The sequence below is a fragment of the Cololabis saira genome, chromosome 2 (assembly GCF_033807715.1).
Source record: "Cololabis saira isolate AMF1-May2022 chromosome 2, fColSai1.1, whole genome shotgun sequence".
NCBI classification, from domain to species: domain Eukaryota; kingdom Metazoa; phylum Chordata; class Actinopteri; order Beloniformes; family Belonidae; genus Cololabis; species Cololabis saira.
In genome coordinates, this window is record NC_084588.1 from 5,019,270 (window position 1) to 5,142,250 (window position 122,981).

General features: G+C 43.9%; 6 protein-coding genes across 9 annotated transcripts; 5 read left to right on the forward strand and 1 right to left on the reverse strand.

Moving 5' to 3' along the window:
* Window positions 1-4,799: 4,799 nt before the first annotated feature.
* zdhhc1 (zinc finger DHHC-type containing 1) lies at window positions 4,800-47,499 on the forward strand. Of its 3 annotated transcripts, none has more exons than XM_061736530.1 (11): window positions 4,800-5,198; window positions 14,114-14,340; window positions 15,351-15,526; window positions 17,627-17,728; window positions 17,959-18,083; window positions 21,674-21,829; window positions 24,477-24,592; window positions 26,742-26,827; window positions 30,664-30,775; window positions 33,885-33,969; window positions 45,043-47,499. In XM_061736530.1, the coding sequence occupies exons 2-11, from the start codon at window positions 14,122-14,124 to the stop codon at window positions 45,567-45,569; spliced, it is 1,704 nt and encodes a 567-aa protein (XP_061592514.1). In that variant the 5' UTR covers window positions 4,800-5,198; window positions 14,114-14,121; the 3' UTR covers window positions 45,570-47,499. The 3 variants fall into 3 exon arrangements, with proteins under 3 accessions (XP_061592514.1, XP_061592524.1, XP_061592534.1); XM_061736540.1 differs by having other exon boundaries at window positions 4,800-5,190; XM_061736550.1 differs by lacking the exon at window positions 21,674-21,829.
* Window positions 47,500-57,333: 9,834 nt separating this feature from the next.
* Window positions 57,334-69,132, forward strand: tppp3 (tubulin polymerization-promoting protein family member 3). 2 transcript variants are annotated; one of them, XM_061736583.1, is made up of 4 exons: window positions 57,334-57,424; window positions 64,563-64,763; window positions 65,407-65,560; window positions 67,228-69,131. In XM_061736583.1, the coding sequence occupies exons 2-4, from the start codon at window positions 64,576-64,578 to the stop codon at window positions 67,420-67,422; spliced, it is 537 nt and encodes a 178-aa protein (XP_061592567.1). In that variant the 5' UTR covers window positions 57,334-57,424; window positions 64,563-64,575; the 3' UTR covers window positions 67,423-69,131. The 2 variants fall into 2 exon arrangements, with proteins under 2 accessions (XP_061592567.1, XP_061592559.1); XM_061736575.1 differs by lacking the exon at window positions 57,334-57,424 and adding an exon at window positions 57,493-57,596 and having other exon boundaries at window positions 67,228-69,132.
* Window positions 69,133-77,814: 8,682 nt separating this feature from the next.
* Window positions 77,815-81,539, forward strand: LOC133457378 (chymotrypsin B). The gene is made up of 7 exons (XM_061736598.1): window positions 77,815-77,866; window positions 79,499-79,602; window positions 79,810-79,889; window positions 80,603-80,684; window positions 80,763-80,943; window positions 81,059-81,192; window positions 81,266-81,539. The coding sequence occupies exons 1-7, from the start codon at window positions 77,815-77,817 to the stop codon at window positions 81,425-81,427; spliced, it is 795 nt and encodes a 264-aa protein (XP_061592582.1). The 3' UTR covers window positions 81,428-81,539.
* An 8,468-nt stretch (window positions 81,540-90,007) lies between these two features.
* Window positions 90,008-92,574, forward strand: LOC133457386 (chymotrypsin B-like). Its single transcript, XM_061736609.1, has 7 exons — window positions 90,008-90,118; window positions 90,480-90,583; window positions 90,843-90,922; window positions 91,636-91,717; window positions 91,796-91,976; window positions 92,092-92,225; window positions 92,302-92,574. The coding sequence occupies exons 1-7, from the start codon at window positions 90,055-90,057 to the stop codon at window positions 92,461-92,463; spliced, it is 807 nt and encodes a 268-aa protein (XP_061592593.1). The 5' UTR covers window positions 90,008-90,054; the 3' UTR covers window positions 92,464-92,574.
* An 8,278-nt stretch (window positions 92,575-100,852) lies between these two features.
* On the forward strand, window positions 100,853-105,528 carry LOC133457393 (chymotrypsin A-like). The gene is made up of 7 exons (XM_061736621.1): window positions 100,853-100,909; window positions 102,294-102,397; window positions 102,481-102,560; window positions 103,732-103,810; window positions 103,897-104,077; window positions 105,101-105,234; window positions 105,318-105,528. The coding sequence occupies exons 1-7, from the start codon at window positions 100,858-100,860 to the stop codon at window positions 105,477-105,479; spliced, it is 792 nt and encodes a 263-aa protein (XP_061592605.1). The 5' UTR covers window positions 100,853-100,857; the 3' UTR covers window positions 105,480-105,528.
* A 3,534-nt stretch (window positions 105,529-109,062) lies between these two features.
* On the reverse strand, window positions 109,063-110,943 carry agrp (agouti related neuropeptide). Its single transcript, XM_061736637.1, has 3 exons — window positions 110,808-110,943; window positions 109,351-109,448; window positions 109,063-109,254 (listed from the first exon to the last, which is right to left on the reverse strand). The coding sequence occupies exons 1-3, from the start codon at window positions 110,932-110,934 to the stop codon at window positions 109,063-109,065; spliced, it is 417 nt and encodes a 138-aa protein (XP_061592621.1). The 5' UTR covers window positions 110,935-110,943.
* Window positions 110,944-122,981: the final 12,038 nt, after the last annotated feature.

Genomic DNA, 122,981 nt, shown 5'->3' on the forward strand with positions numbered 1-122,981 from the left:
GAGCCTACGGCGTAGGTTGCGTAACCTCCGCCGTAGGATCTGCGTTGGTGTAACGCGGAACCATAAATCCCTTTATTCTGGCGTGATCTTCCGCAACTTTATCTGAAAGTGTGTAAATTACCCAGATAACAGCTGGATTACTTTGTGGTTTCTGAAGACTATTATATCAGAAACATCCAAAACAAATCTGACGAGTCACAGGATTATTTCTCTCTATTTCTCTGAGACCAGTCTGCCTGTTTGCCTTCGGTCGGCGAGTCAAATCGACGCAGAGCCTCTTTTTTTCATTACCCCTCGCTCGCCAAGTCAGCATCTGAAATCCCTCGATTTGAAGGGGCTATTCTCAGCCCCTAGCCCTCGTTATGCCCCCTCCCCCTAGGTGAAAAGAGGAATTGGGACACCACTACCTTCACGGGAACGCGCAAAAGTTAGGGTTAGGGAAGAAAAGGAGGGCGAGGGGGAGTATTGGGACGCACCCTTAATGTTTCCTGTGTTTTATTTTGTTCATTATTGATACATTTAGTGTTGATGTGTGTGTGACAGACGTGTGTATGGGGCGTTAATGAAAATACGGGACAAATCGCGTCTTAATTTTTTTTTTTTTTTTTTTTTAAGTGGTGGGGACAAATCTGCTCGTCAGACAAAGTGGTGGGGACGCGTCCCCACCGTCCCCGGCGTAAATGACGCGCCTGATCGCAGTAGTCTAGTCTTGATTCAGTTTCAGGGACCTGAAATGGTTGCTGTTTGTGTCTCTGCCTTTTTTTGTGTCTGTTTGTTTGTTTGTTTTCTCTCTTACAGATTTCAAAGGCTTGTGTGCCCATTGTACGTTTCCCTCCGTTTCCTTCATTTCAGACTAGCAGCGATGTCTAACATAGGAGCACTGACTGACTGTCTGATTTTCAGATTTTTGTCAGTAAAGAAAGAGTCAAACTCATGGCAGGAACGGTTGGATAGAAGTTCAAGGTCCACTGACTCAGTTGGGGGGGTTAGCCTCTCAACTGTAGTGAGCAAGGTGCATTATGGTTGTTTTTGGCAATGATATCAGAGAAATACGACTGTCTTGCATTCCTCAGCTCCGTATTATATCTGCTCAGTTCCTCTTCATAGACGTCATAATGAACCTGTAATTTATTTTTTCCACCTACATTCAGCTCTTACACCTTTTTTTTCCACTCTGACGTGTGCCGCATTTATCCATTTCTTTATAGCAGTGATCACCTTCACCTTGGTGGGAGAAATGGTATCAATAATACTAATAATTTTACCACTAAATGTATCCACAAGCTCATTCACAAGACCTAATCCAGCCCTGGCAGAACCTTGATGAAGACCTAGTGGTGTCAGGGTTGCATCTGAGCTCAGTTGATGTAACAATGACACTGCGCTGCCACCTTAAGGCCAGTCTGACAATTACAAGACTGTTGTCTACAACACTTGTGCGGGCTGCTCTTGAGAGTGAACTTCAACCATCTTGACTTTGGAAATTTGGAAAACAAGAGCATCAAAACACTAAACGAGAGCATCAAAACACGCAAAACACGTTAAGCTCATTAACAAGACCTAATCCAGCCCTGGCAGAACCTTGATGAAGACCTAGTGGTGTCAGGGTTGTGTCTGAGCTCAGTTGATGTAACAATGACACTGCGCTGCCACCTTTAGGCCAGTCTGACAATTACTGTTTTCTGTAACGCTCGTGCGGGCTGCTCTTGGAAGTGAACTTCAACCAGTACTGGAGTTGGGGGGGATGAGGGGGGATGAGGGGGGACGGCACCCCCCCGAAATAAAAATGGTCCAAATCATCCCCCCTGTAAAACTGCCATCCCCCCTTTCCATCCCTTATGTCATTTCATCAATGAATGTGGTTTTACTGCTATTTCAACATTTAGAGTCATCACCAGAAAAATAACACCAGAAAAATAACTTATTTGACAATTTTCACCTGTTTCAAGTAAATTTTCACTTGAAATAAGTAGGAAAATCTGCCAGTGGGACAAGATTTATCTTCTCATTACAAGCAAAAAAATCTTGTTCCACTGGCAGATTTTTCTTCTTATTTTAAGTGAAAATCTACTTGAAACAGGTGAAAATTGTTGTTTTTTCCAGTGATGAGTCTTGTTTTAAGTGTAATAAGATTTTTTTTACTAAAATGAGACATTTTAACTAGAAATAAGACAAATATTCTTGTTAAGATTGTGAGTTTTTGCAGTGATCCATTTTACTTATCCTGTGAAGGACAGAGTCATATTGAAGTTCAGAAAAGTGTTTTTTATTGTTGTGTTTTGATGTATTTGATGTAAGCCCAGTGGATATTTAAAGCTTACAGAAGGCTGCATTTAACTGCTGCTATGTCATTCCTGCAGTATTTCTGCAGGTGTTTTGGTCACTGCTATTATTTGTAATATATTATATTATTTGTAATCAGCACAAATTATCTGTCCCCATATGATAAAATCCACCACCCCCCCTGATTTTATTTTACAACTCGAGTACTGACTTCAGCCATCCTGACTTTGGAAATTTGGAAAACGAGAGCATCAAAACACGCAGGAGGGATGTTCAGTCCTGAGGGCTGAGAGTTTCTCACTTGTTTTTGGCTTATTGTTTTAAGCGGATTTGACTTTTTCTAAACTGGAAGTCCAGTTATTGCCACTCATATAATTCGAGTCAAAACTAAGTTTTTCCCTCCATCCTTCCGTGTATCAACTTGACCTGACTCAGAATTGGGTCATGGGAGCAGCAGCAGACGTCCACACCTCCCCAGCCGTTGTCAGGGGGGCGTAGATGAACCTCTTCAACTGGTTCTTCTCAATCAATCATTCTTTTTTTTGTCTATCTTGGCCATTTCGTCGATCCACTCTACCGATATGTCTCCTTTCGTTTTCCAGTGTTGCAATACTATCCTGCAGCCAGTAATAAGAGAAGTGTTGCAGCGTTTGATCTGGTGGATTTTTAGCCCGCTTTCCTTCCGTATCACACCCAGCAGATAAAGCAACGGTTGTTGCACTAGTGCAGAAGACATCACAGTATTTACAAAGGAAACAATATTGGACCACAGTAAATCTATCATGGGGCATGAATATAGCATATGTAAGAGAGTACCACTCAAAGCACCACATCTCCAACATAAGTCAGTCTCTAAGTCCTAACCTCTAAGTCCTATTAATACATTTATAATTAATCAGGCGTGTCTGTATTTCCCATGATACTTTAAACTATGATCCAACAATTTGTGCCCATATGTCACCGGATACCTCTCCCCCTATATCCATATCCCAACATCTGTTCAGGCCTTCAAATCTGGGTGGCTGAGACCCCTTCAGAAGTTTGTAAAAATGTGTTTTCTTTTTATAGCGTCCCTGGGGCCTCATGTTCGAAACGTGCGTGGATTTCAATGTGAATCCGTGTGTGGAATTTTTGCGTACGCAAAAAAAATTCAGATGTTCAAAACTGTGCGTACCCCCAAATCCACGCAGGTTCCTTCGTAACATCCCAATTAGCGTGGATTTGAGCGCACATACGGGAGCACAACACTCCCCCCTGTCTCCTCCCTCAAATACATACATTTGAATATGATAATGAAGATAATTACCCATTAAAAAACGCTCATCCTAACAAGGAAATTGCAAAAACATCCGACCGTGAGCGTAGAAAGTGGCGTACACAACTAGAGTACTGTATATATATATATATATATATATATATATATATATATATATATATATATATACCACAGGTGATTTTGAACCTTTCTGTGTGAATTCACAGTAAGTATAAAGCCAAGCGCGCCAGCGTCCTCTCACCACGACCGTTAGTTCCATATCAACTGGACATTAAGTTCATATCTTAATCCAAAGCAGATATTTAACTGTTTTGTTTGGATTTAGAAAAACGAATCATACGTGACAGCTGACCAGGGCCCAGAGTGGTGTTTATAGAGAAAGACCTTACATACCCAATCCAGGCCTTCATTACTCAAACTAGAGAAAATGTGCGGCGCACAAAAAAACGTATATATATATATATATATGTATATATATATATATATATATATATATATATATATATATATATATATATATATATATATATACATATATATATATATATATATATATATATATATATATATATATATATATATATATATATATATATATATATACTGTATGGCCTTTATATTGTTTGTTGATGTTTGACCACCGTGTCTGCTTGTGTTAAATACATGTCGTCGCACATTGTAGTCTGTTGTCGTGTAGGTTGAACACGTGTGTCTGAATTGTGCTACTCGGCTGTATTGAATTGATTTTTCATCTACAGGTTGATACCTATATCTTAAAGTCTGCATTAGGCTTTTTTTTTGGGCAATTGTGTTTTAACGGGGATGTTTAGACCACAATGGCCCATCTAGAATGCTTCGCCCCCCGTGGGCTGGGACCCCTGCTCCGCCCCTGAATTCATGTCATGGATTGTGTATTTTGAAGGATCAGATACTCAACATCCCATATTATCCATTTTACATTGTGCAAGAAATGATGCAAACTTTGAAAATCAACTGTGCGCATGCGCAGAACCACAAAGTAGCATTTCTCGGCAGGTAGCAAGGATTGCCAGAACACCGGGTCAAATATAGTATTACAAAGTAATCTGTCCCCTTCAAACCTGACAGATCTCCTCTATTATTAGTTATTATTGAGATGTATCTGCTGCCCTCGGACACGCCCCCCTCAAACCCCTGTCAGCGCTCTGATTGGTTCATTGCAGGCCCAGGGGCGGAGTCAGTTACCATGGAAACGGCGTACACTGCTGGGGGACGATGGGGCTCGGACGGGGCTAAGGGCTAACGGGTTAACTGCGGAGCATTTAAGGAATTTTCAACGCTTAAAGTCATTCCACGCGTTGGGAATCAAGCAGCCGGGGTCGGTGCGGGCTCTCTCTGTCCGCCCCTCCACGGTCGCCGCCGCCGGGGCCTCCTGTCATCCGCGGCTCGGTGCTAACCTACGAGCTAACCGGGATGGACGCCAGGTAGCGGTCGGATCGGGACGGCGTGGCCGGGGTCGAGGTTCTCTGCAGCGGACAGCGGGGCTACTCCACGGCGCGGCTCTGGCCTGCACTCCGGGGGTCCGGGGGAGGATGAGGAGCCGAGGGCTGGACCGGACCACGACCACCGCACTGACCTGACCAGGTGACCAGGTGACCAGGTGAGCTGCTCTAGGACCAGGTGCTTTACACAGCTGAGCAGAAACCCTGCTCAGACTAAAGTTTGTTCATAGGAAGGGAAAAATCAGTACCCCTAGTAGCACCCTTTCATGTAATAATTTCCTGAAGATGTAATAAAATTTGCACTTAACTTAACTGCAAATGTAATAAAACCCAATAATGTAATAAAATATCCTGACTGATATTGTAATAACATTTTTACTGATAATGTAATACCTTAACATTATTGGGAATTTATTACATTTTCAGGTGGGTCTTTTTTTTTTCTTCCAAAACTGATAATGTAATATTTGACAAATAATGTAATATATATGTTCATTTTCAGTCCAGAGTTCTACATTTTGTGTTTTAAGAATCTAAGAATGTTATATAGCCTATACTGGATTTGAAACACCAGAATGACTATTGGGTTAAATTTTGAGTACCATTTAATACATTCCCAATAATGTAATTAGGTATTACATTATCGGTAAAAATGTTATTACAATATCCGTCAGGGTATTTTATTACATTATTGGTGAAGTTATAACATTTTCAGGCGTTATTACATTTTCAGGTAATTATTACAGGTGCTGCTAATCATCAGCCTTTGATTAACTGATCATTAACAGGTGTGCATACCTCCTTGTAGCACCCTATAATGTAATAACACCTGAAAATGTAATAAAATTTGCACTTAACTCAATCGAAAATGTAATAACTTCCCCAATAATGTAATAAAATATCCTGACTGACGGATATTGTAGTAACATTTTTACCAATAACCTTATTATGTTATTGGTAATTACATGGTACTCAAAGTTTGCAATTTAACCCAATAGTCATTCTGGTGTTTCAAATCCAGTGTATAACATTCTTAGGCCACGTTTAGACATAGTTGGGTATTTACAAAAACAGATACCCGGTATTTCCCTCTCTAGTTTTGAAAAACACCATCATTCACACGAACCTGCATAAATAGATGTTAAGGTGCTATGAGCAGCCAAACCTTCAGGGGGCAGTGTAACGAGAAGATAAAGTCATGCTAGCCAATCAGAATCCTGGAAAAAAACATCAACAAATGACACGAGTAACTTCCAGTTACTTCTAAGATGGAACGAGAGTTTTTTGTTTGGAATGACGTGGAATGATGTGGAAGCGGGGCCTTAGATTCTTAAAACACAAAATGTAGAACTTATCAGTTTTGGGTAAAAAAAGACCCACCTGAAAATGTAATAAATTCTATCTATTAATATGGTAACGGTTTGAGAAAAGCAATTGTTACTGCATATCAATCTTGAAAGGATTATAAAACCATTTCTAAACAGCATTTCATCAGAAACACCTCATAGACACTGTCAAACATGGTGGTGGGAGGCTGGGAAAGAAGCAAAACACCTTCATAAAAACCCCAAAATGGTACAAATGTAAGCAGACTGCTTTTATGTCGATGTAGAAATGGGTGCAACCAATGATTACTGTGCTTGTTGACTATCTGTCAAATATTTAGTGACTATTCATATTTATCTTTGTGAGGCTGTGTGAAATTGACATCATGGGTAAATATCACTGTCTCTATCTTAGCTGATTTTTAAACCAGTATTGAAAAGTGGTTTAATCAGCAGCTGAAAGTTAGCTGGATTTCAGTTACTGCTCCCAAAAAGCCAAATCAACCACTAGTGGTAGCTGTTTCTGCATGTTAGCACAACACAAGCAGGCAGTTATGTTGCATATGGAAAATTACAGATTTATAGGCCATTACTTATTCATCAGGATTGGTTAAAGGTGACCTATTAGGCATTTAATGTCCATTTTAAACAGGCTTAAAAACAAGCTTTTGATTGTTTTTTCTAAATAAATTAGAAATTCAGCCTCTGGGCCATGTCTTTATTTTTACCGTTTCTAACCTCATTCTCTATGAGGGATTCTGAGTGGGCGGGGGCTATGATAATGAGTCACTGTGCTGATTGGCTGCCTGAATGACACGTAGCGGGGGAGGACACAAAGCCTCACTCTGGGCAGAAGAGCAGCCGGCTGCGTACACTATTAAGGCTGAATTCGTTTGATTTAACACGGAACCATAATTCTTTAAACCGTGTCCCATGCGATGCGAGCGAGCGTCAGCGACAAAATCAATTCCATTGCTTTATTTTCTATTGGACTGTCCTAACTGGATGCTGCGCCGTTTTGAGCTGAACATTTGTCGGACGCCCTGCTTCTATTTTCTTCCTGTCGCTCGCGTTGAAAGCCGGTTGAAAGCGCTGTAGGAAACAGTCATGGATGAGGAACGGCTGATCCAGTTAGTTGAAATGAGAAGTTATCTCTATGATTCCTCCTCATTTCACTACAAAATCTCAATAAAGTGGCAGCTGCTGGAGGGAGATGGACAGAGAGCGTCCGATGTCACGCAGTGCTACGATAGTCGGACGCTCACATGCAGTTACATGGTTTTATAGTTGTGGGCGTGGTTTGCATTTTGGTTACGTAACGAAAATGCGCCGAATCTGAACGGCTCGTAGAAGTCACATGACACCCGACGGCTCAACCGGCCGGCTGTACAGACACTGCAGAATTTGGTTGCTTTCCTCCTTCTCTGAGTTGGCAGCCTGAGGGGAGACCACTTTATATATGTTAAAGCAAGAAAAAAAGTGTTTTTTCATAATAGGTCCCCTTTAAGTCCAAGAAATTTGGGCAAAAGGTGGCTCAGGCAGAGAAACCAGTGCTTAGCCAACACATACAGCTGGGGTGGGGTGCTGTTGACCTCCACTAGGGATGTTGGCAGACGGTGGTAAGAATACTTCAAGGTTCTTCTCAATCTCACCAACACGTCTTTTACAGCAGTGGCCCACTGTGGACTCACAGTGGGCCCACTCATAACCGGGGCTGAGGTGGTTCGAAAGCTCCACAGTGGCATCACTTGAGGATTGGGGGAAGTCTCCCCCAAGTTCCTCAGATTTGGATAACCATGGGGCTGTCATGGTTGGTAGGCCTCTGCACCGCTGTGTGGACCTTGGGCCAGTCCGATGTATTCTTAAAAATAAAAAAAATGACTGCTGGTGGCACCCAGGCCTTTTCCTGGTCCAGCTTGGTGAGAACCGGGTCTCCAGGTCGTAGTGGCAATTTCATAAAGTTTATTTATATAGCACAATTCAACACAAGGTAATTCAAAGTGCTTTACATCAACATTAAAAGCGGCAAGACACAATTAAACAGTAAATAAAGAAATAAAATGAAATAAAATTATGAGAAAAGAAGGTTTATTAGCATTATTACTGTTTCTATCGATAATCTCTGAAAAATGCGATTGCCTTGCATTCTTCTGTTTCTGGTTATAATTGCAAAGACTCTCTTTATAAATGTTGTAATATATCTGAAGTTTGTTTTTGCGCTGCTACACAGTGTCTCACACGTACAAGTTTTCCTCCACATGAAGTGCGGACTCTCACTGGCAGTTTAAGAGCAATCTCTGCGCCAGATTCAGCCCCTATAAAGTTGAAAATCAATAAAGCTCATTCTGAAAGCTGCTGCCAACACATTGCAATATATGCAGAATTTAACACATAGACTGCCATTTGGAGGGAAATTATATTCTTTTATCCACACAGCACACAATCCTTTTTTTTTTTTTTTTTTAATCACTCATACAAAGACAAAGAATCACCCAAAGGTTCGTTTAAAGACACAACCGTTGGTCTAAAGCCCACAAGTCCCGGACTAGGTTTCTAGCAGCTACCTGAAAGCTGCTCTTCCACCAGTCACAGGTGGGCGACTGAAACCCCCGTCAGTCCTGCCAGTATGGATTTCCAAGGATTAGCCCGTGCTAATCAAACAACTTCTGAAATACCCCAGCCATCTGCTGGGTTGAAGCAGGAAGGAAGCTCAAACAAGTTCTAAAATAATGCATGTACAACATTTTAAGCACAAAATACACAACGACCGAAGATATTCAACACAAAAACTGCACAAAAATGCTTAGCTCTTTACACAGTAAGTGTAACAACCCCATAAGCACTAAAACCTCAGTTTGAAGTCTCAAAAACCCAGTTTAAACAGCTCCACAGTCTCTTCACTCGACTCTTTAAACCAAGGGTCACCAAACTTTTTCAAAACCAAGGGCAACTTCCTGGGTGCTGATTAAGGCAAAGGGCTACCAGTTTGATACACACTTTTGAAATAGCCAATTTGCTTAATTAAGCTTTCATTATGCTATCATTATGATTAATGATATTTAGCTACTGTATGTGAAGACACTGATCATGTTAATGGTTTCTCAAGAAAATATCAACAATCATAATCAATAATAATCATGATGGAGCTGGAGCAGCAGAGCACTGGAGCACAGGGAATGGATGGAGTTGAGTTCCCCTTTGTGCTTGACAGCAACCAGATTGGTGAGTCTACTTCTGCTGGAAAGCACCACTCATTGGAAATGTGTGCGGAGACTGTACCTGGAAGTACTGTAAGTAGTGCAAAGGCTTTGAATGAAACTGTCTCACATGGACCTAAGGGAAAAAGCAAGGTGCTCACAGCTAATGTGGGGCCTGCTAACATGCTACAAACAAATTCTGTGAAGAGCTCTAAGACTGTGAATCGTGCTGAGCAAAAGCAAAAAGAACATTTATTCTTTCAAACTGTTAATCACGCTCGAGTGCTATGGGATGCCAAGACAAAGCCAAAGGGTATCTTAGGTGGACAATTAAACATTCGCAGCCTACTTTCCAAAACAGACCAGATTTCTACACTTCTCTTGGACTCAAATTTGGACTATCTCTGCCTAACAGAAACATGGCTTCACAATAACATACCAACTAATATGATAGATGTTCCTGGATATCAGTGCTTCAGAAAAGACAGACAAGTCGGGAAGGGTGGAGGTGTACTTATATTTATTAAGGATACATTTAAAGGCCATATAGTGGATTTGAATACCTCTCTTGAATGTTTAGCGTTGAATGTGATTTTATCTCCTAAAATGAATTTTAATGTTGTGGTTTTGTATAATCCACCTTCCCATCAGGTTTCCTTTTATGATGAATTGTGTACTGTAGTGAAACAACTTGACTCTTACAGTGAAACATTGTGGTATGGTGACTTCAATATTAACTGGTCTGACAAAAAAAGTAAACAAAAATTAAAATCAATCATGACCAAATTTAACTATCAACAAATGATCAAAGGTCCCACTAGGATAACTAGACAGACTAAGACACTTATTGACTTGGCATTTACCAATAAATCAGAACGAATAACAAGAACATATAATCTGTTAACGGGTCTTTCAGACCATAATATGACTTTAACAGTGAGAAAACTGACAAAAAAGCGACTACAATACTTTGGGAGTTCTGAAACTGATAAAAACACAAAGTTCATTATTCCCAAATCTAAAATTGCACAGTTTGAACAAGAATTCAAGACTGTAAATTGGTATGATTACATGACATTGAATGACGTAGATGAATGCTGTAATTATATGACTACAGCGATTACAAAATTAGTTAAGAAATTCACAAAACAAGTGAAATGTAGACAAAAAGAAAATACTCTACCATGGATAAACAATGAAATTAGAAAACTGATGAAGAAGCGTGATTCTGCTCTGAAAACATCATTATGCTCAAAACTAAATACTGACCATTTAATTTACAAAAGTCTAAGAAATAAAGTGGTAACAGAACTACGTAAAGCAAAAGCCACATATTATACTCAACTTATAGACAATGCCAAAGGCAACAACACTTCCCTTTGGAGGCACTTAAACAACTTAACTAACAAATCTAATAATCATAAAGGGATTAAGGAACTAACAATAGATGGTGAGACTATCACCAACAATGCTACCATAGCAAATGAACTTAATTCTTATTTTGTTAAATCAGTAGAAGAATTAACTGCAAAATTTGGGACTTTAAATGATCTAAATTATCCAACAGGAATGACATCCACAGATCCCTTTTATATCAAAGAGGTCAATGTAAAAACAGTTACTGAAGTATTTGGAAAACTGTCCAACTCCAGAACCAATGACATTTATAATATGAGTACTTCTTTTCTTAAAAGATACAGCACTGCATTAATGATACCACTGACTCATCTTATTAATCTCTCCATCAGAACATGTAAATTCCCTTTTGCCTGGAAAAAAGCCATCATTATACCAGTATTTAAAACAGGAAGTAAGGACAGTATGTGTAATTATCGCCCAATTTCTATTTTACCTGTACTGTCTAAGGTACTGGAGAAAATTGTGGCAGGACAACTGATCGAATATCTAGAGGCCAATCAACTCCTCCACCCTCAGCAGTTTGGCTTTAGACCAGGACACTCAACTGAAACGGCCAATTGTTGTTTTATTGAAAATTTAAAACAATCTCTTGATAGAGGCAATATGGTGGGGGCTGTATTTCTGGACCTCAAGAAGGCCTTTGACACGGTCAACCATAGTGTGCTTTTAGCCAAAATGTCATCTTTTAATTTCTCTACCAAGTCAGTACAGTGGTTCTCATCATATCTCCAGAGCAGATCACAATGTGTCAAAATTGACCAAATAAATTCTTCCTTTTTAAATAATAATATGGGTATACCGCAAGGTTCCATACTCGGGCCTTTGCTTTTTAGTTTATTTATTAATGACTTGCCCTTACACTGTCCAGCGGTCACTTGCCAACTTTATGCAGATGATGCAGTCATATATGCAGCCGCCAAGACACCAGAAAAGGCTGCGGATGCTCTGTCTGCATGTATGATTGACGTCCAACTGTGGCTCGTGCAAAATCATCTAATACTGAATCTTCAAAAGACAGTTTCTATGTGTTTCTCACTGAGGAAAACTAATATGCAGGAAAGATTTAAAATCCACTTAAACAATGAAGAAATTAAATCAGTAACAGAACTGAAGTATCTTGGATTAATACTAGATCCTCAACTTAAATTTGATAAACACATAATGAAGATTTCAAATACAATAAAAAGCAACCTCAATTGTTTCAAATTAATTAGGCACTACATTCCAAACCAGGCAGCCCTGCTGTATATGCACGCTATGATCTTTTCTCACATTTCATATTGTGTTACAGTCTGGGCTCAAGCAGTTCCTTCTGCAATAAAGAAAATTGGTACTTTATACAATCAAGCCTTAAAGATTATGGATAAAAAGCAAATTCGCTGGCATCATTGTAACATTTTAAAGAAATATAATCTGTTGAGCTTTGACAGTTTTATTATTTTATGCTTTCTTAAACTATTTTTCAAATGTATTAAAAATTTGGCCCCAGAGCCACTCTCAGTTTTTATTCAGAGACAAAACAGCAGCAGAGTCACCAGGAGCTCTACAAACTGTAACTGTCAAATACCTTACCGCAGAACAACATTCGGACAATCAGCTTTCTCAGTAAAGAGCGGTCATCTCTGGAATGGACTCCCAAATGAAATGAAATTGGTATCAGATAGCAGAATCTTTGCATCCATGGTTAAGAACTGGCTGAAAACACAACAAGATTGTACCCACTTTTGAAATGTTACTGTGTGTGTTGTGATGCGTGTTGAGAGGGAATGAATGAGTGAGGGAGTATGTGTATGATGTGTGGAGATTGTGGGATTATGTGACTGTTTTTGTGATTGTTTTTAAATAGATGTAATTTTATATTTTGTATCATAGGTCCTAGATATTTTTGTATTGTATTTTATTGTTAGAAAAGCCCAACTAGGGACAGGAGTTGCAAATTAGCAATAGCTAGAAACTCTATGTGCAGAACATCAGTTGCTGTCATTGTACTATGTTTAAACTGCATTGTCCCTATCAACTAAACCAATAAATAAATAAAAATAATTAAATTCAATTTTATTTATATAGCGTGTATTACAACAGAAGTTGTCTCTAGGCGCTATCGAGAGACCGAGAGCATGGCGGCCGAGCAAATATTACATAAAAAACGGCAGGTAAAAACTCCCGTTTTGGGAGAAAAACCTTAAGCCAAACAGCGGCAAGAAAAACTCCCCTTTAGGAGGGAAAGAAACGACGAGTGGAACCTGGATCATAAGGGGGGAACCTCCTGCCGGAGGCCAGCTGGGCAAAGCAGGAAAAGAGAAAATCCCATGTTCAACACAGAACTATGGCCCAACAGTCAGGCCCTGTTTACACGTAGCAAAAACGGTGGTGTTTTCATGCGTTTTGGCCGTTCGTTTACACGAAAACGAAGCTCAAAGTCACCAAAAACGACCATTTCTGAAAAATCCGGCCAAAGTGGAAATTTGCAAAAACTCTGTTTTCACGTTTGCTTGTAAACAGAGAGAACACAGACATTTAGGTTTCAGAACGTCACATTATGCAACAGAAACGTCCCCACACTGCAAAAACTCAAAATCTTAACAAGAATATTTGTCTTATTTCTAGTTAAAATGTTTCATTTTTAGTTAAAAAAAATCTCATTACACTTAAAACAAGACTCATCACTGGAGAAAAGTGAAAATTTACTTGAAACAGGTGAAAATTGTCAAATAAGTTATTTATCTGGTGATGACCAGATGTTTAAGTGTAATGAGATTTTTTGACTAAAAATGAGACATTTTAACTAGAAATAAGACAAATATTCCTGGTAAGATTTTGAGTTTTTGCAGTGCAGCGTCATGTGTGCGACCTGTGTTTACAATTTGTTGTTTTAATCTCTAAATGTACTCAGCCATGTTTCTTGGTCGCTGTGACTTGGTCAGTTCCTCATTAGCTGTGAGAAGGTCAGTTCCTCTGTCAGTTTCTTGGTCAGTTCCCTTGGCTGCTATTACTAGGTTGATTTCTTGGTTTCTTTTGGTGGGATAGGTTCTTGTTTGAGGGGTCAATTCTATGTGCAATTTCCGTTCCTTTGGGATATTTTTTTCTTATGTGGGTTCACAAATTGTTGTTCTACTGCTCCTCCTACTTTAGGTTTGAGAATGGACGTGTGCAGCAAGAACCCGAACCGTACAGCTCCTGTGAGCGAGGATGGCCCGGGACAGGGTGACATCCCGCTCTGTTCCCGGACCAACGGCTGGAGCTGGCCCCCCCATCCGTTCCAGCTGCTGGCCTGGATGCTCTACGTCTACTTTGCCGTCACCGGCCTCGGTGTGTTCGTACCGCTGCTGCCAACACATTGGATCCCTGCAGGCTACATTGTATCCTTCCTGTGATTATGTCAAAAGTGTTTTGTTTTCCTTGAAAGTAAAACTTTCATACACATCATTTTAAGACTCGCAGGTGGGGGATTGCTGTGTGATGTTGTAGACTCCAACAGGTCTGACCAGCTGTTTTAAATATGAAGTTTCAGATTTATGCTCTATTCACACTAGACCAGGGGTCAGCAACCCAAAATGTTGAAAGAGCCATATTGGACCAAAAACACAAAAAACAAATATGTCTGGAGCCCCAAAAAATGAAAAGTCTTGTGTAAGCCTTAGAATGAAGACAACACATGCTGTATGTTACAAAAAATGTGCCAATTGGCGTATAGATCGGTCCATTTTGTATATTTATAATATATATAACGTTAATTGTATAAGTTCGGTTTCAATTCCTCTTTGCTGACTGTTCTCGGTCAGTGCAGAGTTATTTACAAAATGGACTGATCAGTATGTCTTTACGTCTATAAACTGTATAGTATTTAAAACAGTACAATTTCATGAAATAAATAACTAAATAAAAATAAATAAATGTTGGATGGGTTATTTACTTTAGCTGCGTTACCGGCGGTGTCCATGGCTGCACCGTTGCCAGCCATCCTGGGCTTCGGCGCATCATTCAGGGTTCGATTGCTTTCCCCTGTGACGTAATTTCAACAGTTTTTCGACTCGTACCCACAAACTAGAATTCGTGTTCATAGTGAAGATTCGTAGTAGAAATTACATTTGTATTCATAAGACTTTGCACTCACAGCTTTTAGATTCATACTCACATAAAAACAATCCTAAGCCTAATGATTTATCAGACTTGTGTGTGACAGCAGAATTTTGGGTACAACTTTTTTATCATTACGAATAAGAATAGTTATAACATGGAAACATCTTTTTGAAAGCTATCTTACTTCATACAGGGATAGCATGTTTTTTTTTTTTTTTTTTAAACATGCACTGTTTATAAAGTGTCACTAAAGACAAAGCTGTGGTTTGAGTCCTGATCTTTGCATCAGTGCACAGGCATCATGTTCGTGTGTCATCTGTGCGTCCACGTCATGGCCGTGTCTGTGGACCCAGCCGACTTCAACGTGAGGATGAAGAGAGACCAGGGTCCGGTCCCCATGTTTGACCGCTCCAAACACGCCCACGTCATCGAGAACTGCCACTGCTACCTGTGCCAGGTGGACGTGTGAGTGACCTGTGCCCTCTGAACAAACCACAAACACCAACGCTGAAACTGCAACACAGTTTCTCATATACTGATCAATATTCTCATGTTCAGCACATAAACTGGACCAACCCTCTGTGCTGTCACCTGCAGCTTTTCAGCCTAGGATTCTCTTATTTGCATTTGTTTTGACGCAGAACCATAACTCAGCCTTTAGTCCAATCAGGTACCGCATGTCTATTTGGTCCAATCCGGCACCGGTCTTTTCCAAAAGAGAAGAAACTACAACTCCCACCCTTCTATCTTGGTCTGTCACATGTCGTTTGTTTCCAAACAAGGAAAGCACCACTCCACCAAGCGCAACTAGAGAAAAAAACTTAGTGGCTACATTTGTGAAATAAAATGCAGATTGCAGGTGTACTAATGAGTGCAGAAAAATGGGAATAATATTCAGACAAGAATATAATATTTGACATGAAATATAAAATCTACTGAGTGATAAAAAGATAACAAACCAAAGAAAGGAGATGGAAAAATGCTGTTTTACAAACCTGATTAACATGATGTTTAAACCACAAATCCTGATCAAAATAACACCAAGGCACTGGAGGCCATCGCAACACCATCTAATCCCTTTTTAAGGTGTTAGGGACCAAAAACAATAACCTCTTTTTGTTATCCATGTTATCCAAAACAACAAACCACATTTACAGTGTAAATATTTCAAGTGTAACTGTTTTTATTTATTGTGTAACAGTATTCTTTGCTGTCGTTATAATTATGTTCAGTGGAACATTTTTCTTCTTTTATTTTACTGTGTTACAATATTGATATCAATACATTTTTCAAAAAAGCCTCTGTGCAAAATGTGTTTATGAACATCTCCCTGTCAATTCAGCACAAAAAGCTGAATAATTTCCTTGAAAGATAGTTAGATTTTTTTTTTTTAAATTATTATCATTATTTTTTTCTTTATGTTTTATTGTGAGAGGATCTCCTGGGGTCTTCAGACTGATGGCAGTTTGCAGGATGAAAGATGAAGTCAACTGAGTCTCAGAAACTAGGTCAGTGGGCTGCAGAGTCCCATGAGGTGACCAGATCCGGGTTACACTGTACAATCACTTGATGTATGAATACCCATAATCCTCTGCTGCTGTTGCTGTGCAGGTGAAGCTACACTGATCTAGACCTGGGTGGACTCCTTTAATCCAACTACAGCTTGGTGTGTAGCACTGTTTACTCACAGCACCAATGTACCTGGTTTAAATCGTGGCAGGGTTCTGCACGTTCTCCTTGTGCTTTCATGATTTTTCTGGGGGTGTTTCCTTCCACAGTCAACCGTTAGGAAATGCAGATATGGAGTGAATATGAAGGTGTATACTTGTCTACACACGACTGTGGGATGGACTGGGGATTCCATTGTTCTACTGGGGGACTTCAACACCAAGACACCGGGGCTGGATGAGATACCCGAGTACCTGAAGTCTCTGGACTCTGGATAGTTGAACCTTGGATTCAGGAGGAACAATGCGGTTTTCGTCCTGGTCGTGGAACACTGGACCAGCTCTATACCCTCCGCAGGGGGCTTGATGGTTTATAAGATTTGCCCAACCAGTCCACATGTGTTTTGTGGATCTGGAGAAGGCATTCAACCATGTCCCTTGTGGTATTCTGTGGGGTCTTTTCCGCAAGTATGGGTTCCAGGGCCCTCTGGTAGGCACTGTTCAGTGTCTGTATGACTGGAGCAGGAGCTTGGTTTGCATTGCAGACAGTAAGTCATATCTGTTCTCAGTGCATGTTGGACTCTGGCAGGGCTGCCATTTGTCACCAGTTCTGTTGGTGCACGTTTCATATGTTGTTTCAGTAGCAACCCTTGAAAGGACAATCTTTGGACAAATTTGATCAAAATGAATGTAAAGTAATATTAATTAGAATTGTAGGTTAATATAAGGTAAGTCAGCCATGCTAAAATGGCTAGCTGTGATGGTGAGGCCATAAAAGAACTCTTCAAACACCTGTGACATCACAGGGTGTGTATCCAGCTCTTGTACAATCTATGTTTGAACAACACAGGAAGTCCTCAGGGAATGTTTAAACTTAGTGTTGTTGTTTTTGTTTCAGAGGACCAAAGTCGAAGCACTGCAGTGCCTGTAACAAGTGTGTGGCCAACTTTGACCATCACTGCCGCTGGCTCAACAACTGTGTGGGCAGCAGGAACTACAAGTGAGTCATCTTCATCTCAGTGTTCTCCAACATACTGTACATACAAATCTGGGATCAAACAGGCAGTGGTTGGTACCAAAACTTTCCTTTACTTGGATATGAGAAAGAGTGGGTGTATTTATGTACCGGTACTGGAACATCTGTACCGATGGAAGAACCCAGTCCACCCGAGAATGGCTTTTTGTATACGTGAGCACCTTATGTACTGACCATTCCTGTGTGTCCTGCAGGCTGTTCCTCCACAGTGTGGTTTCGGCTCTGTTAGGGGTCTGTCTGGTTCTGGTCTGCGCTTCCTATGTCTTCATCGAGTTCTTTCTGGACCCATCGAAACTTCGCACTGACAAACACTTCCTGGGTAAAACCTGAGCTCTGTAATATGTGTGCACATGTAAATCAGTAAATAACTCAGTAAATACACTTTTGTGCTTAGCGGTTTTAGCAGATACTGGCTGCTGTACAAGACAAAGGCCGTAGAGGGTGTGATAGAGTAAGGGCCAATCCCTATGTACACCCTACTTTCTACCACTAGCCCTAAAAATGAAGCCACAGGCGTAGGGCCCTTGTAATCTTCCCTAAGGATTGGGAAACCACTTGCTACGTCACTGCGTGGTTTACGTTCGGGTACATAAGCGACTGCGTAGTTACGTTTGCGCATACGTCACACCATATCAGGAAGCCCAGAGATAAAAGCTGTTTTAATTTCAGCTGTAGTGCTGTTAATATGCCACTTAATTAAGTTTTAATATGTTTTCAGGCGTAAAAGTAACCATTAAGATCCCCAACCTGGGCTCAGTTTATCCAAATAACGCCTGTTAAGAAATTTGCTCCGATGTTTTCGGGGATGAGAAGAGCCGCCGGCGATTTATGGTTCCACGTTAAATCGACACAGAGCCTACGGCATAGGGTACGGCGTAGGTTACGCGGCGACGCGCGCCGTATAGTGCGCGTCGCCGCGCAACCTACGCCGTAGGCTCTGCGTTGGTGTAATGGGAACCATAAATCAGCCTTTATTCTGGCGAGATCTGAAGATACAACGCAACAACGACCAAGCGAGTGATTATGTACATTCACTGAGTGAATATTATGAAAGTAAAATATATATTTCTTGCTGGAAATGTAATCAAAACGCATTTTTATGCAGAAACTAACTCAAAATATTGATTTTATTCACTAAAAATTAGAAATGTCCGCCATGTTTTTTTGTTTGATTCAGTCTGCAAATGATGACGTAAAGCATTCTGGGCAATTTTTCTGGCCCTCGGTCGGTGAGTCAGCATCTGAAATCCCTCGCTGTGAAGGTTTAGATTCATACACACTAGCCCTCGTTCAACCTGAAAAGTAGGACTAGGGGGGGATTGGGACTGGCCCCAAATATGTCTGGAAAGATAGAAGTTAAAATAAAGACAATAGTAATATATTCACGTTGGTCCTCACTCTGTTAGTTGGACATTTGTCTTGTCCTGAGTATGTGGGAAAAACAAAAACACTTAGGGCTGACACAGGTGCGTGTTTATGGTGAAGAATGACAGGGGCTTGTTTTAGAAAGGAGTTTCAACAAACTCCAAGTCAAAACACTACTTCAGACTCAACAAACCCCGTATCAATAAACTAACTCAGGCTCAATAAGTTCCGAGACAAAAAACGAAGTTGGACTCAACAAACATGAGTTTAGAAAGTAACTTGGACTCAACAAAATCCGAGTCAAAAAATGCAGTCGGACTCAAGCAAGTCCAAGTTCAGAAACTCTAATTTTGTGTTCCAGGAGTTCAGAGTTGGTTCAGTCAACTTTGAGTATGTGGACTCTGAGTTACCACGATTATAAAAGCTCCAATACCATGGCAATGGGGAGTAAGTTAGTGATCTTCCTATTCTGGTTCCTAGAACTGAACACATTTGTGCAATCGTATAATAGATATAAAGATATATTCAGACAAAATAAAATGCAGCTGCTGCAGTGAAGGAAAAATGATTGGGGACAGAGAAAACTGCAGAGTGAGTGAATATGTAGATTCATCAAAATTTCATTTCATTTCTGGGGTTTGGGGGAAGGGGGACTGGCGGATGGGACTGGTTTGTGACGGCTATGTATTAATAAGTCAGCAGATCCATCCTCAACCTGAACAGCTGCTCTACAGGCCAGAGGTGAATCAACCCCATCCATAGGGGAGGGATCTGGTTTACAAAGGAGCTGTCTTCCATCGGGCCGTCCACCTCCTATGGGTCTGATGGAGGCCCAAAGTAAGGGACAACTGGAAGGAAGGGGAGGGTGAAAGAAGTTTAAAATTGAGAACTTATAATAAAAGAAGAGGATTATGTGAGAATATGTGAACTGCTGGCCGGGAGCTTGGACACACTTTTTCATTCAAGTCAATGGGGGGAGTGTGTCCGGGCTCTTGACTCTTAGAAAGCAAATTAAAGGGGAAAAGGAATTAAAAAAAAAAAGCACAAACAAATGTATGTAACTCCTTTCTGGCTCTGCCGTCCGGACTGGTATTAGACACGACTGACTCTAAACAGAGTTTACACCAACTAGAGGTTTACTAAACACTAACTAGAGGTTTACTAACACGAGAGAGACGTGGTCTCTCTTGCTGATTCCTGTCAGTACTCATGCTGCTGCATTTTGGATCAGCTGGAGGATATTCAGAGAATTACTTGGACATCCTGCTAATAACACATTACAGTAATCTAGTCTAGAAGATACAAACGCATGTGTAGCCAACTCGTGCTACCGAGGTCAGCCGACAGGAATGAGGACACGAGGTTTATCGGAGAAATGGTTGACTTTATTTGTCACCTAGACACACACATGCACAAGCACACTCCACAGCCGTCGTCTCCAACTCCGGCAGCTCTGTGTCATCCCTCTCTGAGCGCCCTGCTGGTGTGCAGCCGCTCTTTAAAGGGGACCTATTAGGAAAAACAGGTTTTTTCTTGCTTTAACATATATAAAGTGGTCTCCCCTCAGCCTGCCAACTCAGAGAAGGAAGAAAGCAACCAAATTCTGCAGTGTCTGTACAGCCGCCCGGATGAGCCGTCCAGTGTGATGTGGCTTCTACGAGCCAATAAGATTCTGCTCCCTTTCGTTACGTAACCAAAATGCAAACCACGCCCACAACTAAACACTGTGTCCTAACTGCATGCGAGCGTCCGACTATCACGTTGCACTGTGTGACATCGGATGCTCTCTGTCCACACTGAAACCGTTAATATGCAGTTCTGTTATTAATTGTTGTTCAACTCTAACGGGCCATATTATTGTGCTGAACTTGCTAACTACCCTCCCTCAACGAAACAAAACACACAAAAATAACAGTCAGAAACTTCCAGCTCCCTGTCCATCTCCCTACAGCCAGCTGCCACTTTATTGAGGTTTTTGTAGTGAAATGAGGAGGAATCATAGAGATAACTTCTCATTTCAACTAACTGGATCAGCCGTTCCTCATCCGTGACTGTTTCCTACAGCGCTTTCAACCGGCTTTCAACGCGAGCGACAGGAAGAAAATAGAAGCAGGACGTCCGACAAATGTTCAGCTCAAAACGGCGTGCCGCAGCGCTGCGTCGCCGCGTCGCTGCGTCCAGTTAGGACAGTCCAATAGAAAATAAAGCAATGGAATTGATTTTGTCGCTGACGCTCGCTCGCTTCGCATGCAGTTATGACACGGTGTTAGGACATGGTAACTCCGACGGCCGGAGCTTCCGCCATTTTTTCATAGCGGTGTATCGCATCATTCAGGCAGCTAATTAGCACAGTGCCTCATTATCATAGCCCCGCCCACTCAGAATCCTGCATAGATAATGAAGTTAGAGAAAGGGAAGATAAAGACATGGTTTAGAGGCTGAATTTCTAATTTATTTAGCAAAAACAATCAAAAGCTTGTTTTTAAGACATTCACACACAGTCAAGAATGACACTTGTGTGTGTGTGTGTGTGTGTGTTTACAGTCAGGAATGACACGGGTGTGTGGTTCGTCTTCCTCCCTGTGGCTCCTCTGCGTTCAGCGGCAGCAGTCATTCCTGGTCTGGCGGCCGTTACCATGGCGTTGGCTCTGCTTTCATCTATACTGCTCTGTCACCTGCTCTGCTTCCACATGTACCTGAGTAAGACACTCGCCTTTCTGTCCTGAACAAGGCTGCCTTCATCCGTTTCATCAGATCAAACGCATTCAGATTTCACAGTTTCAAACATGCTCCCAGCTTTAACCTGTCTTCTTCTGTTTGAGAGGTATTTCTCTACTAAAAGTTCCCGTCAACATGAGTACCAGGGTTTGTTTTTGTTGGAAACTTGTAGGATGGTCACTTGTAGCTTTTGTGGGGGTTCCGTGCAGTTACCTGTTTGACAGATTCAGTAAAACTAGTTTTCTGGAGGAGTTTACATCTTTTAAGATGATTCATGGTGAAACATTTTAAACGAATGATGAAACAGAATAAAACTGTTTCGACTGGTGAATCGAGTTCAAGTTCAAATTCAAGTTTAACAGAAGTGAAACAAAACCAGGAACAGGAATGTGGGTTAAAATTCAAATTCCAAGAAATAACTCCCGTTCTGGGAGTTAAAATCCTCAGAACTTCAAAGTTGCAAACGCGTGAATTAAAAAGACAAAAAAATTCAAACTTTTTAAAGCCCCATATTTAGGAAAAAGATAAAATGCAGAGCCATAAACTTAACAGAATATTTGCACTTTATAAACCCAGAATGTAAAAAAATAACTGGTACCACAGGTAATCCAGAACCATAACCAAAACTGATCAAAGCGGCGTCACCTGAACCGAAACGGATCCAAGCAGGGTCACCTGAACCAAAACGGATCCAAGCAGGGTCACCTGAACCAAAACGGATCCAAGCAGGGTCACCTGAACCAAAATTCATCCAAGTAGGGTCACCTGAAGCAAAACTGATCCAAGCAGGGTCACCTGAACCAAAACTGATCCAAGTAGGGTCACCTGAACCAAAATTCATCCAAGTAGGGTCACCTGAACCAAAACTGATCCAGGTTGGGTCCCTTTACAAGCACAGGTTTGCTAGTCCATGTGGGTTTGGTACTATGATACTAGCCTAGTCCGGACCAGTCACTGCAGACTAGTCTACATTGGTTGGCTGTTGATCACAGTCATCAGTCCGCATCAATCCTGGTGCTCCACAGCTGTGACATCACACTCCAGCTACCCAGACCGTTGCACTAGTGAGACAGACGACTGGAAAAGCTCTCGGCACGTTGTGTTTAAATCAAATCAATCTTTATTTATATAGCGCTTTTCATGCATAAATAAAATGCAACACAAAGTGCTTTGTTAAACAAACATAAAACTGCGCTCTCTTCATCGGTCGTGTTTGGATGCAAGTGAGACTCGACATACTTCGATGGCAATTCATTTCAAATCGACATGCAAATAACTTCTGGCATCTTTTTGAAAGTGAACTAACAGTTCAAAAGTCCCTTTTCATTCTCCATCTATCAGTTCACCATACTTTTCCTCAGGCTATGTGTGCCGTCGTCGACGGCACGGACTTTTAAAATTGTCACCGTTAAGAGGACGTTAAGTTAACGCGTATATATATATATATATATATATATATATATATATATATATATATATATATATATATATATATGTATATGTATATATATATATGTATATAAGCTTACTTTTAAAACACACATACCTACTTTAATAACTGTTCAATACAGTGATATAATACCTAAATAAATATATATATATATATATATATATATATATATATATATATATATATATATATATATATATAGTCAAAATCCAAACAAATCAAGGCAAACAAAAGAAAACAAAACCAACACCCAGCATTTAGTTGTACTACTATGTATGTATGTACTAATAGAAATCATTATAATGCATAATACTACATTATCATTACTTTACTATAATACTACAATATAATAGAGAACAATAGACGGCAATGGTATAACAATATACTTGAATAACTATATAAGAGTAGATATGTTATATATACATTGGTTCACATATTTACCTCCAATTATATACATAAAAATGACTATAAATCTATATATCGACATATCTACATATAACTATAAATCAATATATATTAATGGAGATATAGATACACAAATACTGTACGTATAATACAACTCAATATATCCTTATACATACCTACATGAGGAAAAGACTGGAGCTAAAAGCTACAAGAAAGCAGGATAAGATCATCACAAACGTCAGGATGAGCCCACAGTTATCTGCAGAAGTGGAATGAGGAGAGTCATTGTTCATCCCTCCATCTTCAGTCATGTGTCAATATTTCAAATACAAAGAAAATACTTCAAATACAACTATGTAATAATAATACAGCTATATTATAGCACTAAACCACAGATATCCGTAAACATGATCATAAATCTGTGCAACACAATAAACCCACAACACATAAAGCAGGGAACAACAACGCCCATAATGCAATGCGATCACCACAACCACAGCAGCTACACTATTTTCTTTTCTTTTTACTATTTTCGGAGGAAATGCCACCAAATAAATGCGTGTTGTGATAACGCATCCACGTTCCATGTCACATCGATTGTCATGTTCAGGGAAAACATTTGTGGATTCATACGCACAGTTTGAACATCTTAAACCATCAGTGTTGATGATACAACAATAACATCTGATTGTTTGTGGTGAGGGGGTAACATACGTAAGGAATTAAGATGAAATCCACGCAACTTTTTCCTGACGATGCTCTGGTGTGTTTCAGTGTGGAACAGACTCAGCACCTATGAGTACATTGTACGCCAGCGCCACCGTGTGGACAGCAGGGACCCCAGGAAACCAGGATCCGTGAAGGAGACCAACGTTGCTGCTGTCATGAAGGTAACGGACCATATATATGGATATATATATATAAACAAACCGGATTCGGTTGAAGTTGAGAAATTGTGTAAATAAAACGTAAATAAAGACAAAATACAAAAATCCTTCTCAACGTATATTCTATTGAATACACTACAAAGACAACATATTAATGTTCAAACTGATAAACTTAATTGTTTTTTGCCAAATAATAATTAACTTAGAATTCCATGGCTGCAACACGTCCAGTAGAAGTTGGGAAAGTCGGCAAAAAATACTGAGAAAGCTGAGAAAAGCTCATCAAACACCTATTGGAACATCCCACATGTGATCAGGCTAATTGGGAACAGGTGGGTTCCATGATTGGGTATAAAAGGAGCCTCCCCAAACATGCTCAGTCATTCACAAGCAAGGATGGGCCGAGGGTCACCACTTTGTCCACAACTACGTGAGAAAATAGTTGAACAGTTTCAGAACAACATTTCTCCAAGCAAAGTTGCAAAGAATTTAGGGATTTCAACATCTACGGTCCATAATATCAAAAGGTTCAGAGAATCTGGTGAAATCACTGCACGTAAGCGCCACGGCCGGAAACCAAGACTGAATGACCGTGACCTTCGACCCCTCAGACGGCACTGCCTTAAAAACCCTCATGAGTGTGTAAAGGATATCACCAAATGGGCTCAGGAAAACTTCAGAAAACCACTGTCAGTAAATACAGTTGGTCACTACGTCAGTAAGTGCGGGTTAAAACTCTACCATGCAAAAAAAAAAGCTGTTTATGAACAACATCCAGAAACGCAGCTGGGTTATCTGGGCCTGAGCTCATGTAAAGTGGACTGATGCTCAATGGAAAAGTGTTTTGTGGTCTGATGAGTCCACTTTTCAAATAGTTTCTGGAAACACTGGACGTCGTGTCCTCCGGACCAAAGAGGAAGCAGAACCATCCGGACTGTTATCAACACAAAGTTCAAAAGCATCTGTGATGGTTTGGGGGTGCATTAGTTCCCATGGCATGGGTGACTTACATTTCTGTGAAGGAACATAAATGCTGAAAAGTACATACAGATTTTGGAGCAACATGTGCTGCCATCCAAGCCACGTCTTTTTCATGGACGCCGCTTCTTATTTCAGCAAGACAATGCCAAGCCACATTCTGCACGTGTTACAACAGCGTGGCTTGGAAGTAAAAGAGTCCAGGTTCTCCCCTGGCCCGCTTGCAGTCCAGACCTGTCTCCCATTGAAAATGTGAGGCGCATTATGAAGCGTAAAATACGACAGAGAAGACTGTTCAACAACTGAAGCGGTTCATCAAGCAAGAATGGGAAAGAATTCCACATGAGAAGCTAAGAGAATTAGTGTCCTCTCTTCCAAAACGTTTATTGAGTGTTATTAAAAGGAAAGGTGATGTAAGGAAGTGGTAAACATGCCCTTTCCAAACTTCTACTGCACGTGTTGCAGCCATGAAATTCTAAGTTAATTATTATTTGAAAAATAAAATAAAGTTTATGAGTTTGAGCATTAAATATGTTGTCTTTGTAGCATATTCAATTGAATATAGGTTGAAAAGGATTGTCAAATCATTGTATTTTGTTTTTATTTACATTACACAATTTCCCCACTTCAACCAAATCCGGTTTGTATATATATATAGTGTGTGTGTGTGTGTGTGTGTGTGTGTGTGTGTGTGTGTGTGTGTGTGTGTGTGTGTGTGTGGCTCCCTATATATATGTATATATACAGGACTGTCTCAGAAAATTTGAATATTGTGATTTTCTGTAATGCAATTACAAAAACAAAAATGTCATACATTCTGGATTCATTACAAATCAACTGAAATATTGCAAGCCTTTTATTAGTTTAATATTGCTGATCATGGCTTACAGCTTAAGAAAACTCAAATATCCTATCTCAAAAAATTAGAATATTCTGTGAATCTTAAACTGTAAGCCATAATCAGCAATATTAAAATAATAAAAGGCTTGCAATATTTCAGTTGATTTGTAATGAATCCAGAATGTATGACATGTTCGTGTTTTTAATTGCATTACAGAAAATAAAGAACTTTGTTTGTATTAGCAGGTGTGTCCAAACCTCTGCTCTGTACTGTGTAAGAATGAGAGCGTGAGATGGAGAACCAGGTTGATCTTGTTCTGCCGTCTCCCCGCAGGATGTGAATTATCCAGGAACCCTGGGATACACCAACCCCCAGCTGGACCTGGAGGACTCCCCTACCGCTGCACACGGAGATACACAGTAAGTCTGTAGCCCCTCTGGTTCTGGTTCTGGTTCTGATCTGGGTCTGATCCAGGTCTCTGGTCTGGACCAGGTCTCTGGTCTGATCCAGGTCTCTGGTCTGAACCAGGTCTCTGGTCTGAACCAGGTCTCTGGTCTGGATCCAGGTCTCTGGTCTGGATCCAGGTCTCTGGTCTGGATCCAGGTCTCTGGTCTGAACCAGGTCTCTGGTCTGAACCAGGTCTCTGCTCTGAACCAGGTCTCTGGTCTGAACCAGGTCTCTGGTCTGATCCAGGTCTCTGGTCTCTGGTCTGAACCAGGTCTCTGGTCTGGATCCAGGTCTCTGGTCTGAACCAGGTCTCTGGTCTGAACCAGGTCTCTGGTCTGAACCAGGTCTCTGGTCTGGATCTAGGTCTCTGGTCTGATCCAGGTCTCTGGTCTGATCCAGGTCTCTGGTCTCTGGTCTGAACCAGGTCTCTGGTCTGGATCTAGGTCTCTGGTCTGAACCAGGTCTCTGGTCTGAACCAGGTCTCTGGTCTGGATCCAGGTCTCTGGTCTCTGGTCTGAACCAGGTCTCTGGTCTGGATCCAGGTCTCTGGTCTCTGGTCTGAACCAGGTCTCTGGTCTGGATCCAGGTCTCTGGTCTGAACCAGGTCTCTGGTCTGGATCCAGGTCTCTGGTCTCTGGTCTGAACCAGGTCTCTGGTCTGGATCCAGGTCTCTGGTCTGAACCAGGTCTCTGGTCTGGATCCAGGTCTCTGGTCTCTGGTCTGAACCAGGTCTCTGGTCTGGATCCAGGTCTCTGGTCTGGATCCAGGTCTCTGGTCTGAACCAGGTCTCTGGTCTGGATCCAGGTCTCTGGTCTGGATCCAGGTCTCTGGTCTGGATCCAGGTCTCTGGTCTGATCCAGGTCTCTGGTCTGGATCCAGGTCTCTGATCTGAACCAGGTCTCTGGTCTGGATCCAGGTCTCTGGTCTGGATCCAGGTCTCTGGTCTGGATCCAGGTCTCTGATCTGAACCAGGTCTCTGGTCTGGATCCAGGTCTCTGGTCTGGATCCAGGTCTCTGGTCTGAACCAGGTCTCTGGTCTGGATCCAGGTCTCTGGTCTGATCCAGGTCTCTGGTCTGAACCAGGTCTCTGGTCTGAACCAGGTCTCTGGTCTGGATCCAGGTCTCTGGTCTGGATCCAGGTCTCTGGTCTGGATCCAGGTCTCTGGTCTGGATCCAGGTCTCTGGTCTGGATCCAGGTCTCTGGTCTGGATCCAGGTCTCTGGTCTGAACCAGGTCTCTGCAGACTGACTGTCATACTCTCTGGTTTCATAACAGCATTATGAAGGATAGCGTTGCCATGGAGACTGTTTCTGTTCAGAAAACAAAGTTTGCATCATGACATTCTTTGGCTGGGACTCCAGGAAGCAAACAGAGGGTGAAGCAACCACGCTGCTGTGCCCCGAGGCTCGTCTGCCAGGAGAAGCAACAGAACTGAGAGGGGGATACGGTCCGAGAGGTTTCACGTACCAGAACATGATTTTAAAAAAAGCTGGTTTTGGTCTGAAAATGAAATAAAAACATACTTAGATCAAATACCAGACATGTCGCAAGCTTGATTATTTATGGAACAAAACCTGACAGCAAATGTGATCATCAGGACTGATGAACTGATCATGATCCGATCATCAGTCCTGCATGAATAGAAGACATTCTAAAGGAATGGAAGCAGGGGCGGGGCTCCGGGGGGGCTGGGGGAGGCGGTACTCCCCCGGGACCCGGGCCGCAGGCCTTTTTTTTTGTGGCACCACTTGGTTCATATTAGGTATAAAGTATTGTATAATATGTTGTGCTGAGATTTTCACACTCACAGTTAACATTAAAACAAAAATTGCGTGAATCTCCAAATGTATTTTTGGTAAAATCGTTCGTCATTAACAGTAGTCTATGAGCATCATACGTCATCATCGATCAACAGAGCACAGTAATCCTACAGCCTAAACATGAGCGGGAGTTACAGCCTGTCCTAACTGCATGCGAGCGTCCGACTATCGCGTCGCACTGTGTGACATCGGACGCCCCCTATTTTGATTGACAGCTGAAACTCGCTTTTTAAGGCTGATATATGGTTTCGCGTTACACCAACGCAGACCCTACAGCGTCGATTTTACGCGGAACCATAAATCAGCCTTTATTCACCGCACTACCCGCCCGTGCGCTCCTGAAAGAAATTCCTAAAATAACTCCTAAGAGAGTAAAGAGACAAGTAAAAGATGGGTGAGTACTTGTTATCCCACGTTTGTACTTTCTAAACAGAAAACAAGCTTGATATTGTGATATTTAAGTGTTCTTCTATTTTCTTCCTGCGGCTCGCATTGAAAGCCGGTTGAAAGCGCCGTAGGAAACGGTCATGGATGAGGAACGGCTGATCCAGTTAGTTGAAATGAGAATTTATCTCTATTATACCTCCTCATTTCACTACAAAAACCTCAATAAAGTGGCAGAAAGAAATATTATCCTATTATTATTGTTATTATTATTATTATTATTATTATTATTATTATATATTATCTTATTATTATATCTTATTATCTTATCAGAACCTTCCAGCTCCCTGGCGATCTCCCTCCAGCCAGCTGCCACTTTATTGAGGTTCTTGTATTGAAATTTCCTACAGCGCTTTAAAGCGGCTTTCAGCACGAGCGACAGGAAGAAAATAGAAGCAGGGCGTCCGACAAATGTTCAGCTCAAAGCGGCGCATCGCGCTGCGCTGCGCTGCGCTGCGCTGCGTTGCTCGCGGCCAGTTAGGACAGTCCAATAGAAAATAAAGCATTGGAATTGATTTTTGCCGCTGACGCTCGCTCGCGTCGCATGCAGTTATTAGGACACGGTGTTAGAAACACAGAAGTGGAGCGATAAAATGTAAAAAAAAGGGAGCAAGAAAAAGCCAAATTGCCCAAGCTAGACGCATATTTTGTTGGCCCTGATCCTCCACCTGTGGGAGATGAACCTGACGTTAGCAGAGATTCATCCCCGGGTCCGGGTCATGAGACGAGAGGCTCCAGGCTGCAAAGGGTCCTGGTCATATGCCCCGCACTCCGGCCCGGCTCTGAATGAATTCCGCTACTGAATGGAAGCAAGAAGAAACGACTGGAGTTTGACACGCTCTGCGATCATCACAACTTAAATTAATTTAGCATTTGCCATCTTTGCCAAAAAATAAATAATTGCTACCCCACAACTCGCAACGTTTCCAATGTCCAAACTAAAAAACGTCAAAAATCAGAGTCTCATAGTCCAAAACCAACTGAAACAATGCACCGATTCTCCAATCCCTCGTTGAGTTGAAAAATATAATCCATTAAAACCTTCCTGGAAATATTCAAAGTACTCTTCTTCACATGGTACCATGGCTCAAATATTCAAAAAGAAGAAAGAAAGAGTAGAAAAAACAAAGAAAGTTTGGTTCCACCAGCATCCTTCATCCACTCCGTTGTCCTGGGATGAAGCACTCCACGGACTGATCGCCTTAATCCCCCCCCAAATAAAAAACATAACCCAGCTTCGGCTAAATGCGACGACCATTTTTGATTTCACCGCCAAGTCGCCGCGTTTAACGCTGTATCCCGCTGGAAATGTGGGCGGGGAAGAAGACGGGAGCACAGCTAACTTTGATTGACATGTGGGAGGGCGTGTTCCTGTCAGCTTGCTGTTTAAATGCTGTTCAAAGGGTCACATGACCGAATGCTTTGTCCACTGTTTTTATGGCTGATTCATGGTGGTTCTCCATCACATGACAAGACATAAAAGCTTCTGCATCAATGAACCAATCAGAGAGCCTCCTTCAGCTGCGCTTGTGTGTGTGTTCCAGGATCCTGGCTAATGGAAGAGTGAGGTGTGTGTCCGGTCCTGATTTGGAGGAAGAGGCTCCCAGCGTCTCCACGGAGCTGAAAGTAGCAGCACACACAGTTCAACACAAACAGGTACACACACCTGAACACCTTCTTTTTTTTTTTTTTTTGTCTGCATGTATATTAATGGTTAATACCAAGTTGGTAAAAACCTAAGGCATTTCTTTATGTGAATGGGGGGGGGGGGTTGGGAAGACATCCGCTGCTAGTCTAAAATAAGGAAAACACAGGGAAACGCCTGGCACACACGCCTTTGAAATCTGTAAGAGAGAAAACAAACAGGCAGAGACACAAGCAGCAACCATTTCAGGTCCCTGAGACTGAATCAAGACTAGGCTACTGTGATTATCTGTCCCCCAAAACTGTAATTATAGAGGGTCCGCATTGACGTCACTTTCCCACTGGACCATTCCCCCTTCGCACTGAGTGGCAAAAACAGCTGCAACTAGTGGAGAAGACGGGATAACAGGCGATTATGGGCTTAAAGGGGATCTATTATGGCATCTTATACCTATTTTGAACAGGCCTTGAATGTCTTAAAAACAAGCTTTTGATTGTTTTTGCTAAATATATTAGAAATTCAGCCTCTGAGCCATGTCTTTATCTTCCCATTCTCTAACCTCATTATCTATGCTGGATTCTGAGGGGGCGGGGCTATGATAATGAGGCTCTCTGCTGATTGGCTGCCTGAATGACGCCATACACCGCTACGAAAAAATGGCGGAAGCTCCGGCCGGCGGAGTTGTTGTTGTTCCGGCCAGAGTTAGTCGTGGGCGTGGTTTCACGCATCAGAGGCCAACCGATGTAAATTGCATTTTGGTTACGTAACGAAAGGGAGCAGAATCTGAACGGCTCGTAGATCCACATCAGACTGGACGGCTCATCCGGGCGGCTGTACAGACACTGCAGAATTTGGTTGCTTTCCTCCTCCTCCTCTGAGTTGGCAGGCTGAGGGGAGACCACTTTATAAATGTTAAAGCAAGAGAAAACCTGTTTTTCATAAGAGGTCCCCTTTAAATTAAAGTCAGTTGGACTTGACAGTGACCCGTATAGTTACCTGAAAAACCAGTGGTCCATGGACATTAATATTTGTCCACGAATCCAGTTTCCTGATATTTATATACCGGTATATATATACTTAATTTCTACGCCGGGGAAATACACGAAGCAAAGGTTGAAGGCATACAAAAGTCTTGATGCTTGGTCCGACTTTAAGGCAGGATTTGTTGTAAAAATTAAAGTGATGAGGACACCGAACTTTATGATTTGACCGTTTAACGTTAGCCACCCAAAAATCCAACATTAGCTGATACAAAATAGGAACCTGCAAATCCATGTTTCGTTGCCTGGAATCCAGTTGTTTCTGTGAATTGCAGCGAACCATTTGTCTCTCTTAAGCTTATTTTTCATCAGTCTGTAAAACGATAACTCCGATTTCTTTCTAAATCTATGAGTACAGTCGATCGCACAACAGCTCTTTCCCATTTTAGATGTTTTCCAGTTGCTCAAACTGAAAGTTTACGCTGCCGCTCAGTCTTTCTGACACTCAGTCTTTCTGTCACTCATTCTTTCTGTCACTTAGGGCGCTTTCACACCTGTGACCCGTTTGTTTTATTCCGATTCAGGGGCTAAATCGATACAGTGGTTCCGTTTCTCGTTTGTGGAGTTTGTGTTCACAAGGCAAACGTCTGTAGCGGTTCAAAGCTGATTACAAATGCCATTCACGAACCAGCTGCTCTCTGATTGGTCAAATGAACGCGGAAGGAGTTTCCTCTTCCGCACCCCGGGATAAACAACACGCCCCTTTCAGCGCAGACCGCAACCATGGCTTTAGGTTGATTTATGGTTCCGCGTTACACCAACACGGAGCCTGCGGCGTCCCTACGGCGTAGGCTTTGCGTCGATTTAACGCGGAACCATAAATCAGGCATTACCCATTCATGTATATGCGCTTGGCGCAGAGCAGAGCTCAGTGGCGGGCGAGAGACCGCCTGCCGCAGCAGGGTCTGCGCTGCGCAAACCCTGCCCAAATTGAACATCTTTTAATTTCACCGTGCCGCGCTGGGACGACATCTCGGCAGGTCAAATAGGAGAGAAAGTGGTGGAGGCTGCACCGACTCTTCTCCTTGCGCCGCGGGCGCACATACACAATGAATGGAGTTGTATGTTGTTGCTTTGTGGACTATGTTCTCACTACAAATAAAAAAAATGAACCGTTTCAGGTCTCAAATGGAATTGGGACCTCTCCGGGGTGATCTCGGCTCGCTTGTTTTGTGCCGTTTAAGAGCGCGATTGCTGTGTTCACATATACCAAACGATCCGATCTTTAGGGGGAAACGTTCCCTGTTCCGGAACAACTGCTTGAAACGGGACAGGTGTGAAAGCACCTTCAGTCTTTCTGCCACTCAGTAGGCGTAAGCCGCTGTGAAGTCGCATCTGTGACGTCATGAGCATTCCCTCTATAGTGGAAGAGGGAGGGCACAACCTCGCCACCCGAGAGACCAGCAAGGAAGAAACCCGAACCCAGGCTAACAGCCGCCCCACGGAGGACCAGAAGAGGGTGGGAGGAAACCCTCCGCCAGAAAGCCCCGCCCCCTCCCAGCAACGACAGAGGGAAACCACGGGAGGAGCCCCCATGACCACGAGAGGAGGCAGCCAGGAAACCCCCGGTGATAAACCAGGACCCAGCCGAGCATCAACCACCCGGCATGGGCCGAACATGCGGCCAGGAGGTCCTCACCCTCCAGGCCAACGACCCCCACCCGGGGAGAGGCCAGCTTGCCCGGAGAGATAGGGCCACCACGACCGTCAATGCCGGCGGGCCGACACCCACCCCGACAGAAGCGGGGCCCCCAGAGCCAAAGGCGCACCTTTCTCCTCGTCATGGGAGCAAACAGTTGACATGACTGCCCCGAATGCTCTGTCCTCTAAAACTAACTCTGGGGAAACCTGGATTACTGTCTCCATGGTGACAGAGCAGTCCCATCACAACACTCACACAGAAAGGGAGTTAAATGCCCTCATCAGAACTTCTCACACACAAAAGATCTGATGGCAGACTGGTGTGATGTGACACAGACTTCAGGACGGAGGCGTAGGGACACCGAGGTCACACCTTTCACACACCTGAGATCTGGAAAAGCTGTGCATTTATCCGTCTCCTGTCTTTGTTCTTCCACAGAGAAAGAAGAAGAAAAGGGAGTGTCGAGTCCCAGGAAGTGACCAGATGACCAGAGACCGCTGCCAAGCTGCAGCTCCACCCCCAGGTACACACTCATCTGTCAGTCCTAGTGAGGGTGCTAGATTCCCTGATGTTCTGCTGAATCAAAGCTTACACCAGTTTTAGTATCTCATTTAAAATACCTGTGAAGGTCAGCGGAAAGTCAGGATGAAGGTTGGGGTGAAGGTCAGCATTAGGGATGGGAATTGATAAGATTTTATCGATTCCGATTCCATTTTGATTGTGTTTAATGATTTGATTCTTTATCGATTCTCATTTGGAAAAAAGGAGAACAAACAGGTCGATTAGCACCAACTTTGTTTAATATCTTTAAACAATAAATACAAGTGAGGTCATAAGAGGCCCCCAGCCTTGGGCTCCTCGATGGTGCCAGGGGGTCCCCACAAAATGATTTGTAATATAAAATATGTATTTAATATAAAATAATAATAATAATAAAATGAATATTCTGTAGAAATTAACTAAATACAACAAATTATTCTGTGGCAATTACACAAGAATGTCCAGTAACATGTTCAACACCACAAACTTAGTTACTGCTCGGTGACATTCATCTATTCTGGCCTGGGTCATACTCTTCCCTGCCTTGATGAAAAGGAGAAGCTGGCGGTAGACTAGTAGTCCTTGGGAGCGGCCCGGCTCGTCCTCGTTGCAGAGCGCGCGGCTCTTCTGGCCACACACCGGCCGACTCTGCGCTCCCAGCGCGACCGGGTTGCGGAGGAAAGCCCAGCCTAACAGTTTCCAACAGTTTCACTTTCATTGCTATGCTGATGATACGCAGCTCTATTTGTCTATGAAGCCGGATGAAACAGAACCGTTAGCTAAACTTCAGGCATGTCTTAGGGACATCAAGGACTGGATGTCCGGAAATTTCTTGCTTCTAAATTCAGATAAAACAGAGGTTATTATTCTTGGTCCAGAGCATCTTAGGAAGGGATTAGATGGTGTTGCGATGGCTTCCAGTGCAACTGTGAGAAACCTTGGTGTTATTTTCGATCAGGATTTGTCGTTTAAGCCATATGTTAATCAGGTTTGTAAATTAGCATTTTTCCATCTCTGTAATATTGCAAAGATTAGGAAAATCTTCTCGCAGAGGGATGCAGAAAAACTAGTTCATGCGTTTGTATCTTCTCAAACTCAAACTCAAACTTTATTTATTTATATAGCACCGTTCATACATTAGGAATGCAACACATGGTGCTTTACAAGAAGAATAAAATAACAATCAAAAACAGAATTTAAAACATCCCATACGACACCACCCCCCACGCGCACACACACACTCACACTCATACTCATGTGCACACACTCACACGCCCATACACACACACACACACACACACACACACACACACACACACACACACACACACACACACACACACACACACACACACACACACACACACACACACACACACACAGTAAGTGGACCGGTGACATGGCTTAGCACTAACGATCAAGGTGAGGAAAAAACTACCTATGGGTGGCCGTCCACACTGAGAGGCATCACCGACCATGACCACAAGGAGCATCGCCACAGAGACCCCCCCAACCCGGACAGACAGACTTCTAGACTAGATTACTGTAATGTGTTGTTAGCAGGATGTCCAAGTAATTTGCTGAATAGGCTCCAGCTGATCCAAAATGCAGCAGTGCCAGTGCTGAATCAGCAGGAGAGACCACGTCTCTCCAGTGTTAGCGTCGCTCCATTGGCTCCCGGTAAAATTCAGAATCCAATTTAAAATTTTATTTCTTGCGTATAAAGCCCAAAACGGCTTAGCTCCGCATTATTTGCAAGACCTGATAGTGCTTTATGTTCCTGGCAGAGCTCTCTGTTCTCAGAGTGCAGGTTTACTCGTAGTTCCTAAGGTATCCAAATGTAGATTTGGAGGGCGGGCGTTCTGCTATCAGGCACCATTACTATGGAACCAACTTCCAATCTGGGTTAAGAAGGCTGACACCACCTCCACCTTTAAAACTAAACTTAAAACCTTTCTGTTTAGTAAAGCCTATAGTTAGTGTTTAGTAAACCTCTATCTGGTGTTAGTAAATCTCTAGGTAGTGTAAACTCTAGTGTGTTAGAGTCAGTAGTCATAGCTGCAGCTATAGAACAAAACTATAATAGTTAGTCTCAAACATAGCTTCGTGGTAGATATGCTGCTATAGGCCTCTTCTGCAGGGGGGCACCGACATGATCCACTGGGCGGTGCCTCTCACCCGCTGCTGCTTCCACATGGCTGTGTGGATGTCCGCTGTGCTGCTGACGTCCCCGACCCCCCAGTCTGGCCTCCGGCAGGAGGGTCCCCCCTTATGAGCCTGGTCCTGGTCCAGGTTTCTTCCCTCCTAAAGGAGAGTTTTTTTCTTGCCACTGTTTGGTTTAAGGCTTTTTTCCCACTAGGGTTTATGTAATAATTGCTCGGGGGTTCATGTTCTGGGTCTCTGGAAAGCGTCTAGAGACATCTGTTGTATTAGACGCTATACAAATAAAATTGAAATTGAAATTTCCTCCCTTTGTTGAAATGTCCACATGCAAGTATTGCAAGTTGCTCTGTTGTCATCCTTTTTGGTAAAATGTTACCAAACTTTCGAGCGTTTATGCCGCTTTGTCCCCATGTTTTCCTGCTGGGCGCGAATGCGCACGTTGCGTAGCTGTGACGTAATTCGCGCTCACTGGAATCGATAAGGGAATCGTTTGCAAAAAAGGCGAACGATTCCAAGGAATTGAAACACTGGGAACTGGTTCTCAACAAGAAACCGGTTCTCGATTCCCATCCCTAATCAGGATTAAGGTTGGGGTGAAGGTCAGGATGATGGTCAGAAGGAAGCTCAGGGTGAAGCTCCAAACCAACAACAACTGCTTGTCTGTCCATGCTTTGCACAGAAATGTCAAAAGGCGCGTTTCGATGACAGTTTTGCACGACAGAAAATGTAATCCCTGAATTTGCGATAAAGGGAATCACTGCAGGGGGTCGGTGTTTCCACTAAATAGTGTTTTACCAAGAAGTGTAATTTTTATAACTCTCCATATCTCATACTGCAAGACTTCTATTCAAAACAAAAAAAAGAAAATCATCAATAATGAAGATGGATAAAAAAAAACTTCAGTTTCCGACTAATTATTAGGATTGGTGGCAATTGCAATAACTGTGGTTGAGAAAAATGTCAGATGAAGAAGGCAGCAGATGATCATTCCTAAAGTCCTGATGTACTGCAGGAATAATGATTGCATTTAAACTCAACTTCCTGGATATCTTTGGGATGATTCCCTCTGGGGAATTGAGTCTCCAGCAGCGCAGGGACCGCAGAGCTCGGAGCTTGGGAAGGAGCAGCCTCTCACTGAACAGGCTCCTCTGGTTGCTGGTGGCGGTGTGCAGAGGGGGGTTGACATTAGACGTCAGTCTTGCGCAAGTTCATACTTCTCATGAACTAGTTCAAAGTTCAGTTCACATAGTTTAAAAATGAACAGTTCATGTTCATAGTTCACCATTTTCATTTTGAACTAGTTCAAATTCAGTTAATTTCAATATTTTTAGGTGAGAAGTACGAATGAAACGCCCCCCTATCCTAAAACTGTTCACTATACAATCATGTTTTGTCCTAGTGGCTTTTCAACTTTACTCAGAGGCTGTAAATCTCCAACAATGTAGTCCATTATCAGTGTTTCTACCTGTTGCTGGTAAATCAACCCCCTGAAGGAGCAGCAGGGGGACTGGGGTCGTTTGGGGCTGTTGGGTCTTCTTGGTCTGTCCTTAAGACTTTGTTTGATTGTCAAGGACTTGCAGATATTTTCTCACACTGGACCGATGCTTTAACTCCACATGACGTTTCAAATGTGAAGTTGACGAGGCAGACGCTCTGACTTGTTTTCTCAGTGCAGGTGGACATAATTTACACAGAAAGGTTAGATTTTTACCGTCGGACTCTTTGGGAGACGATGTGTAAAATTCCTGCAGATCATGGTAAGCGGATCATCATCTGACGTCTCGCTGACGCTGCGTCTGCAACGTCTCTCTCTTCACTGCTCATGTAAAGATGCACATGGAGATGGTGCCCGTTGTTAGGCTAGTGTGCACTGCATTGTGGGTAATGTAGTGTGTTCAAAGTTTGATTGGCACGTCCATGATTTCTTGCACAATGTAAAATTGATAATATGGGATGTTGAGTATTTGATCCTTCAAAATACACTACCCATGACATGAATTGCATTACACTTTGTGAACATTATACGGTAAAGAGGAAAAAAAACTATTGCTTTATTTGATATTCATTCAGTCATTCGCCTTTAATTAACCAGGCAGGTCATTAATAACACATTCTTATTTACAATGACGGCCTGGCAAGCGACAAGGTCCACTTGGGGGGGAAAGAAGTGGTTTAGGGCAGTGATTCTTAACCATAGGGCCGCGGCCCACACTTGGGCCGCGAGCGCCATCTAGTGGGCCGCGAAAAAAAATTCAGTTTTGTAAGTGTGGGCCGCGGGGGCCGCAGGACTGCATAGCAACTCCCAACCAAATGAGGAGAAGAAGACCCTCAGCTAGCTCTAGGTGTAATAGTAAGAGAAATGGTGTGTATTTATAGAGAAAATCCTTCATTTTGCACAGAGTAGGTTTAGATCCGCCAGGATCAGGGATCGATTACTTGGGTCTGCGCCCAGAGCGAGCGAGCGCGGCGGGATCATTTATCCTGACTCGTCCGCGCAGCCGGGGAGGTCGGTGCCACTCGGGCGGTGGGCTCCATCGTTACTGCTGAAGGATTGTACATGTAGATGTGTCTGCTGGACTGGACTGTTGTTCGGGCTCGCAAAAGCATCGGAAAGTGACTCTGCTGCAGCGGCCAGAGAGCTGCGGGTTCCTGCCCGGCCGTCTCAGCTGATCAGGCTCGGATGAAATCCGACACGCGCAGTCCTGACAACTTATTAATCTAAATAAAACTTAGTAAGTTACTTAGTAAGTAATTAGCTTGACTCTTACAGAGATGAGAAGCCTAACAGGTGGAAAGGGAAGTTCAACCCGGAATGGACAGATTCATCCTGGTTCAGTCTTCCTACTGGGACAAAACCAGTGTCTCATGCGTTCAGAGACCGTGGCGTTCAAAGTGCGAAAGTAAAACGCCACTGAAACAAAACACAAAGTTTTTCATCAAACATATCCACTCAAGTCTGAACTGAAGTCACAGAAAATAAGCTGACCATCTTAAACATGTTTGGGTCCACATACAGCTGTGAAGCAGCTTTCTCCACAATGAACATAATTAAAACTAAATATCGTTCCAGGTTCATCAATGAGCACCTTCTCATGTGCATGAGAACCTGACACCATCCAGCCCAGATTTAAAGTCCTGACAGGAGAAATTAGAGCTCAGTTCTCTCACTGAACGACAGAAAGTGAGGGCATAAGATTAAGGGGAAGAAAGAAAAACTGCAAAACTTTTAAATTGCTAAGATGTGTTTATATTAATTTATTATAAAAATGTGTTGAGACAATTAACAAAGAAAAGGGGAGATTCAAACTGCTGGTAAAGAAATAAAATAAGATAGCATTTGAAAAATAAAATAAAATCTTATTTATTTATTTTATTTTTAAGAGAAAAAAATGTGTAATTGAAGTTACACATGTTAATGGGCAAATATGTACTTTTTTAATATAACAGTCAGATGCAGATGTTGATACAACTATGAGGCTACTTGAATATATATATATATATATATTTATATATATATACATATATATATATATATATATATATATATATATATATATATATATATATATATATATATTTATTTATTATGATGTTCTGGGCCTTCGCTGCTATACAGTGTTAATATTTAACGGGCCTCGGGCCACTCTGTACTGAAAAAATTGGGCCCCAAGGTCAGAAAGGTTAAGAACCCCTGGTTTAGGGAGTAAAACACAGTAAAATTGTAGCTTTACAAACCATTAGGTAGCATTTTTTGGCAAAGCAGCGAAAAATGGCAGAACACCGGTACTCCTCTTCTCTGTCGTCCCTGATGCGTCCAACGATGCTGTGTCATCAGCGTACGTTTGTATGTGACACCGCTCTGAGTTTTGACAGAAGGCAAGGCAAGTTTATTTGTATAGCACAATTCAACACAAGGTAATTCAAAGAGTTTTACATCAACATTAAAAGCGGCAAGACACAATTAAACAGTAAATAACAAATAAAATGAAATAAAATGATAAGAAAAGAGGTAAAATAATAAAAGGCACCAGTTGTTAAAAAGTAAGGGCAGTAAAGTACTGCAGGTACATCTCATTCTTACAATGGCAAGAATTATGTTTCTATACGTTCAAAACGTACAAAGACCGGGTAAAATACATTACAAAAATAATCTGTAACAATAGGGGGCGCTGTTGAGTCGTTAGGCCACGCCCATTAATGCAAACCATTAAATATCACATTTTTCGGCAGGCCTGGCTTGCGTGCCAAATTTGGTGACTTTCGGGCACGTTTAGGGGGAAAAAAGGCCCTCATTTCGTCAGAAAAATACAAACAAGATAAAAAAAAGATTCCTACGGATACAATAGGGCCTTCGCAATGTCAGTGCTCAGGCCCTAATAATACATTTGATTTATTTAAGGCGCCTTTCGGGGCACTCAAGGTCACCTTTACAGTGCACACAACATTGATTAACAGAGCAAAAAGGACAACAATATAAATGCAATAAAAACAGAACTCAGCGGTAGCCTGGAGGGGGGGGGCGGTGAGTTGGAGAACAGGAGTGATATGATTGATGGATGGAGTTCTGGAGACGATCCGAGCGGCTGAGTTCTGGACCAGCTGGAGCTTCTGGATGGACTTGTGGGGGCCGAAGAGGGAGGGAGGTGCAGTAGTCCAGGCGGGATGTGACCAGAGTGTGGACCAGGATAGCAGCGCTGTTGGAAGTGAGGGACGGACGGAGGTGGTTAATACGGTGAAGAGGGAAGTTGGCTGACCGGGTAACCCGGTAATGTGGGTTTGGAATGACCACGAGCTGTCAAGGACGACCCAGGCTCTTAGAGCCCAGATATGCTTGCAGTTCAGACTGCGTACGCATCATGGACGCTACGCGTATCCTGCGTCCATTTGACGCGTCAACGTGCACGTTCTCAAAAAGACACTGACCGCGTACGCAACATGCAATATTCAATATTTTGAGTTAGTTTCTGCATAAAAATGCATTTTGATTACATTTCTAGCGAGAAATATATATTTTACTTTCATAATATTCACTCAGTACATAATTACTTGCTTGCTCGTTGTTGCTCAATGAATTTAAATATTGCCTGTTTCCACTCCCTGGTTCAAAAGCCATTAAAAATGATATTTTGTGGCTGGCCGACGCTCTGGTTAAGGTCTGGTTAGGTTAAAGCACCACTTATGATTGGTTAGAAGTAGGAAACGGTTGACAACGGATCCCAATGGACTTTGCATAGGTACAATATCCGTGGTGCTCACACGGAATTTACCACTTTCCGTGCTGGGGCCACGGAAAATAGTGGTGAGAGGTCCTGGGCATTTCACGGATTTTTGTGAGATCAGGTTGAAAACATTGCAGCTTCACATTAAGCCTGATTTATGGTTCCGCGTTAAATCGACACAGAACCTACGGCATAGGGTACGCCGTAGGCTCTGCGTTGGTGTAACGCGGAACCATAAATCAGCCTTTATTCTGGCGAGATCTGAAAAAACTTCGCAACAATGAGCAAGTGAGTGATTATGTACATTCACTGAGTGAATATTATGAAAGTAAAATATATATTTCTCACTAGAAATGTAATCAAAACAAATTTTTATGCAGAAACTAACTCAAAATAATTATTTTATTCGCTAAGAAATGAGAAATGTCCGCCATGTTTTTTGGTGTCACGGCCAGAATCTTGAAAGTCACGTGACTTGGATGCAAAACGAATAGGCAGAAAAAATGTAACAATGTAACAATTCAAGGGCTATTATTGTAACCCCTCTACGTTTTTGCACTTTGGACCAATGCAAGCCGCAACAGCAAGTATATCTGGGCTCTTAACCTGAGGGGAGGGGAAACAGAGGAGTTGTCAATGGAGTAAGTCTGTGAACTCTGTTTCAGTTTCAGTTATTTCAGCCATAGACCTTGATTATCAGCCAGCCTCCGTATAGCTCTGATTCAGGTCCACAGGGGTCACGAGGGGAAGGGGGAGGGCTGTGGGGCAGAGTGTCTTTTCAAGCATAACATCCAGGAGAAACTGAGGTTGGCCAGCCTTCCAGAGCCAAATTCAGATAGAAAATGATTGTTTCAGGTCAGTCTGACTCCAGTCATTTTCCGTCTGCCTTAGAAGTCTCTCTGATTCATCACCATGGCGACTCCAAACAGCCAAATTTGAGGTCAATTTCCACCAAGCCGAGCTTCAACTTCTCCAAGGTCTTATACCAATCCCGAAAACCGCAGCCAGTCTGCGATTCTGAGAATCACCAAAAATCGTGTCCAGTTTGTAATTTTGTTCCCCCAGCGTCTGAGTCCGTGTTGGTCGGACAGCTTATCCCTTCACATGCTCCAGGCAGCCTTGAAACGGCCAGAATAGCTGCCGACATTTTTGTCCATGTGGTAGGTAGCGGTTAGCTCCAAAAAACAGAGATCCTGTTAGGAGAAATCCAAAGATTTGTGAGGACATGCAGAGAAAGGCTCCGAAGTGGATGAACAAGACAGAACAAGACAGAGAGCAGCAGGGCAGACGGGGAGGGAGGGGGAGATGCTGAAGCCATGATGTAATGTTAGTGTTACAGGTCCCAAGGGTGAGGACCGTGGTAACAAATATGTTTACCTGTAAAAGCAGGTGGAGTGCGGAGCAATTAAAGCACGATGTGTCTCTGTCCTCCGCCAAGTCATTTCTTTATTTACAACATCATCATATTTACACAATAAACCGCCACAATTAACACATTAAACACATGGGTTCTATTTTCAAATATCACATCCCATTCTACTCTTCACTTTTCAGTTATCAACAACTTAAATTTGAGTAATACATTACTTCTTATTTACTCCAGCGTTGTACCGGTCAAAAACCCCTATACACAGTGTTACAACCTTCAGTGGGTCGAAATACCCCTTAATTACCTCTGTGGTATCCACAGGATTACCCAACATGCTTGTTTTAATCATATTTAAAGGAGCTTGAGGCTCCTTTTAAGAAATGAGACTCTCTAGCGCCACCCTTCACCACGACGGCCGTTGGGGGTACTGCAGCCAACAGTGAAGCCGGCACGGGAGAACGGGGAGAACGTGCATGCAGCGTCATGTGACGTCACATCCGCAGGACAGCGCGGGAAATTCGGGACCGAATTGCAGCACATTTTGCAGCACACAGCCTGTTCAAGGCAACGGAGAGATACACTAGAGGAATCATTCTTTAGGGTTTGGAACGCTTCATCTGACATTATTACTAGAAAACTTAAAATGTATATAGATTTTTTTCATAAATCCTGCCACAATCCGGCCTCAAGCTCCTTTAAATTTTATTTTGTGAAAATAATATATAAACATTTTACTAACACATAAATAAATGAAACAAATATCCGCCATAAAATTTGTTCATTTAGTGGTTTTTACCGTGTTTTACTGAGCGTTTACCTTGAACGTGCTCTACACGTGCTCTTCACGTAATGGCGGCGGCTGCCCGCATGTAATGACGGCCGTCAAACTTTCCCGTTTCACCATTTCCCCATTTCCCACAAAATTAACAAAAACACTTAAACTCTCTTCCTTCCTTCCTTCCTTTCTTATAACAGAAAACTACCATTTCCACTCACATTCGTCGGTCTCAACCCATATACAGTACTAACCTGTAAAAGCAGGTGGAGTGCGGAGCAATTAAAGCACGATGCGTCTCTGTCCTCCGCCAAGTCATTTCTGAAGTGACTGAGGCAGGTGCATCACTTTTACAGAACCCCAGAACCCCTGGAGCGACCACAACGTTCCGCCCCGCTGCTTCCCAACATAAAACGTTCCCAGACATTATAAATAAAATACATGAAAATGAAATACACATCTTAATGGAGGTGTCCCATTTATACACATATATATAAAAAAATCACATTATTGTGACCACTCCCTAACAGGGGTGTCACATTAGCATGCTGAAGCTGGAGATGTATTCATTTTGTTATCTTCTGTTTTTTGTTAGAAATAAAGGTTGATATCTGCATACCTACTACAGGTATTAGACATACAACATTAAAGAAAAGCTATACAAATATTATTGCATTTACAACGTTGCTTGCAAGAAGAAGAAGATTATTGTATTGGAAGTCAAAAAATCCACCCAAAGTATCTTTATGGTTTAGTGATCTGACGCAATTCATACAGTTGGAGAAGATAAAATATATACTCTCAGGGGGTCCAGGGACAGATTTCTCTCTGTCTGGGATCCGGTGTTACTGTATATCAGTAAACTTAGGCCACGTCTACACAGAGCCGGGTATTTACAAAAACGGATATTTCCCCCTGTACGTTTTGAAAAATATCCTCGTTTACACGAACCCGGATAAATCCGCGGATAAGGGTGCTATGAGCATCCAAACCTGCAGGGGGCAGTGTAACGAGAAGATAAAGTCATGCTAGCCAATCGAAATCCTGGAAAAAAACATCAACAAATGACACGAGTGAAGCCTGAATAATATGGTCCGCGTTAAATCGACGGCGTAGCCTACGTACGGTGCGCGTCGCCGCGTACCCTACGCCGTAGCTCTGCGTTGGTGTAACGCGGAACCATAAATCAGCCTTGACTGCCAGTTACTTCCAAGATGAACGAGAGTCTTTCGTTTGGAGTGACAGAGAAGTGGAGTTACTTAAGTGTGACTTTAGAATATAAAACAGGTAAAATACAAGAAAATATTGACTGTGGCCAAACAAATTGTAAACACAGGTCGCACAAATGATGCTGGTGACGTTTCTGGCATGCTTGGCATGCCCATAATTATAAAAAAAACAAAGAAATAAAGGTTGATGATAAAAACTTGTTGACAGTGATGCTCCATGTGACCCCTTGTGACAGGTATCCAGGTGGAACTGATCCTGCTGGTCTCTGTCTCGTCCTGACTCTGTTCTTGTCCTCCTCAGACCCCGGGGGTGGGCCCACCGTGTCTCCGGGTCGGCACCTTCCTTTCCCGGTGTTTCCCCTGCGGTCGTCCCTGCCCCCCCTGACCTCGGTCCCGGGGCCTATCCAGGCCGCCGCCCCCCCGGCCGAGTACCACTCGGACTCTGCCGAGTCTCTGGAGGAGATCCCGGTGGCGCTGGCCAAGCTGGGCTCCTCCTCCTCCGCCACGGCCGGTGCCGGCGCTGACGCGTCCATGCCGGCCAGCAGGCCGGCGCCCCCGCCCCCCGTCCTGTCCCCCCACCACAGGACTAAGAGGAAACGCTGCTCCAGGACTAGCAGGGGCGGGGGGGAGCTGCGCATGGAGATGGTGTCCAAGCAGCCTCTCTCTGTGTTCGTCAGCCGGACGAGCGGTGAACCCCCCGACCCCTGGGAGGACGATCTCTCCTCAGGGAGGAGGCATACTAGCTCCAGACCCGGACCCGGAGCCGGGTCCAGACCAACGTCTCGGACATCGCTGGGCTCTGGATCGGCCTCCTGGATGGAGCGCTGACCTGTCAGCTCATATAGCAATGGCACATTTCATTCTAGACTCTTACTCTGAAGAGATTCTGTGTTCATTCATCACCTGACCTTTAATTTGAAAACCAAAGTGACATTGTCTGTGTGTTTTAAACTTGTAGATCTTTTCTCATACCTGGAGTTTGAATAATTACTCCAATAATCACTTCACCAGATTAAAAGTCTCTGCAATTCTTCCTCAGGTTGGTGCTTTTATTTTGATAGATCCCATTAAAGGAAGTGGTTCCATTGTGGGACGGGTGCTGGTGTACAGGTGAGGTGGTCATGGGACTTTCCTGTCAGATATGTGTTTAAATGATGGATGATCCTACATAATAGAGGGTCCGCATTGAAGTCACTTCCCCACTGGACCAGCCCCCTTACTGCACTGAGTGGCAAAAACAGCTGCAACTAGTGGAGAAGACGGGATAACAGCTGATTATCAGCTTAAATTAAAGGCAGTTGGATTTGACAGTGACCCGTACAGTTACCCCAAGAACCAGTGGTCCATGGACATTAATATTTGGTACAGTTACCAAGAACCAGTGGTCCATGGACATTAATATTTGGTACAGTTACCAAGAACCAGTGGTCCATGGACATTAATATTTGGTACAGTTACCAAGAACCAGTGGTCCATGGACATTAATATTTGGTACAGTTACCCCAAGAACCAGTGGTCCATGGACATTAATATTTGGCCACGAATCCAGTTTCCTGATATTTATATTTACTTAATTTCTACGCCGGGGAAATACACGAAGCAAAGCTTGAAGGCTTACAGAAGTCTTGACGCTTGGTCCGACTTCAAGGCAGGATTTGTTGTAAAAATTAAAGTGATGAGGACACCGAACTTTATGATTTGACCGTTTAACGTTAGCTACCCAAAAATCCAACATTACCTGATACAAAATGGGAACCACAAATCCACGTTTCAGTTCCTGGAATCCAGTTGTTTCTGCTAATTGCAGCGATCCATTTGTCTCTCTTAAGCTTATTTTTCGGCAGTCTGTAAAACGATAACTCCGATTTCTTGCTAAATCTATGAGTACAGTCGATCCCACAACAGCTCTTTCCCATTTTAGATGTTTTCCAGTTGCTCAAACTGAAAGTTTACGCTGCCACTCAGTCTTTCTGACACTCAGTCTTTCTGTCACTCATTCTTTCTGTCACTTAGGGCGCTTTCACACCTGTGACCCGTTTGTTTTATTCCGATTCAGGGGCTAAATCGATACAGTGGTTCCGTTTCTCGTTTGTGTTCACAAGGCAAACGTCTGTAGCGGTTCAAAGCTGATAACAAATGCCATTCACGAACCAGCTGCTCTCTGATTGGTCAAATGAACGCGGAAGGAGTTTCCTCTTCCGCACCCCGGGATAAACAACACGCCCCTTTCAGCGCAGACCCAGTGGGCGACACGCCCCTTTCAGCGCAGACTCAGTGGGCGAAACCTGCTTTGAAGTCGCATCTGTGAAGTCATGCACATTCCCTCTATAGTTGTCCTTCAAATGACCCTGAAGCAGGTTTTATGCACATTAGCTGATACAGCTCTGTTAACGTGAATTGAAGGTCAAATCCACAAACCCAGCCTGTTTTCGTCTTCAAGGGGCAGATACGGAAGGATACATAAAGGGGTTTGATAGCTCCATCCCCACAGATTCTCGTAAGGGGACTGAAGAGCCAGGAATCCTTCAGGACCAGGATGTGTCTGAAGCTCCATCAGAGCAGAGCTGCTCCTTTTAAACCTATACGTTCTCAGTTAACAATAACATGCTCCATGTGATGCTATTAATCCCAATTGTGGTCCTGATGCGAGTCACAAGACCACATGCAGTGTCTGAAGCTGAGTATGTGTGTGTCTGTTCAGCAGGACTTTTTGTTAAACAAAAATCACTGATTTTTATTCTCCAATAAACGTTTCTGTTCTTCACTGTAAATGTGTTTATTTGTACTGTAAAGTGGAACATTTCTAACCTGTAAATCAAAGAATACAGACGGTGGTGAGTAGAGGAACTGCAGTTCTGGATCTAAGACCAGGTCCAGACACTAGTCCCTTATCTGAGGTCCAGTAGAACCAGTATGGACACTAATCCCTTATCTGGGGTCCAGTAGAACCAGTATGGACACTAATCCCTTATCTGAGGTCCAGTAGAACCAGTATGGACACTAATCCCTTATCTGAGGTCCAGTAGAACCAGTATGGACACTAATCCCTTATCTGAGGTCCAGTAGAACCAGTATGGACACTAATCCCTTATCTGAGGTCCGGTAGAACCAGTATGACTTGCATCTACTTTTCCAGAATTTTAGATACAAATAGAAGATTGCAAATTGCTCTATAATTAGCTAAGGTGTCTGGGTCAAGAGAAGGTTTTTTAAGGTTTAATTACTGCCACCTTGAAAACCTGTGGTACATATCCTAAGTTTAGGGATAGGTTGATTTGGTCCAGTATTGTCGCACCAATAAGAGAAAGAACATTTTTGAATAGTGGAGTCGGGATGGGGTCTAACATACATGTGGTTGACTTAGCTCTATTAACGAGTGAGGTCAGCTCAGGGAGGTCTATAGGATCAAAACAGTCTAGAGTCAAGTCAGAGCCTAGGGAAGTCGCTAAAGCTGAAGAAACACCTACAACCGGCTGGTTGATTTCTTCTCTAACTCTCATGATTTTACTGTTAAAGAAGCTTATAAAGTCTTCACTACTGAGAGCTGCAGGAATGCACGGCTCAACAGAGTTGTGACTCTTTGTCAGCCTGGCTACAGTGCTGAACAGAAAACATGGGTTACTTTTGTTATCCTCTATCAACAATGAATAATAAGCTGTTCTGGCTTTGCAAATGGCTTTTTTTATATACTATTAGACTATCTTTCCATTCACGATAGGAGTCTACAGACTTACAAGAGTACCACTTCCTTTCCATTTTACGCACGTTTTGTTTCAACATGCGCTGAAACAACATATAAAAATTCAGACTCCTAGCTAAAAGCGTTAGTAAACTATGCAAAAAGAGACACAAAATAGGCCCTGTTCCATTTGTCAGGAGGCTCTCAGACCTATACGTGTCTACACCCTCTAAACCAGCCAGGACGTTTTGGAGGAAACACTGTTGAAGAGGTCATAGAAGTTTGAATGTTTTATATGTTGTTTGGGGGCATCCCCTGATCAGACAGACGTTAGTTTGGTGCAGATCAGACCTGTACTTTTCGATGGGCGGGGCTTTGAAACTTCACCTTTTCCAACATTTGAACAGACGCCGTTGCCACAACATTTGACCAAACCAAGTAAAACTTGACCTGTGGCCTCCATATGGGGCCTAGATTGGGCTTGCCAAGTCTCAACTCTGTGAACCCTCTGCAACGCCAACTAGCTCTGTGGAAGTCGTACAGCCACGGGACCAGAAAATCCTAGCAAAGGGCCATCTGCATTGCAACATAGTCAAAAATCAGCCTCCCAGCTCAAAGCGTTAGTGAATTATTCAAAAAACACACAAAAAAGGCCCGAAAAAGGCACCACACGCGGTGACCTTTGGCACTTCCGAAGGTCGCACGGGTCTGGACCTCGGCACAGTGGATGACAGTTACCTCCTGATAAAGAGTCTAGAATTTCAGCCTCCTAGCTTAAAGCGTTAGTGAACTATGCAAAAAAAGACACGAAATAGGCCCCGCAGCCCCGAAAAGCAACACATGCGGTGACCTTTGACACTTCCGAAGGTCACATGGATCTGAAACTCGGCACAGTGGATGAGAGTCACCTCCTGATACAGAGTCTAGAATTTCAGCCCCCAGCCCCCAGCTTTACGTTGAATTCTATTGTTCAGGTTTTAAAATTCTAGCTAAATACATAAAAAAGGGAGGTGAGGTGTGAGCTCCATAACAAAACTTCTGTGCCTACTGAGCATTAATAACATGGGGTTAGCCATAGAAAGGGGCGATAATGAGGTGTGAGCTCCATAGCAAGCATTAACAACATGGGGTTAGCCATAGAAAGGGGCTGATTGATGACTGATTATGGGATGATTGTTATCATTTTGTCCTTCATTCTATTATATGACAGCAGTCAAATCGGGTGACGGATCCCATTGATTTCGCATAGTACTATATCCGTGGTGCTCTCATTAAAACCTCAATAAAACACTGCTAAAACAGCGTTAAAAACATGCTTTTACAAACTGACAGTAACAAACAGTACCTTGCGCGACAAAAACTCATAATTTAGCCACTATAACAAAGAATAATATATACATAATAATAATGTCATATTCCGTGTATATATCACGACAATGGATCCCATTGACTTTGCATGGTACAATATCCGTGGTGCTCACACGGAATTATACCACTTTCCGTGTTGGTACCACGGAAAATAGTGGTGAGAGGTCGTGGGCATTTCACGTATTTTTGTGAGATCAGGTTGTGTCGGCGGCACGCAACAGGGCGCACGCCGCCGGGTTGCCGCCTGGTTGCCGCCGGGTTGCCGCGGCAGCAAGAGCGCAAGACAGCGCAAGACGACCCAAGCTGCCGCTGCAAATTGAAAATGTTTTAATTTCACCGTGCGCCCTGTGAAGGCATCTCAGCGGTGTCCAATACGAGAGAAGGTGCTGGAGCAGGGTGGCCAACCCTGGTCCTCGAGAGCAACACTCCAGCATGTTTTAGATGTTACCCTGCTTCAGCACACCTGATTCTAATGAATGGTCCTAATTAGCTTGTCATCAAGTTCTGCACAATTCTGTTGATGACACAGGTACTTGTATCATGGTGTGTTGAAGCAGGGAAACATCTAAAACATGCAGGAGTGTGGCTCTCGAGGACCAGCGTTGGCCACCCCTGGAGTGAGTCTGTGTGAGGAGCTGTGGGATGAGACTGCAGGCCTATCAATAAAAAGGGACAAAAGTTGAGAGAAATCTCCCAGAATTTGGACATACCTGGTGTGTTTAAAAGTGGTAGAAATGTGATATTCTTTTGCTCTTTTAACAATAAAATGTTAATTTAAAATAAAATATAGCATTTCCATGCCTCATATCAGGATCAATTGAATCATTTATCAATATATGGTTATGAAACTTTTTTTCGGTCGCCAAGCAACCTGCAACAAATATGTACGCATGCGCGCAGGCGCGCCCTGCTCTGCTCCCTGCTCTGCGCCGTCTCTGCGCCGAGTCTGTGAGTCCGCGCACACCCGGTGGTGTGCGCGGCGCAAACCGCGTTCTAGGTGAAAGCCGCTTTGCGCCCTTGCTGCCGCGGCAACCCGGCGGCAACCCGGCGGCAACCCGGCGGCAACCCGGCGGCAACCCGGCGGTGTGCATCGTCTTGCGGCCTACGCCGCCGCGCAAAGCCGGCGGCGTGCGGCAGACCCTGCGCTCTTGCGCGGAGGCAGCACATACACAATGAATGGGAAAGCCGGCGGCGGCTGCCGCTGTGCTCTCTCTAGGTGAAAGTAGCTTTAGGAAGTGGAGGTCTGGATCAGGACCCCGGTGGTCCGTAGAGGAACCACAGGTCTGGATTCAGACACTAGTTTGTGAGGCGTGTTGCTGCCATCATGTTTTTATTCTTTCTTTTTTATTAAAGATTTCTTCTGTTTAAAGGGGACCTATTATGGCATCTAAAGAGGACATATTATGGCATTTAATGTATATTTTAAACAGGCCTTGAATGTCTTAAAAACTATCTAAAGCTTGTTTTTTCGACATAAATCAGAAATTCAGTCTCTGGGCCATGTTTTTATTTTTTCCGCTTCTAAAGCCTTTTTATGTGCTTCATTTTCAGGGCGGGGGGGGCTATGATAATGAGGCTCTGCGCTGATTGGCTGCTTGAATGACGTGTAAGAGGGGAGGAGAATAAGCCTTGCTCCGGCCAGAGCAGCCGGCTGCGTCGTACACAAAACGTGTCCCATGCGAGAAGCTTCTGCGACAAAATCAATTACATGGCTTTATTTTTTTTGTATTAGACTGTCCTAACTGGCCGCGAGTTTAACAGTTTCAGTGTGGACAGAGAGCGTCCGATGTCACGCAGCTCGACCTGATAGCGGACGCTCTCATTCAGTTACACGCTGTAAACGGATCTTAAAGCCTGATTTACGGTTCTGCGTTAAATCAACGCGTACCCTACGCCGTGGGCTCTGCGTTGGTGTAACGCGGAACCATAAATCAGCCTTTAGTTCCCTGAAAAGGGAACGGGTCACCTCGTCTTCACACTAATTCACACAGGAAGATTTAATTGAATTCTAAACAGTTACACCACAGTTATTTACTCAGATTCCTCATCGTTTCATCTCTTATGTTACAAGACAAATGAATCATGTTAACTGTAAATAAATCACAACACTGAATGTTCACAAATGGCAACTTTATTGTTAAAAAAATAAAAGAACATAAGTTGTATATCAATAACATGTATGCACTATTGCTGGCTCAAGGAAGGACGGTGCATCTTCTGAAGGTGTCGTTGAACAGATTCAAGTGCTTGGAAGATCTGAAACCATAAACAGAAATAAATGTATTACTAATAGAGCTCCGGTGTTCCCTAACACTCCGTTAGGGAACACTGGAACACCGGAGCCACTGGAGCCACTCACCAGTCCGGTCCGGTGAGGAGCCCCGGTGCTCTGGAGCTAAGCTAAATACTTAGCCCATGCAAAGATCATACTTGTAAACAAATATAAATAACATAAAAAAATAATGTCACTTACCGCTGACTCGTGTGCAGTTGCCGGGTCCGTACTGTGGGAACTGATCCTTTTATGAGGGTAAATGTCGATGCAAAATCTCATTTTAACTGTCCCTCGTTGAAACAGCCACCACTTCCAAACAATGGCGGAAGCTCTGGCCGGCTGAGTTAGTTGTGGGCGTGGTTTCAGCAGCGGAGGCCAACCTATGGAAATCTGCTCCCGTCGTTACGTAACGACGGGAGCAGATTCTGAATGGCTCGTAGAAGTCACATCACACTGGATGGATCATCCGGGCGGCTGTACAGACACTGCAGAATTTGGTTGCTTTCCTCCTTTTCTGAGTTGCCAGGCTGAGGGGAGACAACTTTATATATGTTAAAACAAGAGAAAATGTGTTTTTCATAAAAGGTCCCCTTTAAACATTATATATATAAATATATATATATATATATATATATATATATATATATATATATATATATATATATATATCCTCTATTCTGAACAAATATGAGTTAATGAGATGTAAAAACCATTGCATTTGTGTAAACATTGAGTAAACATTGAAGAGAGGACATGGAGGCCGTGGCTATTTCCCGGAAACAAGCTTCAGTCTTTAGGTCCTCATCAGTCACATGACCTCACGGGTCCGTGAGACCACAGCATACCGTCATCCAGCAGCTGCTTCCTGCTGACATGAGGTCACTTCCTGTTTGTCACATAAACACGCAGTGCTTATACAGACCAGATCACAACTGAAGACAAAACATGGGGTCTGCAGGTCAAAGATCGGGGTTATTTCAGGAACACATTAAAGATAACTCCGTGAAGTTCTCCACATCAGCGTCTGAGCTCACCGTGGGCGGGGTTGCTGCAGCAGCTGCCCATCCTGTCGGACTGGTTCAAGTCCCCGTCGTCATGGCAACGGCCACACAAACAACACAGAACACGTGTTGGAGCTGCGGGACGTCAGCTGTTCCTGCAGATGTTTACAGGCCGGTCAGTTTACACGACACCTCGCTGACCTCAGAGCCCAGATTGGTCATCGTCAGATACATTTATGTGTTTCTACTGTAGAAGGGAAAACAAAAATGTTCTGTTTTACTGCGTAAGAACACGGACTGCACTAAAAGAACCGTTTCACCCTTCTGTGACATCACTGAAAGCTCTCTGAGGAGTTATGAGGGAGTTGACTCCAACTGACCCCACCCAGAACAAGAACAAGCAAATATTGTTCAGTATCAGTTCAGGTGAATTTCTCTAAAACCAAAACATCTGAAACTGGATGGACAAAGTCACATGACCCGTAGTAGTTTACATTAGTTAGTCTCCTGGGAAATCAAAAATCAATGCCAGGTTTGTACAAACTGCTGATTGTAAGTTTGATAGTAAATCATGGCTAACCACTGGCTGAGCTGACTGCCAATCAATCATATGAGAAGTTATTGCTTTATGAATTCCAAAGTGATACAAAGACTGATCATCCCCAGACCGGAAAAAGAAAAAAAAAATGAATGAAACCAAAATTATTTCTGTTTCACACTGTTATTATGTTTATTTCTGCTGTAAAGATAGACATTTTAACATAAAAGTCTATGGATCCAGACCATGGTGGTCAGTAGGGGTGCGGAGCTAGTTTTTCGACAGCCGGGTTCCTGGTACAGGTGCGGGTCTATTTTTGGACAGAAGGGTCCTGGTACGGGTGCTGGGCTAGTTTTTGGACAGCGGTGACCTAGTAGGGTGCTGGGCCAGTTTTTGGAAAGCTGGGTCCTGGTACGGGTGCAGCGTTAGTTTTTGGACAGCGGGGACCTGGTACGGGTGCGGGGCTAGTTTTTGGACAACTGTATCCTGTACGGGTGCAGCGTTAGTATTTGGACAGAAGGGTCTTGGTACGGGTGCGGGGCAACTTCTTGAACAGCAGGGTCCTGGTTCGGGTTCGAGGTTAGTTTTTGGACAGCTGGGTCATGGTACGGGTGCGGGTGCGGGTGCGGGTGCGGGGCCAGTTTTTGGGCAGTGCGGTCCTACTAGGTCACCGCTGTCCAAAAAATGGAAACTAACATTCTCCGATGCGTGCATGTGTGGGGAACCACAAACAATGGACCACATCATGAAATCTATATCTGCCCCCCAATGCACTGGAGATGACCTGGCCGAACCCAACGCCACTGCACTCGCCTGCGCCACCCATTGAAGGACATGATATAGAGGACGGCCAGACACAAAGAAGAAGTGCGGTCCGGGTTCGGGTTCGAGGTTAGTTTTTGGACAGTAGGGACCTGGTATAGGTGCGGTTCCAGTTTTTGGACAGTTATGTCCTGGTTCGGGTGCGGTGCCAGTTTTTGGACAGTTGTGTCCTGGTACGGGTGCGGCCCCAGTTTTTGGACAGTTGTGTCCTGGTTCGGGTGCGGTGCCAGTTTTTGGACAGTTGTGTCCTGGTTCGGGTGCGGTGCCAGTTTCTGGACGATGTTGTCCTGGTACGGGTGCTCGGCTACTTCTTGGACAGCGGGGTTCTGGTTCGGGTGCAGGGCTAGTTTTTGGACAGCAGGGACCTGGTTCGGGTGCTGGGCCAGTTTTTGGACAACTCTGTCCTGGATCGGGTGCACTGCCAGTCTTTGGACAACGTTGTCCTGGTTCGGGTGCACTGCCAGTCTTTGGACAACGTTGTCCTGGTACGGGTGCTGGGCCAGTTTTTGGGCAGTGCGGTCCTGGTTCGGGTGCGGTGCCAGTCTTTGGACAACGTTGTCCTGGTTCGGGTGCTGGGCCAGTTTTTGGACAACTGTGTCCTGGTTCGGGTGCACTGCCAGTCTTTGGACAACGTTGTCCTGGTTCGGGTGCTGGGCCAGTTTCTGGACAACTGTATCCTGGTACTGGTGCTGGGCCAGTTTTTGGGCAATGCGGTCCTGGTTCGGGTTCAAGGTTAGTTTTTGGACAGCGGTGACCTAGTAGGGTGCTGGGCCAGTTTCCGGACGACGTTGTCCTGGTACGGGTGCGGATCTAGTTTTTGGACAGCAGGGACCTGGTACAGGTGCAGGTCTAGTTTTTGGACAGCGGGGTCCTGGTACGGGTGCAGGTCTAGTTTTTGGACAGCGGGGTCCTGGTACGGGTGCAGGGCTAGTTTTTGGACAATGGATGTATGGGTGTGGGGCTACTTCTTGGACAGTTCTGGTGCGGGCCAGTTTTTGGACAGAAGGGTCCTGGTACGGGTGCGGGGCGCGATTTTGGGCAGCAGTGACCTGAAACAGGTGCAGGGCTAGTTTTTGGACAGCTGGGTCCTGGTACGGCTGCGGGGCCAGTTTCTGGACGACGTTGTCCTGGTACGGGTGCTCGGCTACTTCTTGGACAGCGGGGTTCTGGTTCGGGTGCTGGGCCAGTTTTTGGACAACTGTGTCCTGGTTCGGGTGCGCTGCCAGTCTTTGGACAACGTTGTCCTGGTTCGGGTGCTGGGCCAGTTTCTGGACAACTGTGTCCTGGTACGGGGGCTGGGCCAGTTTTTGGGCAGCGGGGTCCTGGTACGGGTGCAGGTCTAGTTTTTGGACAGCGGGGTCCTGGTACGGGTGCAGGGCTAGTTTTTGGACAATGGATGTATGGGTGTGGGGCTACTTCTTGGACAGTTCTGGTGCGGGCCAGTTTTTGGACAGAAGGGTCCTGGTACGGGTGCGGGGCGCGATTTTGGGCAGCAGTGACCTGAAACAGGTGCAGGGCTAGTTTTTGGACAGCTGGGTCCTGGTACGGCTGCGGGGCCAGTTTCTGGACGACGTTGTCCTGGTACGGGTGCTCGGCTACTTCTTGGACAGCGGGGTTCTGGTTCGGGTGCTGGGCCAGTTTTTGGACAACTGTGTCCTGGTTCGGGTGCGCTGCCAGTCTTTGGACAACGTTGTCCTGGTTCGGGTGCTGGGCCAGTTTCTGGACAACTGTGTCCTGGTACGGGGGCTGGGCCAGTTTTTGGGCAGTGCGGTCCTGGTTCGGGTTCAAGGTTAGTTTTTGGACAGCGGTGACCTAGTAGGGTGCTGGGCCAGTTTCCGGACGACGTTGTCCTGGTACGGGTGCGGATCTAGTTTTTGGACAGCAGGGACCTGGTACAGGTGCAGGTCTAGTTTTTGGACAGCGGGGTCCTGGTACGGGTGCAGGTCTAGTTTTTGGACAGCGGGGTCCTGGTACGGGTGCAGGGCTAGTTTTTGGACAGCGGGGTCCTGGTACGGGTGGAGGGCTAGTTTTTGGACAGCGGGGTCCTGGTACGGGTGCAGGGCTAGTTTTTGGACAGCGGGGTCCTGGTACGGGTGCAGGGCTAGTTTTTGGACAGCAGGGACCTGGTACGGGTGCAGGTCTAGTTTTTGGACAGCGGGGTCCTGGTACGGGTGCAGGGCTAGTTTTTGGACAGTGGAGGTATGGGTGCGGGGCTACTTCTTGGACAGTTCTGGTGCGGGGCCAGTTTTTGGACAGTAGGGTCCTGGTACGGGTGCGGGGCGCGATTTTGGACAGCGGTGACCTGAAACAGCTGCAGGGCTAGTTTTTGGACATCTGGGTCCTGGTACGGCTGCAGGGCCAGTTTCTGGACGACGTTGTCCTGGTACGGGTGCAGCGTTAGTTTTTGGACAGAAGGGTCCTGGTTCGGGTGCTGGGCCAGTTTTTGGACAGTTGTGTCCTGGTTCTGCACTTCTGGCAGACTGGATCACTTGTTTCCGCGGTTACTGTGTCATTCATTTCTTGTTTTGGGGCCCTAACCTCGTCATCACACGTTGGTCCATTTGGTCTGGAGGGGAACTCTCATGTTGCTTAAAGGTAGAGGGGTTTGGGTTCTTCACATCGGAGCGTTAAAACGGCAGGACGGCTCCATAGAAACATTGCTCAGGAACCGGCCGCCATGTGTGCGTTTGTGACTTCATGACACAGACGTGTGTTGAGTTTCTGAAGCACTTTTTTTTTTGGCAAACAAGAACTTTTTGTCGGTTTTTCTTTGCCAGTTTCTCATTTCTCATGTTTGTATGTGAACATTTTTTATTGAACACAAACTCAAACCTGCAGCAGGACCAGCCCTTTTCCTCCTCCCTCTGTTTCAGTCCCCTCCCCTGATGCTGGAGGGGCCGTCTCCATGGCGACGGGGTAAACAGATGATAACAAACGGTAAAGAGCTGCTCTGAGGGCCAGAAGAGGAGAGCTGGGATAGACGGAGGACTGGGACAGAAGGTAGGACGCTGCAGGTTTCTGGAACCTTCAACTTTTATCCTTCCTGCTTGTGGGGGGCCTGCTGGACTCTGGGGTCCAGTCAGTGCACGCTGGGCCGTGTTGCTGTGTGTCTGCTGCTGATCACCGTCTTTGATCATCTGAATGATCAGGGTTCAGAAGCTTCAGTGAAAGTGTGAGTGTTTGTTCTGCCGAGGCAAACGTGTGAAAGTGTGAGTGCAGGAGGATCTCGGTGTCCTGGTGCTGAACGGCTTGTAGAACAGAACCATCTGTGTGTACCAGTCTGAAATCATGCATGTTTTTTGGCTTTTTTTGTACTTAAATATGACTGAAAGCAGCAGTAAACTCAGCAGGGGCAGGGTGGAACATTACAGACCAATCTGTGATTGGTTAGTACAGCTGACAGAACAACAAGCAGCTGTCACTCATAAAAAACCACACCTCTAATTATGGATAAATGTGTTGCTTTATTTAGTTTTACCTGATCAAGTGCTGTTGTGCTGTTCATGGAAGAGAAATGTAACTATGGAGACCAGAAACTGTTCATGTACAAACTGTACAAACTGTTTTAATCATTTTAATCTTGAGGACAATGGATCTGGACCCTAGTGGTCTATAGAGGACCTGCAGGTCTGGATCTGGACCCTAGTGGTCTGAAGAGGACCTGCAGGTCTGGATCTGGTCCCTAGTGGTCTGTAGAGGACCTGCAGGTCTGGATCTGGACCCTAGTGGTCTGTACAGGACCTGCAGGTCTGGATCTGGACCCTAGTGGTCTGTACAGGACCTGCAGGTCTGGATCTAGACCCTAGTGGTCTGTAGAGGACCTGCAGGTCTGTATCTGAACCTGGTGGTTCAGGTGAGGAGCAGCAGCATGACTCATGGATTTTTCTTCTGGGATGAATACATTGATGAGAGGATAGTAAAGTGGAAAGGTGAAGTTGTCTGTGTGCTGGTCTGTACTGTTTAACATGGCCGGATGCAGCTGCAGTTCAGTTCCATGTCTGCGTTGGGGGAAGTACCGTAGAAATCACCTGATGCTGTCTAACGTCCTATTGGTGAAGCATGTAGACCGGGGCTCGGCAACCCACGGCTCTTGAGCAGCATGCGGCTCTTTAGCGCCGCCCTAGTGGCTCCTGGAGCTTTTTAAAAAATGTTTGAAAATGGAAATAGATTGGGGGAGGGAAATGTATTTTTTGTTTTAACATGGTTTCTGTAGGAGGACAAACATGACACAAACATTCTGAACGTTTTCCAATGCTGTAAAAATTTGTAAAAATTACACAATTCAAAAATTTGTACGGAAGAATATCAGGGCCATGCAGGAGAACGGATATTTGAGAGGGGAAGATTTTTTTTTATTGTGCACTTTGAGAAAAAAGTCGAAATGTCGAGAAAAAAGTTGAAATGTCGAGAAAAAAGTTGAAATGATGAGAAAAAAGTTGAAATTTTGAGATTAATGTTGAAATACAATTTCGAGAAAAAGTTGAAATGTTGAGAAAAAAGTCAAACTTTCGTGAATAAAGTTGAAATGTTGAGAAAAAAGTCAAACTTTCGTGAATAAAGTTGAAATGTTGAGAAAAAAGGCGAAATGTCGACTTTATTCTTGAAATTGTATTTCAACATTAATTTCGACATTTCGACTTTTTTCTCGATATTTCGACTTTTTTTCTCGACATATCTCTCTCGCTTATACAAGACTTTTCATCCAGACATATTTTTTTTCTGTCTTTTTGGTCCAATATGGCTCTTTCAACATTTTGGGTTGCCGACCCCTGATGTAGACGAAGCACCAACGCACCTGACGTGTGTTCTAGCGACCACTAGGGTCTGGATCCAACAATGACTTCATCTCCAGGAAGATACATCTTCTATTTTAGTGCTGAAACAACATTGGTAACAGGAGCTTCTGTTGAAAATGTTCTCCAGCAGCCACTGACCTGAATCAGCTGAGGAAGCTGGGGCCAAAACAGGCTTAAGGACTTTTCCAGGTGGAGGTCTTATTAATCCCAGGGGAGCTCTGCCAGTCCTGAATTCAGTTCTGCTAGTCCCTGTTTCAGTTCTACTAGTCCTGGTTTCAGATCTACTAGTCCTGGTTTCAGTTCTACTAGTCCTGGTTTCAGATCTACTAGTCCTGGTTTCAGTTCTACTAGTCCTGGTTTCAGTTCTACTAGTCCTGGTTTCAGTTCTACTAGTCCTGGTTTCAGTTCTACTAGTCCTGGTTTCAGTTCTACTAGTCCTGGTTTCAGGTCTACTAGTCCTGGTTTCAGGTCTACTGTGCATTTCACACTTAAGCCTTCAGTGATGTCCAACTTAGTCAATAAATACCTTTCATTAAGCAGCATTTACAGGACTGTCTCAGAAAATTAGAATATTGTGATTTTCTGTAATGTACTTACAAAAACAATTAAAGCTGCAAGCAGCGATGAACGAGCCCTCGCACTCACGGCCACCACCCCCCATAAGCATATCAGAAACGACACCACCCACGACTTCCTATCTCAAACCATTCAAAAGTTATAGCAGAAAAAAGGGACAACCAATCAGAAGAAGGGGCGGGGCTAATTCAGGCCAATGAAGGTCAAGGAGTCCATACAGAGTCTAATGACACCACCCACGACTCTTTATGTCAAACCATTCAAAAGTTATAGCAGAAAATCGGACAACCAATCAGAAGAAGGGGCGGGGTTATTTTTCACCAATTATGGTAAAGGACTCAATACCGAGTCCCATGACACCACCCACGACTCTTTATGTCAAACCATTCAAAAGTTATGGCAGAGAATAGTATTCTAGGGGGCGCTGTTGAGCCGTTAGGCCACGCCCCCTAATGCAAACCATGAAATATCAAATGTATCGCCAGGCCTGGCTTGCATGCAAGATTTGGTGACTATCAAATATGGACCAATCAGATGAAGGGGGGGCGCGCCTTTTGGCGTCTAGCGTCGCCACGGTAACGCTTTTGAAAGAGAAAAATAATGTGTGGTGTCGCAGGATGGAGACGCACATTTTGATGTATAACACACCTGGGTGCACGTTACGGTTCAGGCTGAATTAACTGCTGAAGGAATGGCATAAATTGCGCCAAAATTACACAATTAATTAAAAATGGCCAACATCCTGTTCGGTTTCGGCCATGGCTCCAAGAGACTTTTCTTTAAGTTGTGACATGATACAGGTGTGTAGCGATTTTCATGCATGTACGTCAAACCGTATTGTGGGGCTTGAGGCACAAAGTTTTCCGGGGGGCGCTGGTGAGCCATTTTGCCACGCCCATTAATGCAAACCATGAAATATCAAATTTATCGCCAGGCCTGGCTTGCATGCAAAATATGGTGACTTTTGGGGAACTATCAAATATGGACCAATCAGATGAAGGGGGGGTGCGCTTGTTGGCGTCTAGCGTCGCCACGGTAACACTTTTGAAAGAGAAAAGTAATGCGTATAGTCGCAGGATGGAGACGCACATTTTGATGTATAACACATCTGGGTTCACGATACGGTTCGGGCTGAATTAACTCTCGAAGGAATGGCATATATTGCTCCAAAATTACGCGATTAATTCAGAATGTTCAAAATGGCCGACTTCCTGTTCGGTTTCGGCCATGGCGCCAAAGTTTTTTCTGTCTGAACCAACCAGATGAAGGGTGGGCGCGCTTTTTGGCGTCTAGCGTCGCCACGGTAACGCTTTTGAAAGAGAAAAGTAATGCGTGGTGTCGGAGGATGGAGACGCACATTTTGATGTATAACACATCTGGGTGCACGTTACGGTTCGGGCCGTATTAACTGCCGAAGGAATGGCATAAATTGCGCCAAAATGACACGATTAATTCAAAATGGCCGACATCCTGTTCGGTTTCGGCCATGTCGCCAAGAGACTTTTCTTTAAGTTGTGTACTGATACAGGTGTGTAGCGATTTTCGTGCATGTACGTCAAACCGTATTGTGGGGCTTGAGGCACAAAGTTTTCCGGGGGGCGCCATTTTGCCACGCCCATTAATGTAAACCATTAAATATCAAATTTTTCGCCAGGCCTGACTTGCATGCAAAATTTGGTGACTTTTTGGGCACGTTTAGGGGGGCAAAAAGGCCCTCCTTTTGTCAGAAGAAAGAAAGAAAAAAAAAAGAAAAAAAATCCTACAGATACAATAGGGCCTTCGCACTGAAGGTGCTCGGGCCCTAAAAATGTCATACATTCTGGATTCATTCTCAGCTGTGTACAAAATGGGCTGATATATGGTGCATTTTAAAAATCGACAAACCCACATCAGCAATTAAAACATATCTGGTATGCTAGTCAGAACTTAAAAACTAAAAGGGTCTTTAAAATTATCTTTCCAAAAGTTTTTATTGAATGAGTCCAGCGACTCATTAAATGAGAGCGACACAATAAACAAGTCTCTTTGTGAGAAAATGTTTTCATGTCAAAACGTGACGTATCACGGTTTTCTGCGACCTGTTGCTTTGAGTTCAACCACACAGCTGCACCGATGCACCACATTATTTACATACACTGCACAAGGCCTTGATTTTTTTGTTCCATTTTCAGTGTATGTCATTTTAGTTCGTAATTATGGATTTGATATGAACAAAATACATTATAAAAACATATTCAAATGTGAAAAAAATAAAGAAAATGTTTGCAGTCACCAAAATGGTTGTCCGTGGCTCAAACTAGCAAGATATTAAATTACAGGACGCGTAAATGTCACGTTCAACGTGAGGCCAGCTAGAGGGCCTTACTGACACAACTTGTGATCTGATTGGCTATCGATAACAGTTGATAGTATCAACTGTGTTTGCCCGTTCACTAACAGCACAGACGCCCGCATTGTTGATGTTGTCATTGCCGGTCACATAGATTCTATCGTCAGTTATGCGTTTCATCCCAAATCATTTGGGCTAAATGCATATCAGTAGGTGTTTCTTTAAGTATTTCTGAGCCTGTATACTACAACAGTATAATACAATTTAAGTGGATTTAAGTGAATGAATTGTTATAAACATGTAAAACAGAGAATGTCCTACTCTATTCTCAGTCATACTGATGTTCAGAGTTTATTTCATGTTTAATTAAACTGTAGATGTGATGTCATCAGTACTTGTCCATCAGCAGAAAGACCATACTGTTCTCCCGTCCTATGAAGAACGTTGTCCAGGGTTGTACTCACCAGGCCTGACGTAAGAAATACACAAATTCAGGCTTGAAGGGCCTGGTTCTGAGGTCACGTTTGACACAGACACGTCCTTGCATGTAGTTTTTATTTCTTTATGTCAGGATCGCTGGATTGGCCTGTTTGAGATGCACAAACAAGGATTTGGGGGTTGCTTATTTCATTTTTGTTCCCATCAACCTCATTTCATGTTTAACATACTTCCATTTTTTCATGTCAGACTGACAACAATTTCAAAATAAGTCGAGATAGTAAACCTTTTACTCCCTTGTAAAGTTGTCTGTCCTTCTCACGATATTTAAAAGTGTTTTTTTTTTATCACTGATGAATAGCTCCCGCTGTTTTTTCATCTCATTCTTTCTATAAACACAATGATGTGGTCTTGTGGTCAGCACGTTGCTTTAAAATACTTTTCTGAATCAACCATCCCGTTACAGAAGTGGAAATGAACTTTACCAACACTGATACAACAGCAGGCCATCCCCAGGTCTGGATGATCCTTATCCTGTTTGGTCCAGAAGAAAGAAATCTGGAATACTGGTTGGGAATATAAATCACAGCGTCATCTACATATAATCTGATGTTTGTATTAATTGAAAGAATGTTTTGATCTGAAACAGTTGCTGGTCCGACGGCCCGCCTGCCCATATTCGGCCCATATTCGGTGCACACTCGCTCCAAAATTTACAAAACTAGGTCATTTACAAATCTTACAAATCTTGTACAAACCTTACAAATCTTGCTTAGAAAGCTATAATCATAGCAGCTGGTACATATCAACACGACAAACAAACAAAGAAAGATTTGCGAAGATGAGGCAACTTACCCTTTGAGGCTTCTGGAACAGTCCAGGCAAAAATATTCCCACAAAAATCGTCTGATTAAACTCAGAAAAAGTCCAGTAGATCCTATCCAGTAAAGCATTTAGTCCAAAATACATTATTATACCAGTAAATATCCACAAACAGCCGCTCTTCATCTCGACCGTCGGAGGAGGAAGCACATGTTGTTATGTTTACACTCGGTAACTCCTCCGTCCTGCACGTTTTCAGACGGGAGAGCGCGATGCTAAAATGGAGCGTACACTCTACATTGATTGACAGCTCATCCGGCCATAGAAGAGCTTCCTGTCCCCTCATAGCGAATGAGCACCTGTGTTGGGGCGGGACGAGCATGTCCAATAAGTCACAGATTCTCTCATCTGCAGACATCTGATTACAAAACAAATTTCCAGCTGAAATAAAAACCTTCTATTTCAGTGTGTTCAAACTGAGATTACTGAATAATAGTAGTACTTACAGTGATTCTGACAGTTGGGGGAAAAACTTCGGAGTGTTACCTTTCAAAAGAGACCTAAACCATCTCTGTACTTCAAACGGTTCAAAAACAGCTTTCAATTTACTTTGGGTATAACTTGGATAGGCGTTTTGGGCGACTTTTACAGGAGTGGGAACAAGATTATAAATGATGTAAAAATTAAAAAAAGAAAAGGTGCAAAGTCTTGGCCACAAACGTCAGGGTCACTGGTGACCAAAACCCAAACATTAAAATGTTCATGCGTTCTCAAATGGACTAGTGGAGACTGAAGAACACGATGCGTCTGGAGGTGTTCAAGGTGTTCGTTCAGAAGCAGCAGAAATGTGTTAAACTGGACCAAACTGAATTAATGACCTAAAAAAAGATGCTTAAACAGATTCATAAGCTCAGATATTGATTCCCTTCGCTTCACATGAACAGAAGGTGATGCAGAGTGGGAACGTATAAAAAGAACTGGGAAGGCTCCCATGAAGCTCAGACAAAATATACTGCAATGGAAAAGGAAGCAAAATGTTTGAGTCAGAAAACTCACAAATACTGGATTTTGAAGCTGATCTTGTAGCTTGTAGCCCTGGTGGCTGCAGCGACTCAGCACATTTGTGCCATCTGCATGTAAACATTTCTGGTAATCCCACGCTGGTTTCCTGTTGCAGATCTTTTCTAATCATGGCGGAGAGTTCAGACATGGAGAACCTCCTCACGGCTTTCAGGAAGTTTGCTGTTCACGGAGATTCCAAGGCGACAGGGAAGGAGCTGAATGGGAAGAACTGGGCCAAACTCTGCAAAGACTGCAAGATCACTGACGGCAAGAACATCACCGGAACTGACGTGGACATCGTCTTCTCCAAAGTCAAGTGAGTGCTGTTGGTTTCAGATTGTGCTGCAGTAAACTAGAGGACGATAGCCCAAACAGAACCATGCTTGTAGACCGCGCTCAGGTTCAAGTTACTTAAATGTCAAATGCTCCGTTCAACCACACTCATAGATACACTGGAATATTGGCTGCAAGGATTCACTTGACGATAAGAACACTGTCTCTGTAAGAAAAAGCCACAAAATCAGCATTTAATTAAACAAGATTGGTGCAAAAACTGATGCTTCATTAAACATAGCAGAAGTGGTTAGTGTAAAAGCAATGAAACCACAGTGGTGGCGTTGTGAAGTGAGACCCTTTTAGCTTTCTGTTGTTCCTGGAGTTCTAGTGAACTTCTGGGAACTACCGGGAGACTGTTGATCATGTCACTTGATTACACACCAACAGTCCAACTTCCAGGCTGTCAGTTCCTCTACTGACCACCAGGGTCTGGATCCAACTGTGAGTTCATCGCTACTGACCTCCATGAACTCCAAAAGTTGATTTTAGGCTTTGTGCGGGTCAGTGTTCTTCAGAAAACCAGCGGGTGACATCATGGAGCATTTGTCCAGTAATGACTGTCTGACGTGTGTTGAAGTGTGTTGTTCTGTGTGTTGTTCTGAAGTGTGTTGTTCTGTCTGCAGACAGAAGACGGCTCGAGTCATCACGTTTGAGGAGTTTCAGCGGGCGCTGGAGGAGCTGGCTCCAAAGAGGTTCAAGAGTGAGAGCAAAGAGGAATCGCTGCACTCCATTTACAAGATGGTGGAGGGCCGAGAGCCCACCAACGTGGGGGTGACGGTGAGATGCTAACTCTGAAACATGCATGAGACATCTGACCTCTATCCATCTGGATCAAATAATCCAGGATCCAAATCAAATTCACCACCTCTGAGGCTCCTGGAAAAGTTCTAGGTCTAAACTGCGTTTGTGCATCACCAAGACTTGATAATGATGATTCCTACATCTTACATCCACCTTTAGCCCCCTTTCTCAGTCCATTACATGGTTGCACTATCCTTTTTTAGTATGTTACTGGGGACCAGCCAACATTTGTACGTGGGGGCCATCTGAGGTATGAACTAGCTCAAAAGCTGGGGCCCATTTGAGATGGTTTCATCACGGGCCATGTTTCCCTTCTGTGGCTGGCCAAAGACAAAAAAGACAACCACATACCTGAACAACACCCTTGGGAGCAAGTTCCCTGGGGCCAGCATGGAACCCATTAACCCAGTAAAACTTGTAATGTTAGTAACTTAAAGTTACCTAAAAGTAAACTTGTAGTAATAATCATGCTGACGTTAAAGCCTCAGATATACTTGCAGTTCAGAACGCGTACGCATCATGGCCGCCACGCGTATCCTGCGTTCAATTGACGCGTCGACGTGCACGTTCTCAAAAAGTGCACCTGGAGGCTCTGAGATGTAGTTCTTTAGCATTCCACTGTCTGATCTTGGAGTAAAGGGCCAGTCCCAATCCCCCCCCTAGTCCTACTTTCCACACTAACCCCTAAATTTTGCACATTCCCTTGAGGGTAGTGGTGTCCCAATTCCTCTTTGCATGTAGGGCTAGTGGACATAACGAGGGCTAGTGTGTATGGATCTAACCCTTAAAAGCTAAGGTTTTCAGATGCTGATTTTGTGACCGAGGGCCAGAAAAATTTCCCAGAATGCTTTACGTCATCATTTGCAGACTGAATTAAAAAAAAAACATGATGGACATTTCTAATTTTTAGTGAATAAAATCAATATTTTGAGTTAGTTTCTGCATAAAAATGCGTTTTGATTACATTTCTAGCGATAAATATTTATTTTACTTTCATAATATTCACTCAGTGAATCTACATAATCACTCGCTTGCCCGTTGTTGCGAATTCGGAATAAAGAATAAAGGCTGATTTATGGTTCCGCGTTACACTAACACAGAGCCTACGGCACCGTACGGTGCGCGTCGCCGCGTAAGCTACGCCGTAGGCTCTGCGTCGATTTAATGCGGAACCATAAATCGCCGGCGGCTCTTCTCATCCCGAAAACATCGTAGCAAATTTCTTAACAGGCGTTATTTAGATAAACTGAGCCAAGGTTGGGGATCTTTACGGTTAGTTTTTACGCCTGAAAATATATTAAAACTTAATAAAGTGGCATATTAACAGCGCTACAGCGGAAATTAAAACAGCTTTTATCTCTGGGCTTCCTGATATGGTGTGACGTATGTGCAAACGTAACTACGCAGTCGCTTACGTACCCGAATATAAACCACGCAGTGACGTAGCAAGTGGTGTCCCAATCCCTAGGGAACATTACAAGGACCCTACCTATTTTTAGGGCTAGTGGTAGAAAGTAGGGGGTGTATTGGGATTGGCCCTTAATCTCCTGTCCTCTCCTGAGAACTGTCTGGAAGGTTTTCTACTTGTGAATAATCTTTTGGGCTTTCCTCTGATGCGCTTCATCTCCGTTTGTGCCCATTAGAAAGTGACGAAGACGGCGGCGGTGGACCGCCTGACCGACACGTCCCGCTACACTGGATCTCACAAGGAACGCTTCGACGGAACTGGTCGCGGAAAAGGGCGCGAGGGCCGCGAGGAGCTCGTCGACAACACGGGCTACGTGGGCGCGTACAAGAACGCCGGAACGTACGACACTAAGACAAAAGCTGAGAAGTGAGGAGGTGGTGCCCTCTGCTGGGGGCTGGTGGGAGCTGCAGCTCCTCTAACTGCACTGAATCTGGACCAAACCAAACCCGAGCTGATGCAGTAATGAAGACGAGCGCCAGTCCAGAGGGTGACCCGTTTCAATACTAGCTCTGCTACTAGTTTAAGTGATTTCAAAAGTTTCTGAGTCATTAATCCAGTTTTCATCAAGTTTCTTAACCTGTAGCTAACAAATGTAACTGATACCAGGGGAAGATGATGCAATGATCAATCAAGTTATTTTCTATCACACAAATCATGAAAAGAACCTCTAAAACCTATAAAAAGTCTCTGTTCCACAACAGGAGCATCAGTCTTGGTCCACTCGATCTTGAGATGGTCTAAATGGCTTACTAGAACGTTTAGGTTTGTACCTGCAGGAATCCAGACAGATATGAGCTCTAAAAGGGGAGGATTTAGTCACATTTCTGCTGTTTAGCTTCATTAATCTGCTTTGATAACGTATAAACTTTATTTAACGCTTCTGCTGGAATCTCATGCATTACCTTTATTTTGATATCAGATTTATTGGAATACATCTCACAGATGCTGAAATAAACTGTTTTTATATTGGAGATGTGATTTTAGAATAGGAATTACAAAAAGACGCCTCATTATGAAAGAGTTTACCAATCCCAGTTCACCCCTAAGCTCATACGTCCATGTGCAGGTGTGGCGACGTTCCCACTCGATACAGGTGAAAGGGGAGGGGAACCCTTAAATGGCTTGTAGCACCCTATAATGTAATAATTTCCTGAAAATGTAATAACGCCTGGAAATGTAATAAAATTTGCACTTAACTCAATCGAAAATGTAATAAAACCCAATAATGTAATAACTTAAGATAAGATAAGATAAGAAATCCTTTAATAGTCCCCCAGAGGGGAAATTTCCAACTTCACCAATAATGTAATAACATATCCTGACTGATATTGTAATAACATTTTTACCAATAATGTAATACCTTATTACATTATTGGGAATTTATTACATGCTACTCAAAGTCTGCAATTTAACCCAATAGTCATTCTGGTGTTTCAAATCCAGTGTATATAACATTCTTAGATACTTAAAACACAAAATGTAGAACTCTGGACTGAAAATGAACATATATATTATTCCAGAAAACATTACATTATCTATCAAGTATTACATTATCGGTTTTGAAAAAAAAAAGACCCACCTACAAATGTAATAAATTCCCAATAATGTAATAAGGTATTACATTATCTGTAAAAAATGTTATTACAATATCAGTCAGGGTATTTTATTACATTATTGGTGAAGTTATTACATTATTGGATTTTATTACATTTTCAGGCGTTATTACATTTTCAGGAAATTATTACATTATAGGAAATTATTACATTATAGGGTGCTACACGGCTGTTTTAGGAGCACACACCATGGGAGCAAAGAAACATTTAAACGTAAGCATTATATCCAAACGACATTAATTCAACAAAAAAAACACTGAATAGTCTTGTTTGATGTGTCAGTGATTTTAGTCTTCTTCGTGGTTGTAAATTAACAGCTCAGTTGCCATCAAGATATATTGATGTATTAAAAAGATCTACAAGTGTTTTAAATTTGAATTTGTTCAACCAATATTCTTGTAATATTTCTTGCTATTGTTCATTCTTTCAATAAATGCAACAGTATTCAAAAGCGTTAGCAGCTTTTAACATTTCATTTCTGTTTTTGTCGATTGTTAAAATTGAATTTCTTAGCAGTGAGTTCTGGTCCACTTTCATGAAAAATGCAGCTAACTCTAACCTGCTGAACAGAATTTGCTTGAGCCAGTTGGCTTCGATCTTGTCACGCAGGAGTTTTTAGATTAGATTAGAGTAGACTCAACTTTATTGTCATTGCACATGTCAAAAGTAGAGGGCAACGAAATGCAGTTAGAAGGGCTTATGCAGTGAAATAAATACAATGTACAGTATATACACATACACATACACATACACACACACACACACACACACACACACACACACACATATACAGTATATATACACTATATATATATATATATATATATATATATATAGTCATTGGGTACTAGCCTGTATTCCAGCGTGCCCAATCAATCTCTCCTCCCTGCCCGGGTACTTAAAGAGCGGCTGCACACCGGCAGGGCACTCAGGGGGATGACACAGAGCGGCCGGAGTGAGAGGCGACGGCTGCAGTGCTGAAACACGTGTTTGTCTGGGTGACAATAAACGTTGACGATTTCTCCACTAAACCCTGTTTCCTCTTTCCTGCCTGGTGACCCGGTAGCACGAGTAGGCTACATAGGTTTTAATGTGATATATGATTTCATTAAAGACAGAGTAGGAAACTACAAGCTCATAGAACGTATTGGTAAAGCTATGGAGATTGATATTACTGCATTGGGTGCCTTTGTAAACTTTATCCAGACCCAAAAGAGTTTAGTAGATGAATCAGCAACTACAAAGGTAGGCTTTAAAGGTGTTACTATCCTTTGCTTACCTTAAGTGCATAGTCCCCCTAGAGTATTAGCTCTACAGAGTCACTGGTATTAATTGAGCCTGTGCTTGACAATGTCCACTTTGAGCAACTTAGTGTCAGAGCAGGACTTATGTCAAAATACCGGTGTCAAACTATTCTAAACAAAATGTGACTCTGCCTAGCTTAACAGTTTTGGTCTATTGAGCCCATCATCAACATAGTTGAAAAAGACAATCCCAATGACATTTGTGAAACAGCACCAACCTCCATCCACACTGTTGACTGTGTACCCAAGTCCAACCAGGACCAGGAGCCTCTCAACACAGCTCGCTGGTACCCTCCAGTGGACATTAGTCATCTAACACCAGGATATATATATATATATATACGGTATGTATGTATGTATGTATGTATGTATGTATGTATGTATGTGTGTGTGTGTGTGTGTGTGTGTGTGTGTGTGTGTGTGTGTGTGTGTGTGTGTGTGTGTGTGTATGTATGTGTAACGGAGTAGAATAATACTGATTAAATTGTGCAAAAGTAGTGCAACACTGCCATCTACTGGCGCAGTGGTTGGCGAGGGTTCGCGCAGACCAGTGAGGATTTCACTGTGGTAAGTTGTGCTCTTGCATGGTCCGGGATGTTAATTCATTTTATTTCATTTCGGAAGTTAATGTTTTGATTTCTGCCTGCAATATTCTTACAAGGATCTAGGTTAACTGTTTTTAGCAAAGACTGTGTTTATTTGTTGCTGGAATTGTGTGTTTGAAGATCAGAGAAACGATTTTTTTATGTTAACCTAGCTTAATTGGTTTTGCACGTGTTTCATGTTATTCAGACAGTATCCCGAGACCCATGCAGATCCTCTGTCTTCATACCACTGTGGTTATGTTTGTGTTGCAGGTAATATAAATGTATTTCTTATTTTTATTGTTTTTGATGCTTTATTGTGCAGTAATTGTTATCTGCAGTTGAGTTTATCATATAATTATTGTATTATACCACTATACGATCACACCATTATCATTTTATTTTGCAACATTAAAATGTAGACTATATTTTTGTTTATGGAATTGCGCAGACCAGTGAGGATTTCACTGTGACAGTATCCCGAGACCCATGCAGATCCTCTGTCTTCATACCACTGTGGTTATGTTTGTGTTGCAGAGCTGAGGAATAAAAACACCTTTAGTCTACCTGGTCGGCATCTGTCATATGTGGAAGCGACAGTAGTGTGGAGCTGCATCTTTTCACACACAGCTGTGACCCGTCACATTGGTGCCGTGACCTGTCGATTTTGGAGTCGGCTCTTCATCCTGCCGGGGACCATCTTACTGAACGGCTTCCAGGTTTCATGCTGTATTCAGGTGGATTGTGTATCAGTATAATTAAGGCATTATTACTGCACTTAATTGAGTGGTTTTACCTTCTACCGGTTTCATTTTGTTATTGATGTATTTTTGTTTCTTTTATTTTGACTGTACTTAGGTTTTGTTGAGTGTCATTTCATAATGAGCTACATAAGAGGAGATACTAGTACGCCTCTTACTGGGAGTATTGGTAGGGGTAGAGGGGCCCCTATGATGTTGCAGTTTGCCAGTCCTGTTCAGGGGGGTGGTGTTCATTCGGTGGGAGGTGGGAAGATTCCAGCAGCAGCTTCTTCAGTCGGTGAGGGGCGGGATCCTTCTCAGAGCCACCGTGCTGGGCCTACACTGAACACACAGGTCACTGTTACACCCGCACAAAATCCTACTCCACCTTCTCCTGATGTAGTCAGTCAGATGAGTGACATAATAAGACAAGTTGGCCAGCAGCTGGCAGATAGCATAATTGCTCGCCTTAGCCCGACACATAGTGTGCCCGCGCAGGACACTCCAGTTGTACATGATGCTCCCCATAACATGTCTGCACGCAGCCTGGACACGTCACAAGTCCAAGTAGTGTCTCACAGGAAGGTCAGGGAGCCTCCAACCTTCAGAGGGGATGACAGAGACACCGTGGATGTTCATGAGTGGGAGGACAAGATGAAAGATTACATAAGGAGGATGAATGTCAGGACAGAACAGCAGGCGGAGGAAATACTCATTCATCTTGGAGGTCGAGCTAAAGATGTTGTGAGGTTTGGGATGAGGAACAGTGGCATTAATGTAACTCAGAACCCAGACGCCATTTACGTTCTGCTTCGTAAACATTTTGCAGCTGTCCCTTGTTCCCCTCTCCCTCTAGCAGACTTCTACACCACACTACCAAAGGGTGATGAGGACGCATATGATTATTGGCTGAGGCTCAACCACGCTGCAGATGTTGCTGCTGATCGGCTCAGAGAGCAGGGCCGGGAATTGCACTGCCCTGGCCTGGAAGTGACACGTATGTTTATAAAGAATTGTCCCTCTAAGGAGCTGGCCATGACATTCAGGTCCAAGACAATTGACAAGTGGACTGCAGTGGAGGTCCAGGACGTTCTGGATGAGTACCACACGGAGATGGGTTCGAGGGCTGCTGATGCCGGTGCTGTGAGTAGGAAGCCGAGTGAAAATGTGTATGTGAACAAAGTCGAAATGCTTCACACTGCAGCACCTCCACCTGATTCTCGAGACTCTCACACAGTCAAGGCGCCAGACTTAGCTGCTCTTGAGCGTGTCATGACCATGCTGGAGAAAGTTTTGCTGGAGAGATCTGCTCCAACTCGAGCTTATTCCACCAGACAATCTAGGCCGAGGCCTCCCAGGATTGACGGTCTGGGTAACCTGCCATGTGCTGTCTGTGGTGACTCTGCCCACTCTGCGCTCACTCATTGCCGTGATAAGAGACTCTGCTTTCAATGCTTCTCTCCTGATCACTCCAGACGCAGCTGCCCTATTCAGGCGACGCCCACTACGTCTGCACAGTCGGGAAACTGATGGGTCTGCATCCAGGGGAGGATGGTGCGGATCCTATTGGTTGCCCTCCCACAAATGATACGGATGATTATGTGTCACTCCTGGAGTCAGTTAGTTCCGGAACACTCTCAAGCAAGACTGTTATATTTCAGAACGCACACAGGATTCAGAAGTCAGACAGTTTATTCTACACCGCTGTCACTGTAGCTGATGTTACTCTAAAGGCGATGATCAACAGTGGCTCGACAGGATGCACATTGAGTGAACCAGCTGTAAAACGCCTCCTGCAGCATAATCCTGATATGAAGCGTTACTCTGCTACTGATGTTGTCATTATTGGGTGTGGGGGTCATCAGGTCATGCTCTCTGCTGTGTATGATGTTGAAGTAAAGGTGTACGATTGCAGGATGGTTGTCCCGATGTTTGTGGTGCCTGGCCAGACGGACGACATGATCCTGGGCAGCAACGCCATTAAGGAGATTCTCAAACGGTTGAGGAAAACTGTGGGCTACTGGCGACTCATGTCAGAGCCTAGCAGTGTCACTGATGAAGACTGTCACCACTTCTTCTCTCTTCTTTCCAACACAGAGAGGTGGAGGGGTGACACGGTCCCTGACAAGGTTGGAACACTTAAGTTACAACGATGTGTGACACTACAGCCACAAAGTGAACATCTTGTATGGGGGAAGCTTCCCGCTTCAGCTCCCATGTCAGTCGGCAGTACGGTGATAGTTGAACCAACTCAAGCAAGATGCAGATCCAGAAAAATGTTGGTTGGTAGGATTCTTACACCAATGTGGGGGGATCGATGTCTGCCTATGAAAATCATCAACCTCACCAGTGAGCCCATAGCGCTAAAGAGAAATACCAAGCTGGCAGATGTGTTTCCCTGCATTACTGCTGAAGATTTGCCTCAGCCTGACCACATCCAAGTTAACTCTCAGACCGCGACTGATGCTGCAACGCCAAGGTCCAAAGAGGATGTCAGAAAGGCTTTGGATGCGCTTGGTCTACAAGATCTGGACCTGGACGAGTGTGCTGTTTCTGACCTGTGGAGAGACAGGCTTCTCCAGATCATTGAGGGACACAAATCAATCTTTTCACGGGACAAGATGGACTGTGGAGAGGCATCGGATTTTGTGCACAAGATACATCTGGTGGATGAGAGGCCATTCCGTCTGCCTTATCGCAGGGTGCCGCCTAACCACTACGAACAGCTACGAACAGTCCTGAATGACATGGAAGAAAAAGGCATCATTCGTAAATCCACTAGTGAGTACGCATCACCTCTGGTCCTCGTGTGGAAGAAAAATGGAGATCTGCGCATCTGCACGGATTTTAGGTGGCTCAATGCGAGGACCGTGAAGGATGCACACCCACTGCCTCACCAGGCTGATGCTCTTGCTGCACTGGGGGGAAATGTCTTCTTTTCCACCATGGACCTCACTTCTGGCTTTTACAATGTGCCTCTGCATGAGGACCACAGAAAGTACACTGCGTTTTCTTCCCCATTTGGCTTGCATGAGTACAATCGGATGCCTCAGGGTCTATCCAACAGTCCGGCTACATTCATGCGGATGATGCTCTCCATTTTTGGTGATGAGAATTTCACCAGCCTCTTGTGCTACTTGGATGATCTCATGGTTTTTGGTCCGACGGAGCAGATAGCACTTGAGCGCCTGGAGATGGTGTTTTCTCGCTTACAGAACCACAACCTCAAGCTTGCGCCAAAGAAATGTCACTTTCTGCGAAGAACTGTCAGGTTCCTTGGCCATGTTATCTCCGAGTCAGGGGTGCAAACAGACCCTGGAAAGGTTGAAGCCATTAGCCAGGTTCAAGTTTCTGATCTGATGGACAGCGATGGCATCACTCCTTCCCCGAAGAAGATTCGCTCATTCTTAGGGATGGTGATGTACTATCAGCATTTCATCGAAGGCTGTTCCGCGAAAGCCAGACCTCTTTTCAAACTCATCTCAGAACAGAAGAGCGAAAAGAAAGCCCCGCAAAGGAGGAGGCGCGAGAAAAAGTGCCCCACTCGTGTGAAGCTATCGGCAGACGACTGGACGTCTGAGTGTCAGGACGCCTTTGACGCCTTGAAGGATGGTCTGTCGCACAGTGTGACATTAGCCCATCCTGACTTCGGGCTGCCGTTCATTCTCGCTGTGGACGCTTCATTTGATGGGATTGGAGCCGTTCTTTCTCAGCTCCAGCCTGGTGAGAAAGTCGCGAGACCAGTCGCCTTTGCCAGTAAAACGCTGTCACAAGCCCAGTTAAATTACCCAGCTCACAGGTTGGAATTTCTTGCCTTGAAGTGGGCTATATGTGACAAGTTCTCTCACTGGTTAAAAGGGCGGCATTTTACTGCTTGGACGGATAACAACCCCTTGACCTACATCCTGACTAAGCCCAGGTTGGACGCCTGCGAACAGAGATGGGTGGCGAAACTCGCAGCATATGACTTCAATTTGAAGTATGTCCCAGGGACCAAGAACACCATTGCCGATGCACTGAGCCGTGAACCTTTTGTCCGGTCTTGCATAAGCCATCGTTTGGTGAAGGAGCCTTACCTGTCTTTATTGGAAAGAGTCAATGGGGTTGTCACTGGAACAATACAGGATGCCTTCCGACTGACCACCAATTGCCAGGGCATTCAGACCACTGAGGACCGAACTGATAGGGACCTTAGTCCAGAACAGGATTTCGTTCACCTCTCTGGCGGTGCCATTGATAAAGAGGAAGTGTTGGCCATCTTGGACGCCCATCGCGCTGGTGGTGTCTCTCTTCTCTCTGGTGCGAGCCCATCATCATTACAACTGCCTGAGGAAGACCCATCTGTCATCATACCATCCAGTCAATTGCACAGCCTACAGCAGCAGGACGCTACAGTGAGCAGGGCCCTTTTCTACATCCAGCGACATCAGCGACCAAACAGGAAAGAAAGAGTGACTGAGTCAAGCTGTGTACTCAGACTATTGAAGCACTGGGGGAAGTTAAAAGTGCGTGACGGAATTCTCTACAGAGTAAAGAGGGATCGTCACATGAACAGGAAGGTCTTTCAATTTGTTGTACCAGAGTCTCTGAAACAACAAGTCCTGCAAGGTGTACATGATGCAGCTGGTCACCAGGGCCGATCGAGAACGCTCTCCCTGGCTAGCGACCGATTTTTCTGGACAGGCATGGGGAAGGATATTGTGAGGCATGTGAAACACTGTCAGAGGTGCATCCTAGGGAAGACTCCTGAGCCAGATGCCCGTGCTCCCCTTGAGAACATCCGCACTTCAGCTCCCATGGAGCTAGTTTGCATTGATTTTTGGACAGCGGAGTCAGGTGACAAGAAAACAACTGACGTCCTTGTTGTGACTGACCATTTCTCAAAGTTGGCTCTCGCCTTTCCATGTAGGAATCAGTCCGCGAAGCAGGTTGCTCGCTGTTTGTGGGACAAGTTCTTTTGCATATATGGATTCCCCAAACGGATTCACTCGGATCAGGGGGCTAACTTTGAGAGTAAGCTCATCAAAGATCTCTTTGAGATGGCAGGTGTTCACAAGTCCCACACAACACCCTATCACCCCATGGGCAATGGGATCACTGAGAGATTCAACAGGACTCTTGGAGGCATGATAAGAACTCTCCCCCCAAAGTGCAAATCCAAGTGGCCGCAGATGCTCCAGATGTTGACCTTCTGCTATAATTGCACAGTACACGAAACCACAGGCTTTGCCCCGTTCTACCTGATGTTTGGGAGGATCCCACGCCTGCCCATTGACATAATGTTCCATCATGTCCTGGGAAATTCTAACATTGTCAGCCATCATGAGTTTGTACACCACCTAAGGAGAGGTCTCTCTGAAGCGGCACAGATTGCGCAGCAGCATGCCTTTGGTGAACAAGAACGTCATGCCAAACTCTATAATCGTACGTATGTATGTAGATTCCAAAGGCTTGTGTGCCCGTTATGTGTTTCCTGTGTATCTCTCATTTCAGACTTGCAGCAGGTGCTCATTTATATGTTTAAAAACAAACAAACAAACTAAAAATGCTTCATACAATCATGAGAAAACTGGCTTATAGGCGTCTGGCCTGTTATTGCTGGTACCAAAAAGATAGAAAGAAAATAATAAATAAATAATAATTAAAAAAAAAAGGTAAACTCATCAGAAAGGTCTAAAACCATTTACACTTTGTTTTCTTACACAAGCTGTTTGTTGTCTGACTGATATTATTTTTCTTCTCATTGGTTTCTGTAGCTCAAACATCTAATAAAAGGGTTCCATATTTTATCTTAAACGTTAGAATCATGTCTCTTCTGAATAACAGTAAACCTCTGAGTCATAAACGGTGTGTTGAAAGTTACCAGCCCTCTTTTAATGCTGGGTTTTGGGTTAACATCATCCGCTTGTAGACGGTCCTACAATCAGATCCAACTCGCTATGCAGCATTCAGACACAATGCCAAGAGGTAAAACACCAGCAATGTTCTTAGATGAGTTATTAATCAATTTCCTAACCAGTGGGAAACATTCAAAACAGTTCAAAGCAACAGAGCCGACCGTGCAGAGCTCAGAGAATTACAATAAATCCAACATCTCCATGTGTCCACAGACCTCACGGAGCACGTTAGGGATGATTGTGTGATCTGAAGGTTTAATAACGTTTTAAAGTCCAAACCTTTAATTCGGACACACCTCTAACTTTCTGTTAAATATGAAGCTCACGCAACGTCCTCACAGCCGAATGCTTGACCTTGTCCTGCAGATAAACAACATGAACACAGCTGATGTCAGGTTTAAAATAGTCGTGTCTGGACCTGAAGTCGCCAGTTTCTGCAACGCTGTGTGAAATCTGTCAGCTGACATGTTACATCGGAGAACACGTGATCTGTGAGAACGCCACCTCCACCTGGGCTCTGATAACCAGCTGATAGCTGAGCCTCCGGCCGCTCTGATTGGCTGAAGCCCTCCAGCCATCAGGGATAAAACTGCAGTCCAGTCCTTCACCATCATGATCATTACCATGGCCTTCCTGTGGTTTCTGTCCTGCCTCGCCTTCGTCGGCGCAGCCTACGGTGAGACCAGACTTTCATTTAGTTTCTCTCAAGTCTCCTCTTTGGCTGGATTTGGGGTTTGATTCTGAACATTTTGGGGGCTTTGAAAAGCTAAGCTGCTTTCACACAGAGCATTTTCCTGTTTCCTGGGTTTATCTACAGAAATTCCCAAACAAAATCTTTATTATTATTAGGGCCCGAGCACTTACAGTGCGAAGGCCCTATTGTATCTGTAGGAATTGTTCTCGTTTTTATTTTTCTCGTTTTTCTTCCGACGAAAGAAGGGCCTTTTTTCCCCCTAAACGTGCCCCAAAAGTCACCAAATTTTGCACACAAGCCAGGCCTGGCGAAAAATTTGATATTTAATGGTTTACATTAATAGGCGTGGCCTAACGGCTCAACAGCGCCCCCTAGAAAACTTCGTGCCTCAAGCCCCACAATACGGTTTGACGTACATGCACGAAAATCGGTACACACCTGTATCATGTCGCAACTTAAAGAAAAGTCTCTTGGCGCCATGGCCGAAACCCAACAGGAAGTCGGCCATTTTGAATTAATCATGTAATTTTAACTCTTTACTTAACCTGTTGGTTTTTTGGTTTTTATAAACAACATAAACTTAGATTGTTGTGCATTGAGCATCAATTTCAGATGAAACTGATGGGATTGGATGATATCAAAGGCAGACTGCAGATGTTCCAAGTTTTGTAGCAATGAGGGTGATGAGGAATCATCATATTTACACAAAGGTCATTTACGTACAGAGAAAATAGTACAGGTCCCAGTACAGAGCCCTGAGGCACACTACTTGGCACAGGGAGAACAGAAGAGGAGGATCCAGCAACTTGAACAGATTGTGATGGAGGACCAACCAACAGCATGCTAAGACAGACCAAAGTTTAAAAGCCTGCCTGCTAAACATCCCTGGTCTACTTCTTCACTTGATCCCTGGTCTACTGTGTCAAAGGCTTTGAACAGATCTATAAGAAGTACTTTTGCAGCCCAGTGCCTCAATTATATAATTAACAACTTGGATAGCTCCAGTTGCTGTACTGTGACGCTTCCTAAAACCAGACTGGTATTGAGATAAAACACAGCACAGCATCCAAAGCAGTATAGACAGGTGAATCATAAATGATCATTTTGATGGAAAAAGATCAAAATAATACAGATAAAGACCCAGTTTGACCAGAGTTGCTGGACCAGGTGCAAACTAGGAAACTGAATCGTGAACTGGGCATGGCCAAAAGAGTCGGTTTGTGTACCAAATAACCTTACTTATGTAATATTATCAGAAAAATAGTGGTGATTTCAGAAAATATGACAAAAACACACTTACCAAATGCAGCATTAAAGAAATTATTTACTCCATCCTGGCTCATATCCCTCTCTGGCTCATGAAAATTATTTTGGTTCTGTGGGAATTTTACCAATAAATTGTTCATTCTCTTTGAAACCATATGATTTCCATATAAGACAAGTAACGACAGGTGCCACATGTTTCAGATGGCGATTGAACTAGTTAGCAGACAAATGAGCGTAACAGAATAACAGCTGGAGAATCCAGCTGCTGGTTTCTAGCAAAGGAAGTCACCAAGGACCGACTCAGCAACAGACCAGTCTTTTAAAATCTACTTCCTGTCATTCCCCCAGGCTGTGGAGTCCCCGCCATCCCTCCCCAGGTGACTGGCTACGCCCGTATTGTGAATGGCGAGGAGGCGGTGCCTCACTCCTGGCCTTGGCAGGTGTCCCTGCAGGTGAGCCAGATGACTTCAACAAACACAAGCCCCCTCACACGCACGCACGCACGCATACACACACGCACGCACGCACACACACACACACACACACGCACACGCACACGCACACGCACACGCACACACACACACACACGCACACGCACACGCACACACACACACACACACACATGCACAGTATCTGACCTCAGATTCTTCTTTTTGCAGCAATCCAATGGCTTCCACTTCTGTGGAGGATCTCTGATCAACGAGAACTGGGTGGTGACCGCCGCTCATTGTAATGTCAGGTCAGTCCAACTCCAACCCACAACTGTGCAGAACTCTGAACATGTTGTTGGGTGGTGAACAGTATCTGTCAGGCAAAGTATGGACATATCTCATTCGGCTACCTGAAAGTGGCAAAAGGTGTTCCCCAGGGAGTGGTGCTGGGGCCACAAATAATGTCAAGTCATTGTATAGCCAGGTCTCCATTGGAAAGATGTGGGGTTAAACAATATACCAGAAAAAAAGAACTGGACAAAAACACTATGATGCCAGCCAGAGGTCTCTGAAGATTTGCTCTTGGCTTATTTTTTTTTTTTGTCTTACTACATGGTGCCAAGTTTGTAGGAACTGACTCTGCCAAGCCACGGCTAATCCAAAAGTGGGCAAATGGCTGGAGCAAGGAACCCTTGAAATCAGCAAGAACACACCCACGTCAACAGTTGTGGGTACATTGGTTTAGGACCAAGTAATCTAATATTGCATACCACTCTGTGGTGGTAATGCACTGTATTGTCTCCATTAAATATCCATTAAATAATATAAAAAAAAGACAAACAAGAATTATGAGATCAGTGTGGAAGACTTTATGTGGTTCCTGCATTTCTGTGTTTGATGAACGACATCTCCAATATCTCAGAACATTGTCTTTAAATAAGATCTAAATCAACCTTCAAGTTCTGATTTCTTGTTGATGTTTGAATCTTTTTTGTTCCTCTGAATGTGTGTTTCCTGTCAGGACCTACCACCGAGTCATCGCTGGAGAGCACGACAAGGGCTACGGCTCCAATGAGCAAACCCAGGTGTTGAAGCCTGCCCGGGTAAGAAGATGCCATCAGCCAATCAGTTCTCAGAACTCACCTCGTCATCTTGACTGACCCCTCCCACTTGCTCCTCAGGTTTTCACTCACCCCAGGTGGAATTCCAATACCATCAACAATGACATCGCCCTCATCAAGCTGGCCAGCCCCGCCCGCCTGGGCACCAACGTGTCCCCCGTCTGCCTCGCTGAGTCTAGCGACAACTTCGCCGCCGGCATGCGCTGCGTCACCTCCGGCTGGGGTCTGACCCGCTACAACGGTGAGACACTGGCTTGCTGGCTCCGCCCTGTCGGAGTCATCATTCAAGGATCAGATTTTTGGGAACTGCCCCATCATGAATGTAGAAGTGTAACCTGTAAAACTGTCCCCCGTAGCTCCCAGTACCCCCAACAAACTGCAGCAGGCCGCTCTGCCCCTGCTTTCCAACGACCAGTGTAAGAGACACTGGGGCAGCAGCATCTCAGATGTCATGATCTGTGCTGGAGCAGCTGGAGCCACTTCCTGCATGGTGAGGCCCCACCCATGCACTTTTCTGTCTCCTTGACTTCTGGACCTGTCTCATTCACGTTTGTTGTCTTCAGGGCGACTCTGGTGGTCCCCTGGTCTGTGAGAAGGACAACGTTTGGACTCTGGTGGGAATCGTGTCTTGGGGAAGCAGCCGCTGCTCCACCTCCACCCCCGCCGTCTATGCTCGCGTCACTGAGCTCCGTGCCTGGGTGGACCAGACCCTTGCTGCCAACTAAATACTCCACCAACCCACCCAGCTCCCTAGACCTCCTGAGGACACCTGAACACCTAACCCTGTCCAACCCTGGAGCAAGGGGAAGCTGAAGGAAAATAAAATATTTAAAATTAGATACTTTGTATTAGTGTCTCCTTTGTGGTGTAATTGATCAAGCGTTCTGTGCTCGGTTATGTTGGTGGAAGCAGCAGTGGGATGATCAGAGGGGGGAACTGCAGGTCAGCACTCAGCTCGCGAAGCTCCGGCCTGCAAGCATGCACAAAAGAGAAAGGCGGCACAAAAGATCGATTTTGCGGACTGCCAACTCTTGTGTTACTGAGCCTGTCCACTCCAGGGTCCAATACACGGTTGAGGTCCCCTCCAGTGATCACTGTGTTGTCTAGGTTATCAGAGAGTGAGGTGAAAAAAGAGTGAAAACACGAGGAGTCATTAACATTTGGATCATATACATTAGAAATACATAAGTTCATATTTTGAATGAATAAAACTAATATTATAAATCAGATCAGCCTGACAGACAGGAATTGAAGCTGGACAAATAGCTGTCGATGGATAGCAGAATGTCAGCAGTGGGGTCTCCTGGAGGAGAATTGGCTCCAGGTGATTCCTCGTTCCGAGATCTTTTTGAGGTTGAGGCGCTGCTCGGTGTCGTCGCCGAGTTTGTGGTTTTCCCTATGAAGATCCTGTCGAAACGCTCGTCTATATACTCCCTGAGCGAGTCCAAAGTATCGCTTTGATCCAGAATGTTTATGTTTGTAAAGCCAAATGTTTAGATATTTTCTATTAATTTAATGTTGGTTGTTTTAAATCAAGCGCTACTGAAGACAACTGAAGACAAGGAAATGTTTTGTTAGCCATGTTTGAATGCTGCCGTAGGTCTTGTGGGTTCTCGCGGTGCTACAGCATCACCCCCCTTACGTTTTGTAAGGACTACACCTCATCTCCGTTCAGCGTGACTAGCATCACCCGAGGAGCCAGCCTGTCAGCTGCGCTCGTGAAAGCCTACTGGTTACTAAGAACCAGTGAACGCATCCTTCGTCTACCTGCGTTTACAACGAAGTGACACGCAAACATTCCGATGCTTCGACGAGCGGAACGGGGACCTGTGCGCAACGAGACGATGTGGCTAGGATGACCAGGAAAAGTTCTAAGATATTGCGATATTGTCACGAATGCGATTAATCGTTCAGCCCTACTCAAAACGAGGGGATATCGAGCTAAAATGTGGAATAGGCTTCCTCTGCACATACCATCTCCTTTTTCACTTGCGATCCGATACCGATACCACAGCCTTAGTACCCTCAGATCCGATACCAGCGCATATTCATATTCTCTTTTCTGACCAATAGGCAGTGGTGTAAAGTAACAAAGTACAAGTACTTCGTTATTGTACTTAAGTAAGATTTTTGAGAATTTGTACTTTTATTGATACTTTAATTTTTCTGTACTTTTACTTTTACTTCGTTACATTTTCAAGGAAAAAATCGTACTTTTAATCCGCTATATTTAAAATTGGACACGTCGTTACTCGCTACAAATTAAAATGTTACATTAAATTAAAATGTAGGCTATTGCCGTGAGAACAGCACAGCGGGGGCTGATTTATGGTTCCGCGTTACACCGGCGCAGAGCTACGGCGTAGGGTACGCGGCGACGCACAACCTACGCCGTAGCCTACGGCGTAAGGTGTGCGTCGATTTAACGCGGAACCATAAGGCGGACGGGAAGGAAGGGGGGCGAGTGAATTGCCTGTGATTGCCCGGCGGCGGCTCCGTGACGAGACACCTGGGGCGGACAGGGAGACTCGGTCTCCCCTAGAAGGAGACGCATCTCCCGGGGGAGTTGCGCTGCAGAGGCGGGCCGGAAAGGCCGGAGGAACCGCCGTCGCGTCGAGGACCGATGAGGACTGAAGCCTGAATTATCAGTCCGCGTTAAATCGACGGGTAACGGGCTGTGTAACGCGGAACCATAAATCAGCTTTGAGCGGCAGCCGACGCTCAAGCCGACGAAATTAAAATGGGGTAATGGAAACAAACGCTAAAGGGGTCAGAATAATATCACCATTATTTAGAGTTGTAAGCAAATTCTTGGAGTCTTCATTTCTTTGCAATCCTTTTGAAAATAATTTTGTACTTTGAATTTTGTACTTTGTACTTTGTACTTTGTACTTTTTACTTTTTACTTTTGTACTTAAGTACATGTTACACCATGTACTTTTGGTACTTTATTATATTTAATTTGAGGTACTTTTACTTTTACTTAAGTAATTTTCTTAATGGGTACTTTTTACTTTTACTTAAGTAATTTTCTTAATGGGTACTTTTTACTTTTACTTCCACAACAGTAGGTTATTATGACAAAACTTGAGCCATTTCAATTAGATATTCAATTTTTTTAACATAAAATAAGCAGTAGCATTAGATAAAATAAATAACATCTTAACATGAAAAAGCCAATATAAAAAAAACAAGCAAATTTAAATTAAAAAATCAAGCCAATTTAAAAACAAATTTACTAGAAGTAGGCTTTGTTTGACATCTTTTACCATAAATAAAAGTCATGACTTCCAAAGTCATATAAATTCTACTGCCAGTGGCAACCTGTGCTGCTGTGTGGTGATGACAGAACTACTGACAAGGGCTGGTCATCAAGAACAATAAACTACGCAATCTTTTCTGCGGACCGCTCTGCTGCGGAGCTCAAACGGACTGCCGCGGCGTTTGCGCCGCGCCTGCCTGCCTGAATTGAACATTTTTAATTTCACCGTGCCGCGCTATGATGCGGCGCAAACCGCACTCTATGTGAAAGCAGCTTGAGACTTGTGCTTCACATGCTTTGCACTCTGCCTTTCATGCTTTTCACCTTTTACTTACTTACTTTAATAAAGTATTGCCACACCGCTGACATGTTAAACCTGATTTATGGTTCAGCGTTAAGTTGACGCAGAGCCTACGACGTAGGGTACGGCGTACGTGCGCGTCACCGCGTACCCTACGGCGTAGGCTCTGCGTTGGTGTAACACGGAACCATAAATCTGCCTTTATGCTCCCCCTCCCCTCTCCTTTCTTCATCGCGTGTGAGAAGCAAGTGCTGGATGGAAAAGCTGGAGCGGACCTTTGGAATGGAGTGTTAGTGTTGCAGTGCTAGGATCGCAGTTTTCCCCTGAACTGAAATCCGATCCGATCCGTGTTTATTGGCTGGATCGCAGCATATTTTCGATCCGCAGATCGGATCGCAGCATCCCTAGCCTTAACCTTTACCCCTTTATCCCAACAGTTGAATCATTTTTATCATTTTAAAGTTTCATTTCATGGGTGGTGTTACATCATATTTAATCACCATTTAATATTTCTACGTATAATATTAATAATAACAGCACGACAGCATGGTGGCTTAGTGGTTAGCAGTGTTCCCTCATAAGGTTCCTGATTTGACTCCCAGGTGTGGTGAAAGTCTTTCTGTGTGGAGTTTGTAGGTTCTCCCCATGCTTGCATGGGTTCCCTCTGGGTATTCTGGCTTCTTCCCACAGTCCACAAACATGCATGCCAGATTGAATGATGATTGTAGATTGGACGTAGGTCTGAGTGTGTGTGTGTGTGTGTGTGTGTGTGTGTGTGTGTGTGTGTGTGTGTGTGTGTGTGTGTGTGTGTGTGTGTGTGTGCATGGTTCTTTGTCTATATATGTGGCCCTGTGATAGAATGGCAACCTGTCCAGGGTGTAACCCCTGCCTCTCGCCTGTAATGAGCTGGGATAGGCTGCAGCAGACCCCCGTGACCCTGCGAAGGATAAAGCGGGTATAGAAAATGGATGGATGGATGGATGGATGGATGGATGGATGGATGGATGGATGGATGGATGGATGGATGGATGGATGGATGGATGGATGGATGGATGGATGGATGGATGGATGGATGGATGGATGGATGGATGAGTGGAGGAATGGATGGATGAGTGGAGGAATGGATGGATGAATGGCTGCGTGTCTGACTGGTCAGCAGCACAGGAATACCACAGAGAACTGTACTCTCACCATTCCTTTTCATCCTGTACACCTCAGACTTCCAGTACAAGTGGAGTCCTGTCATCTGCAGAAATACTCAGTTTACCCTGCAGTTGTGGGGTGTATCAGTGATGGATAAGAGACTGAGGACAGAGAGTTTACTTGGTGGACTGCTGTGGCATGGTGTGAGAGCAATCATCTTATCTTGAAAGTGAACAACACAAAGGATATAATTGTGGATTTTAGGAGATCCAGTATTAAGTTGAAACGTTTTTCTATCATGGGAGAAGAAGAGGAGGTGGTGGAGGAGTATAAACATCTCGGTGTTCACCTGGATAGCAGACTGGACTGGAGCTACAACACTGATGCTGTGTATAAGAAAGGACAGAGCAGAGTTTACTTCTAGAGGAAGTTCAGATCCTTCAGCATTTGCAGCAATATGTTGAATATCTTCTATCAGTATGTTGTGGAGAGTTCAGTCACATCTACAGGCCTCTGTTGGGGAGCAGCATCAGAACAAGAGAACCAGAGACTGAACACACTGATAAAGAAGATTGGCTCTGTTCTGGAGACGATTGACGGAGGATACTTCATTAAATGAAAAAGATCATGGACAACCCTGCCTTTGGCAGAAGGGCCTTCCCTTATGATCCAGGTCCTGGTCCAGGTTTCGTCCCTCCTAAAGGGGAGTTTTTCTTGCCACTGTTTGGCTTAAGGCTTTTCTCCCACTAGGGGAGTTTTTGCCTGCCAATCTTTATGTAATAATTGCTCGGGGGGCATGTTCTGGGTCTCTGGAAAGCGTCTAGGGACAACTTTTGTTGTATTAGACGCTATAAAAACAAAATTGAATTGAAGTGAATTGAATTGAATTGAACATCCTCTTCACAACACAGTGATTCAGTAACAGAGTCTTCAGATCTGCTGCAACAGAGACCCTTCAGACCCCTACAGGAGATCCTTCAAACATCTACAGGAGATCCTTCACACCACAGCAATGAACCTGAAACATGACTGTTTGAAGAGAATTCAATCTTGAAATCTACTTTAACAATGATTTTTTTTCAGGAAATAATAACTTATTTTTTAATTGAATAATAGATTTTGTTCGATCTTTTGTTTTGTGAAGCACTTTGGTTATGAATCTTCATTATAAATAAAGTAAACTTGAAACTTCTTCTGCTCTCGTGTTTGTTTATTGAACCCTGCTCAGCAGCGCTTTTGGTTTGCTTTTTCTGAGAATAAATCACCCCTTTTGAATCTTCTGCCTCCTGGTCACCTGGATCTGGGTCCTAAACATCCACTTCCTGACATTTACGTGTTAAGTTATTTACAAATGTTAATCAGGTGAAAGTGAAACAAAATAAACATCAAGGTGAACTAAGACGAAAATAACAAACAAAATGTCCTGCCTTTAAACCGAGTGCTACCTTACCTGTCAAAACATCCATCCATCCATTATCTATACCCGTTTTATCCCTTGCGGGGTCACGGGGGTCTGCTGGAGCCTATCCCAGCTCATTTCAGGTGAGAGGCAGGGGTTACACCCTGGACAGGTCACCAGTCCATCACAGGGCCCCTGTCAAAACAAAGGGAAAAAAAAACAATGACTTACCTAACCTACCTAATACCTTTGCATTGCCGGGAGTAGATCAGACTTGTTCCCGGTGCATGTTGGACTCCGGCAGGGCTGCCCTTTGTCACCGGTCCTGTTCATAATTTTTATGGACAGGATTTCTAGGCGCAGCCAGGGGCCAGAGGGGATCCGGTTTGGGAACCACAGGATTTCATCTCTGCTTTTTGCAGATGATGTTGTCCTGTTGGCTTCATCAGACCGGGACCTTCAGCATATGCTGGGGCGGTTTGCGGCCGAGTGCGACGCGGCAGGGATGAGAATCAGCACCTCCAAAACCGAGGCCATGGTTCTCCACCGGGAAAGGGTGGCATGCCTTCTCCGGGTGGGTGGAGAAGTCCTGCCTCAGGTGGAGGAGTTCAAGTATCTCGGGATCTTGTTCACGAGTGAGGGAACGATGGAGCAGGAGATTGACAGACGGATCGGTTCAGCGTCCGCAGTTATGCGGTCGATGTACCGGACCGTCGTGGTGAAGAAGGAGCCGAGTCGAAAGGCAAAGCTCTGGATTTACCGGTCAATCTACGCACCTACCCTCACCTATGGTCATGAACTTTGGGTAGTGACAGAAAGGACAAGATCACGGATACAAGCGGCCGAGATGAGTTTCCTCCGCAGGGTGGCTGGACGCTCCCTTAGAGATAGGGTGAGGAGTTCGGTCACCCGGGAGGAGCTCGGAGTCGAGCCGCTGCTCCTCCACATTGAGAGGAGTCAGCTGAGGTGGCTTGGGCATCTGTACCGGATCCTCCTGGACACCTCCCTAGGGAGGTGTTCCAGGCATGTCCCTCCTCCCTAGGGAGGTGTTCCAGGCACGTCCCTCCTCCCTAGGGAGGTGTTCCAGGCATGTCCCTCCGGGAGGAGACCCCGGGGAAGACCCAGGACACGCTGGAGAGACTATGTCTCTCGGCTGGATGGATTTTTCCTAACTCCCGAAAATAAAATAAACGCCAAAATCGCCAAAATCACCAAAGGAATAGGCAGTTCACCCTCAATTCAATTACAATCAGAAGTCTATAATTATGGAGTTTGAGGGAACAGCAGTATTTAAAAGATGGCCCATCCTGTCTCCATTAATCCAGTGCCAGCATCAGAGGCACAGGAACACCAATCAGGTGGAACCTAGAAAAAAACAAAAAAAAAACCAGCAGGGGCCGGCAGAACACATGTACTTATAGCCAGGGCATAAACACATGCTAATAAAAAAACTTTACTGGATCTAGCTAACTGTAGTCAACTCGAACCTGCTAAAAATGTATAATACACATGAGTTTACTTGGACCAGCAAACTTTTAGCTAACTCTATCCTGCTAATAGCAAGTTTACTGGAACCATTTAGGTTTAGCTAATCTAATCTTGTTAGCAGGAGTTTACTGAAGCCAGTTAACTCTAGCTAAATATAACCTGTTAAACACCAGTGTACTGAAGCCAGCTAGCTTTAAGTAGCTCAAACTTTTTGAACACAGATTTACTGGAGCCAATCTAATCTGCTAAACACCAGTGTACTGAAGCCAGCTTTCCCTCAGCAAAATGTTGAAATCATAGTTTCATGTGTTGTGGCTTTACTCAGGCTTTACTGAGTTCCTCTGAATCTTTCAGACTTTTGACCTCAGTACTGAGCACAATTAGAATCATTTTAGTAGGGGACTTTAACGTTCACGGAGATGGTGGAAATGATAGTCTGAATGGTCTCTTTAGTTCTATGTTCAACTCAACTGACTTTTCTGAACATGGGCATGGATTTACTCAAACTGTTCTTCATAACCTCGGTCTTGTTCTCATGTGTCATAAAAAGTGAACACTTTCCCTTCAGAGTCTGATCTGATCAGTTTCAATCACTTTCACGTGTAACATGGCCTCATCCGAAAACTACACCTGAGCGATCGTCTGGTTATTCAGACAGTCAGATTACAGTTAAAATACATTCAATTGATTGATTATATTTTTCTGATGGCCCATGGTTCTTGGACAGCTGCTGCTCAGCTCAGACTCTTATCGCTGCGTCAACATGAACTGCCACCACATAGCAAACCCAACTCTTCAAGAATATTTGTAAAAGTTGTGTTATTCAATACAACAGAAAATAATCTTGTTTTATACAAGAAGAAGGTAAACTCATCAGAAAGGTCTAGAACCATTTACAGGTTGTTTTCTTACACAACCTGTTTTTTGTCTGACTGATATTTTTTAGAATCAATTTTCTTTTTTCTTCTCATTTGTTTCTGTCACTCAAACATCCAATAAAAGGGTTTCACATTTTATTTTTGATTTCATCCATAAAGATTAGAACCATGTCATCATAAACGGCCTGTTGAAAAGTTACCAGCCCTCTTTTAATGCTGGCTTTTGGGTTAACATCATCCGCTTGTAGAGGGTCCTACAATCAGATCCAACTCGCTATGCAGCATTCAGACACAATGCCAAGAGGGAAAACATCAGCAATGTTCTTAGATGAGTGCACTTCAGTCTGGAAAGAGTTATAAATCAATTTCCTAACCAGTGGGAAACATTCAAAACAGTTGTCAAAGCAACAGATTTACTCCAAGAGCCGACCGTGCAGAGCTCAGAGAATTACAATAAATCCAACATCTCCATGTGTCCACAGACCTCACGGAGCACGTTAGGGATGATTGTGTGATCTGAAGGTTTAATAACGTTTTAAAGTTCAAACCTTTAATTCTGACACAGCTCTAACTTTCTGTTGAATATGAAGCTCACGCAACGTCCTCACAGCCGAATGCTTGACCTTGTCCTGCAGATAAACAACATGAACACAGCTGATGTCAGGTTTAAAATAGTCGTATCTGGACCTGAAATCGCCAGTTTCGGCAACGCTGTGTGAAATCTGTCAGCTGACATGTTACATCGGAGAACACGTGATCTGTGAGAACGCCACCTCCACCTGGGCTCTGATAACCAGCTGATAGCTGAGCCTCCGGCCGCTCTGATTGGCTGAAGCCCTCCAGCCATCAGGGATAAAACTGCAGTCCAGTCCTTCACCATCATGATCATTACCATGGCCTTCCTGTGGTTTCTGTCCTGCCTCGCCTTCGTCGGCGCAGCCTACGGTGAGACCAGACTTTCACTTACTTTCTCTTCAATTGTTTTAGCAGCTTGACTGTAGTTTGACTTTTCTGCTTTTTCTCAGTTTCACTTCTGGGTCATATCCTCAAGTCTCCTCTTTGGCTGGATTTGGGGTTTGATTATGGACTTTTGGGGGGCTTTGAAAAGCTGAGCTGCTTTCACACAGAGATTTTCCAATTCCATTATTATTATTATTATTATTATTATTAGAGATAAAGACCCAGTTTGACCAGAGCTGGACAAGGTGACCACCAGGGTGGGGTGATCCTGTAGCAATATGACAAAGAAGATGGATAAATGATGACAGACCAGTCTTTTAAAATCTATTTCCTGTCATTCCCCCAGGCTGTGGAGTCCCCGCCATCCCTCCCCAGGTGACTGGCTACGCCCGTATTGTGAATGGCGAGGAGGCGGTGCCTCACTCCTGGCCTTGGCAGGTGTCCCTGCAGGTGAGCCAGATGACTTCAGCAAACACATGCCCCCTCACACGCACGCACGCACGCACGCACGCACGCACGCACACACGCACGCACGCATACACACACGCACGCACGCACGCACACACGCACGCACGCATACACACACGCACGCACGCACGCACACACACACAGACACACACACACACACACACACACACACACACACACACACACACACACACACACACATGCATGCACAGTATCTGACCTCAGATTCTTCTTTTTGCAGCAATCCAATGGCTTCCACTTCTGTGGAGGATCTCTGATCAACGAGAACTGGGTGGTGACCGCCGCTCATTGTAATGTCAGGTCAGTCCAACTCCAACCCACAACTGTGCAGAACTCTGAACATGGCTGAACATGTTGTTGGGTGGTTTGAACATTATCTGTCAGGCCAAGTATGAACATATCTCATTTGGCTACCTGAAAGTGGCAAAAGGTGTTCCCCAGGGAGTGGTGCTGGGGCCACAAATAGTCATTGTATAGCCAGGTCTCCATTGGAAAGATGTGGGGTAAAACAATATACCAGAAAAAAAGAACTGGACAAAAACACTGTGACGTCAGCCAGAGGTCTCTGAAGATTTGCTCTTGGCTTATTTTTTTTTTGTCTTACTACATGGTGCCAAGTTTGTAGGAACTGACTCTGCCAAGCCACGGTTAATCCAATAGTGGGCAAATGGCTGGATCAAGGAACCCTTGAAATCAGCAAGAACACACCCACGTCAGCAGTTGTGGGTACATTGGTTTAGGACCAAGTAATCTAATATTGCATACCACTCTGTGGTGGCAATGCACTGCATTGTCTCTGAACTGTCCATTAAATAATATAAAAAAAGACAAACAAGAATTATGAGATCAGTGTGGAAGACCTGAGGTGGTTCCTGCATTTCTGTGTTTGATGAACGACATCTCCAATTTCTCAGAACATTGTCTTTAAATAATATCTAAATCAACCCTGCAGTTGTGATTTCTTGTTGATGTTTGAATCTTTTTTGTTCCTCTGAATGTGTGTTTCCTGTCAGGACCTACCACCGAGTCATCGCTGGAGAGCACGACAAGGGCTACGGCTCCAATGAGCAAACCCAGGTGTTGAAGCCTGCCCGGGTAAGAAGATGCCATCAGCCAATCAGCTCTCAGAATTCACCTCGTCATCTTGACTGACCCCTCCCACTTGCTCCTCAGGTTTTCACTCACCCCAGGTGGAATTCCAATACCATCAACAATGACATCGCCCTCATCAAGCTGGCCAGCCCCGCCCGCCTGGGCACCAACGTGTCCCCCGTCTGCCTCGCTGGGTCTAGCGACAACTTCGCCGCCGGCATGCGCTGCGTCACCTCCGGCTGGGGTCTGACCCGCTACAACGGTGAGACACTGGCCTGCTGGCTCTGCCCTGTCGGAGTCTTCATTCCAGGATCAGATTTTTGGGAACTGCCCCATCATGAATGTAGAAGTGTAACCTGTAAAACTGTCCCCCGTAGCTCCCAGTACCCCCAACAAACTGCAGCAGGCCGCTCTGCCCCTGCTTTCCAACGACCAGTGTAAGAGACACTGGGGCAGCAGCATCTCAGATGTCATGATCTGTGCTGGAGCAGCTGGAGCCACTTCCTGCATGGTGAGGCCCCACCCATGCACTTTTCTGTCTTCTGTCTGACTTCTGGACCTGTCTCATTCACGTTTGTTGTCTTCAGGGCGACTCTGGTGGTCCCCTGGTCTGTGAGAAGGACAACGTTTGGACTCTGGTGGGAATCGTGTCTTGGGGAAGCAGCCGCTGCTCCACCTCCACCCCCGCCGTCTATGCTCGCGTCACTGAGCTCCGTGCCTGGGTGGACCAGACCCTTGCTGCCAACTAAATACTCCACCAACCCACCCAGTGCCCTAGACCTCCTGAGGACACCTGAACACCTAACCCTGTCCAACCTGGAGCTAATCGAACCTGAAATAAAATGAAATATTTAAAATTAGACGCTTTGTCTGTATTCGTGTCTCTTTTGCTCCAATCACAGGAACTTTTCCACATTCTAAAAGGCAGAAATGAAAGATCAGCTTATCGTTTAAAAGACTATGGAGGAAGAGGATGAGCTTTATCCAGTCTTCTGGGGGATGCAATACATTTTATTTTCCTCAAATCAACACATATTTGTCATATAAATCTCAATAATATGACATGTGCACCAAAAACATGAAGAAATCCTAAAAAAGACACAAGGGACCAGGACTCAATTCAATCTTGACCCAGACATATTAGCTAATTATAGACCAATTTCCAACCTTCCATTTGTATCTAAAATTCTGGAAAAGGTAGTTTCAAGCCAGTTATGTGACTATTTGTATAAGAATGATCTGTTTGAAGTCTTTCAGTCAGGGTTCAGAATGCATCATAGCACAGAGACAGCACTGGTTCGAGTCACGAATGACCTCCTTATGGCCTCAGATAAGGGATTAGTGTCCATACTGGTTCTACTGGACCTCAGATAAGGGATTAGTGTCCATACTGGTTCTACTGGACCTCAGATAAGGGATTAGTGTCCATACTGGTTCTACTGGACCTCAGATAAGGGATTAGTGTCCATACTGGTTCTACTGGACCTCAGTGCTGCTTTTGACACTGTAGATCAGAATCTTACTGCACAGGTTACAGCATGTTGTTGGGATTAAAGGAACAGCTCTGCATTGGTTTAAATCACATCTATCTGACAGATTCCAGTTTCTTCATGTACATGAGGTTTCTTCAGAACAGTCAAGGGTCTGTTATGGTGTTCCGCAGGGTTCAGTGCTAGGGCCAATCTTGTTCAGTTTATACATGCAGCCATTGGGAAGTATAATCCAGAATCATGGCATACACTTTCATTGCTATGCTGATGATACGCAGCTATATTTGTCTATGAAGCCGGATGAAACAGAACCGTTAGCTAAACTTCAGGCATGTCTTAGGGACATCAAGGACTGGATGTCCGGAAATTTCTTGCTTCTAAATTCAGATAAAACAGAGGTTATCATTTTTGGTCCAGAGCATCTTAGGAAGGGATTAGATGGTGTTGCGATGGCTTCCAGTGCAAATGTGAGAAACAGTGTGGTGGTTTTTTCGATCAGGATTTGTCGTTTAAACCATATGTTAATCAGGTTTGTAAAATAGCATTTTTCCATCTCTGTAATATTGCAAAGATTAGGAAAATCCTCTCGCAGAGTGATGCAGAAAAACTAGTTCATGTGTTTGTATCTTCTAGACTAGATTACTGTAATGTGTTATTAGCAGGATGTCCAAGTAATTTGCTGAATATCCTCCAGCTGATCCAAAATGCAGCAGTGCGAGTGCTGACAGGAATCAGCAGGAGAGACCACGTCTCTCCAGTGTTAGCGTCGCTCCATTGGTTCCCGTAAAACTCATAATCCAATTTAAAATTTTATTAATTCCGTATAAAGCCCAAAACGGCTTAGCTCTGCATTATTTGCAAGACCTGATAGTGCCTTATGTTCCTGGCAGAGCTCTCCGCTCTCAGAGTGCAGGTTTACTCGTAGTTCCTAGAGTATCCAAATGTAGATTTGGAGGGTGGGCGTTCTGCTATCAGGCACCATTACTATGGAACCAACTTCCAATCTGGGTTAAGGAGGCTGACACCAGCTCCACCTTTAAAACTAAACTTAAAACCTTTCTGTTTAGTAAAGCCTATAGTTAGTGTTTAGTTAACCTCTAGCTCAGGGGTGTCCAAAGTCGGTCCTCGAGGGCCACAGTCCTGCATGTTTTAGATGTGTCCCTTTTTTTAATCAAACCGTGATACAAGGAGCTTGGTCATCAGCAGGACTATCCAGACTTTGATGACAACGTGGTGGTGACGACCGTTAATTAGAATCAGGTGTGTTGATGCTGGGAAACAACTAAAACATGCAGGACTGCGGCTCTCGAGGACCGACTTTGGACACCCCTGGTCTAGCTGGTATTAGTAAATCTCTAGTTCAGGGGTGCCCAATCCTGGTCCTCGAGAGCCCCTATCCAGCATGTTTTAGATGTTTCCCTGCTTAAGCACACTGTGATAAAAGTAGCTGTTTCAACAACAGAACTGTCCAGACCTTTATGACAAGTTAATGATGACGAGTAATTAGAATCAGCTGTGAGGAAGCAGGGAAACATCTAAAACATGCTGGATAGGGGCTCTCGAGGACCAAGATTGGGCACCCCTGCTCTAGTTAGTGTAAGCTCTAGTGCAGGGGTCACCAATCCTGGTCCTCGAGGGCCGGTGTCCTGCATGTTTTAGAGTTTTCTCTGCTTTAACACACCTGATTCTAATTAACCATCGTCATCAGCTTGTCATTGAGGTCTGCACAATTCTCTTAACGACACAGTCACTTTTATCACGGTGCAATGAAGCAGCGAAACATGTAAAACATGCAGGACACCGGCCCTCGAGGACCAGGATTGGTGACCCCTGCTCTAGTGTGTTAGTTCATTTCCGAATTCGGACACTACCGCACTACATGCTACATACTGCAAAGTATGCACTGAATACTGCCTACTGAATGAACGATTCAGTACGCTGCTCCAGCAGACCGTTCACACAGCAGTGTGCTACGGTTTATCCCAGAATGCATCTCGCACCAAAACGTCCGCGAAAGATGAGATTTAAAAGCAGACTAGAGTGTTTCTCAATCCTGGTCCTCGTGGGCCCCTGCCCTGCATGTTTTAGATGTTTCCCTGAACCAACACACCTGATTCTAATTAAAGGTCCTAATTAGCTTCTCACCAAGGTCTTCACAGCTCTGTTGATGACACAGGTACTCTTATCACGGTGCGCTGAAGCAGGGTAGCATCTAAAACATACAGGACAGGGGCTTCATGAGGACCAGGATTGAGAAACACTGGACTAGAAGCTGTTGTAATTCCAGCTGTAGCGCTGTTAATATGCCACTTTATTACGTTTTAACATCTTTTAACATTCAGGCGTAAAAGTAAGGCGTAGAAATTTGATCCGATGTTTCAGGGATCAGAAGAGCCGCCGGTCCGGCCGCATCAGCAGCTCACGGCCGGAGAACAGACGCGATCGCCGGGTCAAACTACGGCGCCGTCCCGGGGAGAAACCTGCAGCCCTGTGGAGAATTGTCGCCGGCTGAAATAAATCATTTAGGAAAATAAATAATAGATGAAATCTAACACTCGAAGCTGTCATAAAGTGAAGCTTCGTGTTTTTACTAGATAGATATATATATACCACAGATGGAAAAGAGCTGTATAGCTTATAGCTCAACAGGTTGCGTTGGTGAGTTTTGTACAGCTGAACGGGGGTTCAATTCCAGTCGGGCCATATTTTGCAAATTTCCCCGATGTGGGACTAATAAAGGATTATCTTATCTTAAATGTTGAAATAGCAGTAAAACCACATTCATTGATGAAATGACATAAGGGATGGAAATGGATTTTAATACATGTATTGAAATGAACATATCAGTCTATTGAATTTCATTTTATTTTATTAAAAAAAGTTCTTCTCCTCTCTGTCGAGTAGCTCTGTCTGCATCTATTTATTTCAGCTCCCGGACAAATTCTCTGTCAAAACACAGCAATGGAAAGTAGTTATTTCATGAAAAGACAACGAACTACCGATATATAACGTTGTCATAACACTTAGTTCACTTTTATTTACGTAGCAAGCACACTAAGATAACTAACAAAAACCTAACATACTATTAAAAACCCACAATTTTTAATCGTTGTCCTTACACTAAATTGAATTAAAAAGGTTATATATTAAAGTTACTTACATTTATATTCTTCCTTCTCCCTCTCCACGGTGCAATAGTCCTTTCTACCTTCACATCACATCACTGTCCGATTGCAGCTGTTTTCTCAATAAAGCTTTGAGAAAAAAAAGAAAAAAGCGCTTACCGGCCGAGGCCGCATTGCATTCTGGGATATTGTAAGCGAGGTAGGCTGTCTGAAGCATGCTACGGATTTTTTTCCAGATCAGTACAACATCCGGGTATTTTTCGCACACTGCAGATTTCCTTCTGTTCACATACAGCATACTACTTACTACACTTTGGCCAAATCAGTGTATACTTGTAGTACAGTATGCGAATTCGGAAACGGCCTTAGAGTCAGTAGTCATAGTTGCAGCTATAGAACAAGACTATAAAAGTCTCAAATATAGTGGTAGATATGCTGCTATAGGCTTATGCTGCAGGGGGGCAGCGACATGATCCACTGGGCGGTGCCTCTCACCCTTCTTCTCCCCTCTCTTCTCCTTTTCAATTTTTATTTATTATAAGTATCTCATAGCCATCATTTTTGTCCATCGTTCCTGTAGGTTCTTGTTTTGGCCCCCTTTTTTTTTCTCTTTTGTGCATGTTTGCTTCAGGAGCTGCGTGCTCCACCTGCCTGTGGTTTCTGTGTCAAGCTTCCTGATTTGCCAGGCAAGCAATCTGCTACTCTTTTCTCCTTGGTCATAAAAAGTCTCCCCCCGACCACCCCAGTCTGGCCTCCAGCAGGAGGGTCCTCCGTTATGATCCAGGTCCTGGTCCAGGTTTCTTCCCTCCTAAAGGGGAGTTTTCCTTGTCACTGTTTGGATTAAGAGTTTTCTCCCACTAGGAGAGTTTTTACCTGCCACTGTTTATGTTATGTGTATGTAATAATTGCTCGTGGGTCATGTTCTGGTCTCTGGAAAGATCCTAGAGACAACTTCTGCTGTAATAGACGCTATATAAATAAAATTGAATTGAATTGAATTGAAACAAGCTGTATTGTTGGTCATTGAAGCAAACACTGGTATTTACCAAGAACCAACCATCTCCCATGACTAGTGGTGCTAACCGACGTGAAAACATCACCTCTGAAAATGAATCAAACTAAAAGAGAAATTAAACCATGTCATCTGGTGCAGCAAGGACACACCAGGATACATGAATTAACATCAGTTATACTCATCATCACAATAATTATGTATTTGGTCTGGTTGTGGATGTCTGTGAGTTTATCACTCAAATCTCATGAACTCAGATTTTATTCCCAGTAGAAGACAAAGAATATGATGTTGAAAGTGAGACATTTGACTTGGATTGTGAAGTCCATGCGTGGCCAGAAGACCCACAGAAATGAAGTCCATGTTTAGTGGACATGTGGCTGACTTTAGTTAAAGCCAAGTTGCAGAGTTGGACAAACATTTGTTAGTATCTGGGGATTTTCCACCGTCCACCTCCAGAGGATGATGGGAACATCTGACACGATCCCCTTAACATGTTGGGTTGAATGTCTTGATGAAAACTTACTTTTGTTCCAGCTCAAACATTTTCTGCTGCATCCATTTAGATGATAAGCAGCCGCCCAAAAGCAGGTGTGGGCTGGCAGATCTGTCCCCCTGTGGTGATGACTCAGCAGATCTGAAAGGTCGAGGTCCACATGCTGACAATCACTCTGCTGCTGTGAAACACACACATGTTTGACACTTGCCGCCGTCCACTCACACTTATTTATTTCAGCAGAGAAAAATTTACACACATTCAGGTTCATCTTCTTTTTTTTTTAAGAGTATTTTATTTTCAGCATTTTTCAAGGTATACATGAAAACACAAACACAGAACTTCAAACCCCTCCCCAACCCGCCCATCAACAAGTTGAGAGAAAGAGAGAGAGAAAAATAGGTAAAGGAATAAAAAAAGGAGAGAAAACATAAATAATAACAAATAAATGGGGAAAAAACGGTTGAGAGGCAAGGTAGTCAGTAAGCACTGACAGCAAAAAAAAAGCATATAAATCTACAACCCGTCCATAATAGAGGCTGACAATGTGTCCACATATGCCAAATAAGGTTGCCACATCTCTGTAAAAGCATGATAGTCTTTCCTGAGTGTATATGTAATTTTTTCAAGTGGAACACAGCTATTCATTTCTGAAAACCATCTTCCTATAGAAAGTTGGGAGCCAGACTTCTATCTGATGGCGATACACTTCCTAGGAACACACAAGGCCAGTGAGAAAAAACTTTGTGCCTCAAGCCCCACAATACGGTTTGACGTACGTGCATGAAAATCGGTACAAACCTGTATCATGTCGCAATTTAAAGAAAACTCTTCTGGCGCCATGGCCGAAACCAAACAGGAAGTCGGCCATTTTGAATTATTATTATTATTCCACACGCTTTTTTCATCTGTTAATGCGGCCCGAACCACAACGTTCACCCATGCATGGCATAAATCGCTGGATGCGTCTCCATCGTGCCTCGATGGGCATTACTTTTCTCAGTCAAAAGTGTGGCAATGCTAGATGCCAAAAAGCAAAAAAAAGGCAAAAATTCGGATGCTTATTGCTCGGCCGAACTTTATCGTAGAGAAATCGTTCAAATTTACAAACACTCGGCCCGATTGGCAATAAAGGACCGTACAACCTCATCATGCTACTCATTACGGTTTTTGTGATATTTAACTTTCAATTTAAAAAAAAATCAATTTTATTTTGGACGCTTGTTGCTAGGCAACAGTTTATCGCACAGACCTCATTACAACATTGAAAAACTCGGGACGCGTTGTACTACAACATATTTAAGTGTCATCATACTAGCTATTACCGTTTTTGAGATATTCAACTATGCTCATTTTGATGCGAAAAATTTGATATTTAATGGTTTGCATTAATGGGTGTGGTCTAATGGCTCAACAGCGCCCCCTAGAAAACTTCGTGCCTCAAGCCCCACAATACGGTTTGACGTACATGCACGAAAATCGGTACACACCTGTATCATGTCGCAACTTAAAGAAAAGTCTCTTGGCGCCATGGCCGAAACCGAACAGGAAGTCGACCAGGTCGCAAGGGCCCGTTCATCGCTGCTTGCAGCTTTAATTCGGAATTACTATTTCCATGTAAACTCAAAGGGAAATAGTTTAATTCTGAATTATTTAATTCGGAATAATTAATTCCGAATTAAAAAAACATGTAACCGTGGCCAATGTCACACCCAAGTCGAACTCCATTCAGGTTCATCTTGATCCTCGTTTCCGTCGGGTTAGAGTCAGACTGGTATGTTTCTGCTCACCTGGTCCAAATGTCCCTGAGAGTAGAATACTGCATGGGTGGGACGATGAGACGGGTAAATAATGATTTACTGTATCAAAAAACAGGGTCAGGGCAGACGGGGGAGGTACGGGTCTAAATAGTGATTTTCAAAGCATCAGGATGAAAAATAAAAACAAAAAAACTGTATTAACGGTATTTAGTGATACACAAAATACCTTCAGTTTAAGATGATAAAAACATTGTATGTTCCTTCATATCAGCACACACCTTCCCAGAATGCTCTGCTTTCATTTTCAAATAAACATCTGTGTGTGAGTCTACAGTTCAAAATGGATCCCAACCAGTTGAAACCAAGTGCCAATCAGGTTCAGGTTGAGTCTCATGCTAACTAAGATTGGTTGTAATTCCTTGAATGACCGGTAGGGGCCAGTTAGAAAAGGTTAGGAATAGAAAAGATGATGAAGGGGAGGACTTGCAGGAGGACATTTGGGAGCTCTATTAAGAGTAAATGACAGCACCTCCTGTGCCAAATTAAACATAATACAATTCAAGATCCTACATCGCATGCATTTTTTCCAAAACAAGATTCCACCACATTAACAATAAGTGGAAGTTAATTGAAAGAGTGCTCTGTACTTTGGTATCAGTGCGTAAAACAGCAGACAATATTAAACTGACCATCATCACATAAAAATATACATTTAGCATTGATGAACTTTACTCCAAATTACTGTACGTGACCGTGACCTGCAGGAATAAAAGTGTACCTGATTTTATAGGCTTAGATCAAGTTGTACATTGTTGTTTGTCAGCAGTTGTTTTGTCTGAATAATAAGACCTACTACCATCAAATGATTTTATGATATTTTGACACAAAAGCAGAAATAAAAGAAGAAACTGAATGTTCCTGCAGAAACAAACATGTTTGTACTGAGGTGGATATTTCTGTTCACAAATGTCAAACACAACACGTGGAGTGAGCGGGAAGACACTGAAAGCATCAAACTGCAGGAAGACTCAGATTTGAGTCGGTATTTTAACATAAATCAATGATGAAAAGTACTTCCTCTACTGCTGGAAAGTTCTGAGAGGGATTACAAAATCCTCAGGTGGAAAACCAAACTTTGTCAGTCCCACCTGTCCTCACTCCCACAGTCTTGTGATAAGACCTCCCCCTGTCTCGACCAATCACGTCGCTCCTCCGGCAGTATTTAAGCTCCTGCAGTAGACGGACCGACATGATCGAACAATGGCCTTCCTCTGGATCCTGTCTTGCCTCGCCTTCGTCGGCGCCGCCTACGGTGAGACTTCTACTGCTACTACTACTACTAATACTGTCATTACTGTCATTTAGCAGACATTTATCCAAAGCGACTTACATCTGAGACAAACACACCATGGAGCAATTAGGGTTAAGGCATTGCTCAGGGACCCAAGGTGGTTCATCTTGGTTGCCATTCTGTGGGTCCTCCAGACCCAAGCCCACCTCTATAGCCACTAGACTACCAACCCCCACTTCAGAATAGAATAGAATAGAATAGAATTGAATAGATTAGAATAGAATAGAATGTCTTTATTGTCATTTGTACAGGTACAACGAAATTGGATGCAATCTTCTTTAAGGTGCATGGTTTAAAAAATAGATATACAACAACTACAACTATAAAACTATAAAAAATAAATCATCTCTAAAAGGACACAAACAGGAAGACAACATACAGTATTCACATTTGGCAGGTATTGCACGATTCTTTGGCAGGTATTATTGCACGATTCTATAGCAGGTATTGCTCGGTTCGGTCAGTATTGCACATGGAAAAAGTCAGTTTGAGTATTTAGCAGTATTGAGTGTAGTTCTGGCTCTGGCATAGAAACTGTTCTTGAGTGTGTTTGTGCGTGATTTCAGTGTCCTGAAACGTCTGCCTGACGGCAACAGTTCAAAGAGTGAGTGTCCGGGGTGAGATGGTCCTTGATGATCTTCCTGGACCCATCTCACCCCGGACACTCACTGAAAGAACCTTCAACAGCACTGTCAGACATGAGAGCCTGAGGCACGCTGGGAAATGTCAGGGACAGTCATGATTGCTTTATTAATAATGTATATACCGTATTTTCTGGACTATAAGCTGCACCTGCATACAAGCTGCATCCGCTCTATTTAAAAAAAAAGATATGCAAGTCGCAGATATTTATGTTGTTAGATTAGATATTTTCTACATGTACAGAAGGATTTTGAACTGTAAATGATGTACATGTTTGTACCAAAATAGATCCTTTCCTATCAGTGTCTTTTAACACGGCAGCAACTTTGCAACTTTGCTTCTACCTACTTCTATCTGTTAAAGAAGAAGTAGTGTATTCTTCTTTGCATTTATTTTGTCTTAGTTTTTATTCTAATTCCGGTTAGAGCGCCCCGAGCGGTGGAAGAAAAATCCACAGAATAGCCGCACCTTTGTATAAGCTGCATGGTTCAAAACCTATGAAAAAAGTAGCGGCTTATAGTCCAGAAAATACGGTAATGTATCATATCTTTATTATGGGGCTTGCTCTGGGACCAGGGAAACAAATTTCGTTCCATCTCATGTCTCACGTCCTGAAATGGCAATAAAAACTCCTTGAATGTAGTTGCAGATTATCTGAGTAGCCTGTGTTTAAGTGTTAATGGTGTCATTCTGATGTGATCAGGCTGCGGCTCTCCCGCCATCCCTCCCGTCATCAGCGGATACTCTCGTATCGTGAACGGTGAGGAGGCGGTGCCCCACTCCTGGCCCTGGCAGGTGTCCCTGCAGGTAAACTCACAAACACGCACGAGTGATGACGAGCACAGGCATGTCCATGTGAGCGTGCTCAGTGATGTCCCTTGCCGTTTCAGGATTACACCGGATTCCACTTCTGTGGAGGTTCCCTCATCAACGAGAACTGGGTGGTGACCGCCGCCCACTGCAACGTCAGGTACCCAACACCTCATACGTACCGGCCAAATTTACAACCAAATGCTTTTTCACTTGAAAGAACCTTAGTGTTTGTTTGTCTGGTGCACCATAAGAAAACCAGTGAAATAGAAGCAAAGTTAATACAAGCTTTTATTATATCATGCACGATGTTTTCCGGCCGAAGGTTCACTTCTCTCAAACCAAAAACGCAGGAGAGAAATGCACACCGTGGTCATCGATCCAGTCGTATTTATACTAAAAAGGGAGGTGTTCTTTGTACGTGAACCCCGACCTTCAGCCGTATGTCCCTCTTTATTGCTTCCTACTTAAGACATTGACCCAGATAACGGATAAGACCCATCAGTGTTAAAACATCTGTTTTTCTTCATTGTCATCACCTAATGAAGAGTAAATATCTGAACTATTTTAAAAGCCTAGTCCAAAAACAGGAGTTGACCCTGCAACTAGAGAAAAACCACCGGTGTAGAATCTTATAGAAAAACCCTTAAAACTCTTAAACAATGACTACGTTTATGCAGTCAAAATTCAGGTTATTGTTAATATTCCGGTTACTGAAACATTCTGAATATTCTGTTTACTTGGTAATTAATTATTTGGGATATCTGGATCAAACCAGCGACGCATGGAGAACGTCATGACGCAATTCCCGTCATTTCCGCTTCTTCTTCCTGTATCCAAATGCAAAACAAATGCTGCTTCACCCAACTTTTCTCTCACCTTCTTGTAAATCTTCTATCCCGGTACTTTCTACCGTCTACAAATGCAGAAATGTTCATATCCTTCATTACATTTATGAAGTGATTAGTCTCCTCCTGGTCTTGGTTTCTCCGTGTTTAGAAGAACTTCCTGGACTCAAAACACCAGGATTCCTTGAGAAAAGAACATGTGCAGAAAACACATTCCTGTTCCGTTTGATGGGGATATTCTGTTTGGTGTTTACATGACCAAATATTCGGGTTTTAAAAGGAGTAACGCAGGGGTCATATTGGGGTTTTTAAAAACCCGAATATGAGCAAATTCGGGTTATTCAAAGGGGTTATTTGTGTTTACATGGCCGTGCAAAACCGGGTTATTGCCAATATTTGGGTTTTAAAAGGATTATTGATGCATGGAAACGCAGTCAATTTCCTAAAATCCTAACCCACTGAATGAATGTGTGTCTTGAGCAGGACATCCCACCGCGTGATCCTCGGAGAGCACGACCGCTCTTCCAACCAGGAGACCATCCAGACCATGACGGTCGGAAAGGTGCGTGAGCTCAACCATCAGCTACTCACTACTTACTACCACTTTCTCCATCCTCTGCTGGTCCTCATGATGTCCCGTCCCTCCAGGTGTTCAAGCACCCCAGGTACAACGGCTACACCATCAACAACGACATCCTGCTCATCAAGCTGGCCAGACCCGCCCAGATGAACACCCGTGTTTCCCCCGTGTGCGTGGCCGAGACCAGCGACAACTTCCCCGGAGGCATGCGCTGCGTCACCTCTGGCTGGGGTCTGACCCGCTACAACGGTACGAGCGTCGGCCAATCAGAGAGCAGGATCTGTGTGAGGAAGCAGCTGCTGTTTCGCCAGCAGATCTTGCTGCAGGGGTTTCTTTGAGGTTGTAGCCAGTACTCGAGTTGTAAAAAATAATCAGGGGGGATAATCAAGGGAGAATTTGTGCTGATTACAAATAATATAATATATTACAAATAATAGCAGTGACCAAAACACCTGCAGAAATACTGCAGGAATGACATAGCAGCAGTTAAATGCAGCCTTCTGTAAGCTTTAAATATCCACTGGGCTTACATCAAATACATCAAAACACAACAATAAAAAACACTTTTCTGAACTTATCAATATGACTCTGTCCTTCACAGGATAAGTAACATGGATCACTGCAAAAACTCAAAATCTTAACAAGAATATTTGTCCTATTTCTAGTTAAAATGTCTCATTTTAGTAAAAAACAATCTCATTACACTTAAAACAAGACTCATCACTGGAAAAAACAACAATTTTCACCTGTTTCAAGTAGATTTTCACTTGAAATAAGTAGGAAAATCTGCCAGTGGAACAAGATTTTTTTGCTTGTAATAAGAAGATAAATCTAGTCCCACTGGCAGATTTTTCTACTTATTTCAAGTGAAAATTTACTTGAAACAGGTGAAAATTGTCAAATAAGTTATTTTTCTGGTGTTATTTTTCTGGTGATGACTCTAAATGTTGAAATAGCAGTAAAACCACATTCATTGATGAAATGACATAAGGGATGGAAAGGGGGGATGACAGTTTTACAGGGGGGATGATTTGGACCGTTTTTATATCAGGGGGTATGCCATCCCCCCTCATCCCCCCTCAACTCCAGTACTGGTTGTAGCATAGTTCATGCTTGTACATCTGTCCGTCCTAAACTCTTTACCACTGTTAACAGTTCACCCACAAGGGGGCACTAACCCAACCTCTACTGATGGATATGGTGGATACGGACGGAAAGCTCCATATTCGGTATTCGTTTCAAACGTTGAGCGGCCCTGTATTTGTCTTGCAGCCCCTGACACCCCCGCCCTGCTGCAGCAGGCCTCCCTGCCCCTCCTGAGCAACGACAACTGCCGCCGTTACTGGGGCAGCAGGATTAGCGACCTGATGATCTGTGCCGGTGCTGACGGCGCCTCCTCCTGCATGGTGGGTACCTGCTCCTCCACCAGACCGCCCTCCGGGTCTGGTCCTTCCCCTCTGACCCTCGGCTGCATTGGTTTCTGTTTCAGGGCGACTCTGGCGGTCCTCTGGTCTGCGAGAAGGCCGGAGCCTGGACCCTGGTGGGTATCGTGTCCTGGGGCAGTGGAACCTGCACCCCCACCATGCCCGGCGTGTACGCCCGTGTGACCGAGCTGCGTGCCTGGATGGACCAGACCATCGCCGCCAACTAAGCGCGTTCCAGTTTGAATAGGATCTTTAATAAAAACATAGAACCTTAAAGATGATGTTGCTGTTGTTTGTTCACGCTGAGAGGACACAGCCTCTTCTTCTACTGCACCCCCTCCTCCGGTACCATAACGCCCTCTTCTGATTTAATATGTGACTCAACAAATATCAAAAACAAAAACTCCTTTTATCATCTCAAAAATATCTCCAAACTCCGCCCCACTTCTTACAGCACTTGTAAAAGTCGCCCAAAACGCCTATCCAAGTTATACCCAAAGTAAATTGAAAGCTGTTCTCGAACCGTTCGAAGTAGTTGGATGGTTCTGGTCTCTTTTGAAAGGTAACACCAACTGAACAGAATCACTGTAACTATTGTTCTATTGTTCTGTACTATTATTCAGTAATCTCAGTTTGAACACACTGAAATAGAAGGTTTTTATTTCAGCCGGAAATTTGTTTTGTAATCAGATGTCTGCAGATGAGAGAATCTGTGACTTATTGGTTTGAAAACACAACGAGACCACAGCATGAAAGCCTTATCTAGTGCAAGTTCAAATTTGATAACAATACCACAAAAAATGAGTATTTTACACATGTTTTACAAAGAGTTTTATTATAACAATTATGTCCCATGGGCATAACTTTTGAACCGTTGAATTTACCACGTACATATATATATCGTTGTGTTCAGCATTTCATTTGCTATACAATTCCACCATCTTCTGGGTGAATGCTGCAATTGCCTAGGTTTATCTCATGACAAAAGCCGGACGTGCTCGTCCTGCCCCAACACAGGCGCTCATTCGCTATGAGGGGACAGGAAGCTCTTGTATGGCCGGATGACCTGTCAGTCAATGTAGAGTGTACGCTCCATTTTAGCATCGCGCTCTCCCGTCTGAAAACGTGCAGAACGGAGGAGTTACCGAGTGTAAACATAACAACATGTGCTTCTCCGACCACGGTCGAGATGTTTTCTGGATATTTACTGGTATAATTTTTTTTTTGACTAAATACTTTACTGGATAGGATCTAATAGACCTTTGGTTTGTACAAGATTTGTAATATTTGTAAATGACCTAGTTTTGTAAATTTTGGAGTGAGTGGGCACCGGATATGGGCTGGAGGGGGCGAGGGCGAGCCTCCGCATAAGAACGGGTTTAACCCTGTCAGATGCAGAAAAAGCTTGTCCACGCATTCATCTCCTCTAGACTGGACTACTGTAACTCACTCTTCACTGGGATCACTGGCAAGAACATCCAGAAACTTCAATACATTCAAAACAGCGCTGCCAGGATCCTGATGAGAGTCCGGAAATACGAGCACATGACACCCATTCTCCAATCACTGCACTGGCTCTCTGTCTCAACCCGGATTGAATACAAAGTCCTACTCCTCACCCATAAATGCATAAACGCACATCCGTACCTACAAGAACTCATTACTCCCCAAACCTATACCCGACCCTCAGAGCTACAAACTGCTCGCTCCTCCGGGTTCCCAGTACCAAGCTCCGCACCATGGGCGACCGGGCCTTCTGCTCAGTAACACCCCGCTAATGGAACAGTCTCCCTGACCATCTAAGGGCAGCACAGACACTGGACTCTTTTAAGGCCCAGTCCCAATCCCCCCCTAGTCCTACTTTTCAGTCCTACCCCTAAATTTTGCGCGTTCCCGTGAGGGTAGTGGTGTCCCAATTCCTCTTTGCATCTAGGGGTAGAGGGCATATCTAGGGGTAGTATGTATGAATCTAGCCCTTCACAGCGAGGGATTTCAGATCTGACTCGCCGACCGAGGGCTAGAAAAATTTCCCAGAATGCTTTACGTCATCATTTGCAGACTGAATCAAACAAAAAAACATGGCGGACATTTATCATTTTTTTAATCAATATTTTCAGTTAGTTTCTGCATAAAAATGCATTTTGATTACATTTCTAGCGAGAAATATATATTTTACTTTCATAATATTCACTCAGTGAATGTACATAATCACTCGCTTGGTCGTTGTTGCGTTGTATCTTCAGATCTCGCCAGAATAAAGGCTGATTTATGGTGGAGCCTACGGCATAGGGTACGCGGCGACGCGCACCGTACAGTGCGCGTCGCCACGTAACCTACGCCGTAGGCTCTGCGTTGACGTTAACGTGGAACCATAAATCAGCTCCCGAGCCGGCTGCTCTTCTCATCCCCGAAAACATCGGAGCAAATTTCTTAACAGGCGTTATTTGGATAAACTGAGCCCAGGTTGTGGATCTTAACGGTTACTTTTACGCCTGAAAAAATATTAAAACTAAATAAAGTGGCATATTAACAGCGCTACAGCTGAAATTAAAACAGCTTTTATCTCTGGGCTTCCTGATATGGTGTGACGTTTGTGCAAACGTAACTACGCAGTCGCTTACGTACCCGAACGTAAACCATGCAGTGACGTAGTGGTGTCCCAATCCCTAGGGAACATTACAAGGGCCCTACGCCTGTGGCTTCATTTTTAGGGCTAGTGGTAGAAAGTAGGGTGTACATTGGGATTGGCCCTAAGACTGCCCTAAAAACCTTCTTATTCAGGAAGGTGTTTTTGAGTTGAGTTTTATGACTTATTATTGTTAGCGGGATTTAAATTACTGTAATATTATTTGGTGTAATACTTATCCCAGTCATCTAAAAAAATATGAAGTTTTACAGAAAAAAAATTATCCGTGCCATCTCTTGGACTGAATTTAATTCACCTACTCGCCACCTGTTTGCCCACTATGGTATTCTTCGCCTTAAAGAATATAACTACTTCCATAATGCGTGTACAATGTATCAGGCGGTCTCAGGTTTGAATCACAGACTAACTCAACTCATCCCTATCTCTGTTCCCCAGCACACCCACAAAACTAGACATAAACACCTTATTATAGGGAAACAACGTAAATTTGTGGGAACAAGTGTGAGTGTTGTGTGTCGGGGACAGAGATTTGGAATGAGTTGAATGATGAGCCTTAAAAAGTCACAGTCCATCTCCCTATTCAAACGCCAGTTAAAGAAACAATTGTTAAGCTCATATATATAAAATGTACACGTCGGGACCACAAAAATGTTTCAAGTTTAAGTGTTAAGTGTTTGTAATGTGATATGTTGTAATGTAAGTGGTAGTTTAGTCTAATGTGCATGTTGTATTGTTAAGTGTGTATATGTGCAAGCGCATGTATGTATTCCTGTCTACTGTATTTATGTTCATTGGCTCCTACCATAAGCTTTTAATAGCTTCTCCAGGAGACCAATTCACATGTGTGAGTGTGAATAAATCAAATCAAATCAAATCAAATCAAATCAAATCAAAGCTAAACCGAGAGCTCAGCAAAACACACAAGACATTGAGGATTTTGACTTTTGAAAAGTTTTTAATCAGGATAAAAGTAAAACCTCTCTATTGGGCTGCTTGATAAACATGAACGACTGAATGTGGGACCTCCAAGCAGCCATTTTTTAAAGCCATCCAATCAGATATTATCAGATGCTGGTCAACTGCTGCTCAGTTGCTGCTCAGGTGTTGCTCAGGTGCTGCTCAGGTGCTGCTCAGTTGCTGCTCAGCTGCTGCTCAGGTGCTGCTCAGGTGCGTCTTGGCAGACAGGTGTGGCCAACTCGCCTGCAGTAGCAGATGGCGTTGAAGAAGCGGCAGTAGCAGGTGTCGCAGGGGTCGCAGCAGGGCAGCGGGTAACCCAAACAGGACTGCTTGTGGGGGATGCAGCGGCGAGGTGAGCGCATGCCCCGCCCATGCAGCTGCAGGGCAGCCAACAAGTCCTGCTAACACGAAGGAAACACCGTTAATAAGAGACACGCCCACAGGTGAGTTCAGAACAGTCCTAGGTCTCTAGATGGCTCATCAGAATACTGAACCTCATCATACGGCTCGGCATCCATCAGGAAGTGCTCCTCTGCCGAGTCCACAGGTAGGAGGGCGGGGTCACGCACATTGTCGGGAGTGTGGCTTCTCTCTGCAGAAGACAAGCCGAGAACTGTCACTTGCTGTTTAAGCCTGAATTATGGTTAAAACTAGGGTACGCGGCTACGCGGGAGTCTCTCCGTAGCCTACGCCGTAGCCTGACCTGCAGCTCTCAGAAAATGTAACTACGCATCGAGGCGACGCAGACCCAACGCAGACCGAGAGGGCTGGGATTGGTTTGCTTGGTAGCAACGCATTTCCGGTTCCGGTTCATGAAGCAGTAGTGAAATTTCAGCGCTCTTTTTTTCGTGTGTGTGTGTGTGTTTTTTTGGGGGGGGGTTGTTTTGGTTTTTTGCACAATAGTTGTCCTTATCTCTTTGATTCACTGTGACCGGAAAAACCGGAAGCTAAACAAAGTGCAGCATACAGTAGGTCTATAGCAGCATCTACAACAAAGTTATGTTTGAGAGAAACTTGTTCTATAGCTGTAGCTATGACTACTGGCCCTAACACACTAGAGTTTACACTAACTAGAGGTTTACTAACACTAACTATAGGCTTTACTAAACAGAAAGGTTTTAAGTTTAGTTTTAAAGGTGGAGGTGGTGTCAGCCACCTTAACCCAGATTGGAAGTTGGTTCCATAGTAACGGTTCCTGATAGCAGACGCCCGCCCTCCAAATCTACATTTGGATACTCTAGGAACTACGAGTAAACCTGCACTCTGAGAACGGAGAGCTCTGCCAGGAACATAAGGCACTATTAGGTCTTGCAAATATCGCGGAGCTAAGCCGTTTTGGGCTTTAATCATAAGTAATACAAGTTTGAATTGGATTCTGAATTTTACGGGGAGCCAATGGAGCGACGCTAACACTGGAGAAGCGTGGTCTCTCCTGCTGATTCCTGTCAGCACTCGCGCTGCTGCATTTTGGATCAGCTGGAGCCTATTCAGCAAATTACTTGGACATCCTGGTAATAACACATTACAGTAATCTAGTCTAGAAGATACAAACGCATGAACTACCATCACTCCACGTAAGGATGTTCCTAATCTTTACGATATTAAGAAAAAAACACCAAGGTTTCTCACAGTTGCACTGAAAGCCATCGGAACACCATCTAATCCCTTCCTTAGAATCTTTGGACCAAAAATAATAACCTCTGTTTTATCGTAATTTAGAAGCAAAGAATTTCCAGACATCCAGTCCTTGATGTCCCTAACACATGCCTGAAGTTTAACTAACGGTTCTGTCTCATCCGGCTTCATAGACAAATAGAGCTGTGTATCATCAGCATAGCAATGAAAGTGTATGTCGATGATGGCTCTGTGTTTTCTTCAAGACTAAGCGGAACATTTCTGTCATCGAAGCCATTTCATGTCGCTGCTCTCTGATTGGACAAGTATCACTCACCGATGTCAGACAGGTAGGCGGAGTCGGTCCCCAGGCTGCCAAAAGGACTTTCATTTCCCTGAACGAGAGAGGAGGAGAGAGGCAGTAGGCTGAAGGAGGAGCACAGGAGGAGCAGAGATCCCAACATCCTGGTGCTTCTGTCAGAGAGAACCACAATCAGCTTTATTGGCCAAGTTTGAACACGCCAGACAGGGAATTTGACTCTGGTTATTTCTCTCACTGTACCCAGATTTAAATAATAGCAAACAATAAATAGACAAATGTGGCACTTATTAACATACAGGACTGTCTCAGAAAATTAGAATGTTGTGATTTTCTGTAATGCAATTATAAAAACAAAAACGTCATACATTCTGGATTCATTACAAATCAACTGAAATATTGCAAGCCTTTTATTATTTTAATATTGCTGATCATGGTTTACAGTTTAAGAAAACTCAAATATCCTATCTCAAAAAATTTGAATATTCTGGGAATCTTAATCTTAAACTGTAAACCAAAATCAGCAATATTAAAATAATAAAAGGCTTGCAATATTTCAGTTGATTTGTAATGAATCCAGAATGTATGACATGTTTGTTTTTTTTAATTGCATTACAGAAAATTAAGAACTTTATCACAATATTCTAATTTTCTGAGACAGTCCTGTATATGCAATTTAAAAAGTGAAAGGTGCAGCAGTTATTGAAAGGTGCATTGTTACAGCATATAATTGTGGTTATTATTACTATTGCACAGTGATTGATTACTCTGAGACTCTATGAGTGATGAGAGTTCATCAGAGCGTCAGCTCGGGGGAGTAACTGTCTCTGAGTCTGGAGGTTTTAGCGTACAGTGCTTTGTAACACCGTCTAGAGGGGAGGAGGTCAAACAGACTGTGTTTGACTGGGGGAGGATTTTGACCATTTTTATTTCAGGGGGGGATGCCATCCCCCCTCATCCCCCCTCAACTCCAGTACTGATTATATGAAAGTTCTCTAATGTTTCATAGACATACAGAGACCAGTCATATACAGTATATTCCATAATACATCATGATGTAGCTGCCTTCTCCATGACAGCATTGAACCAACAGATGGCAGTATGTCAAATCTAATCATTTCCTACCACAGTCTAGTGATTTAGAGATGGGTTCAAAATAAAATATTCAGGAAAGGAAAACAGTATCGAGTGGGAAGGCAAGTTATACAATTGTTTTGTTTGTTTGGACAATGCCAGTGGCCAAAGAACAAAGTTCACGTTCAACACCAAACTAACAATAGCCACCAAGAAATACATAAAAAAAGAGAGAAACCTTACAGCAGCGGCAAAAGCTTTTTAAACTCCAACGGTGTTTGAGGCATAATTTTAAGTATGAATACGCTTCAAACATCTGCTCAGGTTTGTCCCAACCAGGAACAGACTACGTCAGCCGAAGGCTGCAAAAGCTGTCTCTAGAAAACGTACGGTAGAGCTCACAGGAGGGTTCCCCCGGTTAGATTCTATGGTTGTGTCCTTGTTTTTGATTTTTCTGGTTAAACTTTCTTTTTACAGCTGAATGAGGATAAAACAGAGATTCTTTTAGTTGGTCCAAGTGCTCTGAGGCAACATTTTCTCCCTTTGTTAACTCCTCTGTCAGTAAAACCTTGTGAGCTCGTCAAAAACCTGGGTGTTATTTTAGATGCTGATCTTAACTTCCAGAAACACATAGCTAATGCACTGCAAAAACTCAAAATCTTAACAAGAACATTTGTTATATTTTTAGTTAAAATGTCTAATTTTTAGTCAAAAACTCTCATTACACTTAAAACAAGAGTCATCACCAGAAAAATAACTTATTTGACAATTTTCACCTGTTTCAAGTACATTTTCACTTGGAATAAGTAGAAAAAATCTGCCAATGGAACAAGATTTATCTTCTCATTACAAGCAAAAAAATCTTGTTCCATTGGCAGATTTTTTTCTAGAAAGAAGAAAAAGAAAAAAGAGAAGAAGTCATATTCTCCTAAAAAGTTCTTAAGTATTTTCTCAACTTTCTTCTTAAGTTTCTTCTTAAGAAAAAAACTTAAGAAAAAATTGTATTCTTGAAATAAAAATTCTCAAATTTGTTCTTGACTTTTTTCTTAACTTTAAGACAACCTTGACCTGTCTGAAAATTTCTTCTGTGAAAAGGTAAGACTCTAATATCACCTTTTTCAACACATTTTAGACAAGTTTAGACTAGTAGGTCATAGTTTGAGGATATACTTATTTTATACTAATTATTATTCATTTTCCCCAATAGTATTTTTTTCACGCATTAATTTCATCCACCATAACCTTGAAAAGTTCCTGCATCTCTTTTTCTCCTTCTCCATGTTTAGTGAGTGACTGACGGTTAAGACCAAACTACCTATTTATATAATATATATATGTATAAATGTTGTTTGTTGGCGCATGCAATGCAATGACATATTTTAAGAAGTTCTTCAGTAGGAAAAATAAGAAATTCGTAAGAAATGACAGTTCTTAAGGCATTTTTTAAGAAAATATTGAGGAATTGCACTTAAGAACTTTCTTATGAACTTCTTAATTTTAGATCTTAAGACATTTCTTAAGATCGTTCTTAAGAACATATTGGTGAATCCGGCCCCTGGTTATCATTTAGTTCACTTAGATGGGATCAGCTGAAGCTCCCTGATCCAAACAGATTTCACACAAACGTTCAAACAAACCTTCACAGACTCAACAAACTGGAACATCACCCTGTTCAAACCCTGCTCTCTAAACCTTACGTACTTCAACGTTGAGCTAATGCAGCTGTCAATCATCCACCACAAACTGAAGACACTTTTCAGAGTTCAAACACCAAACAGAAGCTGTGAAACATGTTGAGGAGGGAGGATGAAGAGGAGGCTTACCTGTCTGTCGGGACGCCCTCTCTCTCGTCTCTGAGGGATGAAGGACGCCTTAAAGACCACCGGACAGGAAGCAGGTCACATGACCAGCAGAGGAGGTGGCACCGCCTCTGCATCACCACAAACAGCTTATATGTGTTTGTGTCCTTGTACAGACCGGGACCTGGTCCTGATGAGACACAACGTCACTGCCGAGGTTGTGCTTAGATTAGATTAAATTCAGCATTATTGTCATTACACATGTAGCATGCACAAGGCCACCAAATGCAGTTAGACTAACTAACCACAAGTGCAGGAAGCAGCGACAACAGTGGATCCAATATCTGCAGCTGTAGTAGAATCTATAGTTGTACATATTTACTTTGTTAAGTCAGTGATGGGAGGACGTTGGTAAACATGGACGTTTACAAAATTATGTACACACCCCCATTTTTGTAGGTGAACCTACAAAAATGGCCAGTGAGTGTGTGCACACTGGTGTACACTATATATATTAAAGAAATGGAAAAACACTGTCTTACAAACCTGATTTTTATGCTGTTTAAACCACAAATCCTGAACAAAATAACTCCAAGGTTTTTCACAGTTGTGCTGGAGGCCTTTACAAGACTTTTTAAGGTGTTTGGGACCAAAAATTAAATCCTCTGTTTTATTGGAATTTAGAAAGAAAAACATTAGTGGACATCCAGTCCTTGATGTCCCTAAGAAATGCCTGAAGTTTAACTAACGGTTCTGTTTCATCCGGCTTCATAGACAAATAGAGCTGCGTATCATCAGCATAACAATGAAAGTGTATGTCGTGATTCTGGATTATAATTCCCAACGGCTGCATGTATAAACTGAACCAGATTGGCCCTAGCACTGAACCCTGCGGAACACCATAACAGACCCTCGACTGTTCTGAAGAAACCTCATGTACATGAACAAAGTGGAACCTGTCAGATAGATATGATTTAAACCAACGTAGAGCTGTCCCTTTAATCCCAACAACATGCTCTAACCTGTACTGAGGTCCAGTAGAACCAGTATGGACATTAATCCCTTATCTGAGGTCCAGTAGAACCAGTATGGACACTAATGCCTTATCTGAGGTCCAGTAGAACCAGTATGGACATTAATCCCTTATCTGAGGTCCAGTAGAACCAGTATGGACACTAATCCCTTATCTGAGGTCCAGTAGAACCAGTATGGACACTAATCCCTTATCTGAGGCCATAAGAAGGTCATTCGTCACTCGAACCAGTGCTGTCTCTGTGCTATGATGCATTCTGAACCCTGACTGAAAAACTTCAAACAGATCATTTCTATACAAATGGTCACATAACTGGCTTGAAACTACCTTTTCCAGAATTTTAGATACAAATGGAGGATTGGAAATTGGTATATAATTAGTTAAAATGTCTGGGTCAAGAGAACATTTTTTTAAGTAAAATTACTGCAACTTTAAAAATGTGTGGTACATATCCTAAATATAGGGATAAGTTGATGTGTGGAAACATCTAGAATATGCAGACTGGAGAAAACACAACTTTGATTCGTTTTCGTCCAGTTATAATATCACTTTTCTTGGTTTCCAGTTATTTCTGTGATCAGATTTCTTTCTTTATTTAAAAGGTACCACCACATTTTTCCACAGTTGTGTACATCTCTGAACTTCCTGCCCTTTCTAATCTGACCCTTTTCTCATCAATAGAAGTTATCAATTAATACAACAGATTCTCTTGTTGGTTGGGGCTGATACCAACAGTGATGATGACTTACTTTTATCTTGAAAAATGACTTTAACCATCACATCTCTACCAAGCGCCAACCGTCTCACTTCCAGGTTGAGTCTCATGAGGAACTAAAATTGGTTATGGTTCCTTGACTGGCCGCTAGAGGCTGCTAAAGCGAGCTGAGCTTCCACTGACCTTCAGGTTCAATTGTCCAACTTTAGAGCAGAAACAAATATTTACACTCTGGTGCAAAAACTTGTTTTCGTGTCAATTGTTTGAATTCACATCCATGATGACTCTGAGGGGGGTGAATGTTTTTGTACCATGCCAGGAGAGTTTATATAAAGCATTACATTTATTTATAATATGATTGACAGTCAGCTGCTCAACGGTCAGCTGCTCAGTCGATGGCTAGCAGTTGTCAGTTCTTCATCCATAATTATCATGTTACCATGCTTAGCGAACCAACCAGCCGTTTGTATTAGGAGTTAAGTCCTCAGGACACTCAACACTCAAGAGTCGCAGGAGAGCGAATACCAGAAAACAGCTGGTGTGAGCGATGAGTAGCTCTGGAACACAGGAACTGAAACACAGATCAGTCAGAGGAATTGCCATGCAGCCCAGGTGGCAGGCAAATAGAAACCAGAGATGCTCAGGCAGAACTCGTGGTCAGGGAAAGAAGGCTGAGGTGATTACCAGGACGGAGACAGGCGAAGAGGTTGGGGACAGGCAGGGTTGGCAACAGGTGATCAGTTTCAGGGGAATAACGCTGGAAAGTCAGGCATGACACAAGAACAATCTGGCAGTGACTGGCTGGGAGTGGAGTGCTTAAAGCCTGAGTTATGATTCTGCGTCAAATCGACTCTGTGCCTACGCCGTCACCGTGACGCCGTCATGAACCCTTCGGACTTCTCCGTCACTCCATTTCTCCGCGGTGCAGTACCCCCGTGACCGCTAATTTGCAATCTTTTCCTGGATGGTTTATCCGACTTTTTCCGGTCACATTGAATCAAAGAGATAAGGACAACTATTGTGCAAAAAAACAAAAACAAAAAAATCACACATACACGAAGAAAAGAGCGCTGAAAGTTCATGACTGCTTCAAATCGGAAACCAGAAATACATTGCTACCAAGCGAACCAATCATAGCCCTCTCGTCTGTGTTTGGTCTGTGTCGCCTCGACGCATAGTTACAATTTTTGGGAGGTATGCGTCAGTGACGGCGTCGTTTTGACGCAGAACCATAACTCAGCCTTAAGTAGAAGCCCAGGGCTGATTACAGATGCGGACCAGGTGTGGAAGGTGGGAGCAGCCCACGATCCTCCTGTCTCGTGTTGACCCATCTCTGGAGCTTCTTCCGTTCTGCTTCAGTGCAGTGGGTTAACCACACCAGGATGCAGTAGGTCAGGATTGCTCTCTGTAGAGGATCAGTAGAAGGTGGTCAGCAGCCTCTGGTTCATGTTGTTCTTACTGAGCACTCTCAAGAAGTGGAGACGCTGTTTAGCCTTCTTTGCGACAGCCTTGGTGTTTGACCAGGACAGGTCTGCAGAGATGGTGGTACCTAGGAAGTGAATGTTGCTCTCTCTACCGAGACCCCATTGATGTAGAGAGGAGACAGGTCTGCCTTGTGTTTCCCGAAGTCGAAGATTATCTCCTTGGTCTTTGTGGTGTTCAAGGCCAGGTTGTTAGCTGCACACCACGTAGACGGCTGCAGAACTGCATCTCTGTAGGTCGTCTCGTCTCCTCCTGAGATGAGCCCCGCCACTGTGGTGTCGTCAGAAAAATTTGATGGTGGTGTTGCTGCTGTGGGCCGGTCTGGTGGGGGCCGAGTTTACCTGTTTGGGCCCCGTTTGTGAGGGAGTCCTTAATCCAGTTCCAGGTAGGCTCGGATGTGCGTGAGGACTAGCTGCTCTAGGAACTTGGTTAATGTGGGTCTTTTTTTTTTTTTTTTTTTTTTTACCTTGTCTGCACACATATTATTGATTGATATCATGACGGTAGAAACCAAAAGTGTATATATGTGCATTATTACTATATGTAATATATACATATATATACGCACACATATGCGTACACATACATAAATATACACATACAAACCCAGTGTTTTTTTTTTTTTTTTTTTTTTTTTTTTGGGGGGGGGAGGGGATGGGGGGGGTGACGACATCCACTGCCAATCCAGGAAGCAGGAACACACGGAGACACACATCAAGCACTGGAAATCTGCAACAAAAAACCACAAACAAAGCACGAAACCGGCACGGAGCCATCCAAAACACGAACAGCAATCGACCTAAATCTTGAGATCTGATCGCAGTCTGAGCTAAGCTATCGCTACCGCTACCTAAACCCAAAAACTAGAGAGCCAGCATGCAGGTGAACAAGCCAGTGTGTATGTCTATGTGTGTGTGTGTGTATGTATATGATCATGCATGTGTGTGTGTGTGTGTGTGTGTGTGTGTGTGTGTGTGTGTGTGTGTGTGTGTGTGTGTGTATGCATGTGACTAAATGACTATATGTGTGTATGTGTGTGTGTGTGTGTGTGTGTGTGTGTGTGTGTGTGTGTGTGTGTGTGTGTGTGTGTGTGTAATAAACCAAACAAAGCTCCACCTGAAGTGTATCTATAGTGGGGGAGGGGGGGGAGCAACCCCGCCACCCGCGAGACCAGAGGCCGACAAGGAAGAGCCCGGAACCCAGGCCACCGGCAACCCCACAGAGGGGAGAAGTAGGAGGGAGGCAACCCACCGCCTGCGAGGCCCCCCCCCCCACCCGGCGGCGGCCGAGGGGGCCCGCGGGCGGGGCCCCCACGGCGCGGAAAGAAGCAGCCAGGGATCCCGCGGCGGCGGACCGCGACCCAGGCAATCCCCGGCCACCCGGTCCGGGCCGGACACGCGGCCAGGAGGCTCTCACCCTTCAGGCCAACGACCCCCACCCGGCAGGGGGCCAGCCTGCCCGGAGAGACAGAGCCGCCCCGGCCGCCGACGCGGGCAGGCGCACCCGTCCCCCACGAAAGTGGCCCTCCAAGACCAGAGGGGCGCCCCGCCGTAGAGGCAGCGGGGGGGACCGGAGACGGGCCCGGAGAGAGGGAACCCCCCAACAAGGCGACACCCGCGCAGGCCCGACAACGGAGGGCCCCAGACCCAGGCATCCCATTCATTCATCCATTCACCTATCCGCTACCTATACTAATAATAATATAATATACTATACATAATAATAATAATACTAATAATAATAATAATAATAACCATCTTTGTATAATATAATATTGATAAATTATTAAGTTTTTGATGTCCTGCCAATGGAGGCTCAAATCCTCCATGGCAGGACCCTTCCATACCGCATTCTCACCGACACAGACATACAATCACGCACCGTTTCCCCCTCCCCGGGGGGGTCCAGCACCGCCAGAAGGCACCCCAGGCTGCACGGCGGGCCCCGCCAGGCCCGGGTAACCCGACCCACCCGTCCCAGGCCCAGGCCGGTGAGGGAACGCGGGTGATGTGGGACCTCCTCCCGCCCCTTGTGTTGAGTGCATGTGATTAATGCCATAAAAACAGGGAGGAGGGAGGGCCAAGTATCGATTGACACCAACCCCCCCCCCTCCCGAACTACGTGTCCTTGTCAAGTGCATTTATAAAGTGTTGAATGTGCAGTGTCTATTTTGCTGTTAAAACCGTGAGGCGGGGAGTGCCAGGCCCCGCGGGACAGTGCCCCCCACGACCCGGACCCCCCGCCTTTCGCCTATGTGCGTATGAATCGTGTAGGGGGGGCAAGAGGGGGAGCGGAGGCCGAAGCCAGGAAGCAGGACCAGCAAAGCCGGCCCTGATAAGACACCCGCGTCCCCCCACCGGCCATCCAGTAGACGGGGGCCGGCCCCCCGAGCCGGGCAAGGGCCCCACCGCACCTCCAAGGGCGCCCCCGGCGCCGCCGGAGCCCCCAGACGGAGGGGGAAACGGTCCAACATCCTCCCATTCATACTGACAACATAAGACATAGATACCTGGGAATGGTGCCACCCCGCCGTCGCGCCCGCCCGTGCACCCCCCAGTCAGGGGAGGCCCGCTCCCCGGACCCGGCCCCACCCCCCCCCCGAGGCCACCCCGGCAGGACACCCCAAGGGTCCCGGAGTCCCCACATCCGCAGGGGCACTTGGCCCCCGCCCAGCGACGGAGGACCAAGGCAGCAATGCCCCCCCAGCGCAGACAGCCACCCCCCACCCAGGCAGGGCCGGGCCCTCCGGGTGGGACCCCCACGTCCACGGCCCCGCCCCCCCCGGGAGGCCCGGAGACGCCCCAGCCACAGCCCCCCGCCCGAGCCCTCCCCAGCCACCCCCCCCCACCGCCATGAGGTAACCCCCCCCACAGGCCCCCAAGGCCCCCACCGGCTAGGGACAGGGCCCCGCGGCCCCCCCCACCGCCCCCCAGGGGCCACCAGAGGCCCGCGCCCCAGACCCCCCAAGCCGACCCCCAACCCCAAGGGCTACGAGATCACCACTCCCCCGCCCCCACTAGGTAACGAAGCCAATAAACGGGGACCACAGAGAGTGCAATTCAGCCGAATGTTGTTCAGTGGAGGCAGACATTATCTCACTACTAATATGATCTGATAAAAGATTCCTAAAATGGTTGATATATAAACTGGATTTTTGTTTCCAATTTACTAGAATGGTTTTCTTTGCGATACATAAGGCAGTGAGAACCCGGTGTGTCCAATTAGGATCTATTTGAGTGTCTCCCAGGTGACCTAATATACATACCGTGGGGCACACTGGGATTCTGTGGTTGATCCATGTGGATAAATCCTCACAAATCTCCTTCCAGAACCTCTGTACCGGTGTACAGAACCATAAAGCATGCATATAATTATCTGGGGTGTTCTCTGTGCACTGTGAACAGATATTAGAGGTGACAAAGCCCATCTGGAACATCCTTTGTCCAGTATAATGTATTCTATGAAGAACTTTGTACTGTATAAGTTGTAGGTTTGGGTTTTTAGTCATAGTAAACGTATTTAAGCATATTTGTGACCAAGAAAACTGGTCGGTATTAAGAGAGAGATCCGCCTCCCACTTAGAGATCGGGAGAGAGACTGAATCGTCCAGTTTAGACACTAACCTGTAGAGTTTTGATAACAACTTTAAAGTGCTTAGATTCAATAAATCTATTATCTTAGCGGGAAGTTGTAAATCTAATTGGCTAATTTTGTATGTTTTATTTATTATTGCCTTAAGTTGTTGATACTCTAAAAATTTATTCCTGCTAACTCCGTATTGAACAATAAGTGTATTGAAAGGTACAAACTGTCCTCCTACAATTACGTGCTGTAAGTACTGTATTCCTTGATCTCTCCATTGAACGAAGTTAACCATCTTTTTATCATTTTTCACGATGTCTGGGTTGTTCCATATGGGTGTACGGTCACATGGAAAAAGTGAAATTTTAGCTATTTTAAGAAATTCCCACCAAGCTGATAAAGTTGTGCTAATATTAATGCTTTTGAAACATTGATGACGTTTGATACTTTGACTAATAAATGGTAACTCTGAGATTTGTAGTTCATTACAAAACACTTGCTCTGAGTCCAGCCATTGACTATCTAAAGGATGATCTTTTGACCATTTTACAATATACTGTAACTTACTGGCTATGAAGTAATACTGAAAATTAGGTAATTCTAAACCTCCATATTCTTTGGATTTTTGCAATGTCTTTAAACTAATACGTGGAGTTTTATTTTTCCACAGAAATTTTGATACATATGAGTCCAACGATTTAAACCAGGAAAGAGGGGGTTTGCATGGTATCATTGAGAAAAAATAATTTACTTTTGGTAAAACCATCATTTTAATGGTGGCTATTCTACCCATGAGCGAAATGGGGAGAGAGCTCCATCTGGAAAGATCATCTTCTATTTTCTTTATAAGCTGAACATGATTTAATTTTATTAACTCTGACAGCCTAGGGGAGATGTTTATGCCTAAATATCTAATGTTCCCTGATTGTAATTGAGTATTTGTTATATTCCTAAAATTGCAGTTAACACACAAAACAGTGGATTTAGACCAATTAATAGAATAATCAGACAGAGAGGAAAATCCCTCTATAAGTGCAATTGTCTGTGATAGTGAAGATCGTGAGTTCTGGAGGAAGAGGAGTACGTCATCCGCATAAAGACTTATTTTGTGCTCTAATATTTTACATTGTATACCTTTAATATTTTGATTTTGTCTAATAGCTGCTGCTAAAGGTTCAATACATATTGCAAATAATGAGGGAGAGAGAGGGCAACCCTGTCTAGTGCCTCTTTGCAAGGTAAAACTTGTAGAGATTTGATCATTTGTCCTTACACGTGCCTTGGGAGAGCTGTATAATATTTTTATCCAGTCAATGAAAGATTCGCCAAATCCAAATTTATGCAAAGTTGCCAATAGAAATTTCCAATTTACCTTATCAAATGCTTTTTCCGCGTCTAAGGATATAATAGTAGTCTCCTGTTTATTGATACTCGAATAGTCTATAATATTTAATAATCTGCGAATATTAGTAGACGAATGTCTACCTTTAATGAAGCCTGTTTGATCCGGATGTATAATAGAAGGGGTGACTCTTTTCAGACGTTCAGTAATGGCCTTGCTAATTATTTTAAGGTCTACATTTATCAATGAAATTGGGCGGTAGCTCGATGGGAGCAAGGGATCCTTGTCCGGTTTTAATAAAAGACTAATATTAGCAGAGTTCATATTTAAGGGTAAGCTTTTATTCTCCCTAGTATTTAGAATCATTTTATAAAATGTTGGTGCTAATATGCTCCAGAATTCCTTGTAAAATTCAGCTGGGAAACCATCTGGGCCCGGAGCTTTATTATTGGGCATATGTTGAAGAGCTTCATGGAGTTCTCCTATTGAGAGCGGTGAGTCTAAATTCGTAACCTGTTCCTGATGTAACTTCGGCAGATTAATGTCTCCAAGAAACTCATTAATGGATTGATCAGATGGTTCAATTTGTGACGAGTATAATTTATAGTAAAAGTCTCTAAAGACTGAATTTATTAAACAGGGGTCATGTGTAACTCCCCCTGACTGGTCCTTAATGGATGTTATGGTTGTTTTTTCTTTGTTTATTTTTAATTGATTGGCTAAGTATTTTCCCGATCTGTTAGCATGTGCAAAATTTTCCAGGCGAAGCCTTTGTACTAGAAACTGTGTTTTTGCGTCAATTATTTTATTTAATTCTATTTTAGTTTTCCTTATTCTGTTAAGGATACGTTCGTCTGCAGAGGTCTGGAAGGCCTCCTCTAGCGTCTTTATTTCACATTCTAATTCTTTTGTTTTTAAGTTGTCTTTTTTTTTCTTATTTGAAGAAAAGGAAATTATTTTGCCTCGCATTACTGCTTTTCCTGCTTCCCATAGAACGCTCGCTGATATTTCCGGCTGGTCGTTATTTTGTAAAAATATATCCCATTCTTTCTTAAAAAAATTAATAAAGTCGGGGTCTTTGAGCAATGATGTATTAAATCTCCAAACTTTGGAGGGTGATACGCTCCCCCTCTTCCCCAGAGTGAAAGAAACAGGTGCGTGATCG

Excerpts from the sequence above, each read along its gene's own strand:
- zdhhc1 (XM_061736530.1), top strand. The coding sequence starts at position 14,122 with ATGGACGTGTGCAGCAAGAACCCGAACCGTACAGCTCCTGTGAGCGAG. Across the intron at positions 21,830-24,476 it reads CTGCTTCCACATGTACCTGA|TGTGGAACAGACTCAGCACC; the intron begins GTAAGACACTCG and ends GGTGTGTTTCAG. Across the intron at positions 26,828-30,663 it reads GCTGCACACGGAGATACACA|GATCCTGGCTAATGGAAGAG; the intron begins GTAAGTCTGTAG and ends TGTGTGTTCCAG.
- tppp3 (XM_061736583.1), top strand. The coding sequence starts at position 64,576 with ATGGCGGAGAGTTCAGACATGGAGAACCTCCTCACGGCTTTCAGGAAG. Across the intron at positions 64,764-65,406 it reads ATCGTCTTCTCCAAAGTCAA|ACAGAAGACGGCTCGAGTCA; the intron begins GTGAGTGCTGTT and ends TTCTGTCTGCAG. Across the intron at positions 65,561-67,227 it reads CCACCAACGTGGGGGTGACG|AAAGTGACGAAGACGGCGGC; the intron begins GTGAGATGCTAA and ends TGTGCCCATTAG.
- LOC133457378 (XM_061736598.1), top strand. The coding sequence starts at position 77,815 with ATGGCCTTCCTGTGGTTTCTGTCCTGCCTCGCCTTCGTCGGCGCAGCC. Across the intron at positions 80,944-81,058 it reads GGGTCTGACCCGCTACAACG|CTCCCAGTACCCCCAACAAA; the intron begins GTGAGACACTGG and ends TGTCCCCCGTAG. Across the intron at positions 81,193-81,265 it reads CTGGAGCCACTTCCTGCATG|GGCGACTCTGGTGGTCCCCT; the intron begins GTGAGGCCCCAC and ends TGTTGTCTTCAG.
- LOC133457386 (XM_061736609.1), top strand. The coding sequence starts at position 90,055 with ATGATCATTACCATGGCCTTCCTGTGGTTTCTGTCCTGCCTCGCCTTC. Across the intron at positions 90,119-90,479 it reads CTTCGTCGGCGCAGCCTACG|GCTGTGGAGTCCCCGCCATC; the intron begins GTGAGACCAGAC and ends TCATTCCCCCAG. Across the intron at positions 92,226-92,301 it reads CTGGAGCCACTTCCTGCATG|GGCGACTCTGGTGGTCCCCT; the intron begins GTGAGGCCCCAC and ends TGTTGTCTTCAG.
- LOC133457393 (XM_061736621.1), top strand. The coding sequence starts at position 100,858 with ATGGCCTTCCTCTGGATCCTGTCTTGCCTCGCCTTCGTCGGCGCCGCC. Across the intron at positions 100,910-102,293 it reads CTTCGTCGGCGCCGCCTACG|GCTGCGGCTCTCCCGCCATC; the intron begins GTGAGACTTCTA and ends TGATGTGATCAG. Across the intron at positions 102,561-103,731 it reads GCCGCCCACTGCAACGTCAG|GACATCCCACCGCGTGATCC; the intron begins GTACCCAACACC and ends TGTCTTGAGCAG.
- agrp (XM_061736637.1), bottom strand. The coding sequence starts at position 110,934 with ATGTTGGGATCTCTGCTCCTCCTGTGCTCCTCCTTCAGCCTACTGCCT. Across the intron at positions 109,449-110,807 it reads CGCCTACCTGTCTGACATCG|AGAGAAGCCACACTCCCGAC; the intron begins GTGAGTGATACT and ends TGTCTTCTGCAG. Across the intron at positions 109,255-109,350 it reads ATGCCGAGCCGTATGATGAG|GACTTGTTGGCTGCCCTGCA; the intron begins GTTCAGTATTCT and ends TCGTGTTAGCAG.